At 39.2% G+C, this 110,399-nt stretch overlaps 2 protein-coding genes across 8 annotated transcripts; one reads left to right on the forward strand and one right to left on the reverse strand.

The window, feature by feature from the left end:
- Positions 1–25,746: 25,746 nt before the first annotated feature.
- On the forward strand, positions 25,747–74,105 carry kif13ba (kinesin family member 13Ba). 5 transcript variants are annotated; one of them, XM_059351725.1, is made up of 39 exons: positions 25,747–25,971; positions 26,164–26,505; positions 34,145–34,235; positions 43,816–43,828; positions 44,405–44,465; positions 44,588–44,680; positions 45,655–45,835; positions 46,653–46,740; positions 47,230–47,364; positions 52,649–52,761; positions 54,016–54,127; positions 54,262–54,474; positions 54,560–54,670; positions 55,212–55,346; positions 55,728–55,858; positions 57,312–57,398; positions 57,755–57,945; positions 58,051–58,330; positions 59,201–59,363; positions 59,460–59,615; positions 59,838–59,987; positions 61,391–61,516; positions 61,826–61,999; positions 62,145–62,302; positions 62,417–62,549; positions 62,657–62,812; positions 62,902–63,001; positions 63,182–63,308; positions 63,752–63,807; positions 63,899–64,023; positions 64,826–65,101; positions 65,199–65,351; positions 65,553–65,630; positions 65,752–65,799; positions 66,787–66,943; positions 67,796–67,926; positions 68,102–68,161; positions 70,435–71,017; positions 72,117–74,105. In XM_059351725.1, exons 2-39 carry the CDS (start codon positions 26,436–26,438, stop codon positions 72,317–72,319), a joined length of 5,418 nt encoding a protein of 1,805 aa, XP_059207708.1. In that variant the 5' UTR covers positions 25,747–25,971; positions 26,164–26,435; the 3' UTR covers positions 72,320–74,105. The 5 variants fall into 5 exon arrangements, with proteins under 5 accessions (XP_059207708.1, XP_059207716.1, XP_059207724.1 ...); XM_059351733.1 differs by having other exon boundaries at positions 25,747–25,940; positions 68,105–68,161; XM_059351741.1 differs by having other exon boundaries at positions 25,748–25,940; positions 67,829–67,926.
- Positions 74,106–86,735: 12,630 nt separating this feature from the next.
- LOC131993515 (homeobox-containing protein 1-like) lies at positions 86,736–107,745 on the reverse strand. Of its 3 annotated transcripts, none has more exons than XM_059359482.1 (10): positions 107,587–107,745; positions 98,366–98,869; positions 94,797–94,882; positions 94,591–94,701; positions 93,474–93,630; positions 92,446–92,528; positions 91,514–91,609; positions 90,933–91,021; positions 89,986–90,069; positions 86,736–87,365 (listed from the first exon to the last, which is right to left on the reverse strand). In XM_059359482.1, the coding sequence occupies exons 2-10, from the start codon at positions 98,866–98,868 to the stop codon at positions 87,036–87,038; spliced, it is 1,539 nt and encodes a 512-aa protein (XP_059215465.1). In that variant the 5' UTR covers position 98,869; positions 107,587–107,745; the 3' UTR covers positions 86,736–87,035. The 3 variants fall into 3 exon arrangements, with proteins under 3 accessions (XP_059215465.1, XP_059215455.1, XP_059215447.1); XM_059359472.1 differs by having other exon boundaries at positions 90,933–91,024; XM_059359464.1 differs by having other exon boundaries at positions 90,933–91,027.
- Positions 107,746–110,399: the final 2,654 nt, after the last annotated feature.

Consider the following 110,399-nt stretch of genomic DNA (forward strand, 5'->3'; position numbering starts at 1 on the left):
GCCAAAGAAGATGTATTTATGTGCAGCCTTCTTTTGAGGGGAGGTTGGAGGACATCTGGCTGTCACTCCTCCACCATGTTGTGGGAGTGACAGTCAGATGTCCTCCAACCTCTCTTCAGGCAGTGGCAGGACTGTATTACTGTCATTCTGCTCACAAACAAAAATCAGCGCTGGAAACAAAAGAACCACGACAAGCGTGGTTTCTTATTATGCATCTGTCCGGTCTTCATTATCAGGAGGATGCGCTCTGTATGTCTCTGATTAGGGTTACTTTACTTTGTCCATGTATTTGCTACGAGGCAGGATAAAACCCCAAATTAATCACAAAAGGCTCTGTGACAATAAAAAAAACCCTTTGAGGACATAGTAGACAATAAGTGTACTGAAAGCAGGGATGTGTGGCTGTAATATAATGAATCAATAAACATCTCATTATGCTTACGGTAAAGTGCGGCATCTATTTGCATATAAGAGGAGAGGAGGAAATATTTTTCCCTCAAATAAAGTTGCAGCCTTCGTCAAGGTTGATCACAGGACAAAATCTTAATGACAAAACATATTGTTTGTCATTTTTCTGAATATGTTCATCAATTAGATTTTCTGACAGATAATCACTTTTATATTTTAAAGAACATTTTTTTAATATTTAAAGACCAAAGATCACTCTTGTGTAACATTTGTTTTCATTGGTGTTATTTGAGATCTGGTGAATTTGAAGGCTATAATAAAATCATAATTTTCATGCTCATGCAACCATTCAGTGAAATAGAATCATCAAAAAGTCCTCTAACCCAAACAACCACATACGTTGTGTGTTTCTACCATGTAATAGGATCCACGAGAGCATTTCCTATCTTAGCACCCCTACTGCTGGCAGGAAATCAACATGTCCTCAAACCAAACGTAACAGTCAGTTTAAAAAATGTGGTCAACATTTTAAAACTACAAAAAAAAAAAAAACTGTTTGATATGGGTTAAAATTTGTTATATAATGAAACTTTTGTACGTCAGTTACATATGTGACATTGATTGAGTATGTTTCATAAGGCTAACTTCTGGTTTATTTCTCCACTAAGTACAAGGGGTGGGGGAAAAAATAAAATTCTGATAGTGAAACAAGTATTATGCAGGCATTGCAATGTGATGCATGTTGCGATTTGGGCTCCATAGCATCACGTGATGTACCCAGAAGTTATAATCCCACTAATTGGCCACTATATCTAGCTATCATAGCCATACCAGTACTCTTTCTGGGGGCTTGGTTTGTTTGACACATCCACCCTGACCTACAATCTACAATCTACAACTTCATTTAGCAGATGTTTTTATCCAAAGCGACGCACAAATTAGAGTTAATACATCACAGGCAAGGCTGAAGTCAAGAAACACAACTAGAGTAAGTGTCGTGGGTTAAGTTTGAGTCCATTAGGATGCAAGTGCTTTTAGGTCGCTCGAGGGGTCAGTGTGATACTTATCGTTGTCATCTGTGTAGATCAAGTGCGAAGGTGTTCAGTAAAGAGTTGGTTCTTCAGTCTCTTCTTAAAGATTGATAAGGACTCAGCAAGGACTCCCTCTAGGGACTTTGTCAGTCTTTATACTTAGTCATCTGATTTCTTTCTTTGCTCCCATCCTAATCAGTGTGGCCACAAGAGGCCGCACTAATAAAAGACATAAATATGTCTTAATCAAGCGTCCACCACAGGGCCTGAAAAGTGAAACCACTGCAGAAGTGTCTTAAACAAGCATTCTTTGTAAAGGCCAGCAGGAGGCAACTCCACTGGTTGCAAAAAGAAGTCTGATTGTCCATCTTAGTATGAAAGTCAATAGGAAAATGAACCTTCTTCTTGATTAATTACATTAGACCCATTGACATAATCAATTCCAAGTTCCAAGTCTTCTTCAATACAGCATGATTTTAAAGAAATTAAGTTCAGTCCTTTTTATATATCCTCAGATTCAACAGTGTATGTTGTATGCACTTTTATATGGGGAGTCAGTCAAAAAAATGGTGAATTATTCAGGGGGGATTATTCCGTTTTAGAGGAGCTGAAGCAACATAAAATAGGTTTTGTCAAGTGGTCATTCCTCATGAGGATTGATGTCAACCTGGTGGGTTAGTTTACTATTTGTGGAGTATTTCCTGTCTCAGGTTGTGTGCATCATGTTTGGTTTCCTTAAGTCAACAGAGGTTTTGTGAGATGGGATCTAAAAACTGCAGGGAGCTCTGCCCTTTCAGTCTGCGCGCACACACACACACACACACTCACTAACAAACAAGCTCTGCTTTTCTGACAAAAAGTCCAGCGGATATTTCTTAAAGGCAAAGCTTGACATATTCTGCAATATGCTTATTCAGAAAATTAATATCACACTTGTTCTCATCATGTCTGTTCTAAATATGAATCTTGAGCCAGGGGATGGTTTGCAAAAAGAGTCTTGAGTCTTGTTTTTGCCGTGAGGTTGTCAGGTAACCAGTGGAGACTGGAAATCACTAACCTGACACACCAGATGGTTTGTTTCATAGAATCATCTCAGCAGCAATCATTGGAAACAGTTTGGAAAAGGACAGGCACTTTTAAAAAACTTCTTGGCAGGTGATTGGATGAAACATCTGTCCTTTACGGTCCATCACAGGAGTTAGACAAGAGCGGAGCGAAAACGTTTTTTCCATTGAGAAAAGCCTTCAGTGCCGTTCTTTGCTCTTCTTTCATTGAAGAAATACTCAACTCTCAACTCAACTGAACTTTATTTGTAAAGCACTTTGAAACAACCACAGCCGCAACAAAGTGCTGTACATAAACAAACAGAACAAGAGACAATAAAATAAGTAAAACAGGAATAAACACTAAAATAAATAGATTCATTGCTTTTTAAAAAACAATTTAAAAAAAACAATAAATAAAAGCAAACCATAAAACACCAAAAACAAGAGCAGAGTCTCAAAACCTCCTTAAAGAAACAAGGGGAGACAGTGTCACAGGGAGAACCTGATGGCTTAATATGGCCAACCAGGTCCTCTAAAAAAGACAGAGACACTGGCTCAAAACCATCAAAAGCTGCAGAACAAGGAGCAGTGACTGAGGGGTCAGATGTAGGAGCAGAGATGAGGGCCCTAGCAGTAGCAACCTTGTCAATAAAAAAGTGCAGGAAGTTATCACACATTTCAGGAGATGCCTCCAAGCTGACAGGCTGTGGGGCATTAAGAACAGAGTCAATGGTTTTAAATAACACACGTGGGTTGTGATGGTTGGTCTCAATGTTGTTTGACAGGTATCCTCTTTTAGTCTCTTTAACGGTGCTCTGGTAGCGGCGCCAACAGTCCTTAAGGATTTGGAAGGAAACCTGCAGCTTGTCCTTCTTCCACTTTCGTTCAGCTCTGCGGCACTCCCGTCTAGCTTCATGGGGTTTGCCCTTAAACCAGGGCTCAGATTTAGCTTTGGGCTGCACAGTTTTTAATGGAGCCACAGAGTCCAGTATGGTCCGGCAGGATGCTATCACAGCTTCTACGCTAACCTCTTTAGGTGCTGCCATTGTTGTTTAGAGCAAACACTCTCTTTGTGTACACACACACACACACACATACCATAGCTGCCAGTAGCTCAGCTGATTGGCTCTGATTGGTCCCGATTGGAAACCACTGGTGGTTTTCGACAAAGTTTGCATTACATAAAGCAAGTCAAGCTGCCTATAAGGAAGTCATTGCTCCCAGCCAATAATTAGTCACGCACATATAACCCCCCATAAAATCATAATTGTTGCTTTGGTTTTTGGACATATTTTTGTGAATACTGCTGGACTCTTAGCTCTTTGAACAGAGCTAGGCTGGCTGTTCCCCCCTGCAACCAGTCTTTGTATTTGTGTAACGACCTTAGACACAAAACTGGTGGACTCAAATGCACGACTCTCTGGCAGTAGAAGGTTTAACAAAAAGGCTTTACTTGGCAAAAGTCCAAATACAGCACAAAAATGCACTCATGCACCATGAGGAATCAAAGTTCAAACAAAGAAAAATGATGAGATGAGACTAGACATGAGTGACTTTAACTAAACATAAAGTGCTCATGACAACAAAGGACTAAACATGAAACTAAACTAAGGCATGACAAAAAATGAAACACTGAACATTAACAAACTTGACACAACACATTGACTGTATGAAAGATGGATGACATGACAGCTTCCACTTTTTTGAGCCACTGAGCAACATTTACAGGAGTAAATGAGGTCGCACCTCCAACACTTTTTACACATTCATAGACAGCTCCCTAACTATCTCTTGGCTCCAGCTTCATCTAATAAACAGATGTAAGAATATAAATATTTCATCAAGAAAGTGTTAATTTGCTGTTATTGAGAGCATCTTAAAAATGATGAGTCACTGCTGAAGTCTACCTTATTGCTAACAAACAGCAGACTGTTGTTGGAATAGACTGGGTGTTGCAGCACTAAAGAAAGCCTTCTGGAGTTCAATAGGCTATTATATTGTTTGTCTCCTCTAGTCAGTGGTTCATTAGTAGATAGGCATCGCAGCAGCTTGGTTAAGACGTAATCAAGACGTCACAGGTTCATTGCCCACCCGTCTGACAGTCATATCATGATCCATCACAAAGCACTTCACAAACATTAGTAAAATGTCAGAAGCAACAAAACTTGAAATGTTCTTAGCATTCATTTCTGAAAGAAAATAAATTTCATGATGCAGTGCAGCCATATGAAGTTTGCTGTATTTTAAAGACTTGACTTCACTGTGAAGACCACAGTGGTGGTTCTAAACCATTTCAAATGGGGGACTAAATTTATGTCTCCTAAGTTGTTGGGAATTGATAAAAAATGGTCCTAAATGTTTCCAAGATACCACATTACGACACCAAGACCAAGTAACACCAAAGAGAAATACTTGCTGTGATTGAGTTGAAAAAAAACGTTTTCATATTTTGAAGATTTCTGCAAGCACTTCTGCTCTGTAAATGGTAAATGGACCTGCACTTATATAGCGCTTTTCTAGTCACTTTGCGATCACTCAAATCGCTTTACACTACAGACTGCGCTCATTCACCCTTTCACACACACATTCATACTGGTGGCAGAGGCTACCCTAAACTGTCCCACCTGCCACCATTGGGAATTCATTCACACACCGATGAACACAGCATTGGGAGCAATTTGGGGTTCAGTATCTTGCTCAAGGTAGGCTGCGACGGTCAGGGATCGAACCACCAACCCTTCGGACCACCAACCAACTCTACCAACTGAGCCACAGCCGCCCCAGCATGGCACTACTGAGAAACCCACTTCTTAAGAATATGCCTTCAAAAGCCATACATCCATCCTGATTCATTCTTCCAATCTCTTTTCATCTAAGATTATCCTAGAGGTCACAACAAGTCATTCCATACAGTGAGCTCAAGTTTTGAATATATGCTCTCACTACAATGAAATGCTACAGTGGGGACTAAGATCATCACGGATTAATACAGTTTGGCTCATTAAATCCAAAGTCTCAGCTTTCCAGTCATACCCAATTTATGCAATTCCAAGATTGTTTGGGAACCCCAGTATGAAAATATGTAAATATTCAAATACAATAGGAGAAAATAAATAACTGCATAGGGATTAGCATAAAGGCCCAACTCTTGGGTAGAACGGATCCCAGAATGGATCCCATTAGATTCATGTTGAGGTCAAAGGGCAAGTTTGTTTTGTCAGTTTTTCCCTCACCAATATATAGGTCCTAACTTTGGAGCGTTATTTGACTACCTCCCAGACAAAGAAGCACGACACGGTTGGCCAGAAGGCGGTCAGTTCTTAAAATTACAGCCCACTCTTTGAACGGCCATTGGACGAACATGCTTTTTATAGCCTCGTCAGTACTTCCAAAAGTACTTTTTGAACAATAAAGTGAATGATAAATCTCCCCATGCTGGTTATAATTAACACTGATGGGAAATGGTATTAGCTTTGTTGTCAGAAATGGGCTAAATAACTTTAATATCTAATTCAGTCAGTAAAACTTAGTTCAGATCAAATAATATGGACTGATGTCACACACAAATCAAATTAACAGGGAACAGAGTCAGAGTCATCAGATGTGTATCTTCTTCAGTTCAAAGTTACACTCCATCTTCAGGGACCAGACAGGAGGAAATAAACCTCAGTGGCATCAGACAATCACCCACACAGTAATGATGGTCTGCAATGCTGACTTATTTGCCTCGCCTCATCGAGTGCCCACCCCTGATTACACATTCTGGTGTTTTGGCAATCTGAAAAGAAACACAAAATGCTAAATGAGCAATTAGGTTGTAATACAGAGCCGACTGCAGCTAGCTGATGAGACACAGAGAAATGTTGGGTTTCTACACAGAACTATCTGACAGTAGTATGAAGACATTTACAGAAATAAAGTGTGTGTAAAAAACAAAGTTTTACTGAGACACAGCAAGAGGCATCGCTTTGTCTGATCTCAATGTCTGATCCACGAAGCAGATTTTCCTCCACCAAATGAATCAATGTCATTAATTAAATACTCGTTAAGACTTTTCCTGTGGGAAATGGCTGATAGCGAAACGGTAAATTAGACAGAACCACAACAGATGCTAATTTTAGCCTGCTTCAAAACAACCAGAAGGAAAAAAATGGTATATTTAAACCAACCAGTGATTTACATCTAAATCTATAAAAATGTCCACTTGCAATAATTCAGTTAATGCCAGGTCGTGTCTTAAAAGCAAGTATTTTAGTCTTGTTTACCATATCAGTTTTATCTTTTTGTCTGAAGTTACATTACTGCTGTAGTCAGGCACAATAGCATTAGCAAGAAATGATCAGATAATTGATTTCCTTTATATTGCTGTTTCTACCATTCTCCAGTGAATCCAGTCCACAGCACAAAGCAAGCTTCTATGTACTGGAATCACTGGACAACTTCATGTTGCTCTCTTCACATGAGATGTATTCATTTATCTTGGTTTCAAGTGGGACAAGGACACCGGTCTCCCATGTCAAAGCCGGGTTTTGTTTGTCCCACCTACCCTGAATGGACCTTTGCACTCTTTGGATTACGTTCATTACTCTAAGCCTCTAATATTGCCGCAGATGGGTTTACATTAGAGTTAATGGAGAGCCAAATGCATCTCATACACATGCTAAAGGCTGCCTCAATATGAGATGCTGAGGGCCGTGACAAATCGTTCATATGTGATGAGTTTGGAGTGAGATTGGGCTTTCTCCAGTGAATCTGGCAAGAAAACACACTGATATTATTATAAAAAATATAAAGGATATTTTTTGTTTATGACATAAATATTCTGATAAATGACAAAATAGGCATTCCATGCTTTCCAGCTCTGACTTTCCTGCCCCTCTCCCTACTGTTCTCCTGGAGTTTCTCCCGTTTTCAACCCTCCATATGACGACATTTCCAAATCTGCCCATCTACTATATTTATTAGTTATTGTGATTTTCAAATTATGTAGGTCTACATATTCCACATATATGTAAGTTGTGTCTAAACAACGGAAAGCAAGAGAGACAAGCAGACACAGATACAGAAATGCACTTCTTTCTCCCAATTAACCACTCCATCCCTCAAGCTAAAGTGATTATATGAGTTATGAGTTGAAGTGATCAATTATTAGTGCATCCAGCCCTTTTTCCTCATTATATTTATATACTCTGGGCAAGGATGATGTCAGTAGCAGCTTGCCTGTGTAAAAGGACAACACAAAGCATGTGCTAAAGAAACAAGTTTGCATTATGTTATTTCTTGTTTAATTACTTAATTCACATAACTTTTTGGTTTTTCTGGTATTTTTAATTTGTAAATGTAAAGTTTAATTCATACACTTTGTAACAACACTAACACCATTGTTAATTACATATATGCCGATATATTGTCTTTCCTCTATTTCATTCTCGTTTCCCTTCCTCTGGTCCAGTCACGGGGAGGACGGAGGGAGGTTGCAGATTTGTCGGAAAGAGATAACAGGTCTTATCTCCTCCCTGCCAGACGCTGAGAGGCCTGATCCAATCGAGACCTGGTTAAAGGAATTCATCGACTTTTACACCCAAGCCTCAATATGAAGTAGGTCTAGGGGAAAACAAAGATGTTGATGGAGGGGTGGGGGTTCATTTTGTTAAATTCCATGTCATCATTGATTTGGGTGGGAGATGTTTCTGGAAGAGTTAGGACATTAACATAGAGTAAGAAAAGTTGTGTGCAAACCATTCAAACTGAGACAACAAGTCTAAGTGCTTTTGAAAGCATGTATTAGGATACAGACAAGTCCATTAAGCTGTTCCCTCATATGGTTGCAGTACTCATCCAAACTAGACATGACAAAAACTCTAAAACAAATAAAACATAGAATATGCAATTTACGGTATGCAGCCATTGTTTCTAAGGACTCCAGGATTGGTGCAACTTTTTCATACTCTTATACATACAGTCTTGAACTTTTCTTCTCCAGCCATGTGGTTGCTGTTTATTTGCCGTTGTGGGAGTGTTGCTAGCCACCAGACCATGTGTGAAAACCTCTCAATGGACCAAATGTCACAGATGTGATTCATTCAGAAGGCGTCAGACCATGTCATTTTCTTACCTACCAAGATGCCAAAAAGGTTACAGTGACTGCCCCCTTCCTCTCCACTGCAGACTGCTGCTGTTCTTTCCCATTTAATTGAGCTGCTGTAAGGTTAATGGTCATCTTCCTGCAACTACCTTTGTCATTATCTGATGATAATGTGTTTGTTCACTGCAGAGACACTACAGCCTCTCTCTACATTATTTATAGCATACTGTCATTATTAGAAAACAACATTCACATAAAGAAATAATTTGTTAAGTTGCTAAATTACTGTTGCTTTTGTCCTTCTCTTGTAGTTACTTCGAAGCTGGCATTGGAAGTAATGGAGAGTTTAAACAAATTACATATTTTTGTAGGTCAACAAAGAATCGCCACGGGGTCTATTGATAATTCGCCTATGGGACTTTTGCATTGGCTTTTGGATCATTGCAGAAATATGCTCTGTGGCAAACACACGTTTCTGACACTAATGAGTTTTATTCAGCATGATAATCTTCATAAATGAACACCACTGTTATGATGTTTGTATTGTTACTGCAGCCAACAGAAGCAAAAAGCTTACGCTAACAACCAGCGGTTTTGACAAGCTAGCAAAACTGTAGATAAATTGTTTATTAACATAATCTACACGAGTTTGCAGGAGCACTGAAAAACACATCTAGAGGCTGTAAGACGGACTAGTGAGAGAGTTCCCGTCCATGTCCGACCTGTTTAATGTCCCCGACAACCACTGTAGTCTCATTTAGCCACTTGTTAGTAACTGCCTTTTGTAGGACACATAAAAACTTGGGGGGTATTTTTTGTGCATGTGTTAACCACAGACCTTATTTCAGACATCTAACCAACAACCCATTAAAAATCTTCGTTGAGTTTGAGAGGGTAGACCCAATGGTGCTAAAATGCTAACTTATCTCCTGGTTTAAGAACTTATTCCTGTGGCGCCCTATAAAAGTAGCAAGCTAGCTAGCCTGACTTGCTATCAACAACAGCTTACATTTGAACCGATATTCAATTCCCTACACATTAACTGTTGGTGTTAGAAAAGGCTAAAACAATGACACCAACCTCCAAACACTTTAAATAACATTATGCCAATCAATGCTCTGACTTCAACTTCTTGCTCACTGATTCTCAGTAAATCCAAAGCTTGACAGGTCCGTTGTGCATACAGTTATTTAGCTCTAATGTATGTATGATTGATGGATGTTGTTAGAGGAGGGGTTTCACAAATTATCAACTGATGTGATTTCCTTTTAAATGATTTAAATTTAATTAAAACAGCCAAAAGGAACTTTCATTTTGTATTGAGTTTTAACAATAAAATGCCTGATTTCCATGTCAACATTTCCACTATCATTGATGTGTTTCTACGGTCATATAGTTTTCAAAAACACATTTAAATGTGTAGTACCACTTTAATAACCATTTAAAAGTTCCTTTTTTGTTGCTTTAAATTATATTTCATTACATTATTTTTATTTGAATGTTTTTAATTGAATCCTTCAAAAGAGGAGTTGATTTTGTATTTTTTCTTAAGATTTCCTCCTCTCCTATTTCCATATACTTTTCAAAAAGTACAATTCTTTCATGGCAACAATCAAGTCAGAGCAGGTATCATTCGATGGGGGGTTAGCGTCTCACCAACATGGACTTGACTGATGCCATGGTGATGACAGTGGAGATCACAGTCAGCTTTTGTTGCTCTCTTGGCCATGGCCTGCTTCATTTAACAGTAGATATTGAGGCTGGAGCCAATTAGGCTTTAATCCCACCTCCACCACAGTGACTGATTTATCAGCCTCTAAAAGCCACACCGTGATGGCCACATCAGCTTGAACTCATGAGCAAATGATGAATAAACATATTTCTCCATCACTGTCTTGTGATTGCCTGTTGCATCCAAGGAGTTTAATGATGACAGAGAGCTGGTATGACGCTGTAAAATTCAATGCAATACCCATTATTCATAGTGGGAGTCATCAGCTGGTCAATGGCAAAGCGTCAATAATCCATTGGTTGTTCAATAGAATGGTGTTTGGGAGAGGAGGAAAACAACATGAATAAAAGAAGGAGGAGGATCAGACAGAGAAAGGAAAGGAATTTAAGACGTTCCTCATTTCTAAGATAAATGGGGCGCAGTGACACATCTGGGATTTCTACATCTAACAGACTGATATGTTCCCTCTCCAGCCCACAGAGCTTCCTATCTGGATGGTGACTGATCAGTGGTGGAGCTGAAGGTCTCTTGACAGGTTCGGAGTGACAGGTTGTTTAAAGGTTGTGGTTATTTCATATGTTTCTGTGAGATCAGTCTTCATGCTAAGCTAACTATCTCCTGGACCTTCATATTTACGCTACAGACATGAGAGTCGTATTGATTAACTTATCTCGCTCTCTCTTGGCAAGAAACAGCACAATCATATTTCCCAAAATCTCTATTATAAACATATTCCTTTAAAAACAAATCAACGTGTACCCCTCGTCATCAGGCTGTGACTATTTCAGTTCAGTTAATCTCTATTGCCACTAGTTCAACCAAAAAGTGATATTTCTGCTTTTTCTGATACTATTAGGTCGTAAATTTTTTTTTTTTTTTACATTTTAGTTACCTCAAATATAAAATGGATCATGAGGTAACTAAAGTATATATATATATATATATATATATATATATGCTTGCTCATAATGTTGGAATAAAATATTTTTTACCCATTTCTATTAAAAGACTGTGACGATGTGATTTATTCTTGACAGATAAAGTGTGTATCTTCTCAAAACTTAATTAATCAATCTCTTCCAATCTCTTTTGTCTGAAAACGAAATTATTCCAACTTTATGGGCAACAATATATATATATATATATATATACATATATATATATATATATTACAGTCCAAAGACTCATCAATACTTTAGATATGTGCATCTATAGATATATTTTGGACGTATATCATGGATATTAGATATATCATGGACGAAAAAACTGATAGGGCTGAAAAACATAAAATGTTCTTATGTTTATGTTTTGGGATGCTTCAGTGGTACACTCTAAAACCTTAAAAGCCTCCTTTCAGGTCACATCCTCTTGATAAAAGCTTTTCTGGCATTGTGGTAAATTTCGGCAATTAATTCTTTTCTTTTTTTTAAATGTATTTTTTTGGGCTTTTTCATGCCTTTTAATGGATAGGATAGTTGAAGAGAGAAAGGAAACAGGGGGCAGAGAGAGGGGAATGACATGCAGTAAAGGGCCGTCCGATGCAGGACTCGAACCGGGGCCAGCTGCAGCGAGGACTGTAGCCTCTGCACAACCCACTACGCTACCGACCACCCGGCAATTAATTCTTAAGCTATCTTCACCAAACCTCATGTTCTTGGTGTCACATTAATGGTTTAACCCCACTTGGGCAACATAATGTCTTGATTCAGTCCTGCTGTTGCTAATGTGAGGGTCAGCGGCACCCCTTTTGTGTTTGGCTGAAAAGTGGATTGTTAAAAAGAAGGAGTACATTTAAGAAACAGGAGGAGTCGGTAGAAGAGCAGGCCAATATGTGGAGGAGGATGCAAGAAGCCTGTGATAGAAAGGGGGCACTAATAGAGGTCAGAACCATTAGCTAAGAAATCTGGATGTGGACAGCAGGGCAAAACATCAGGGACCGATAGATGCCCGACCCAATGTTTTGTGGAGTTTTCTGCCTGAGGGGCAGTCCAAACCAAGATGAGAAAAGTGACTCAAGGACAGCTGGATCAGCAAAACTGGGGAAATATTTAATACAGGACTTCTTGAACAGTAAATGGTTCATTGTCACATATTCCTGTATGGACTTAAAAACACACTCACACACACATACACACATTCACCAGCCCATTTTCATTCCTCTGGGCTTTATCTGAAAGAGGTAGTGATTGGTGTTCAGCAGAGCAGAGAACAGAAACACTCTGTTATCTACCAGTGTTCCCTGGATGCTTCACTTCTGCCGTCATGTCTCTGTCTCAGTCTCTCTCACACATACACACACACACACACACACACACACACTCACAATCATGCAGAGCTCTGCACGGACATAGACACAAGCACACATACGTACCCACACAGCAGCAGCAAGGCTTTACATTTCATGGAACTACACAGCACTGTTTGCTCCGAGAGCTGTAGCTGCGCATGGATCCATACTGCTGCTACAGTTGAAAATGGAGAACAGAGAAAAAATGGAAAGTGTCAAATGAAGAACAAAAAAGAAACTAACTATAAAAGTTTTGGGGACATTTTAATTTGAAAGTGGCTGTAAAGGGCACCATTTAGCAATAAACAGCCCTGCTAGTTTCGCTCCTTTTAGTCTAAGTAAAAAATACCACCTACCACCTAGCCGGGTGGCATAAAAGCCTTTTCAGCAGTCTCAGTTAATTCCAATGGACTGACCATCATCAGGGGACATGCTTATTTCAGTTTTCCTGCTCTTTCCTGCCATTTTAATTCTCAATTTCATTCTATGCTAATGTGGAGTTCAATTTGCACGGTTGACCAATATCAAGCTGTTATCAGAATACAAACGTCTTCCTCTAACTGATGGTTAGCAAGACTGTTAGCTTGGAGAGTTTCTTGAAGTTCTTGAAACTTGTGGCCATCATATGGTCCACCTGGTACGCGCATATAACATAATCCAGGGTCTCAACAACAGTTGTTGGAAAACATAATTACTGAAAGTCAGCACCTCAGGCAGGCACAAGAGAAGCACAAATTAACTGCGCTGAACATGTCATAAAACAAACGTGGAATTTCATGAAATTTAATTTTTCCCCGCCCATCTTGACCACTGTGTACCATCAAACTGAGTTTAAAATAACCCTGTCAGTGTGATATGAACCAAACAAACTCCTGCAGCTCCGTATTGAACACTGCAGATGCAGGAAGCTTCAGTCTGATGAGTCGATGCAGGAACAGTCAATGATGCAGCTGTTGTTCATCACTGTCTGCCTCTCTGTTAAAGATTCTGTATCAATACAAAATACTCACTTACAAGCATGCATACTGTTTACGTACGCACAGTGTATGCACGTCATAGCCTTGATCTTTTAAATGTGACCTAGTTGGAAATATAGTCTACCACTGAAATCATTCAAGCTAATGGAAAACCTCTTTTTTCAAGTCTATGCGGTAGTTTCTCTGCACAGGGAAAACCCTTGTGTCCCTTTTCACCTACCAACCAGTTTGCTTAGTTGGTGGTCACCAATGGGACTGCTGATTAGATTGGCCTGTCTAAGTAATGAGCTCATGGCCATAAAGCCACTAAAGTCATTACCTTATAGAGCTCATCGTAATGGACGACCAAATTCTGCCATGGACCTCCACCACCAAGGCCATAAAGAGCAATCTGCACTGTCTCCTGAACAGGGCTCTGCTTTTAGCTGCATACCTCCCGTCTGCACACACCCAACACTAACTGCACCCCGAACCCCCACCATGCCCTGCACTGAGGCAATAGGCAATAAAGACAATTATATTAAGCAACCATTTGAGATCCCATTAGTGTTTGGTTGGCTGGCGCTTCAGGTTTGGTAGATGAGGGACATTTGATGCATTGCTTTGCTTCTTGTAATAGACAGGGTGACATCACAATGCTCTGGTCGTGACTGTGTCCTCAGGTGGACTGCTCTCAGATCATGTTTCGATGTTTGAAGTCATGAATGAAGTTCTCCAGTTTGAGTCAGACAGAAAAGGCTGGTCTGCGTCAAAAAAAAGTTCTGTTCAACATTTAACTTGCTGGTAAAAGACATTTTTAGGTTTGGGGAGTCTGTCTGATTGACAATATTAGTTTCCTAAAAGTACTGTAAGTCTCACACAGCCTTGTTTTTAACCTTGATTGAGTGAGGATAGACAGGGACAGGGTACAACCCGGAGGCTAGAAAATAGTAGCAGACATCATTATCAACAAAGCACTGAAACTGTGTGTTTGTGTGTGCACAGCATGCTGCTGGAGGGTAGCATCACTCAATTATGTTTTCATCCCGTCTGGATTTCCCCCAGGCCTTTTGGGACTTCAACCGAGCATCCGTCCAATCACAAGCTGGCTCCTGTAACCTGTTGGACTGCTGTCTGCTGCAGACACACTGAGAAAACAAGAAAAGCTGGTTCATGTCCCCACTATGGGGAACATTTAATATATCACATTATCACTCCCTGCACAGGGAGGAAGAACGTGTAGCACCCTCCTAATCTTCAGTATCAACTGTCAACATGCCCTTGAGCAAGGCACATACACCACTAATGCAAGAGAAAAAAGGAAAAAACTCAAAGTAAAAATATACAATGTGCCTTTAAGGTGAAGCAGTACATCATATCTACTGTTTGCATCTGTAAAAGGTATTAACGACAACTCCATGAGGGCGATATAACACACAAACACACAAACACACAAACACACAAACGGGAGATCATTGACTACAGTTGTAACCAATCAGGTTGCTTAAATGAAACTACCTGTTGTATATGCCAAGCCGAAGAGCAGTTTAGATTATGTTTTGAATCCCCAACACCCATCTTTTAGCCAATCATCACACACACACACACACACACACACACACACACACACACAAAATCTCCTGCTTTGGTCTGATTAGTGGCCGGAACAATTACTGTAATCGAGTCATCTCAGCAAAGGAGTAGATAAGGAGTCAGACCTTCCCCTCCACCCCTCCGCCCTTATCAATCTCATCACCACACACACACACACACGAAGGCAAGAGAAGTATGAGAGAAACCTCCATTTCCTATAAATGTCCACCACAACTTTTACACAAAAATTGAATGGAATAAACACACATTTTCTTTTATATTTGTCATATTTCACAGGTTGTTTATTCTATCATACCAATTTTTCATGATATTGTCAATTTGTTCCCAATGACTGCCTATCTCTGGCAGGTATAAGCCAGTACTAGTAAAGTGGTATGAACCCAAAGCTGAAACTGATTTTTCTACGATGTAACGGATGTAGATGTGTAAAAGGTCTGAAATCATGCTTTGTCAAGGTTGAAAAACAACAAACAAACTGCTTTTAAAATGCTTGTTTTCTGAGTGTAATATGGATTGATCAGACCTGTGCTGAGCAGGAGAGTCAACATCTGGCAGAGATCTGAACTCTACTGAGGGCCTTCTTCTATTTGAGGTTATGTTAAATTATTAAAAACTAAATGATATAAGGATCAAAGGATAGTTAATAAGCTTAAACATACAGTCATGGAAAACATTGGACCATTGTTTTCTTCAATTCCTTGTTCATTTTAATGCCTGGTACATTTGTTTGGAAAAAAGTTTAATTTAGGAGCTGATATTTAGCCATTTTCCATGGTTTTCTTGATAATAACCAAAATCATTATCAAGAAACCCATGGAAAATGTACCTTTAGTTGTAACAGACATTAAAATTAACAATAAACTGACAAGGGTGGTCTAATAATCTTTTTTTAAACAATGTAAGTTCCCTATACTCATTTATTAACTACATAGTCAATTTAATTTTAAGAAGAAATAAGATAGAAATAAGATTTATCTTGAGGTTTATTCTCTGTTGTACAACCCTAATTCCCCAAAAGTTGGTCCCATAATCATTTTAATAATCATAATAATCTTTTCGGGGGTTTTTCTGCTGTACCTAGCATGGCTGTTGATTGTTTCTCTTGTTTTTACAACTTGTATCTTATTTTTTTAGGTTTATAATTATTTTTTATCACTAATAATATAATTGTACTCAGTAGGTCAATACATACATACAATGTATTGGAACTTGAGGATGTAGTCACCCTTAACTATTCCATGCATTCCCTTCCCATTGACCTCTGACCTCTCTTTTGACATGTATATTTACTGTACGTATCTGTGTGAGAGAGATAACAAGAGGCTAATTCCTCTTTGCCCTGAGTAAAATATGCTGATTGAAATTGAATAATAAACAGCAGGAGTGTTCTTAATATTCTTCAAAGCCCCTGCCCTTTGCATAGGAAAACCCCTCAGGAGTCTTAATCACTCAGAGCCCTCCAGGTTTCTTTCAATTGTAGATTGCAAACATTTACTTTGAATTAACCAGCTTGAAAGAAAGTAAACAGGCCTGTGGGGCACAACCTATTTTTTTTTTTTATCCAGTCACTTACAATGTCTCGTGGTGACAGCTGCGACATCCTCCTCTCATCTGTACTTTGCCCCCCTACTTCTCCTGTTTCAAAATGCTATTTCCAGTTCTTCTACGTATAAGGGGAGTGGTTTAATTTGGTCATCGTTTGACATCCTTTGATTCACTTCTGCTCAGCATCTACGCAGCGTGATACGTCATGCCAGTGGCCATGTGCAGAGCCAGGGGGAAGAGAGGAAGGGAAAAGGAAAGGCACTTGCCCTTAACATCGTCTATGATCTGTTCAGTCACTCCCTCTGCTTTGATGAGTCTCACTGAAGTCCATTTAACTTTTCAGACACTGAGACATCATGGCAGTGAAGTTTGGCATCACCTGTCCACCAGTCGCCCTCAGCAAGTTTCCCACTCTGCCAGCCACCTGATCCCACCTCCTGCAAGTGTACCTGCCCCACATCAGCCATTCTGTGCCTCATTTCAGGGGCTGGATGATGTGACATTTGTATGTCTAGAAGAGATGCATCATTATGGACACGGCATGTCCCGTTACAAAGGCTCCAACAAATTTGGCAGCCTTCGTTTGCTAGATTTGGTGTGTCTGGCTACAGTGCTCCCATGTCCTGTACTTTATTAATGGCATTCTGTGTATTGTGTGCTATATTTTACTTAACACTGATTTTTACCACAAAAACATAAAAATAAGTGATAGTCATGTGACTGTTGCATTATCTTTTGAAGGGTTTTGAAAAACCAAAGGGGAAGATTAAAAAAAAGAAAATTAAATGCCAATATAATAAAGGTACTCTTATTCACTGTCTGTGGGAATGTTCAAAGATACAAAGATTCTGGAATGAGGTTATCAATTGTATGTCTGAGGTGTTTAGAGTCAGGATTCCCTTCTGTGCAAAACATTGTATACTGGGAATTTATCCCAAGGATTTTAAACATACAAAGAAACAGACAAAAGTGTTAGACTTTGGACTTTTGCATGCCAGGAGAGCTATTGCCTTGAACTGGAAGAGCATGGAGGCTCCTTCTATAAAACAATGGAAAAAAGAACTATTAGAGTGCATCGGATTGGAAAGACTGACTTACATTACCAAAGGAAAGCTGAAGGAATTTGTACAATTGTGGGAACCATATGTGAACATTATAGCATCTGGAAAATAGGGTCATAAAATTTAACTTATCTTTATTATTATTATGTGTATATGTTTACATGTATGTATATGGTTGTGTTTATAAGAATATATGTATGTACATGTTGTTTAGATATGCATACGTGTGCAATGCATACATGTGTATGTATGTGTGCGTGTATGTATACATAGGCCTATGTCATTTCGTGCAAATCTACCTGGTGTGAATGGGTGTGTGTATGAAGGTTTGGGTTCTTTATGTATGTTATCATTTACTTTTGTTTGTTTAAATTTTATTGTAAAACTTGAAAACTAATAAAAATATTGTTAAAAAAAAGAAAAAAAAGAAAATGTCTCTACTAGAAGGGAACCGTTTTTTAATGCTATGCTCTGATTCCTCCTATGGGCCAAGCGTAACAGCAACCACTGTACCCTTTGTAGACTTCAGTACCGATGCCAGAATACATTGTGTGCTAATCAGGACTTTGTAGTCATGTGATCCTCATCATCATGTTAAATTAGGAAGTATCTAGAGACCATGCCATATAACCAGTTTCTCTACTTGAAATAAACATGTTAATTACAGAGTATTACAGAAGTTACCTATATGCAATGTGAGCTGTCTAAATCCTTCAGAGCTTCAAAGGTGTTGGTAGGTATATTTTATTGCTTTTAAATTGTAAATTCTAAGTAAATATTTAACACAGAGATGAGAGAGTAAATTTTCTTATCTAACTCATTGGCGAAAAGCAACTATTCATAAAATCTTGAACAATTTTTGTATTTTGTAAAAACTCAACTTCACCATCTCCAGTTTGACTATGTTGCTTCTTTAGCCATTTTAATATATCCCTTCCGCTGACTGCTTCCGCTTTGATTTCACTTACTTACCTGTCTTCCTGCTTCTTGCCCTTCCCCTTTGTGAATTAGGTTGCACTGTTTATGATCATAATAATAGTTACTTGGTCAGAATAGTTTTCAGACAGTTCAGTGCAGTGAATTGGATCCCAGTGTCTGTCTATCAAGTACTGAGAGCTCTTGATGAACACTTCAGTACATAATGCTATCTCACTACAGCTTAAGCACCCTTTCAATAAGATCATATGAACATCCTAAAGTGCTTTATCTCTCCATACTGGCTAATGCAAACCCTTTCAATACAGCATACAATGACCTTGAACAAAACTCGTTGTTTAGTTAGTTGTTTTCAAATGTACAGTACAGGCCAAAAGTTTGGACACACACCTTCTCATTCAATGCGTTTTCTTTTTTTTCATGACTATTTACATTGTAGATTCTCACTGAAGGCATCAAAACTATGAATGAACACATATGGAATTATGGACTTATCAAAAAAGTGTGAAATAACTGAAAACATGTCTTGTATTTCAGATTCCTCAAATGAACCACCCTTTGCTTACTAGAATATAAGACATGTTTTCAGTTATTTCACACTTTTTTGTTAAGTACATAATTCCACATGTGTTCATTAATAGTTTTGATGAATCTACAATGTCAATAGTCATGAAAATAAAGGAAAAACATTGAATGAGAAGGTGTGTCCAAACCTTTGGCCTGTACTGTATATGTTTACTTCTTGACTAATATCATTTCACTAATCTTTTAAGTGAATGCTATAGCTGATCGATGCACTTTTCTCTCTCTTGTACGAAACCAGTACTCTGATTGATATAGCACTACAGTACATGTACATTGCACTGGAAGCCACCCAGTAGAAAAAAATGACATTCTTCAGACATAAGCAATGACAGCAGATGTTGGTGTGTACGTGGCTCCTGGGAAAAGAGGCGGAGTGCCATCTCTGTCTGCGTTTTTCTCCCCTCTGCCTACGCTGTCGACATTGTGACGACAAGACTTGAACGCACTCTGTCCTTCCGATCACCATTTCCGATAATTACCGTTTACGTGGGGGGAAAGGGATTGGTTTAAGTAAACTTGAGTGATGTTGGGTTGAATTTAAAAAAGAGTGTGAGTTATGACCTCCACTCCCTTGTCATGAGACACAACATCACTATTATGAATATATTTTAAATTAACCTTTAAAATTAACAACTTTAACATTATTTCCAATTGGATATAACTTTAAATTCATGCCATAAAAAGTATAGTATATCAAGGTTAAACAAGTGCAGTGATTTTTTTTTTTTTTTTTTTGAGCACACATTTGTTCTCAATGGTATCCACCAGATAACACTTCAGTGCTGATACATCTTGCTGCAGAGTGCCCTCTAGTGGTTTCAACTGCTCCTCTGATCCCAGAAACAGCCAGCGCTGCTTGTTCAAAAACCCATAAGAAGTCACACCCCCTACCTCCTCTGACCTCTGACCCCTCTGCTCAGATATGATTGTGAAGCTTTCTTTACAACAGAGAAAGATTCAGATTTTTCCTCAAAGAGCAGACTGATTTAAACAAGGACTTATACCTGGATTTACACAGTGTTCCTAAAAGACTCTTTCACTACAATCAACAGTAACTTCAGTATCTCTTGTGGCAATATTTGTCTTCAAATACAAGAAACTGCATGTAAAAAATGGGAAATGAATGCTCCGAAATGTACACAATTACCTGCTTTGTTATTAAAAAATATATATAAAGTTAGTCTTAATAATGATGCAGGAAAATTATGATACATTTTGGCTAAAAGAAGAACATTTGAAAGAGACTAATTCCTCTATACGGTCAATGGAAGTTGATTTAAAGTTTCCTCATATAGACTTGAGTGAAGTCCTGTTTGGTGAACTAATTGCCCATTCTACATGACAAAAAGGTGATAATTTGTTTTTGTTTGTATTGTATTCATGCATATTTTATTTTGTGCGGGCAGTACATTTTACATTTTATTTTATTTATTTTTATCCCATTTTTAATTTATTTTATCTTATTGCATCTTACTGTTCTATTGTTAACTACATCTCTTTGTATTGTGTTATGTACTTATTGTTTGTGCAGCACTTTGGAAACCTTGTATTTGCTAAAATTGTGCTATATAAATAAAGTGGATTGGATTGGATTGGATAATTCTTGACTTATTACTCTCAAACATGTGAAGAAAAGGTGATACATGATATGTATGTTTCATTCTGTACATGCAGGGGGTATGGCTCTCAGAATCAAATAGGATCAAGGTAGAGAATATGAATATGTTTCAATACCGAGATAAAGCAGGTCATTTATTCTACTCTGGCTTTCATAAGAAATGCTTCAGAAAGTGTTTCAGTAACCTCTGATTCTGTGTGTGAATTTGTAATTAATCTTTTTTAACATTGCTTTCTTGCTACACTCAGTGTTTCCAAGGTGGGCTCAAATCCAGAAGTGTATTCAACAATCCATTAAAAATCCTTACTATAGCTGATGGAGGACCTCATCGCACACTTTATATAATCATGTCTTTTAAATATATTTATTTATCTATTTATTTTAAGTATGTACTCCAGCTGCCCTTACAACCTTACAAACTATGTACTGTTGTATATAATTGGGTCATACTACTTGATCACAACACAGCGCTTCCACCCTCTGGTTCACATATCTGCTATGCAGAGGATTGTGGATAAGAATAGCCACTGGCTTACATACTGTACAAACTGTTCAAATTATGACTGGATGCAGTACGACATCCTGGTACTTTTGGGAGGCTGCATTTGAAAAACTATATATTGGAAATTACTAAATATTTTTCTGATATACTAAATATAAGTGTATTATTGGCATTGGAATGAACAACACATCACCTGGGGCAGTGACCTTCGACCTCCAGAAACATTTTTAAATGCTCAATCACGCATTTCCGAAAATAGAACCACTCTCTTACGAGATGATGCTTAATATTTGGCAAGATACCAGATCATACCGTTTTGTTGTATAATAACATTGTGTCGCAGTACCCCCAGTGTTCAGCAGGTGTCACAAACAGTCCTCTTGGCTTACCGCACGACCAGAATTGACAAGAATCCTTTGTTTCGACAGATGATGTGTTTTTACTTCCGGTAAGTGTTTTTCAAAATAATAGCTGATTCTTTACTAACAAAACAATTGAATGTAGTTCAAAGTAAATGTTTAATTGATGGATTTAATGGATTTTCTGCTATTTTAGATTAAAGATACAATTGCTTCAAATGGCTGCAATTGTGAGATCTTAATATTGAACTTCTTTTTTTAGGTCAATGTTGTGGCATATTTTATTCCAGTGCTGAGGTATTTGTATTGATTTTGTTATACTGTAGTGTTAAAGGTACTGTGCTATATGCACTTTTTTCTTTCTTTTTTTTTCTTTTTTCTTTACTGTGCACTTGTATGAGGTGGAATGCAATGAAACTAAACTGGACTGTCTGGTTGCAACTTAATTTAACTGTAATGTGATAGAATCTAGGTCAGGGATGGGCAACTTTAATGCTGGAGGGGGCCACAGTTTTTCATCGACACCACCACGGGGCCACATATAGGACGGTGCACTTCTCCAGATATGATGAAACTGCAATTTTAAATATGTTTACAGTGCAGTAACATAACATATTCCATGCTCAAATGCATGTATAACAGTATAACTAGGAATACAAAAGGTTTGAAGCAAATAAAACCACTTACTTTGATTTCTTTTTGTTTTTCAGTGCAAGAACAGCAGGTCCAATATTAATTGCAAGAAGTAATTTTGTGCATTTTTACACAGCACTTTTAAGATTTCATGCTCAAATGCATGTAAGTACTGAGGGCCACTTCAAGTGAGGCCCCCGGGCCTCCAGTTGCCCATCCCTGATCTAACTGAATTTAAATGAGGATTATCAGGATTTATTTTGAAAAACATAGTGGGAAGTGTAACATTTATTATGTGAAGTTTGACGGCGGACAGCGGAAGTGTCGCGTGACTGACTGGGGTCTTGAACACATCTGGTAATAACCACCCTTTTTCCTTGTATTTTATCTAAAAGAAGGCTAGAATATGTTGTTAACTTGTCAGTTTATCCTGGGTGGCGTGTAACATTGTCAGCATTGTCTAACCGAGCCTGACCGGCACTTTTAGCTAACGTTACTTGTTAACTTGACGTTAACGGTCCCCGGCTGGGCTCGTGCAATAATGTCTCCCAGCAACCGCAGAACCGCAGTGAGGACTAACGTCAAAGTTTAAACCATAAACGCAGGCATACTGTGACGTAAACACGTTCACGGACTGTTTTGATAACATTTAACGGTTATGTTAATGTAAACGGGTGCTTAATGTGTGACGTTAGCTTCTTAGTATTTGGTCTAACTGCTTTATAACGTTTGGTGGGAACTTAACCCTATAAAGCCAAGTGTATCATATTTGATACACAAGTTGTTGAGACCTACATCATCAGTCTGATATATTTTTTTCCTGAAAAACCTGATGTATACATGTGTTGGAGATTTAAAAAAACAACAACTGAGCAACAAATTGCACAAAAAATACCAGATGTAGCAAAAATGATACAGGTTCATTGCTGGGTGAAAACTTAATATCAGCAGATAAATATTTTTTTTCTTGCATATTTGAATTAAATGTTAAAAGGAAAGTCTTAATAGGATAAAAATGTTCGGTTTTATGTTTTTGTTAGTTCAAGAAAAACAAACTGTGAGCAACAAATTGTACAAAAAGACCTGATGTATCAAATATGATACAAATTAGAATTCATATATGCAAATTGATTTATTTATTTTTTGTCAGCAGGTTCAATAAATACTCAAGTTTTTAAAAAATATAAAAATATATATTTATGGGGTTAACTTTAGGTGAGGCAGTGTGCGGAAAGGATTTCAGTCAACCAGCGCTAGATATTAATACGATTTAAAATAAAAAAGGTTTTCTGTTGCTAAACTACATTCTTAAGTTAAGGAAACTTAACTGTGAAAGGTGTGGGACCAGAATTTGACGTTTACAAGTAGGGCCAGATTAACACTTTGCTGTAACCTTGGCAACAATATTCAAGGGCCCCATCATCATGACATGACAGAATCACCATAATCTGGCAAAAATACAGAATAAATTACAGTAATATACAGTTAATATACTCAATACATCAATAACTAACTGTCATTAAGTGCATTTTCATGTACAGATGTGCAAACGCTTATAGAACTACAAATGCACCACTATGTCATCTTGTCAAGGCCACTCACTCACATATGATGTTATGAAAACCAGTGGTGGAAAGTAACTAAGTACATTTACTCAAGTACTGTACTTAAGTACAATTTTGTGGTACTTGTACTTTACTTGAGTATTTCCATTTTATGTAACTTTATACTTCTACTTTACTACATTTTGAGCCAAATATTGTACTTTTTACTCCACTACATTTAGCTGACAGCTTTAGTTACTTTTCAGGTCGAGATTTAACATAACAATGCATTTAAAGTGATTAAACTTGTTTTTTTAAATTAAACCTCATAACACTATATTAAGTAGTTAAAATGAGCCCTATATTATACAATTAAATGCTGCTTACATAAATGCATCATTATATTAATCTAATATTAAACAGTATTTGGAATATATTTGGACAATCTGATTGGGTCCATTCTGCATGAAGAGTACTTTTACTTTTGATACTTTAAGTACATTTTGATGCTGATACTTTTGTACTTTTACTGAAGTAAGTTTTAAATGCAGGACTTTTACTTGTAGTGGAGTAATTTCACCCTGTGGTATTACCAGTGGCGGTTCTACACAGGGGCCTACAGGGGCCACTGCCCCTGTGTAGAAGCCCTTGGCCCCTGCTGTGGCCCCTGTGTCAAATTAATAATAAAACGATCAATTTATAATGATGAACAATGGAACCATTCTTACCTCATTTTTGTTCAAACAACATCTCAATGTACACATAAGGAACCCGGAATGTGTCCATTGTATAATAGTTTAATTGTGCAATAAAAGCTTGTGTAAATAAAAAAATAAAAAGATAATTCTCACTGTATTGCACTTTCAAAATGAAATAAAAAGTACTTAGTCACAAAAATGAGAAATGTAAAAAGTAACCGTTATTGTTGGTGAGTCTCATTGTTTCAATCAGTGTATTTGTATCTTCCAAATATACTTAAATGAGATTTTTAAATAAGCTAAAATAAAGGTTTTTGAATGCTTGAATATCATCTTTGCGTTTTTTTTTAATGTGCCCCTCTGATTAAACACTGGCCCCTGCTTGGCCCCCACAGTAGAACTGGTCTAGAACCGCCACTGGGTATTACTACTTTTACTTTTTTTTTTTTTTTTTTATTTAACCTTTATTTAACCAGGGAATATCCCATTGAGATTAAGAACCTCTTTTTCAAGGGAGCCCTGGCCAAGAGGCAGCAAACACAGAATACAGTTACATATTTACATAACATACAGACCTTAAACACATCATGAGAAACAAGTGCATGTTGTGGAATTGGCCTCAATAACTCTTAGTTTGGATTTAAAAGTGCTCAAAAAAACAAATTCAGTTAATTTCCATTCTTTCTGGTGCATATTCCATGCATAAGGTGCAGAGTAAACAAATGCCCTTTTACCCAACTCTGTACGAGCAGAAGGGACAGAAAGCAACAATTGATCTTGTGAACGAAGAGAATAAGATCCTGCATTTCTCACAGTAATTAAGCTGCAAATGTACGAAGGCAGCAGTCCCAATATTGCCTTATAAATGAAAGTATACCAGTGACTAGCCCTTCGAGTGGCCAGAGCAGGCCATCCTACCCGAGAGTATAATTCACAATGGTGAGTGGACATCTTACAGTTAGTAATAAAGTAAAGGACTTAAGTAAAGGATCTAAATACTTCTTCCACCATCTAAATACTTCTTCCACCACTGATGAAAACAAACAGCTGGGCAATTGCCCAGTTGTCCATATGGTTAATCCGACTTCTGAGTTTGACAAATTGAGCCTATGCGCTTTTAATTTGAAGGGGAAATACTTTGGCGGAAGGGCGGATGCGGCTGCCTGCTTGTAGCTCGACACTGAGAGGACATAGTGGAGTCGGTGGGGAAGAAGTGGATCATCGTCAAACGGTTCTCTGGAGATCTCTCTCGGTTGTACATGTAGGATAGCGGTGCCACCTCTGGGATGAAACCACCAAAGTATGTATCTCGATGACTCGGCTGTTTCTGGGTATGTTATGTAGTATAATGGTAGGAAATGGCTAAAACTTTCTTCTTTCCTGCCGCTACTGCCCTTCAGTTTGCCTGGCAAATTAGCTGGCTAGCCCTTTTTTTTGCCTTGCAGATAGCATTTGTTCGCTCAGTCACATCCACAAGCTGCTGTAACATCTTACTTGATTTACATTTCTCCTTTCCCTTTCAGCCTCCACGCCTTTGTGGATTTACATTAGCCTGGAATATGAGCAGGAGAAGACGATAAGCAGCAGCAGCAGCGGCGGCTGGCTTCCTGCAGGATTTTGCCCAGGCTTTTTGTTTTTCCATGGACATGTCTAGTCTATGGAGCAAAGCTGAGCGAAGCTAGCTGGCTGACCGTCCAGCTAGCGCAACATTTCCAGGCTTTTGGATGATTGTTTAGCTGAAGAGCTGATTTATTGTGGATCAGCGCTACCTACCCTGCCTGGGTGAGGAGTCAGCATGGGGGAGCCCAGTCTGGACGATGCCAATGTCAAGGTGGCTGTTCGTGTACGGCCCATGAACAGGAGAGGTAAGAGGAATTCATGCTGTTCAGATATGGATTGTTATTGGTACTCTGACTCTTAAATAAGGATGTACAACGAGACTGCAAATCTCTGCATTGTCTGTCTTTCATGTTGAATTGATGGACACATTGATGCATTATTATGCATAGACTATATGTCAGATTATTATCATTGATACACCAAAATTGGATTAACATTATTTGACAGACAATCTCTAGTTTATGTGATGTATAAACTACCACAGGTTAACTAGAAGCATACTGCATTTCACAATAACCTTATCCCCTGGAGACTGGCTTGACTTAAGTACCCCCCCATTTAATTTCCTTGGAATTGGATGCCAGTCAGAATTCACCACCCATTAGTGAAATGAGCTTCTGCAGATTAAAAAAAAGCTGTGGTGTGGCTGGCCTGGATGGCACATGTTTGTACAGTGCTGCCATAGGGCTTCCCTCATGGCTGCCTGCCATCCGGCAGGATTTGAAGTTGAGCTTCTGTGTGAGATCTACTGTTAAAGTCTAGACGCTTTGGCTCCTTCACTGGCTGATACAGATGCCAATAGTTTCTTGACATCTGTCACTTGCTGAAGCAGTGGGGGGAATCGGTAGTTTCACAGGATAGCTGTGGGTTGGTATAATTTAATGAGGGTAACAGCAATCTGTCAGAGAAACTCTTCACAGGGCATCAGTGTAGCCAGTGTCAAAGTATAATTAACTACATATTAAGTTGTTCAGTGATAATGTATTTTCTGAATAGAAACTTTTCTCTTCCTCCTGTCATCGATGCTGCACTAATGTTAAGTCTACATGCATCAGTCTTCAGCTCACCAGCCTTCCCTGGACTGCAACTTGTCCACCTATTATCACATCCTCATCCTTAATTTTAGACAAGTCCGGGTAACAAAGACACAGTGTTATACAAATCTGCGTGCAAACGCTCCGGTCAATTACAGTGCAAACTTTCAGTGCAGCATGCATTAAAGGACGGATGACCTTTCCTGGTTGATTGCCAAGCAGTGTTTTTGCCGTGGGAGACCATGTGTCCCATGAAAGGAGGAGGAGGAGGAGGAGGAGGAGGAGGAGGAGGAGAGCTGCTGAGGCAGAGTGGTTGGCCGACAACTGCCAGAATGAATCACGTGTATCCCCTCTCTCTCTCTCCTGTGAGCTGGAGAAGTCGGTCACAAGACCAAGGCAGTGGATCGCCACACTGTTCCTATAGGCAGGGATTCACCATGAACTTTAATGGAGAGAAACTCAGCAGTCAGGGTGATTTGTTTTTTCTTTTTTTCAGTGATGACTCTCTGCAAGATTAGACATTTATTTTGGACACACACAAATTACATGTATGTTGGTTTCTGAAACAAACATGAGTAAGTTGAAGTTGGGTAATTTAATGAGTAAGGTTGTTGTTATGGTGATGGTAACACAAAGATAGAGAGGCTACGGATTAGCTCTGGATGAATTCAGCTTCAGATCCGGTACATTTAGGTTCATAGAGGTAGGAACTTACTGCAATGGATTTATCTGGCCACTTGTCATTCATTTCTAATGGGAGAGTTCTCTTCCTGACCACTCCTAGTATGCACGTTAGGCTTGTGCCAGTTGTTGATCAGTTCTATATAGATGATTAAAGGAATGACCAAGAATTTGCTATACCTACACTGCTTTGTAGCTTTGTGAAATGTGGTCGTCTCCTTTGCATAATATCTTGCAACAGCCATTGCACACCTCGCGCTGCCTTGCTTGTATTTGAAGCCTTTAGCGAAAGCTGCCAATACAAGGACAGATGAGGTGCTTTTTGGCTAACAGCACCTGTGAAGCTAGCAATGCTTGGACAGTTTTGCAGCCTTGGAGGGATGGTGAAGCCACATGTGCAAATAAATTAGTGGTTCACATGTCCATTACTGGCTCACAGATTTTCAAGAGCATGCAGATAAGCTGTCTAATTTCCTTAGGTTTACCTTTGGCATCCCATATAACCCATAATATAGGTGGGGGTTTTTGACACTAGACTAAGTCGCCTATGCTGGTATTTCAATGGCATGTTATGACGCAACGCCTCTCACACCCTCTACTAGCTTTGCTGTCCCCTGGCGATCTTGAGTAACCATGATTGGACAATATGAAAAATGATGCAAATGATCCATTCCTCATGCCCATGTCCACTTCCTGCTGTCAGTGTGAACTAAGTTCAGTTATTTAGATTTCTCTCCAAATAATCTGATAGGTGCAGGTGATGGCAAAATGTGTGCTAGATGTACTTGACTGAAACAGCCACTCCTTTTTTCTTTTCTCCTTTAATCATACTGTAATATAATTCAGAATGCTGGATATAGAACACAAAATCTTCACTGAGTTATTTTTTATTTTGAAATAACCATAATTCAAGCACAAAAACTGTATGATATTTTCTCCTGTCTGCAACCAAATTAAAAAAATAAGTAGTCTGTATTACTAGTAGCTGCGTGTGCAGCTTTACTGGTGCAAGATTTCAAACGGGCAAGACTTATCCTGTTAACTTTGTCAACAAATGCCAGCATGTGTCTTCCATCGCTCAGCAAAAAAAAGCAATTATGATTTTGGTGAAGGGGAATGAGCAGTCAAATTGATGGCTTACTAAAGTCAGTGGGAAAGGGTTTGGAAACAGCAGTGCCACGTTTTCAGCGCTGCCTTTCTGATCCTTGTCTGAATGGAGCTTCTGTCCATATTTACCAGTGTTAATGTAAGACATGTGCGTTCCAAAAAACTGAATTGGCCCAAAAAGGTATCTCTCCATGTTTTTTTCCAGCTCCACATCATTTGCCATTTATATTTTCACACATTTTTAAGCTGCTCAGTTCAGGTACAGCTCTTTCCCTGTCTTCTGCTACAGTGTCTTCAGGACATTGTAGCAGTTTTTAAGTGAGTGCAAAGAAATACTCATTTACCTTCCTCACTCCCAATTCTCCAGCTGGTGCAGTGATTCAGACTTGTGACGCTCAAATAATAAGCAGGCTTCTTTAACCTCGAGGGCACTGTCCCTGTGTACCCCAGGTTGAGGAGGAGAGGTGGTATAGCAGCCTAGCTGGACAAAGGCAGGAAGGGAGTGAGTCTGAATGAATATTTGCTAACGTTGCGTAATGCTCCATGTTCCCATGGCTGTGGCCTTCGAAGAACAGAGCAACCCCAGGCGTAGCAACGGCAACACCGCAGCCAATCAGCTTTCTGGCTGATGTCAGGGCTGTTGTGCCAAACCTCAGCACCGGTAGCCCAGGCAGGGAAGGATCACAGAGAAGGGCCAGTGGAAAGTGGGAGCTGGTTATGGAGCAAGGAGAGGCAGATAACAATGGGTACATTTATCCTCATATCCTCATATCCACACCGCATCACACTTTCCCCTCCAAGTGACGCTTGGAGGGGACGCTGCAGCAGTAGGGACACATGGGTAATGTAGGCAGTAGTAGGAGAAGAGAGAAAGTTCAACCTCTGTGTCAGTTTTCCCTGTTTAACTTTATTTTGTTCTTTCACTCTCACTGTCTTTTTGTCACTCAGTCTCTGTTAGCTCACCCTGCTTTTTTATGCTTTGTAGTGCCCCTGACAGCGGAAGAATTGGAGTGTGATTCAGGTCCTCTGACCTTTGACATCAAGTTTCCATGGCTCTACCCTGTGTTCCTGCCAGAAACAGGCAGTGTTGAGGCCCTTTAAGCAGACAGTTTAGCCTCAAATCCCTAATGTTGCTGGTTTGCACAGCTAGCAAGATTACACACAGGCACAGCTAGCTTCTCCTCAAATGTAGGGCTCCTCAGGTTCATATTCCCCTTTGTTTCTCAGCGAGGGAATGATGATGGATTTTGACTGCGGATAGGAAGGTAGAGCAGTTTACTTGAGCAGCCACTTTTAGAAAAAATGACTTGCGTATTCTTTTTTTTCGACCTGCCATTACAGTCAGAGGAAAAGGTTATTTCCATGTGTTTATTTGGAAAACAATACCATGCTAATAATTAGGTATGTAAAATCACAAACGGCATGCTGACCTCCATTGCAGCAGATGAAAACACTTTTGTCTGGAGAGAGTGGGCAGCTAGGCCAGGTACTGTGTGATTCAAAACACACTCAACAGAAACAAAATAACTCACTTAACCAATCAGTTAGTTTGTCCACTGTTCCAACAACCACCTACTCTGGTTTGGTCGAAATAAATCGAGTATTTTTGACAGCATTGAAAATCACACCATCAGGATAACGTCCAAACCTACTGGATAGTGCACTGATTGAGAATCTTTTTTATTTTCTTTATTAAGAAAGCAGTGTCACATGCTCCACTGCTGACTGACAAGTTGTACTGTATGTGCTCATCCCTGCTTTGGAGTCATCATGCCTTAAACAGAAAAAGCATCTGAAGGCATTGATACCATGAATTGACACAATGTAATCCTGCTTTGGAAAGCTGTTGTACAGGAGGAGGAATTGAAACCACAGAATGCTTTTCCTGTCTTAACACATTTGCTGAAGTTCACAATACTTGCATGCTCTTGCATGCTTGCTGCATAATAGAGAAATTATTGTTAACAGTCATTTGGGTCATCATCAAAATCTGGCAGTCTATGTGTAAATACTGGGCCAGATGGTGTGGGTCAATATAGTGATAAGACGCCCAGTAAACTACTGCTTCCTTGTGAGAGGCAATTGGAGGCTTGTTTACATGGCAGGCTTGCACCAGGTCTTACAGTTGAAGGACGTTATTTATTATCACCAAGTCCCCTCTCTGCTGTAGTGTCCTCGAGCAAACACTCATTTGCAAATAAAGGAGTGCTGTTTTAGCCTTGACCACCTTTTGACCTCCCTGTCGTAGGGAGCAAACTAGAAGAGCATATCCCCACTAGGAGCAACATAGGAGGGCAAAGAATCCTAAGTCCCATCCTAATCTTATCTGTTTAAATAACATGGAATTGTCATTGGGTTTTGTTGTCTCCTTTGACAAACAAGCCTACTGATGGCAAAAAAAATGTTGTGGTTGACGTGGCCTGATCATGCATTATTGATTAGCCTACAGGCCAAGATAAGATTTTTTTTTTTCCCACAATATTTTTATTTTATTTTCAGTTTATAACACTTTGACATACAGCTTTTACATTCATGTATCGTCATTCAACTTCCATATTTTCAAATAGCTGCATTTACATAGACAGAAAAATAAAAACAAACAAAACATAACACTTCGAACTAATATGCTCCTCCTGTTAAAGAGAATGGTAATCTATATACAATTGAGTATCGTTTGTAATTGGTGTGAATTAAAACACATGTATAGAAAAGCAATATGAATCTGACAAGACCGGAATCTGCATTGTCCACAAAGACTAGTTATCCACTTCTTCATCCGTTAAATCTAAGTCTTTAATGTAGTTAATGAAAGGCTCCATATGTCCTCAAATACATGCCGTTTAGCCTTTAATATGTAAGTTATTCTCTCTAAAGGAAGGCTTGCTAACATCTGTCTTATCCATTGAGTTGTACTTGGTCTATAAATCTTTATCCACAATAATGCAACACATTTCTTAGCATAAAGCAGGCTGAGGTCTATAAATGTCCGCTCATTCCTACTATACTTATGTTTCTCTGGGTATAAGCCAAACAAAAAAAGTTTAGGGTCCAGTAAAATTTGTTTTGAAATAATCTTCTCGACTATAGCTCTTACCTCAGATAAAGACTTTTTTTCATTAAAAACAAACATTATTACTCATGTAATCTTGATTAAGATAAAACAATATTTTGTCACCCTTAACAAGACATTTTTATTTTAGTAATAACCTGTAATGATGTAGTGTAATAATTAGCAGCAATTGGCCATTAAAACGATGTATTATATATGATGCATTAGTGGCTGTGCCAAAACAATTACCGGCAATAAAAGACGACAAGGTATTCCTCTTCTGTGAAATTAGTCTGGTCTGCAAGTAACCAATTGTCAAAGGTCTTTTAAAAAAATGTACGACCAGTTCTGCCAAAAACTGGATGCCCAGGACATGCTGGCAGCACCTAACCCATGTGTAGACGACCATCATTAGGTCTCATTGGCAAGACGGATGAATGGAGAGACTTACCAGCCTAGTGAATTTCCAGTGCGGTTCATGTTGCTATTTTCCAACACTTCTGCTGGTTACTTTCACAGCAAGGCTTCTATTTGGTTATATGACTGACTCAGTTATAAAAACAAATATATGGAGTGCTTTTTACAAGGAACGTGTGAGATCTGTGTTTGAAATCACCTGAAAGAGATCAGATATTTACCCTGTACTTCTGCATTCCTTGCATTAAAAAGAGAACTTTATTTGATTTATGGGATAGTTAAATCATAGCTGGAAAAATTATAACCTCAATCAAATGGCCTCAATTTGCAACAGTATGTGTGCTGACTTGTACAGCCTATATACATAAATTCCCAAATGGACAAAGCATTAGGACCACTCCGTATGCTGAGTTGGAAATGGCCCGCTAGTGTGCTGAAGGCCAAGTGTTGCGTCATGACACAAACAGGCCAGGGTCACCGTGGGAGGTCCTTGGTCGTGTGCACGTGTGTGTGAGAGGGAGGGAGAGAAACTGATTCCCTGGACAGTCCTGTTTTATTGATTAGCTTAATGCTAACTTCAAGGTAAAAGCTTATTTTCAGAGTTGGTGTTTCCCAGCCTCCCGAATTGTTTTAATGTTCCACAGGAAATTATTGTGCTATTATGATATTTAACTAATGCACGGTTGCTAATGCAGAGCAGGCTAAGATTTAACCATCAGACTAGAGGTGGGCGATATGGCCCTAAAAGAATATCACAATATTGCAGGCTATTTTTGTGATAACAATATTCTTGACGATATTAGGAAATATTTTAAAAGACATAGAAAATATAATTTTTTTTTTTAGTCTGTATAAATAATTAAACATCTAAAATGTAGTTTGAAGTGCAAATCTCAACAGTTGCCAAATACAATTTTTTTTACTCTTGACTCTTGAGTATGAGCAAATAATAAAAAAAACATTTAGGGGTTCTGGGGGCATATTTGAATTACATTTTGTAAAGAAGAATAAAGGTTCTTGTATGTTTTATTTAAGGCATCTTTTTTTGACAGTCTTCTTGTAAATTCTGTGGTGGATTCTCTTAACACACTGCTCTTATTTTGAAAGCTGCATGTGTTTAGCGACAGGGAGTAAGTAGCTTTTTGTGATTAAAACAACTTTAACCACTACATCAAGAAGTAGGAACGTTGCCAATATCATGATATGCAGTTTTTTTAACCATAAAAAAAATATACCGATATTATCGTGAACGATACGATATGGCACACCCCTACATCAGACCAATGCTTGTAAATGTTTCTGTATCAGTAAATGAACCTGTTCTGGATCACAGTTTAAAAAGGTGACCTATATGTTTTTGCAGTTGTATTTCCATCATGGTAAAGATATACAGAAAATTTGTGTACTTCATAGACGGTGACACTATGTTATTTTTTTTTTAATCCTGTTTTGTCATTAAATAGAGTTGGAGATTACAGAAAGACTTAGAACCTGACAATGTGTAATAATGTTGAAACAATTAAGGAAAACAGTAGAACCAAGTTGTTGTGATGTTAAGTGCTTTGGTTGTAACAGTATGTATTTTCTGATCCACAGAAAAGGATCTAAACACTAAATGTATCGTGGAGATGGCGAAGAACCAAACGATCCTCCACCCTGGAGGAACCAACCTAGGCAAAGACTCCAGGTACGTTCGGCAGAAGACTGAAAAAATCTGTATCCACACCTGTGATTTATCCTCTGTTGAAAACCGTAGACAATAACGTTCATAACAGATAGTGGCGGACAGCAACCAAGGTTTTTTTGTGGGTGGCACTGCTTTTTGTTTTATTTTCTTGATTTGTATGTGCTCTGTCACAAGATACACAACAATTGTCCTGCTGTTCGCATTTTATAACAGCTGACATACTCCTACCGACGTGGGGAAAACAAAGACAAACAAAAATAACTGAAGGTTTCATATGCTTGTTGTCAGCCCGTGGAGCTGGTAGAACTGAGAGGGACGAGTCATCAGAATAAACAAGTGATGATAATAAGGCGTAAAAGTAGTAAAAAATACTAATAAAAACCTAAGAAAGAACATCACATTCAAGTTTCTAAGTAATCCAGTAATGGTTGTCCGTACATCCATGGGCACATTGAAAACAGGAACTGATAATTGTCAGCTGTGACAATTGTAGCTGTGGCATACTTTTAATGGGTCCGGTACAGTTGGTACTTTCAGCCGTGGAACTCCGTAGCTTCTTACGTGCTGCTATGAGCCCCATTCTATTGCCCTCACACAGACACACCCTTTTTAGATTTACAGCTGTGCTGAATTTCATCATGCTTACTCTATCTAAGTGACATCCAATGCCTTGGAAATTTTCTTCTATCTTTACCCCGATAGCTAAAAAAAGCTGGTTTCACATTTGTTTGGAATGTACTTTGTCGTCACAATGTAGTTTTTGGCAGGAACATGACATCCAGCTGTTCGGCCTTCTAGAGACAGGTGTATATCAACTCAAACCTTGTTTCCCTCTCTTGGCTCTTACTCTGTTTCCATCCAACCAGCTGCTGTTTGTGGGTAACACTGAATCGTGCTGGGAGTCTCGAGTGTCTCTGAGATAATTGGACGTGTTAGATTTGGTTGCATTGTGCAGAACAGAAATATGTGACTGCATGTACTGTGTGTGTGTGCACTGTCAGGGTGGTGTCTGACTGAGGGAATGTTGCAGTAGTGGTCAGTCCCAGGCAACTGTTGCAACCAGAGGACTAACTGTGATGTTATTCACCTCATCTGTAATGAAAAAGTGGTAATACAGCTTTTTAATTTAATTATGTAATGGTCCAAAAACAGCCAGTGGGCCATACTTGTCTACTGACCTGCCATCTTGGAGGAAGCCAGCTGTGTCGGAAGAAAGCTCTCCTTGTGACTGGTGGAGTTGTCTGCAGACTGCCTGATCAGAAATGGTGAATCAGGCTGGCCTCAGGCTGAAGTGCAGGGGCAGACAGCAGCAGCATGTGTTTGTGTGTGTCAGAGGTGCCTCTGGCTGGAAGAAAGACAGCAGCAATGAGACAAGGCAGACAGAGACAATTATACATGAAAAGGCAGACTCCATTCCGCTCCTCTTTTCCCTCACTTCGTCGGGTCGTAACTCCCACCGCCTGGCTTCCTCCCTTTTTCTCAGCTCTTCCGTTTCCGTGGCAACACAGAGGGAGGTTAACTCCGGGTCGCCGTCGGTGACCGTGAAGCCCCTTCCTTGAGTGAGGAGACGATGGAAGAGGGGGAAAGGCCCTCATTTACTCGAGCATCTGTCGACCATAAACTTCCTCTAGTGACTTTTATGGAGGACCGAACAAGAGCGGAGCTGTAGTTCTCCCTCTGTCTTTGGTGACAAAGGAGCGAGGAAGCAGCAGGAGGATGGACTGACTGATCACTGCCCGCAGCGTGCAAATGCTATTTTCATTTTGCTTGTTTGTTTTCAGTTTGCATACGGTCTACACTGGAGGATTATCTTTTACTCTGGATTTTACTTGGGTGTTAATAGTTGACAAAGACGAGAGTGGGTGCAAAGGAAGTATGCAGTAAAGTTAGGATGTTGCAGGTGCATGGTGTTTGCTTAGCCAACTGCATTACCAGGATGGCCTTTGTTTCAAACTGGGAAGACATCTGCAGAACATAACTCATAAAAAGAGAGAGTACAGCATCCTGACTGAATCCTAACTCTTTATTACTATGCCTTATCTGCAACAACTAACTACAGACGATGCAACAGAAGATCCCTATATTAAACTCATTGGCACAATATTTTTCGCAGATTTTCAGGTTATTAAGCCAGAAAAATGACTGAATGTGAAAGAAGGTGTTCTTGTATTAGCATCACGACTTCAATCTATCCTTCAATACAACAGAATAATAAATAATCAATATATGACACATTAGAGGAGATTCTAAACTATGCAAAAAAGCATAATGTCTCTGTCCAACGGAGAACTGCTAAGGCTGACGGTTAAAAATATTATCTTCTTGGATATAATAATAACAAATGATGGTTAGTGACATTAACGGAACATTTAAGGGTAAAATGCAAGATCTCACATGTCTTAAAATAATATTTAAAGTCGCTGCACGGACCAATCAAATGCATACACATTCCTGGTTGATAACTTTGTAATGTGAATGTTGTCTTCCTACTGTTTACCTCTTCATAGTCATAATTAAAGATAAAGTAATTGCAGCAGAGCTATACAACAGCTTTTCCAGAGCTATGCAATAATGTGAGTTTATCAAACCCATGTGCAGTGTTTTGGCATCCCAATCTGGACTTCCTGGATTGTATTTCATGTCTCACGCCCTCACCAGTGCAGCCCCTTGCCTTGCTTTGATGCAAAGCTGTTCAGTCAGGACGCCCACTGAGCCTGTTGTGATTCAATTAACCTTTCTGTTCATCACCTCATATGGAATGTTTACCTGTGTCATGTACTGTATATTCACCATCTTCAGCAGTAGACTCCAGATCTCTCCAGCCTGTCATGTAGTGAAAGTGTTTTTGTGGGCGTTGTTGCAGAAGCTAAGGATGAGTTCTGTTTAAATATAGATGAAAGATTTTCTCTTTCTCTAGGGCTTTCTGAAACAGTTTTCCTTTTCACATAATTGGTAAAACCAACTGGGGTTGATCTGATATCTATCCACTAAATGGTTCACGGCAGCTGTGAAGTAGAAATTTCATTTGTAAGTATTTTCTGTAGGGTTTACTACTGGTTAGTAAGTTAACTCTGAATGTATGCACAACAGCAAATACATGATCATCAACCTGTTTATTTTTCTTTTGGACAGATAGAGCCCATTTCTCTTGAATTGAAGTTGTTTTCCCTCGTTGTTTGTCTTCCTGCTTACAATCAGGCCTGGAAATTATCTTCACAGGGCAAAATGGTATGACCATCAGGTCAAACCTTTTGAAGACTAATTTAACAGACATGGCTTCATATTCTTGACCAGTGTTTGCCTGGATTATGTTCATTTTCTAATTTCCTCCACCAAGGAACTTGTGATTTTGGTTTGTTTGTCGGAAGAATTATGGAAAAACTACTGGCCTAATTTTTGTTGAACTTGGTGACCGGTTGTATCATGGGCCGAGGAAGAACTCATTACATTTTGGATTCAAATCACAGGAGATACCAGAATTATTTTTCAAATTTCTGAACAATGTGTGTAGGGTGTGACCTTAGTGGAGGGGGCATTCAAGGGCATGAATTATAAAGGAATGTTCTATGTATTGAGTATACATAATTTTTAGAGCTCAAGTGGCTCTCTTACTAAGCAGTCTGGACTATTCAGGCATGGGAAAGAAAAGGCCACTCATCACTGAAAGTAGACAAGGCCATGTACTGGCATGGTTAAACACTGAGCCTTGAACAACCCTGACACACAATAGACCCTCTCCGCCCACAATGTAGACCTCCTCATTGCCTCTCTACAGCATGCTGTTATATGTAAGCCTCCAAGATGAAAATTAATCCATAGAATCTAATTATTAATTTCTTATAATGAAATTAAGATTGTGGGTTAATGAGTATGAGTAATGTATTAAATACACACATTTCCTTCCAAAAGGCCCCAAAAGATAAGTTTTTCTAACAGAGAGTTTAATAAAAATCTATTTGAATGAATGATGTTTCCAAACTTTCAACTTGGAATAAAGTTACATTCTGTGGTTTACCTGATGAAAACATCCACAGATTGATTTAATTCTCCCCACAAATACTTTGAAAGGACCGCACTTGATAGTCATTTCCTTTTTGACATTTTTTTCTCACTCCTCATTTGTCAATTGTGTGTTTTGCTTGCGTGTCTGATTCAGTTTTTCCACCGGCAGCACACACTGGGCAGCGAGACTTAAGTTCCTCACGGTGCCACTCTCAGTGACTCACTGTGGTAGTGACATTAATCTTTTTTTTTTTTTAAAGAAATTTTAGTATTTTGCTTTCTATGCTCTCTGAAAGCCAACGTTTACATTGTGTTTTTTGCTGTCTGGTGCAGGGAATCTTACATTAGAGCAAACTTTTTATTTTGTGTTCTATTTGCTTTTGAACCCGTCCTCCCTGAATCACTTTGCAACCAAAGATGTCCTAACCTCCAGAGTTTGAACCGCCTGGCCAGGGCACTTTGTACTAGTCTGTCTGATAAGCCGACAGCTAACGTCCCTGCAGCCGTGTCGTCCCACACTACAGTTTGCATGATGACCTGAGGCTGTTTGCATTGGATTGGTGAAGCTGGATGTTGACACACTCTGACAACGATCTGTCTCCTGTCAGACATCAGTGAGGCAAACACAAGGGGCTTGGTCTCCAAGGCGATACACAAAAGGGACCCATGTGGCCCCCTATCTTGGAATGATGTTGGACATTTTTGTGTGTCTGGTGTTATTGTGTTTGCCAACGTGTTTTTCCAAACGAAGACTCTCTACAGTATATTTGTTAATGTCGAAAGGTGGTACTTTGATGCAGGGTAAGTCGGAGTGCTTAAACAGACTAGCCCTGAACCAACCATGTGATGTGGGAGCCCACTGACATAATAACAGGGTTAGAAATTAAGGAAAGAGAGTGTCATTCATCCACAGACCACATGGGCTTATTCTCTTTATGATTAACCCGTTTCTGACCTCTTGGCCTTTTACAGGTACAGCAGTTAATGCTACAGAGTTTAACTGGTGCATTCATCTGCTGGTTTTAGTTAAAAAATCTTAGACTTGTTTTGCATACATGAGCAAAAAAAATCCGAGTCAGATGAGAAAGCTAGGAGTATTAAAACAATTGCTGTTCAGCAACTCATTGAATATTGGACTTTCCCATAAATACATCACCGTGAGCACAGACTGAGTCTGGGCTGGGCTGTAGTGAGAGATACTGAGTTACAATGTAAACACATCAATATGGTTCCTGGCCCTAAACCAGAATAAATGTGAAGTGAGTTAAGAGTCAGCATTAAGCCTGAAGAGTTAAAGGCTGAGAAGAGTGAAGAAACAATAAATTTGCCATTCTTAAGCTGCAGAGTAGCTCCAGAGAGAAGGAGGAGCGCAGACACAGTGCACTGGACCATCTCTGAAATATGTGAGGAGGCTACCATAGTCCACCACCGTGTAATGTACAATTCCAACTATGCATATTTTGACAGTAGCATTAAATCAAAATATGCAGATTTTCCTACTAGCAAGCCTAAAACCTTGACTGTGTGAGATGGTTTGAATGGAAGAAATTAGCATCAAGCACAGGTTTTGCAAGGGACAGGGAAGGAGGTGTGTATGGCTCAGGCTTTCACATCTAGAGTCAGAGCCTGGCCAAAGAATTGTAACAGCAAGAAAATGTCTTCCTTGCATATGAACTGGTTAACTGTTGTTAATGGCAAGATGCTAAACATTTACCATGCATTTACTTTTTCTAGGTCAACCTCTCAGTTAAATGTCTCTGAAGAACATGAAAGCCTGCATGAGGAAGCATAACTATCCTGAGGGCCAGTTAATTTGCATCACATGCACATAAAGTGAAATGTTTATTTTAGGGTTTCTTTTAATGCAAGAGCTGCATGTCAACACACATGCATTAATTTAAATAGCTCGGCATGGTCAAATCAATACGTGAAGGAATTATAAATAAATCTGCTTATTTACTGGGCTTTGCAGGAGGAATATTTTGTACATGGTAATCTTCCTGTTACTGTTCAGAGCACATTTGCTCTGACCACATGCATCTTCGAACTCTGCCTTCGTTTTGATCTTAACTATGCACCTGCAAGTAAAGTACTCGGAACCACTTCATTGATAGTTCCCACTACAGTAGGTGTCTCGAGGTCCACATATTGCCATGATAACACACACACACACACACACACACACACACAGACTCATAAGGTGAAAACAATACCAGCCACAATGTTGAGGCTGGTAATAACCATCTGCCAGAATAAATCTCCTCAGGCTGTGTGAATAAATTCAGCCTCAGAATGGGTGCTTTAAAATGGCCTCCCTGACATGGCTGTGAATTATATACCAACATTTCAACATCTTTGCGATGCTATAATACTGGATTTTCAATGTGCAGTATATTTGTAAAGTACATGTGCAATGGTTGGTAAAAACCACTTCCGCTTGAACATACAGATTGTATATGCAGGAGGATATGATAATCATTCTGACAGTATGTGGGGAATGTTCGCTCAATGCTATTCAGTATGTGCTGAACTGAAGTATTAGCCTGTTACATGTCCTGCCGTCCTGTGCCGTCAGTATGTACCATGTTACGCTGATGCTGTTTCTGCTTCAGCTTAACATTCCAGTCTCAGGCCCAGCCTCTTTCCTCCCTAACCCCCTGGCTACCTTCAGCCTCCTTTCCATCCTCCATTCCTCATCTAATTCCTCCCTACACAGCCGTAGATGGTACAGTCCCAGAGAGAAAAAAAAAAGAATGCAAGAACAGTAGAGAAAGAGAGGTGGGGGGGTGGGCAACCATGCATTAAGTTATTTTTTAAATGACGGTGATCAGAGCGGAGGAGCAGGCCGAAGGGAGGAGGGACGAATAGAAGTGTTGGAGGACCGAGAGAGGCGGGTTCATGGCTCTCCTGACTGCCTCATTCTCCTGTCTCATTGGTCCGGGGGGCCCCTAGCTTCGTTAATGGGCATTTGAGCGCAAGACATGGGTGACCCTTCTCGCCTGCAGCCTTTGAAGCAACCATGACAGCTGTCATCACTACGTACGTCAAAACCTGCCACGCCGATTTCACCCCTAACGTGGTTGGAGATATGACTGTAGGAGATGGTGGGCATGTAGGATGCTCTAAAAGCCCCCAAGAAGAGCATTCACAGAAACAAAAATATTGGCGAATCAGGAATTCACAAACAATATAATAGCTGTAAGCCCTTTCTCAGTGACAGAATGGTTTTAACAGTTTTAGAGTAGCATCCTGTTATATCCTTTTCCCCCCTTACATTTAGACAATGAAAACCTCCTCAAACGCCCTTATAATCCCCTCTTTTACTACCAAAAACAGCATGTGGATAAACGTCGACGCTGTGTAGAAGATGTCCCAATTGTATCCTGGATTGAAGAGAGCTGCTGGAATTAGTTAGGCTTCAGATAGGAATTTCTCTGCATGCATTTTGCTCTCTGAATGCAGGACGTCAGCAGAGGAACGTCAGTGAAATATGAAGTGTTACTGATTGGACTAGATGCTGGCTGGTTTGTGCAAGAACTGCAGCTTTGGCGTTTTGTAAAGAATGTGCATGGGTAAAAGGAAACAGGTGTCTGTGTTTCTGTGTGTTCCTGCTCTTCTATCCTCACAAGTGCTAGTTTCAGACATGTAGATTGAGGACAGTTTTGTGATGTAGCTTAGGGGTCAGGGTTAGTAATGGTGTCAGGTCAGACATTTACTACTGATTGTGACAAATGATGAGGAATAGAATTAATATACTTGAAGGTCCATATAAGGATAGATGTGTGTGGGTGTGTAAATCACTAGTATTCTCTTACCTCTGGCTCCATCATCTGACTTGATGCAGCTCTCTGACTGACAGCTGCCCTTGCCCTTTGGGCGGAGCCAGCTCTCCACAGATGGAAGAGGAAGATGACTCCAAGATGCCTGTAGGGAGGAAGATTACAGAGCAGAAGAAAGACAACACAGAACTGGATAGCTGTTCAGACTTTGGGGAAAAATATTTCATAGAAATGCCTGACTGGAGATTTTATCAATCAGAGAAATTCTTTAGAGTACAGCAAGTTTTATGAGTTAATGCGATAAACGAGATTACAGATTCTGTTTCCTCAGGGACCGCCTGTCCTAATGTTGTCATATTGCAAAAAGCCTATTTAATTAAAGTGCCCACCAAATGGCTGACGTTAATGCCATGATAACAATTGTCACTGTGTAATCACAAAAAAGCTGTCAGAGTTATTCAAATTTTACTAGGAATTGTTTAGTGGAAATAAATTGTTCCTGCTTATATGACACAGTGATTTCAAAATAACAAAATCCACCTTCAGCTAGCATCACTACATCACATGGTGACAGTTTCTCTTCTAGATTTTCTTTGCAGAGCTCAAAAAACAGTCAATCAGTGTTGCACATTTAAGAATGGGCAGAACAAATATGGAGTGAAAACTTGCTGTATCCCTCGTTAATGCATTAATAGTGATAGTGAGTGTAATTTCAGGCCAGTCATAATTTCATCTGAACATATACAGTGTGCATATCAGAAGATCTGTGTAAGAAAACATTGTTTAGCTGTTGTGAAAAACAAATGAATTCTAAAGAGGATCTTAAAAAAGGGTTTATCTTTTTAATTGTTTTAATAGCTTATTTATAATATAGTATACTTCTTAGAATCAATTAGCTTGGTCTGGATGCTCTGACATTCCTCATATGCAGAGATAACCAGATGGACTGGAGATCGGTTTTAAAGGACATGGCTGCCGGCTAAATGCTCAAGTGTATGGCATGTTTGTCTGTGGGTTCATGCGTGCAGTGTTAATGTCCGATTCTGTAAAAGGTCATGCAGATATTGGGGCTAATCCTCTCCTCTTTTTAAATATCAGATTTTTTTTTTACTCTCTGAGGCATTTTCCCCACATGTCTCTGTTCATTTCTGAGCATGACCCCGACCCAGTAACCCCTCTACGCCACCATCTGATTCCACCACACACTACCTCAACCCTGTGCCAACTTCAGTACCAACCCCCTCTGCCACTCAGTCCCACACACACACACACATATGCCCACACACAGACATTCCCACAACAATTCACCCAGATAGTTTTTATGCCTCCACAAGCCCTCAGAGATGAATCCATTCCCTACCCTGACATCCACAGACCAAATCCCCTTAGAGGTTGGTTTGACATGTGACCAACAAACAAGATCCAAACAAGCAACTCACACACAAGGCTGATTTAGAATCAAATGTGTGCTAAAGTGACTGAGCCTGAGGCCAATGTGGCTCTAGCTCTGCCTTTGTCTTTCTATTTGTCTCTTTTCACCCGTGTCTATATTTCTCTTTGTGACTCTCCCCCTCTCTCTTCTAATTAGAGGGAACTTTTTTTTTAGTTCAAAACATCGACAGACACTAGCTATAAATAATGTCCAGTCTGGAACAGATGAGATCTGATGTGCTGTAGCTGTCACTGCAGCTGCCTCTGAATGGCTCAGCATGCTGCATCTCTCTAACATGTGTAATTAATGTCATCTTCCTATCTCTCTCACATGCTGCTGTGGACCTTGACCCTCCCGACATCATCAGGTGTCAGCCCAAGGTAACTGCACACTCACACAAGCATTTTTAACAGCAAGCTAATTCCCTGGTTGTGAATCATCTCTTGTGTTAAACAAAGAAGCTGCTGTGTTTCACAGACTAAGTTTGTGAACAGGGAGCAACTATACAGTACAAGCAGTGATACTTGATGATTTGTTAAACAATTTTTGCCAGAAGTGTCTTGTTTAATTTATCAACTTTAAACCAACAAGGAATACTTGTTGGCAGGAAACCAAAAAAATGTTTTTGGCTGTGCTGCTCACTTTATAGAATGTCTGTATGTTTTTTTTTTATCACCTGAAAGATTCTCATAGTGCTACATAAAGTACACTCAAGTATTATTAACTGGTAAACTGGATAATATCTACATGATATATTCCAGTTAAAATTTTAGAAGTAACTTTGTAAAGAGACCCTACATACATATTTAAGATAACTTTCAATTCAGCTTGAAAATATGTATGGCAAGTAAAAGGCGAAAGTTGTTTTTAATGTTAACGTTCCTGCATTACAGATAGTCATACTGTAGATTTCTTTTATTTGTGTTTCTCATACGGCTACTGTTTTCACTTCCTAGGTCTTTGCCTATGATTACTGTTTCTGGTCCATGGATGAGACAGATAAGGAGAGATTTGCCGGTTAGTTCATTCAGTCTAGTTCACATTGAAGTTTTTCACATCCCAGCACTAAAATGCCATTCAGTTAAGACTGAATATTCATGATCTAGAATAAAATTCTGTGTCTATCTGTCTGTCTCCAGGTCAGGAGGTGGTCTTCCAGTGCCTTGGAGAAAGTCTTCTCCGCAATGCCTTCCAGGGCTACAATGCCTGTATCTTTGCCTACGGACAAACTGGTAATTCACTATGAGACAACTCCCTGTTCTATGATCAATATAATGTGACTATATTTTAAAACCAAGCCTTTTTGATAACCACACAAACACACTGTACGAGCCATTTCTCTTTGCCCTTGTTAGCATAGTGCCCTAAAGCTCTTTGTATAACAATTAAGAGAGGAGTGTCCGTGTGGATGTGTTGCTACAGGAAGGTTGGACAGCCTCTATTTTCTCCAGTATGAACAAAATACCAAAGCTCTAATGCTGTTCTTTACCAAAAGCATGATGCATGATCCTACACAACGCTGCTAGAACCCAAACACACCTCAACAATGTGCTGACGGCGTTAATATCTACACTGGTAAAAGTGCTTCTGTTTCACTAGACAGGCCTCAGACTGATGACTGAAAAAAACAGGGCTGGAACATATCCAGTGTAGACACGGTGTGAAAAGAAAATCTCGCTCTTCTTTCTGTCTAAACATGCTCTCAACACTCTCAACACTACAAGTCTTTCAACAAACTTGTTAGATCTGATAAATCAATCCAGCGTCTACACAAAAGCCAGAATGAGTTGTACGCTCGGGCCACTTTATTACTGATGCAATCCCTACAAACTGTTCTGCCATGTCTACTTTTATGATGCCGATAATGTTCCAGTTTTTTTAACACCATCATAGATGTGTTAATTGAAATACATATTTTAACACTGAGCTCCTGGCATGGTTGAACGATACAGGAATATAATATAATTTAAAATTTTCAGACCAAAACTGCGATTGCAATTACATTTTTTACATTTTTTTTATAATTTATGCTACACTTGTATTGAATTGCATTTTGCGTAGTTGTATCTAATGAAATGTACTTACTATATGAGGTTGTTTAAGTAATTATGACTCCGACATAATGGCATGACTAGCCCCATTTATATCATAAATGCCATTTTCACCTTTTTATTCACTTGTTCCAATATCTGTGTGTTATTACCAGGTTCGGGAAAGTCGTACACCATGATGGGTTCAGTGGACCAACCAGGTCTGATTCCCCGGCTGTGCAGTGCTTTGTTTGAACGAACCCAGAAGGAGCAGCGGGAGGAGGAGAGCTTCACTGTGGAGGTGTCCTACATGGAGATCTACAACGAGAAGGTCCGAGATCTGCTCGACCCCAAAGGGTATGACCTCAACGTCATCTTCTAACCCTGTTATGAAAAGAAGGGACATTTATTATCTCTCTAAAATCCTTCCACGGAAGAGATAACATTGTTAGTTTTTAGTGTGAAGCCGCGACAGGGAATGTTTAGTTAGTCACTGGTAGTAAATTAGCCAAAGTTTGGCTCCTTTCCAAATACAGCTCATTGGCACTCCTTGGAGTTGGGCTGACACACAAATATATAACAGTCACGAGCTATGACATCAACCTTAAATATAAGTTAATGTTGTCTATCTTTGGTAAGTTAATCTACTTTTTAGATGAACAACCAGTATCAAAGTCATTCTCTGCTTTAACCTCAAATTGGTTGGTAGAAGTAGAGAAAGTGGCTAATTGATGGTGTTGCCACCAGCTGCTGTGGTCAGTGTATCAAAACCTTGCAGTCACTGATGGAGTCCAGTTCATGTCCAACAGGTCAGCAGTAAATCAGGAGCACAGGCCTGCGTCTGCTGCCCCAGACAACATGACCTTTGACCTTCACTCACTATTTGACCTTTCACCTCAGTAAAACGGGCAGAAGAGAAGCAGGCCATCTGACTGCCATATGGGCTTTGCTGTGGAGCAAAGAATGATTAAGTTGTCGGGCCTGGAACAAGTTTGAATCAGGGTCAGAGAGCCAAGTGCTAACAAAGCTCTATGAACTGAGGAAAGTTGTAGTGCTGGCCAGGATCAACTGAGTCCTTTTTTCAACTCCCGCTAATGTAGCAGATGAACAGTAGTTTACCTAGAGTGACCATGTTGTTTGTCTGTGTTCTAACCTGCTTTTGTTTTCTGTCCAGCGGTAGACAAACACTTCGAGTGAGGGAACATAAAGTTTTGGGTCCCTATGTGGATGGACTGTCTCGGCTAGCTGTGGCCAGCTACAAGGTAAACATCTTTATGTTAAATAGTTCTTGGCAGGGTTTTATGCTTCACTGACACACAGATTTACATCTACTGCTGTGTTGCATCATGGCTGCCACTCTGATCAGTGTGTCTATGTCTATACTTGCATTTCTTCTCACTTTGGTCTTTAAACTTTGAGGATTTATAACAGTGTTGGTCACATGATAGCAGCAGTCTGCTTTGTGGTCCTACCAATCACACTGGGAAGAGGCAACTTGTAAAAATGTCAGAATTAAATGGCATTTTGTAGTCTTATTGGGCTTTCAAAGTCTTTGCCAATTGAGGCAATCATTAAATGCATAAACATGCAATCTCATCAAGTGTACTGTATAATATGCTTCACTATCTTAAAAGGTTTTCCTGCAGGAGAATAAAAATTATATAAATAGAAATATATATATAATTATGTTATTTATAAAATAAATATTTATTATTATTCATATATTTATTGTTTGATTTCTATTCTAACAGGACATTGAGTCTCTGATGTCAGAGGGGAACAAGTCACGTACTGTTGCTGCCACCAACATGAATGAGGAGAGCAGTCGATCACATGCCGTCTTCAACATCATCCTCACACACACACTGAAAGACCTGCAGTCTGGGGTAAGATGTCTCACACACATGCTGGGGGTAGGCACAGTTTTAACACACACAAGTAGTTTCTTACCATTTTAACCGTTAAGGTACAGTACAGGCCAAAAGTTTGGACACACCTTCTCATTCAATGTGTTTCCTTTATTTTCATGACTATTTACATTGTAGATTCATCAAAACTATTAATGAACACATGTGGAATTATGTACTTAACAAAAAAGTGTGAAATAACTGAAAACATGTCTTATATTCTAGTAAGCAAAGGGTGGTTACTTTGAGGAATCTAAAATACAAGACATGTTTTCAGTTATTTCACACTTTTTTGTTAAGTACATAATTCCATATGTGTTCATTCATAGTTTTGATGCCTTCAGTGAGAATCTACAATGTATATAGTCATGAAAATAAAGAAAACGCATTGAATGAGAAGGTGTGTGTCCAAACTTTTGACCTGTACTGTATATAAGATCAGAAATTAATTTCTGAGATGATGTGGGCTAAGTGTACATCCCAATAGAAATATTAACAATTGGTGTTGATCACAGGTATAAAAACAATGCTGTTTAAACTCCATCTTGATGGTTCTGGACGTGTGGTGCCTTAAATTGAACCCATTTATCACCTATCATTGATTATGTCCACTAGATAATTAGTGTTCTTACTTCACTGGGCTAGGGCAGTCAGTAGGGTGGAGCCAGAGCTCAGCTGCCATTGGCATACATTTTTAATGCAGAAGTTGTTTGGTATTACTGTATTCTGAAGAAGTCAATCCTTTTAGTTACCTGAACAGAAGTGTATTTGACTGGGCAAACTGTGTCTGGTGACAATCAATCAGCTTCTGCAGCCGAGTGAAAAGGTAGTTAGGAAATGGGATGATGTCAGCTCAGCCTTCTGACCAGGCACTCCAAGAAAAGACCTCGATGACTCATTCTCCATCCTCACTGACCCACTTAGTCTTTCCTGCTCCTTGCTCTTATTCCAAGATGAACCTGCCACCAGCGAATCCTGTTAATAATTCACAGGCTTGACTTTGAGTTTGTTAGCTGATACAGCCTGCTCTGTTTTCAAGGCACACCCAGAGTCAGTCACTATGTTGGTCAGTCAGTCAGTAGGTTCATCAAGCAAACGGCTAATGTGTAGACTGTGTAGTCAGTGAGTGAATCACTTCACGTCCTGTGTCTGGATGAGGTGGTTCTTTATTGCCTCTGTTGCTTTAGTTTACTGCCTCCTCATTCTGAATTTTTCAAATTGTTTTTTATTGTCACAGGGAACACCTCTTTTACCACGACAAGCCACGCTAGATCAGATGTCAGCTGTTTGACCTAGGTCCCGATAATTAATTCTATTTCTTATTTATACAGTGTGGGTTGTTTAGTATTTAGAATGATGCCTGTTTTTGTTTCACTTTTTGTTGCTTTGTGTTACTCAGCAGTTATGAGGGATCTGCGTTCAAAGTGCAAAAGAAGCCAAGGGAAACAAACAAGCAGTGCTGTGCAGTATGCAAAAATACCTCTAGTGATTTAAAACAACAGCTCTACTCAGTTCTTCAGACGTTATAAGGCACTATAACTCCACTACACCGTCTGTTATCTGAGTTTTTGTTAAATACGAGCACAAAGTGCTTATTAAAACCAAATGTACATCTTACTTTGAGGTTTAACCACTTCTTAATCTACAAAAGATTGGGAGCAAGGATAAACATTTATAATTTACGTGTAGAGTACCGATTAGTCAATTAATCACTATTTTGTGACCTATTATGGGTTGAAAGATTTTAAGATAATTAAGATAATTAATTGATAAAATAATATCTAGATTATTATTATAATCATTGGTTTCATCTTTAAATAACTACTTTAAATAAATGGATGTAGTGTTCAGTTATTCTTAATTATATGCAGACGTTCTCCTGTTTTAATGTTTAAGGCTGAGTTCATCTGTGCCACTTGATAGCTCAGCCGCTACGAGCAACAGGGAAAAAAGGGACCGGTTTCAAAAAGCCACCCATGCCTGGAAGCAGAATCACCTGGTGCTGGATGAGTCATTCTGACGCTCATCACAGGGTTTCCTTTCAGTACTGAGCCCTGCTCAGACTTGTTAACTAAACACTCCACTCAAAGTTCAGTCAGTTTGCACTTTGGCCCCATTTGCTGACACCCCTCAATTGTTTGCTATTTTGTTCTGTGTTTTGCTGAATCCAGTCAAGCTTTGGTGACAGTGTGGACAGTTAGTGTGGTGCAGAGTTCAAAAGGGAAATGTTTGTATTCTACTAGATTGTTGATCATATGAAGTGGTGTGTTGACACTCGTTCTGTGCTGCCAAGTCCTGTCCTGCTTGCTGATCTAGTTACTGACCCAGGTATCATTTTGCCTGGTTACAGAATGCCCTGTTAAAATCTGAAAATGCTGTGGTGGTTCAATATTTCATCAGCCAGCTAGATGTTATGAATTCAGTAGAACCAAAGAGTACTTACTGTTCATTCTGTACACAATAAATAAAACTGCAGAAACAAACACAAGCACTTTGATAAAGAAAGAAGACTTGGTTTACTGGTTTTTATTTACAAGTCTGACACCACCAGGAATCAGCAGCAGGCACTGTATATTAGGATCCAGTCATGGGTCGTTGCAATAAGAAGCTGTAATTATTGAGTCACCAGCTCTGCCTCCCCTCCATCTGGCTCTCCAGTCGATATTTACACTCACAGGCGCCTTTCTTAAAAAAGGAAGAAGAAAAAAGGTTTTAGTCTATTTTTGGATTGTATGTGCGCAGTGTCCCAGATAGAAATCTCTGTTTATTTAATAATTTGTTTTTCTCTGGGGGATTTGACTCTGCACAATTCTGCGGTTGATCTGTATCAGTGCAGTTAAAAGGTGTTCTTTATCAGTGAGTCTTATAAATGGGTCTGTTCAGGTTTTTGGTTTGCCTGAGATTTCAGTATAGTTTTTTAAATGTTTTTTATTTTTTAGCTTTTTCTACAATCAAACAATTTGTTTTCACAAAGCACACATACTCCTTCTACAAGTCAGACCCTTCTCTCCTTCCCATCAGACAGCACTCCATCTGTAAAATTTGAGAGAAATTTGAAACCACCTCAAATAAGTATTCAGGAGTAGTGAAGATAGCTTTTTACCTTCACCTTTAATTTTTTCAGCTCCACAAGCAGCTAACTTTAAGAAGGTCAAGTTTCAGAGGTCACATGGTCTTTATAGTGATTAAAGTGTCAGAAAGGAGTAGAAACTTGACAAAATGCAGAATAACAGCATGGGAAAGTAAAAAGAGTTTTAAGGGGAAACTCTTTTTGAAGAGGGCAATGAGAGGCATTTGTTAAAAAGATGTGTTTGCAGTCAGTTTTATTTTTACAGATTTACAAAGGACATACCACTGAAAAGATAGCAGAAGCAGTGTAGAATCCAGATTGATTAATTGCGGTATGAATGTGTGGGAGTAAAACTGTTTCCTCAACAAGAAGGGACATATAACAGGATCTGGGCAGTGTCAGGCACCTCATTGTTTGTCTGACATTAATGGTAAAACTATTTCCATTTGGAGTCTGTATATAAAGACGCCTAGTAGATGGAGCTTTAACACCAGACACATTTTATGGTTGTCAGTCAATGGTCTGATGGAATTTAAATATATGTATAAAATGTACTAACAAGTGCAGCTGTCTACACTGGTAATACAAAGGCTTGCAATTCACTTGTGTGGGTTTTAGGTTTTAGGTTTTATTTTATTTGCACAGTTAGAATTACATAAAATGACAAAGATAACATATAATGTAAAGTGCAGGGAGAGGCAGAAAACCCAGATGGGCTTATTGAAAGCCTCCACCTAAAATTTAATTAGAAAATAATAAACTGATAATAGAAAAAACAAATGTATAACAGTACATAATATTGTGTCAGGCTTTGTTGAAACACCACTAAGCACACAGTAGTGCTGCATCTGAACAGGCCCACTGTAGACAGAGGCAGAGGTGCTACTCTCACTGTGTGCAGTTGAAGTGATACCAACACCTTCAACAGCCAGTGAGAAGAAACTGAAGGAATATGTCAGCAAGAGACTGAAAGATGAGGAAAGTCTAACGGAGCATTTTGGCATCTCCTGCTTGGTAGAATGACAACAATCAGAGGAAGCATAGAGGGGGTCCTCTGAACCAGAGGGACAAAAAGTATCCAGCCAAGTAAGAGTTAATTGATGAGGGGACCTTGTTGTTTATTTCTTGTTTGTCTGTTGTTGTCCTGCTGGCAAATCAGAGTAATGATCAGTTGGAGGCTGCTGAAAACCTCAGCAGGATCCGCCTTGATGTGGTGCCTCTTTGGTGATTAATAAGCCATCAAAGTCTTGTCAGACCTCATGTGGATAGATGCTGCTGCTTTCAGGAATGGCAGCAGATCCAGATATGCATGCATATCTATGTGAATATTTTGCTACAATATAAACAGAAAACTCTCTGGCAGTGGCGTTTATGACTGCTGTTATTGCTGGAAAAGCACACATGCCATATGTCATTGAAAGTCATTCTGGAGTTTGTTGGTGCATTTCATTGTGGACAATATATTACCTGATGTTAAATACTGCTAGTTATGGTCGTATTAAAAAGGAGCATAGTCTGGGCAAAGTTCACCTCTGGTGCAGAATTCTCCACCAAGGCAAATTAAAAAGCAGTCTGGTTTGGACAAAAATGTTGACAGAAAAATCTAACAATCATACACAAAATTTAGGAGGATAAGTAGGGGGGGGCATTTATGTTTAAATGAAGAATATGCATGTTGCCAGGTGAATGTACTGTAGAGCAGTAGTTCTCAACCTTTTTGAGTCGCGACCCCCAATTTAATATGCATGTTGTCCGTGAACCCCACTCACTGAACACAATCTCACACGCACAGTTCAGATCACCCAAAAAAGAAACAAAATGACCAAAAAAGGAAACAAAATTACCTAAAAAGACACAAAATGACCAAAAAAAGACACAAAATGACCAAAAAACCCCCACAAAAAGACACCAAATGTCCAAAAAAAGAAACAAAATGACCAAAAAAGACACAAATTGATCACAAAATGACCAAAAAAAGACACAAAATGACCAAAAAAAGACATTAAGTGACCAAAAACACTAAACACATGAACACTTTAACACATTGGAGACAGAGCTGTCTTCAAAAATGATTTGGCGACCCCCAGAAATCATCTTGCGACCCCAATTGGGGTCCCGACCCCAAGGTTGAGAATAGTTGCTGTAGAGAATTAGACAATAATCCAACCTCCTTTCTGTGTCTTCTTTCTCTAGACGAGTGGAGAGAAGGTGAGTCGGTTGAGTCTGGTGGACTTGGCTGGAAGTGAGCGAGCAGCAAAGACTGGAGCAGCAGGGGAGCGGCTTAAGGAGGGAAGCAACATCAACAAGTAAGCAAAAGCAGTTCAGCACATACAGAGACACACACAAACCCATGATTGAGTGTTTTCCCAATCGGGCTGTTTATACGAGTCTGAACCCTAAATTGTCTCACATATGTTTTTGCGCTGGCACTGTTGCTTTATTTTGCAAGAATTTTTTTCTAACCACAGAGTGTTGTCACATCACTCCTCAGACTCATTTTAGACTCACTTTTTGCCATTTCCACATACAGCTTTAAATGTGAAAGAAAGCATATAATGTGTTTTTGTTAGGCAATTTGGCGCCTTGTCACAAAATCTTTACTTTAACCTAAATCATAGTATAATACTACCGTATTTTCCGCACTATAAGGCGCACCGGAGTATAAGCCGCAGCAGCTAAATTGAATGATGTGTACATATATAAGCCGCACTGGACTATAAGCCGCAGGTGTTTTAATGTTTAATTACCATATGTAAGGGTTCGTGCACAGAGGGGATTGTCGGGAAAGAGATGGCTGCTTGAGGAAGCTTCTTTTACAGCCAGATTGACTGTCTTTAACTCAAAAGCTGCATCATATGCATTTCTACGTTTGTTTTCCATAATGAGGGTTTGTGCATGAAAACTTCCTTTGCACAAACTATCTCGCTCTCGTAATGTCGGTCTTGCTCTCGTTCTGTCTCTCGTACCACTCTCGGTTTCACTTTTACTTTTGCGCACTACCTGTTTCACTCTTTTCCGGCGCCCTGCCAGATTGGCTCGGGGTCCTTCGTCTGCCGCTGATTACACACAAAACGCTACGGCATGGCGACTCCGACAAACTAAGTAGCTTTCGACACAAATACACACAGACAAGTGAAAAATATCTTAAAAGTATATGAAGGACCCCGAGCCGATCTGGTACGTACACCTGCCTCCAGCTTTTCCTGCTGGAGCCCGCCACTCCTCGCGGACCGGTCATAGAGCCCACAGAGTTAAAGTTGGTGGACTGTAACCTGTAAAATCCATAGATTTAGGAGGTAACCTAGTGGCCGTTAGCTGTAAAAATCCATAGATTAGCCGCACCGTTATATAAGCCGCAGAATCGAAAAATGGGGGAAAAGGCGCGGCTTATAGTCCGAAAATTACAGTAAGTCTTTGTGTCTGGCAAACCCTTGAAAGTACACAAGTAGTAAGAGATGCACACGCTGTAGAGACAGGAGCACAGTGATACCAACCCTTGAACAGATTCATGTAATGAAATGGAACATACTTGACCCTGTTGTTTCTGTGTTTGTGTTCAGGTCTCTCACTACACTGGGCCTGGTCATCTCAGCACTTGCTGAACAGGGAACAGCCAAGAACAAGAACAAGTTTGTTCCTTACAGAGACTCTGTTCTGACATGGCTGCTGAAGGTGCACATACCATAAACAAGTTAACCAGAGATTTGACAAACCAGTGCATGCTCTTTATGTTCTTAAAATGTCTCATAATCATGTCTGTCCCTCTTCTCCTTCTCGCTTCTGCTTGCATTTTTGCCTTTCTCCAGGACTGTCTGGGTGGCAACAGTCGCACAGCGATGGTTGCAACTGTGAGTCCAGCAGCAGACAACTACGAGGAGACGCTATCAACGCTGCGCTACGCAGACCGAGCAAAGAGCATCGTTAATCACGCCGTTGTTAATGAAGATCCCAACGCACGCATCATCAGGGAGCTCAGAGAGGAAGTGGAAAAACTACGAGAGCAACTGACTCAAGCAGAGGTAAGATATATATCTGATATTCTTGAAATCAGCATGCAGGAATCTCTGCTGTCCTATACTCTCATCTGCCTTTTTTCCCCTCCAGTCTTTGAAGGCTCCAGAGCTGAAAGACCGCCTGGAAGAGTCAGAAAAGTTGATTCAAGAAATGACCATCACTTGGGAGGAGAAGCTTCGAAAAACAGAGGAGGTTGCACAGGTAAGAAGCACAAGAGCAGTTGGGAAATTGTACATCTCAACATATTGAGCTATTATACAGTACAGGCCAAAAGTTTGGACACACCTTCTCATTCAATGCGTTTCCTTTATTTTCATGACTATTGACATTGTAAATTCATCAAAACTATTAATGAACACATGTGGAATTATGTTCTTAACAAAAAAGTGTGAAATAACTGAAAACATGTCTTATATTCTAGTAAGCTAAGGGTGGTTACTTTGAGGAATCTAAAATACAAGACATGTTTTCAGTTGTTTCACACTTTTTTTGTTAAGTACAATTATTCCATATGTGGTCATTCATAGTTTTGATGCCTTCAGTGAGAATCTACAATGTAAATAGTCAAGAAAATAAAGAAAAACGCATTGAATGAGAAGGTGTGTGTCCAAACTTTTGGCCTGTACTGTATATAGGAACTCTTGGTTTGATTTTCTACATTTTGGTAATTCATCAAAAACAAAAACGTTGGATATTAGATCATACACTGTTAAATTTGATCTTTCTCTCTGTGTGTTTACAGGAGCGTCAGAAGCAGTTGGAGAGTCTAGGTATTTCTCTTCAGTCTTCAGGGATTAAAGTTGGAGACGATAAGAGTTTTCTTGTCAACCTTAATGCCGATCCTGCCCTCAATGAACTGCTGGTGTATTACCTGAAGGTATGTACGCACACACAATCACTATGCTTTACTTTATTCTCCCTGTTTTAATAGAATACCAAACATTATTATGACTATAATTCAGCTCTATCTGTGTTTGACACAGTTTCCAATCCATCTGCCCTTCAAACATTACAATTTAACAACATTTACACAAGCACACTGTTTGAATTATAGAAGCCTATGTGACATTTTTTTTAACTAATTGGCTGAGTCAGTTGTCATCTGACTGTGGAAAACAGCACAAAACAGCTTTCAGGAAAAAAATAATCCTGTTTGTTTGTCGGTTTGACTCAAGTAGACATGACTCACTTCACATTTATTTAATTGTCCGACTGCCAGTTGATAACGTCTAACCATATCATGACCGTTATGTCTTAGGACCACACAAAAGTGGGCTCGGCAGACTCTCAGGACATCCAGCTGTGTGGGATGGGTATCCAGGCGGAGCACTGTGTCATCGACATTTCGCCAGAAACTGCAGTCGTCCTCACCCCATACCGCAATGCTCGGTAAGAAACACCATGTCACAGACATTTACATTTACATTTAGTCATTTAGCAGACGCTTTTATCCAAAGCGACTTACAGGAAGAATAAAAACAAACAATCAAGGTATAGTGCAAAAAGAACTATTAGTGCATCAATAAGTGCTAGTGACAATTCTTTAAGGAGAAGAATTATCGTGTGGTGCTAGGAGATAAGATGCTCTCTGAAGGTCTTCAGGAGGTTTTTAAAGGTAGAGAGGGACGCCCCTGCTCTGGTAGGAACTGGTAGTGTGTTCCACCAGCGGGGAACAAGAAATGCAAAGAGTCTGGATTGCCTTGGACCAATGGGGGGCAGAGCCAGGCGCCGTTCATTGGAAGAGCGCAACGGTCATGAGGTAGCATATGTCTGAATCAGGGCGTTCAGGTAGGTAGAAGAGAGACCAAAGTAGAGACTAATGCTGGGCTTACACTTAACGATTTTCACAGTCCCAGACTAAAAACTGAAAGTCTTTAGTAAATCTAGGAGTTCTACTGGAGTCACAGCGGGCTCCCGTCATCTCCATCGTTAAGTGTAAGGTAGTAATCGGCGCTGTTTCTTATCAGTCTTTTCCTAGTCTTGGGTTTGCGATCATATCAAACATGTTTGATATGATCACAAGTCTCAGTGACGTAACACAATCACCAACCAATAGATGAGCGGGGGAAAGGTCCCCGGTTCCAGACCGGCCAGTAAAACCACTTCCACAGGAAAAAAGTAACAACACAATAATGCTAGTAAGCTCAGTCCTAAATAAAAATATAGTGATGTAATATATTTACGGCCACAAGCGGGACTTTGGGGGCGCTGTTTCTTAGTAAAGAGAACAGTAAGGAGACCCAGTTAAAATGTATAAATAAATGTAGGCCTATACATGAATAAGTAATAAATAATCAAAAATTAATGTATGATTAACTAAATGAGAGTTGAAAGAGCTGATAAATATAACTATTCAATCAAACACATAATTAAATAGGACATAAATGTGTATCATGAATTCATTTATAAATTTTCCTTTATTCTTCCTTATATCTATTTTTACTGTAAAATAGTCAACTTTTCATGTCAGAAAAACAGAAACCCCTTTTCAGCTTTGTGAGGGGCATTTTGTGGCGTCTTCTCTTCTTTTTATTGTTTTTTTCAACACAAACCACTGCACACACTAGAGCAGCTGGAGCCAAAGAGCATGATGAGGAAAAAAATTGCATGGTAGGTAAAAAATGCTAAAAGAATCTAGTTGTAGTCTTGTAAGTAGCGACCCTTAAAGATTCAGTCTTTGTAGAATCTCAGTGTGAGACTAGGCTTCTGGTGTATAGGGAGCATAAGTGAGGAGAACATGCAGCTGGGAGAAGTGTGGGAGAAACAAGAGTCCTTTTAGCACTAGAGACATACATTCTTGGCAGTAAATCATAATGTTATTGCGGTCTTTACTGTGTTCCAGGACATGTGTTAATGGTTCTCCAGTGACCAGTGCCCTGCAGCTTCACCATGGCGACCGCATCTTCTGGGGAAACAACCACTTCTTCAGGTAATTTTTCACACTTAAAACACTTCACAATATATGTTTGCAATTTTAAATATTCTTGTTTTTCATACTTTTTCATATGCTCATATATTACTCAATATTTGTATATTTCGTTTCACAAGCTTTAAATACACTAATATCTATTTTATTATTTAATATACATTTCTACTCAATTCATTGAATATTTAAAAAAAAAAATGGATTACACCCAGTTTCCTCTAATGTATTTTGAATTTGTATTGAATCTTATCAGTGTGTTCTGTCTGTACCAGCTCCCTAATCACTGACAATTGGATTACAGCAAATCAATCAACTGATGCCAAAGATTACAGTGAATTAACCTGACATCCTATCTGCAGGATCAACCTGCCTAAGCGGCGCTCTCGGACAGCTGAGGACGAGGAGGGTGAAGGTGGCGTGATGAAGAACAGTGGCAGCAGTGAGCAACTGGATGCAGATGGTGACACAGCCAGTGAAGTATCCAGTGAAGTCAGCTTCTCTTACGAGTTCGCCCAGACAGAGGTCATGATGAAGGCCCTGGGCAATAATGGTAAGGAGGCGTTAAAGAAATTGAACATCAATAATCTGCATAAACGGAACATTTGGTGGTGTAGTGGTCTGTGTTTTCTGACCGATCTGTGTTTTTCCCCATCAGACCCCATGCAAGCAGTGCTGCAATCCCTGGAGAGGCAGCATGAAGAGGAGAAGCAGTCTGCTCTGGAGCGACAGAGACAAATGTACGAGCAGGAACTGCAGCAGCTCCGCAAGAAGCTGAACCCGGACCGTCTGTCCACCGGTCCCTCTGGAGGACCTGCGTCTGGCCAGCAAGGTCCAGGACAGCAGTCTCACTACCGCAGCCTCGAGAGACTCAGCATCGGAGGAATGAGCCATTCAACCAGCGCTCAGAGCAGACTGAGGCAGTGGAATGAGGACAGGTGAGAGTTTGTGGGTGTTGATAGTTTGTTTCTTTTTGGCCCCGTTTACACGAGGACCCTCGCGGGTAAAAACGACAAAATATTTGATTGGAAGTGCCTTTCGTTTAGACGGTGACGGCGTTTTTGGGGCTTAAAGACACAAAAATCTGAAACCACCTTCCAAAGTGGAAAAGTTAAATACGCTCCGCCGTAGCGTGTCCGTCTACACTGACAAGATGCAAAACTCTGATCTGATCTGCCCACGTCACGTATGTGTTTACGTCACATACATGCTCCAGTACAGGAAAATAAACAAACGTGGGATTATTTCCATGCGTCGGACCTTCAAGCTGCTCTGGCAGCTCTAATAAACTTACAGGAGTCTTTCCACCAAATGTACAGGATATGTACAGATAGTATTAGTGAACAGAGAAGGATCTGTAATTACCTCTATCACATTTTGGATGCAGCAATTGGTCGGAGGCGAGCCAGACGGCTGTGAACGAGACCTGGGAGATCTAATGATGGTGGATAACTTTGTGGAAGGAGTAGCTGATGAAAATGTGTGGCGTGAAAACTTCTGCATGCCCAAAGATGCTCTAATGGCTTTAAGTGATGCCGCCTGGCTGCATACAATCGAATTTCACACACTTTTGCGTCACCGTATGCACGCAGATTTCCTCCCGAAAATGCTCGTCTAAACGAGGAATAAAAAGTGAAGATGCGACGCCACTTTTGCGTCTTCTGTTCAGACCGCCCTCGTGTAAACGTAGCCTGAATTTAAAAATCTATATTCTGTCCACCGGAAATGAATGAATGAATGCCAACTCAATGCCTCCTTATATTCCCTCTGTCTCCTTTTCTCCTCTGCCACCTCTTCTCATTCTTCAGAGAGGCTGTGTTAGTAAGGAGTCTGCGGCGGCTGAGGGAGCAGATAGTGAGGGCGAACCTCCTGGTGCAAGAAGCCTGTTTCATCTCTGAGGAGCTGGAGCGACACACAGAGTACAGAGTCACTCTGCAGATCCCATCAGACAATCTCAATGCAAACCGCAAGGTCTGACAAGCTTTTCGACACCTACGCACTGATTTACTGTCATCTTTTTTTAGCACAGTCAGTTCTCAAAATACATCTGTGTGTTTGTGTGTTTAGAGAGATGCAGTACTCAGTGAACCAGCAATTCAGGTTCGACGTCGGTGTCGAGGGAAGCAAATCTGGAGTCTAGAGAAGACTGAGAACCGTCTGGTTGACATGAGAGAGCTGTACCAAGAGTGGCAGGACTATAACCTTCATCATCATGACAACCCTGTGAGTCAGATAAGATAACCCTGTGTCAGTAGGCAGGAGTACACTTATACAACCATGAATACAGTAAAAAAACATATTAATGTTGTAATGAGAAATGAGGACTAAGCCTGTGGCCGCCTTATAGAATCATAAACAATGAGCACTGTCGAGACCTATTGTGGTTATTTTTGTAAAGCAAAGTTCTCCTGTGTTTTATTCAATGTTCTTCCTTTTATTGTTCAGGTGATGCGCTCATATTTCCGTCGAGCAGACCCGTTCTTTGACGAGCAGGAGAACCACAGTCTGATCGGTGTCGCAAATGTCTTTCTTTCCTGCCTCTTCTACGATGTCAAGCTGCAGTATGCTGTTCCCATCATCAACCAGAAGGGGGAGGTAGGCAGTCACAGACTTCAGTTAAATTCCTACTCCTCTTTGCCTTCATTTCCATCTCTTTGTCATGATGAATTGCCTATAACAGGTGAATCGATAAGGAATCAGAGCTTTCCTAAGTCTCTTGACTTGAGGGTGTATGAATGTTTCTTCAAACATTCAGCAGCTTCTTTCATGGATATTTTTAATTTTTCTCGTAATCTCTGAGTGACTTTGAGTCAGAAATTCCTGGATCATCACGGATATCAGATTCAAAACTCACATGATGGCCAGATGATAATCATGTTCCCAGAATAAAAAGATGAAAAAATAGTAGAACATTTGATTAAAAAAAAAAAAAAAAACCCAGATGTTTGTTACTGCTTTTCAACCAATGAGAATGCAAATCTAGCTTGAGAGCCACATCATTACACCACTGTATACGTTTGCATATATCTCCGTTCTCTGCCAGCATAATAACAACAATGGCAGACTACATCGTCTCTTTACAAATGTTTCTTCTGTCTTTGCAAATCTACATTGGCATCCAAACACGACTCACTTTTGTGATGCTCATCTTGATCGCTATGGACGCCGATTACGTTTCTTATTAACACTGAATGTAAGATGTTAATTTGAGACTTTGTTGTAAGCTAATGCTAGCCCGCTAAAGCTAGCCTGTATCAATGGCATTGCAGTTAAACATAGGAGAAAAAAAAGGTTGTGATATAGGTTTTAGTTGATCTTGTTGGTCATGATAATCCCGCCCCCAGCCCCTGGCGCAAGTGGTTCATGTTTCGAGACCAGCAAAGAGTTGGTGCCGCTCTGGGAAAGCCGGTTCTCTAGCTGTCGAAAAAGAGATTAGGCACTGGCTCCAAACTGGCCCTGGAACTGCCTTGTCAAATAGGGGCATATGAAATTTTGATCAGAATATTTACAATAGAGCTGTGATAGATGGAGCAATGATGGATTAGCAGCATAGGATTAGTCAAACTAACATTCAAAGAGACATTTTCAAGGTATGGTCAGTGTATTATTATTATTATTATTATTATATATCTTTTTATCTTTATTTTATTTTATCTTACTTTATCCTTTATCTAATTTATTTCTAACCTGCCTCCAGTGTTTCCTCACTGCTCCATGTTGAGATGGCGCTTCCTCAGTTCCTCAGTTTGTGCTTTGTTTTTAATAGGATGGGTGGGATTAAGGTGGGTGGGGTGGAGGGTTGGGGATCGGCGGAGGTTGTTTGTTTCTATGTTTTGTTATCTTTTTATTATCATTATTTTATTTTCTCCTTTCTTTTTTATGTAAAGCGCTTTGTGTTGCATCTCGCTTGTATGAAAAGTGCTATACAAATAAAGTCTGAAGTGTAAAGGTGTTTGTGTAAAGGTTTTATATTTTCCTCTGTTCTCTTTTGTGGTCAGGTGGCAGGACGACTTCATGTGGAGGTGGTGAGAGTTGGAGGGGGATTAGAGGACAACATGGCTGGAGGAGACGAATCTGATAACAACCAAGACTCTGAAGTCCAGGATCGCAAACTGGTCTGCATGGTAAGACAGACAGATCATCAGGGAGGAGAACATAATCGCTGCTACTCAGACCTGGGTCAGTCAGTTGTTTAAAGTAATTCCAGGAGTGTGTTCAGTTTTCTTTAGTTCTAAGTATACATTCAGTGTGCCAGTTTATTAGGTACACCTAGTTTAAACAGTTTTAATACAACAGTCCTCTAATAAATTCTACATTTGTGGAGGTTATGAAGTTTGTTTTTTGTTTAAACTGTTAGGAGAGATGTTGATTCAACTCAGTGATCATTTTGGAGTTTGTGTTTAAATGAATGTGACCTTTTGTTCCTTATACAGATTAAGATCTTGCAGGCCACTGGTCTTCCCCAGTACCTGTCCAACTTCGTCTTCTGTCAGTATTCATTCTGGGACAGCGCTGAGCCCATCATCGTGGCTCCTGAAGTAGATCCATCATCCTCGTCGCCCAGCACCAAGGACCCACACTGCATGGTCGTGTTTGATAGCTGCAAGGTGAAGACTCAGAGGGGGGACGTGGACGACAATCATTTTTATAGTGTTAAACTGAAGTTGGAAAACAAATATTTATGTAAAAGGTGGTGGGTAACTGTTTAGTCATAAGTTTACTTATACATCTAGTCTTACTTTGTTCCTGTAGGAGGTGGCAGTGTCTGTAACGGAGGATTTCATCGAATACCTGACTGAAGGGGCAGTTGCCATTGAGGTATATGGACACAGACAGGCTGATGCAGGCAGAAACCCCGCCCTGTGGGACCTCAGCATCATCCAGGCTAAGACGCGCACACTGCGAGACAGGTACACACATATACTCAGCTTTCACTCTGAGCATTTCTTGTTGCTCTCCAGTAACTGATGAAAAAGCAATGCACTGGTGTTGCCCAGATATGCTGATGGTGTTCATTATTGTAGGTGGAGTGAGGTAACGCGTCGCCTGGAGCTGTGGATTCAAATCCTGGAGATAAATGAGAACGGAGACTTTGTTCCAGTAGAAGTTATTCCTGCTAGAGATGTGCGGACAGGGGGAATCTTCCAGCTTCGGCAGGTAGGAATGAGCCCGGTCACAGCAGGTGGAGAGAGCATACCTCAGCTGTAAAGCCAACTTTTACATATTTTATAAACTTCTGTGTCACGATCCACTTCCTCCTCCAGGGTCAGTCAAGGCGCATCCAGGTGGACGTGCGTTCAGTCCAGGACTCGGGCACCATGCCTCTGATAGCAGAAATACTGCTTGCAGTGTCAGTGGGTTGTGTGGAGATCAGAAACACCACAGCCAATCAGGAAGCAGATGAGATGGACAGTTATCAGGTAGATCAGTTTGACACAGCTCTGTCTCCAGTCTGTTTTTCTCTTAAATTGATTTAGCGGAATATGCAACTGACTTGTTTGTTGTTTAGGAAAGAGACCTGGAGCGATTGCGGCGGCAGTGGTTAGCTGCTCTCACCAAGAGACAGGAATACCTGGACCAGCACCTGCAGAGCCTGGTCAGCAAAGCAGGTAATGCCACTACATGAGTATACAATAATTCATAAAAACATGCTACACATTCAAAAACCTGTAACACTGCCCTCAATAAGAGATGTTTTGGTCTACAGCTTTTAGGCTTTTTAAGTCCTAGACTAGTTACATGTTTGTTGATTGCAAGAAGTGTTAAATGTCTGAGCCTTGTGTGAACAGAGAAGACAGAGGATGACGTGGAGAGGGAGGCCCAGCTGCTGGAGTGGCGCTTGACTCTTACAGAGGAGAGAAATGCTGTCATGGTGCCCTCTGCTGGCAGCGGTATTCCTGGAGCACCTGCTGAATGGTATGACACATTGCAGGAAGTGTGTGTGAATGTGTGTGTGCATGTGTGTGTCTGACTCTGATCTCTGATTTGATTCATTTAACACTTGTGCCTCACTGGGGATATTTCTGGCATTTTAATTTGATCATTTTGGGTGTGTTCATGCATATGCATACATGTTGACAGTTCCTATAATAAATCTATAATAAATATTGTTGCCAAATACAGATACTCAAGGACAAAAACTCAAGGTTAAGGACAAATGTTCCCACTGAAACCCATTAAATCCAAAATTTTGATCCCACAGCCATTACAGCTTAAAATCATGCATTCTGTTATATCACGCTTTAAATTTAGAGCCCTGGATTCAAAATTGTAGTTTTCAGTATTTTGCATCTATATTTTTTTGTTATTTAAAAAAGTACATGTGATGATCACAGTGTGTATTACATGTTTGTTCACAGGGTTCCTCTGCCAGGCATGGAGACTCATATTCCCGTCCTATTCCTGAACCTCAAACGTATGTTATTTCCTGCTAAATAATGTATGCCTGCTCACTTGTTTTTCTACTCGCAGATTGATTTAAAAATGTTTCCATTTTGTTTTCCTAGCTGATGACCTCAGTTCTCCAGACCAGTTTGAGGTCCCTGAGGCTGGAGGTTGGGATGCCACCCTGAGTGGAGAGGATGAGGACGACTTCTTTGACCTACAGATCGTCAAACACTACGATGGAGAGGTGAGGATCGGTCTGCAGGAGATATTTTTCTGAGGACTTCCTGGAGTCCAATTGAGAAACCGTGTTACGTCCACCAGCTCTTAAAGGGGTTAAAGGAGGTAACATAAACCAGATGTAATGGTTTTAACAGAGGTGTTTTTAATAAGAAGTAAAATAACAGTAAGATAAGTACAAACAAAAGGACCCTTCAGGCTAAAGGTTTAACCCATTGAAGCCTGGAAAGCGGATACGTCGTTTTGTAGTATTTGTATAAGCTCTCAAATACTTTTTGAATTTCATTTCTATCTGCTACAGAGGCTGAAAAATCTATTATTTAGTAGAAGCGTTGACACTTCTGTTGAATTTCCAGAAAAACTTCAGGTTTTAGGGGCTTATTTTAAAATCGCCCAGAGGTTTTACAGGCGTTTTAGGCCTCAATGGGTTAACAAAATAAAATAACAAAAACCAGGGTCAGTTTAACTGTATCACAGTACAAAAGAACAACTACAACTAAACACAGTATTCAATACAACGAAATGCCGAGCACAGACAAAGGTTTGGGCGGCGGTTTACATCAGATCCAGCCGCTCCTTGATTGAAGCTCCATCCAGCCTTTTGAAAGATGTGGACAGCTAATTGCCAAATCTGATTGGCTCCCGTGGTCGGCGGATGCTCCAATTATCCTTCTCCAGCAGCCTGAGGGGAGGGAGCAAACACACACACACACGCACGCATGCGCACAGACACACGCACAACCACAGACTATACGGCTGGGGCCGTAACAAACCGTTATATGAACCAAATGTGTTTGTTGAAACTGCAGGTAAAAGCAGAGGCATCATGGGACTCTACCGTCCACGAGTGTCCCCAGCTCAGTCGTGGGGGAGCATGGCCGGAGCAGCGGGTCTACCTGACGATTCGAGTGGTGGTTCAGCTCAGCCACCCTGCCGACATGCAGCTGGTCCTGAGAAAGAGGATCTGCGTCAACGTCAACCCGGGCCGCCAGGGTTTCGCGCACAACTTTCTCAGAAGGATGTCGACCCGCAGCACCATACCTGGCTGTGGGGTCACATTCGATGTGGTCTCCAACATCCCCGGGGTAAAGCCAGAGGAAAATGTCTTTCAGTGTTTTGCCCAATAAACTTTTGGCATGCTGGATAACTGAACACAAATCCTCATGATATTTATCCAATCAGGACGCGCCCGGTTCAGAGGACAGAGAGATGCTTGCCAACCTTGCTGCCAGTGCACACAACAGCCAGTCAGCCGATGATGAGGCTGCAATTGAAAAATACCTCCGCAGTGTCCTCAGTCTGGAGAACATCCTGACTCTGGATAGACTCAGACAGGTAGGTGGAGACACTGTAAGAGATATAGACAGTCTCATATAGAGAGAAATTGGATCCATTGATCGATATCCAGGAAGTCACACAGAACAGCAGGCTAGAAGATGCATGGCTAGTGAAAATATGAAATTTAAAGTTATCTGTTTTTATCTTTTTAAATGTAGTACTTTCTAATATGTTAAAATGATCTGTGTGTGTTTTTAGGAGGTGGCAGTGAAGGAACAACTAACTAACAGAGGGAGGAGCAACAGACGGAGCATAAGTTCTCCTTCTGTCCACAGGGTAAAACACAAATACATGCCATGATATTGCACTCTAAGACGATGCAATATATTGCAACCTAATATGACATAATATAATATAATATAATATATATAATCTCTCTCTGCCCATCTGTCCTCAGCTTTCTGGAAGTAGACAAGACCTGTCCACTACCTGCCTGGACGATAAGGTAACACACTTTTTCTCAGCAGTATCAACATGTTCAACTGTTCAAATATTCTGTGATAAATTGTGGATCCTGTGGAAATTATTTCTGGGACCATAAAACACAAAATGAATATCATGTTATGATATGATAAAAGAAAGATGGGATAGTTTTGTTAGACAGATGTGTTAATTTGCTTGCCTTGCCTACTCACTTGCCTGTCTTGTTTTTAGTTCATTTATTTTCAGATTTTGTACTTTATTTTATTTATTTACTATTATTATTGTATTTTTTTATGACCTCCATCCTGTCTGGTTTGTTTGATGTTCGTTTGTATGTTGTAAAAAGGAAAAGATGATAAAAACTTTGAATTACAAAAAAAAAAAATGAATATCATGTTGTATTGAAGGGAGAACTAGAGTAATTGGTAACACTTTACAATAACATCTAAGTGATGTTTATAGATGGTTTATAGACCAATTATTAATCATTTACAAAATTCTATACATATTTAATCTTTAAATGTTTTCAAACAATTTCTTAAAGGTATAAGAATCATTTTGAAATAATTTACATACTTAATATGGTGTTAAAAATGTTATAATGAGTGCAAAACTATTAATAAACTAAGAATTATAATGTAATTGTTTGTTTATGGTAAAGAAACTACCAACTTACATTAATATGCCTTCTATTTGGCATTTATAAATTATAGTTCAACATTAATGCATTTTCTATTTACCATTCTAAATGGCCTATATACGGTTTATAAATGATGATTAAACTATCTGTTAACCATTTATAAATGATGGTTATTGTAAAGTGTTACCGAGTAATTTTCTTTACTTTCACACTTGTTTTTGCAATCAGTGGAGTAGCCCCTTGCTGGACACTAGATATAACTATGATTAGAATTATTTGTAGCACTAACATCTGGTAGCTCACACGCCATGTTTCATTAGGTTCAAACCATTCAAACTATGTCTTGTCATTTTTCTGTCTGTTTCTCAGGGTCGATGGGAGAGTCAGCAGGATATCTTCATGCCTTCTCAGTTTCACCGCACCCTCCCCCGGCCCGCCTCTTCCCCTTCCACCTACTCCACCTCCCCTTCTTCAACTCCTACTCCTTTTGGCATGACCCCCCCACAGAACCAGGAACCAGAGCAAGGTAAACATCCTCCCTTTACCCCCTCTCCCTCTCCTTTCCTCTCTTCTCTACCATACATTCCTTGTCACTTTTCTGCCCCACTCCCAACTCTTACTTTCCTTCCATCTCTGTCGTCCTCCTCTCTGCTTCTTTCCAAACGGGTTCATCCATTTTCTTCTCTATGCTGATCTCAGTAATACTGTAAGCTTAATCATGAGACTTCACTCCTTCTGTTTAATACAAATAATGCATTACACAATCCCATGTTGTGAACTGCTGTGCCTCCGCTCTGTTCCCTGTCTTCCCATTAAAAGTGATGTGTAATAACTTTCTTCTACTTGCTCCTTTTGCTTCTTCACATCTATTTTTGTAACCTTATTTTTGTAACCTTATTTTTTTTTTTAAAGCAGTGTGAATTCTGTCCTCTCTCCTCATATTCATTACCAAAGCTTTTCAGTGTAATCAGTCTGTTCTGATCCATCTGAATATTTCCCTGTGTCATAGTGATTTCTTGCTCATGTCAGAATTCATGTTACTGTGTTGTGCTTTAGATTAATTCTGTTTACAAAATGGACAGAATTAATAATTTTGTTTAGTCATTTCTGTTTCACAGTCCAGTGATTAGGATGTGTTTTTAATCACATTGTAAAAGCGAAATCAACCGTCTGTGTGTCACTTTGTCTTATGGCCGGCTTCTTCTGTCAGTCTGTCACTGTGTTTGGGTTTTTGCCATTTCCTGGACTCGCTTTCAACTTTCTGTCTTAATCTTTCACACCTCCTCTACCTCCCACACCTGCTCCTCATTCCTTGCTTCTTTCCTCTCCTCTGCCTCCTTCTCCTCCTCCTCTCTTACCTCCTCACCCCCTCCCCCAGGTCGTTCAGGACTTGCTGCCTCTTATCTTTCAGTTAAGGCGCTGGTTCCTCAGATGCCCAAACTGCTCAAGTCTCTGTTTCCAGCACGAGACGACAAGAAGGAGCTGAGACCTTCGCCACAAAGCCAGCAGGTCAGAAGAGATGTTGTAGTAGAGCTGCGTTTACTGTGTGAAGATTAAAAATGTGTATAATTTGTTGTCAGTTATGCTCGACTGGTTCAAGTATTACCTTTCAAGCTCTTGCAGCAAGGTGAGGATACAGGAATGCAAACACGTGCAAGTCATGACCTTGTTTGTTGTCACTCAGCAGCATGTCCCTCGCATCATGACGTCAGGAGGGGACGACAGTCGAGTCAAGGCTGAGACGGTGAGTGGTGCCCCTGTCCACCTTCCCCTCAGAGAACCTGGTCTCACAGAAATCCGTGAAATAGCCACGGATTTCGTTTAACTCAAAATCCGTGGAATAGCCACGGAATTGCACAAATTTCCGTGAAACTGACACGGATTTCGCTACAATGCAAGTTAATGACAGTCATATCCCGTGGCTATTCCATGGATATTTGTTCCTATCGTTTGTTCCAAGTCACGTGACTTTCAAGGTTCCGGCGGTCAGAACAAAAAACATGGCGGACAGTTCTCTCTTTTTTAGAAAAAATCTATATTCTGACTTTGTTTCTGCATAAAAATGGATTTTGATCACATTTCTAGCGAGAAATATATGTTTTATTTTCTAAGTATTCACTCAGTGAATGTACATAATCACTTTGTATGTTAGAATAGCCACGGGATATGACTGTCATTAACTTGCATTGTAGCGAAATCCGTGTCAGTTTCACGGAAATTTTAGTGATTCTGTGGCTATTTCACGGATTTCTGTGAGACCATGTTGCCTCAGAAGTCTGTTCTTTGATCTCTGGTCACAGTTAACTTTTAACTTAGATTCTGTTTTATGTAAAAATTGGATTTAGTCAGTACGGATTTTGGTTTTTGCCAGTGGTTTAGAAAAATCTTTTGATATTTATATATTTATATATTTTCGTGTGTTTGTATGTTATCGATTGGTCTGTGGGTTACCAGTGCAGTTTGATCAATCGCTGCTCGGTCATATTCAAGCTGCACAACACTCTGGTTCAGGAGTGCCGTGCCAGTCATGCACTGTGATCAAGCCAGCCATCAGTCACATCTCCATGGTCAAATCAGATGACAGTAAATGGCCAAGATCCAGCTGATGGTGGCACCGAAGTCACCATAAGGAAACATATGATGACATATGTCTTAATTAGGGTATGTAAAATGCATGGAAATAAGATTAATTCGATAATATTGACAAGAAGTATAAAACGCGTTACCTGTGTCCTTGTAAATGAAAACTACAATACATTTAAAACTATGAAGACAATGTCTTTCCTGACAATGACTGATATATGTCAGTTGAGACACAAAAATAAAACATTTTACTGCATTAGTTCAGAGATAAAGTAAAAGTCCTATATAACCAGATAGAATAGAATATCTTTATTATCATTGTCACAAAAAAATCTTCCTATATAGCTACATGTAAGATTGGGAAAAATCTCTTAATTGATATAGTCAAAATTTTTGATTTCATTATGCATGTAGTAAGAGATGCCCTAATTTGAAAAAAAGTCTGAATTATATGCCTTTTCATAGAACCTCAAGTATTCAGAAATAAAACAGATTTAGTCACTTGAATCCTTCCAAGAACCTCACCGTCCGCTCAATCAAGGCCATTTGAAGGGATTCTCCATAGGCTGATTTGCCAACAGAGATGTGAGTGACTGCTGAAGGCTAATACATACTCCGCAAAAACAGAGAATTTTGTTTGTTTTCTCAAGGTGGCAAGAACAAGAACAAAGTTAGTTCTGGCCAGGACATTTCATACTTTACGAGAATCTCAAGCGCAGAACTCCTGGCAAGTCCTCATAGGGCCCTCCCACAAATTCAAATATCGGACCAATCACACAATAGTTGTTGGACACAAAGTTGTACCCCGATGATGTGTCAAGAACAGAGAAACTTGTTTTCTCTCTCAGGGCTGCAAGAAAAGAATGATGTCATTCCGTTCTTGCAGCCCTGGGAGAGAGAACAAATGTCTCGGTTCTTGCGGAGTATGTATTAGCCTTGATTTGACCCCAGTGCATGACAGCATGGCTAATGAGAATTATCTTGTTATCTTGGGATAACAAAGGTCAATAATTGCAAGCACTGCTTTTCTCGGTTCCCGCAGTCTTTCAAATGCTGTGTAGTACTAAACGTGGCGGGTAAACTTATCTTCATGTGTAAAATTGTTAAAGTACCTCTTTGATTTGCAGCGGCTGCAGGTTTTCGTTCCAACCAAGCAGGAGCACACCTGACTCACTCATTTATCACCTGAGCTGTCTTCACTCAGTCGATTTGTTGTATCAGGTGTGTTCTTGCTTGGTGGGAACAAAAACCTGCAGCCGTTTCATGGATCAGTTTGACACCCCTGGCTGGACTAAAGAGCACCTGATTAATCCACAGGATGACTGTAACATTTAGGGGGAGGTTGATTATTATTGCTGACTCTTGTTTTGTTGTTTTGCCTTGCATGCTCTCGTCTGTCCCTCTGTTCCTGTGGCAACCATTGGTTTCCTGTAGACTGCTATTCTGCGGCCCCCAACCAAAGACAGACGGGCAGAGTTCCCAGAAGTCCCTCCTCTTCCTGTGCATGACCCGCATGACATCACCCCCCTCAGCCCCCTCAGCCAGTCATCAAGCGGCTACTTCTCCACTAGTGTTTCTACAGTTACCTTGTCTGACGTTCTCCAACCTTCCTCCTCGTCTTCCTCCCTCCTGGCTGCCGAGACTACGTTACCCACAAACCCCCAGCAGCAGGGTGCTGACAGGAACGATGTTGTAACCTCTCCTCCTCAGTGTGGAGCCAAGATGGCGGTCGTCGCTCCACCACCTTCCCACAGCTCAGCCAATCACAACAATGTCACTGCTGAAAACTCCTCTGAACATAAGCTGGTAAACTCTGGAGGAGGAAGTGACGGCTATGAGAGGCTGGAGATCTTTGTGGACGATGAAGAGCGTAGCCAGGACGACGTACTGCCTGATTGGCTGACAGAAGGGGCGTATGTCACAGTAGGAAGCAATAAGGCCGGGACAGTGCGCTATGTGGGAGTGACGCAATTTGCTGAGGGAGTGTGGGTGGGGGTGGAGCTGGACACCCCAGTAGGTAAGTACACAATTAAAGGGTCACTTCACCTACATTACACAGATATATGGGAAACTACTTCCTCAAGAATTTGGTTGAAGTTAAAGAGCAATGGTCATTTAAACAGATTATTTTACTAGACTATTGTTTTGTTTTGCATTGGTCATAAATTCTTTGTGAATGAGAGTGATAGGCTCCATTTTTAAATGCGAAACTTCAGTAAGGTATGGTAAAACTTTAATGTCCATGAGGGGCAATTTGATTTACAGACAGTAGTATAAGAGAAAAATACAAGTACAACATACACACAAGTGCAATAGTGCAGACAACACAGTTCCCAATTGTCGCTCACTATTAAATGTAGTAGGATTAGGAGAAGCATAACGTCCTGACATAATTGCATGTTAAGAGCGGCATTAGCAGATGGGATAAAAGAGAACCTGTACCTATTGGTGCTGCATTTAGGGAAACTAAACCTTCTGTATATTTCAACCTGCAACCTATTTTCCTATGTTGTTGTGTCTAAGTGAGAAATGTGGATACCATTTTTTGAATTTGGTCTAGTATTGATGGAGTGCAGCGGTGAAACAAGCTTTAATGTAATTCAGAGGTTCCCAAACTTTGCCATGCTTAGCACCCCAAGATAGCATTAGCCTCTGGCAGGGACCCCCTCCCCCCCTGCAAATTTTACAATTACATGGACATTATAATGGCAAATATTTATTAATAATGAATAATCAGTCTTTATTCTGTTATAAACATTTCTTGTCATTTATGTCTTAATATTCAACAGTAAACACATTTTCTTTTGGAATTGTTCTCTTTTGTCAGACCTATTTATTCATTATGTGAGTCACTGTTATAAAAGACATATTAAAAGATAAATATTAAACATATCAAGGTTTCGGCGACCCTCATGTCGGTTGTTTTTGCCACTAACGGGCTCTGATTTTTTTATTATTATTTTTTTTTTATTATAAGTTTCAGACATTCACTTTACAGAACAGCGTTCCCATTATTTAAAAAAAACATGGTAAAATAGGGTCCAGGTTGATATTGTTTGATGGAGCTGACCACAGTATAGCACTGACTAATATTCCTCTTTATTTTCTCCCTTAAGGTAAAAATGACGGTTCAGTTGGGGGTCATCGGTATTTCCACTGTAAACCGGGTTACGGGGTGCTGGTTCGCCCAGACCGGCTGTCCTGCCGCGACCGGACCAGTCGGCGCACGGGAGACTTCACCGCCCCCCATGTCCCCGTCTTGCGAGGAGAAGCCATTGTTTCCCGCCGGGGGGAGAATCGCAAGTCCTGGAGCAGTTGAGACAGGGAAAGTTGGAGCTGGATGGGAGAGATGAACTCCCCATAGCCCCCCTCCTCCTCTTCCTCTCCTCCCAGCTATGCAACAGGCCCCTACATCAGGACTGACATACTGCCTACCTTCCCCTAGTTTAAAACTACAGTCACTGCATCCATTCACAAGTAATGGATGCAAGTTGAATAAAGACAACAATGAGACCATTCAGAACCAGTGCAAGTAAGTTGATGAAAGACTATGCAGAGTATATAGAAGTCCGTGGAAGGACTATTTATCACGTGGGAAGATAATGCTAAATAAATGGCAGTCAGTGGGAAGACTGCTGCGAGTGAATGGAAGTCATTGCAGACTTTGTTATAAAGAGTGTCGGAGCTCTGCAGGGGTGTGGATTGGGCGCTGCAGACTGGGTGATTTGCCTCCGAGATGTTTTCTGAGCTGATATACAGGGGTGCAAACCTTTCACATTTTAGGCAGGAGTCATTTTTTTTTGTATCCCAGTTCACATCTGAGAATATATTTTGAAGTGCAGCAAAAAACCCTTCTAGAATGAAAAGTCTTTGTCTCTCCAGTTGGATGCAGGATAATATTATTGTTTGTCTTGTTTGTCTATCCAAAAAGATCAAAAGATACTGTACAACCATTCTGATTTATAACTACATTATTTAAGTGGAAAACACTTTCGAAAAGAAGAAAATGTAAAAACTTATTGTAAAAACTGGGGTCAGAGTGACATAAAGCTCAAACCATGCCGGTCAAACTGTGTGATAATAAGTTTGCATCCCTGGATATGATGTCTCTACCTGGTAGTCCTGAGACTCCATGTCCCAGAATCCCCTGCTCGAGCTGCCACGCCCCTGAACTCTCAAGAGCTACAGACTGACACTTTGACTCGTCATTTGAGTCCTTCATGTCCTTCTCCTGGACTCCTTTTTTCTTTTCTTTTGAAAATAGATCCTCCCAAAATGTGCCTTCACCATGGCTTGGTTTGCATCTGTTTTTCTGTATAATTTCTGTTGGCTGTGTTTGTGTTTTAAGAGAATGCCTTGTGCTGAGTGTGAGGTGATCTCAGGGACTGCAGAGGGGAAAGGACAAGGAGGTGTGTGTGTCTGTGCGTGTGCGTGTAAAAATGTTGTACAGTGTTGCCCTGTGCACAAATAATTGTTGTAATTGTGTCGATGTTGAAGATTATATGCGTAAAGCAGCAAAAGTTGTGTCCTCTTTGGACAAAGCCACTATGGGAGCAAGTTGTTTGTACTGGGAGACTTTAAAAGTTGATTTTGCACTGGAGATGTTGGATAAGAAGCATCCGTATGTGAGCAGAATGTGTCTGTGGTTACGGTGCAGTGAGACAGTGAGAGTGGAAACAGATTCCTCGAACCAACTAGTAATGTGAAAATAGTAATCGATTACTTTAAACGAGTATATTCTCCATCTGGTGTCTGTTCTTGATGCTAAATTAGGGATTGTCCTCTGTGACTGACATTTGGACACCAGGGGACGCTGTAGTAGTCTGGTTTTTATTGGTGGGAATAGGCATGTGGACGTGTTGAGGAAAAGAAAGTGAGATGGGTACGCAGAAGCTCTGCTGGGTATTTCATGCTCAAGAAGAGAATTGATTTGCTTCTATGCATTTGATCTGTTTTAAAATAATCTAGATTTTTTTATCTTTTATTTCTAAATGACAGATACAACTGGGAGAAAGAGCTGTACATTTTGGGACCATATTAAACAAGAAAGCAGTTCTGTCTGTTGAAGAAAATGTAAGATGATATGGCAGACTTTTGGATTTTTTTGTTTTCTTTGTTTTTTTAATCACATTCCGAAGGGACTTTTACACTGACCTTGTTCTTTGTGTATTCATTTTTGGAAAAGCATCTGCAGTTCACCTTGGTTCTGCTTCAAGCTTTATGTATACCATCAAATCATGGAGATTATAGGCAGAATACACATGTGCTGCAAATACTTTTCCATCAGTTAAAGGGGCACTCTAATATTTTTACTCAACTAAGGAGTACTTCTTACCCTGTGATGTCATCATAAAATATGATGATCGCATAATTCAAAAACTACGGAAGCCCTGAACCGCAAGTGAAGAAATTTTTTTTTGAGATGTTATCTTGTTAATTCGAGATCATATCTCGTTATTTCAAGATAATATATCATTATTTCGAGATAATACACATGTAAAAAAAAAAAATCTTCCAAATTTTTTTTTTCTTCAGATATTATCTCATTATTTCGAGATAATATCTCGTTATTTCGAGATAACACACCTATGTAAAAAAAAAAAATATTATTTTTTTTTTTACATATGTGTATTATCTCGAAATAATGAGATATTATCTTGAAATAACGAGATATGATCTCGAATTAACAAGATAACATCTCAAAAAAAAATTTCTTCACTTGCGGTTCAGGGCTTCGGTAAAAAACCTAACTTGAAGTGTTGAAGTGAAAAAAAAAAAAAACATAATTTCTTTCAGCCTTTTGAGGCAGTACTACCCCTTGAATAAACTAGATGAAGGTCAGTGTAAAGTGTTTGAGTCGTCCTGAGTTGGAGCGATGCCATCTCACCAAGTGAGCAATAGGCATGTGCTGGTGGTTGATTTGATGATGGAAAGGTAATATTTCATCATCAACACTTGTACTTTAGTACCACGTCTCGTTTACAGCTGTTCTAAGTTCATATCCTGATGACGACAAACCTGAAATCCTGTATTTGCTATTATATGCTGTTTCTATGGTGACATTCAGTTTTAGCAAAGTGGAGGAGTCTGAGCAGATTTCTGATGGGATCATGCATACATATGAATACATTATCTGGAATGCTGTGTATATGTAAACACACTCAGTATGTCCAAACACTATCTTCTTTATGGATACAATATTCTTTTCCATTCCTTTTATCATGTGTCTTCTTAATTCGAGAGGCCTGAATTTACTATTTATATTTAAATGCTTGTACACATGCATTTATCGCATGAAAATTGATAAAGCCTTTTTATTTTAATAAATATTGCACAAATGATTCCATGAAAATTGCTGCTATGAGCATTGTAAATCTACCTGTAAATGGATCAATCGATTTATCTAACACTCTGTATCTCTTACTGTATACTAGATCGGAATTCAATAGTTCTTTTGTTTTTGTTTTTTAAATCCCACATGGAGAAACTAAAGTCAGCGCTTTGGTTCAGTGGCCAATATATTTTTTAATATGAAGCAGTAAAATTCTTAAAATTGAGGCACTTTGTCATGTGAGCCTTGAAGATGATGTGGGAGAAAAAGGTTGGAATATTTTCGGGGTGAAAAAAATCACTCCTGCATTGAGTTTTAAAGAGGAAATATAATGTTGGAGGTGAAGTTTGAGACGAGGAGACGATATATCACCATAGTGTAGTTAATATTTGTGTATTTATTATCTGGCCTTAAAGCCCGGGACCCTGGAGTCTTCTGATCGGTTGGTTGGTGACTGTAGGTGGCTGTCTTGGTATGTTATTGGTTGGCAAGTTGTGAAGTGGTTCGTAGGTTGGACTCCTGTTTGGTTTTTATAATATTGTGGTTCATAAGAGTTATGTGGTAATGAAGGAAGGGAGTACAGTTTTCTTGTGTATTCTGTGTGTGTTTGTGTGTGAATGTTGGGTGGACCTGGCTTTGATTCAGTCGTGTCTGCGAGTTCTCGCCAAGATGGGAAATGACCACCAGCTGCCACGTTACTTATTCTATGTAGGAGGACTTTAGTGGAGAGCAACAAACCTTCACCCTCCCTGCTCTCATGATACATTTAAATTCCAGTCTCTGTGGCCGCTGTACTTTCCCGTCCTGGTCTTTGCTCGGGGGCACTGTTTTAGGGGTTTGAGATCACTTCAGGCTTCTGGATGTCCCTTTATGTTATTGTGCCTCACAAACCATGTGACCATGTATCTTCCACACACTGTTTTCATATCAATGCTTCAATTCATTTGCACAAAAGTCTCCAGAGGGAACGGAAGAGTTCATCTCTGGAACGCTTGTATAATGTAGGAAGAGAATACAACCTGATCTTATTTCATGATGTTCTCAAGTTACCTGTTGATCTTTAAATTGTATAGAAATTGTTTTAATTTTTCTGCCTTTCGATTCAATATTCTTCTGCCATATTCCATCTCTCACTGTAAAACTACAGCGGTTAAATTGGGAGCAATACATGACCGACAGCGAAGCTCAATCATGGAGGCGTTTCTGACCAAACAGTTCTAGGAATCCCTGAGAGGAGATGTGACGAGGCCATTTTTTTTAAAAATGGTGGTTGTCTGTGTTGCATTGGCTCACATTTTCAGCCAGTCAACATACGCTTACAACTTCCCTCTTGTGTTGGGAGAGTACCTACTCTGAAATAGGAACTTCTTAAAATGACTGTAAGAACTAAGATTGTCATGTTATTTTTATGATTGCCGACATAATAAAAAAAAGGGGGTTCCTAGAACTATATGTAAAAGTCCTTCTGGTCCGAAAACATATTTGGTTTCAACAGAAATGTCTTTTCTCCCTTTATAACTCTCCACAGTGCAGCTCATGTGCTGCCTGATGCACAACACCCATTTCAATAAGGAACTGTAAAAAGAGACAACTAGCATTCATAAAAACTGTTTTGCTCAGAATGGATTTAATGTTGTTACTTAATTTCAGTGGTCTCCATCTCTGAGAGCAAAGCCAGCAGTGTTACTTCTGTGACTGTATCAACCATAAGAACCACATTCAGTTCAACACTATTGATGTGATTTGTGTCCAATGTTCATATTGATCTGTATGAATCTTCAGCCCCTCAGAAGGTTTCTTTTATGACTGTTTTTTTTGGTTGGTTTGTTTTCTTAAGTGCATCTGTTTTGGTCCCATATCTTTGTTGTATTTCCTGTAGCTCTGTGGGCTCTGTGGGATAAACCGGTCTGGAGCATCATGTCCCCTGCCTTAATGTGGCCTTCAACCTGGAGCCACAATGGTTATTAAGCAGGAACAATCCCAGCTCACTATCTAAAAAAATGACTGCTGTACTATATAAGTTTAGTAAACTGTGCTGTTATTTAACAGGATCATTCCAAAACAACAGTAAACCTGGTTTACTGTTGTTAAAAAATATTGAAAAATATCCCCCTTTTTAACAGATCAGACATATTCTGAGGTAGGTCATGTGGTCACAGCTGCTGTCAGGTTTTAGGGATTTTGGAATAAGATTTTCTATGGAAGCCTATTTCTACTAGTAAAAGGAAAAAAATGAAAACTTAGCTTTGTGATGAAAAATAAATATTCTGTAAGTCACTGTCATGAGAATTTCTTGGAATAAATGACAAAAAAAGCAAAATGAGAAATTGAATTCATATGACAACAGTGAATTCATACAGTATCAAGCCTATTTCTACTAGTCAAAGGAAAAAAATGAAAAATTAGCCTTGTGATGAAAAATATATATTCTGTAAGTCACTGTCATGAGAATTCTTTTGAATAAATGACAAAGAAGCAAAATGAGAAATTGAATTCGTATGACAACAGTGAATTCATACAGTATCAAAAATAGTGAAACTTCAAAAATAATGGCAAGTATCTTGAAAATGACATTTACTATTTTTTTTGGTTTCTTATAGATGTAGAGTACCTTTTTTTTTTTTTCCATCTCATTGGTGGAAATGGGCTTCCATCATCCCCACTGATTTAACCTCCTGTATCTCTATCTTAGCAGCAGGAAGGTCATTGTGTTGCTGTCCAACACAGGCAGTTTTATACAGAACCATTAAATAATCAAAATGACTTAGTTTACAACCCTCCACTGCCCTGCAGCAGCAGTCCTGACTGACCTGGGATCATCATAGTCTAAGATCTGAGGTGGTGGCAGAAAAGCAGTTAGCTTGATAAAGTATCCGCCAGGCGCTATGACATGTTTTCCTGCCTAGGTAGTGAGCGTTCACCTTTTTTACTACCTCTTCTCGCCTGTCCAGAGTGTTCTGCCAACTTCTTCCCTGAGGCCTTCTAGCTGACAAAGAGTTGTAACCTGCTTCACTCCTGAGCTGGCTGCACCCAGTGTGTTCTCAAATAACACAATAAACCACACAAACAAACAAGCAATACGTGGCTGCCAGGTGATGCTCTGCAGCCTTGTTGCAGGTGTTTATTTATTTATTTGCAATTTTTTTGGCAATGACTTATTTCAACAGGAAAATTTCAGATACAGCTTCTCCTCTTGGTGCATTTTAATGGCAGTTGGTGTCAACGCAATGCAAGATTTCCTAGGTACCAGCCGCCATATTTAACTGAGCTGTGTAATAATGGAAGGCTAATAGGAGCTGAAGGAGAGGGCTTGGTGCTTGCTCAGTCAGGGAGTTACAGCAGAACATGTTACTCCTGCAGAAAAGCCCCTCCAGTCCCTGTGACCTTTCACACATTCAGCCCAAGAGAAGTTTCAATAATAGGACATGAGTTTAATGTGGCCTCGGCCTGGACAACAGTATTACTATATCATCCTCACTAATCATTATCAGTTGTTTGTTGCTACTGTTGATTCTGTGGCACGGGTTTGCCTTGATGTGTCATTTGTATGTGTGAGTGCACCATTGGAGTGGTTGTTCTTTGTATGTATGTGTATATATGCGCATATTAAGACTTATAAAAAGAAAAATCTGAGCACAAGTTTGGGTTTTGATTAATTTAATTGTTTTATGTAATTCTATGCTGCAATCCAAAGAATAAACATGTATTATAATACATTTATAATTTTCATTTTTTATCATCTGAACATTAATCTGGTAAGACAAATAAAAAAGGAAGATTAAAAGAGTTTTGTTCTTTATTTGTACCAAACTCATTTAAAGGTACTAGATGAAGTAGGGATTTTCTTAAAAATTCTACATACTGTTGCTGCATGTGGTGGTAGGAGTTGTTTTTTTTTAACCAAAAACTGACATTGAGAACTCTAAAAGGTAAGTGCTAACTTATGTTTGGTTGTTTTTAATTGCACATTGGCAGATATACAAAAGACCAAAGTCAGCTGAGAAATTAACTTTGATTGTTGCTCCTTTTATCTGTTTTTAATTTTTAATGTTTGAGAAAAACTTTAGATCTAAAATGACTTCACACAAATGTATTGTACATGGTTGTGTTAGCTGCACATTCATACAGACAAAAGACACAGAGACTCACTGCGTGGACTCGGATCACTTTTTATTCCCTTGTAAATAGAATATCAATAAAAACACCTTAAAATTAACAAATAAGGTTTATCCAACTGATGAAAAAGTAACAAAAGGCATATGTAGATTTTCTACACAGCGTTTACAGAACAGTCTACCGTCCAAAAAAGGCACTAAATCTTGAAATAGAAAAGAACGAGGGGATAAAAATCAATTCAACAACAAACGTCCTGCTGAGGTTTGATATTTTTCTTTCTATTGAGAAATTATTGGATAGTTTATTGCCAAAATGAAATGGAAACCACTCAGAAGTTTAAAAATTGTTCTGTTTTTTTTTACATGACTGATAAAATGAACCATTTCTTAAGTAGTATTTACAGTCATTGGCTGATTAAATGAGGACATTAAGACTGGAACATCTACATTTTATGTTGAATGCATGAATGGTGAACTTTTTCATCTAAATAAAAACAGCATTTTGGAATACAACTCGTTAAATGTTATACTGCATCTTGTGTATTCACAATATTGACGAAGGTAAGAGACAGACAACGGCAACATTCAGTCCTGAGGCGTGAACTGACTGAAACCACTTTTCTTTGTTCACGCAGCAGACCCCAGATCAGATCCTTTACAACCCCATTAACACTTCCATTAACATGCATCCTGATACTAACAGCCCAGTGCAGAATGGTTAAGACAAATATTTACTGTACTGTCTGTGTAAAGGGACGGGGGACACTGGCAGAGGAAGTTTGACTTGACAGAACAAAGAAAAATGTGATCAAGATGTAATGAAAAAACACCAGGGATCGGATCTGACACATCGGCTGAAAGGAAGTTCATCCTTTTAAACAAAACAGTACAGCAAGGCAACAGAGGGCTGAAGGCATTTTAACCAAAGAAGAGGCAACATGCTGCCGTCAGTACTGTCACAAACACAGTGCACGTGTGTAGCCGGACACAGTGCAGAATCCAACTGGAAGAACAAAAGCTTTCTATGTCTTTAACCCATTGAAGCCTGGAAAGTGGACACGACGTTTTGTAGTATTTGTATAAGCTCTCAGATACTTTTTGAATTTCATTTCTATCTGCTACAGAGGATGAAAAATCTGTTATTTAGTAGAAGCGTTGACACTTCTGTTGAATTTCCAGAAAAACTTCAGATTTTAGGGCTTATTTTAAAATCGCCCAGAGGTTTTACAGGCGTTTTAGGCCTCAATGGGTTAATGAAAAAAAATGGTACTCACTGGGTTTCTATTTCATGGTAACTTTGACTTATTATGCATTCAAGTTGATTATAATAAACACTTTCAAACACTTTTGTAAAAAAAAAAATATGTATGGAGCCAATTTAGGGTCAAAAACTGAAAGGAACATGAAATATAGTCAAAGTCCAATCAATAGGAATGACTTCTGTCAATGAGAAACAAAAGATCATGATCTCTGTTTTTGGTTTCTCATTATGGATGTGGTTTTTGTTTTTGGTCTCAATTTAATTCTCTTGTGTTTTTTTAATTTCTTTTTCCTCTCAGTTTTTTGGCTCTAAAATTACAAACAATGGTTGTGTTTCCATTCAATTATAGCAAAGCGAATTTTAAGTGAACTTTTGATATGTTTTAAATGTTTGAATTAAAGTCAGTTTCCATCAACTGGCTTGGTGCGAATACTCTCCACATGGCTGTAATCTGCCAGTAGACAGACAGGAAGGTTGCAAAGCACAAATTAAACAAGGCGCCTTTGCCATTAAATTCATGTGCTGTTTCCTTTGTTTCAATTGGGTACATCTTAATTGTTCCTTAATGAATTGGTCACGTTTCATCCTGTCCAGACACAAAGACTAATTCATATATTGTGCAGGAAACAGCTGATCAGTCAAGTGAGTTACATGTTAATGTCAGAATTTATTCTGCGTATCAACTCTTTTTCAACAAAGGCATCTCCTCGAGCAAGTGTAAAAGCTTTGCCCAACTGAGTTTTATCCAATCTTGTCATTTCCATTTAGTTTTTTCTAATGCAACACTTTAAAATGCGCATTAAAAACAGATGAACGGAAACACAGCTAATGGCACCTTTTCATTTCACATCAGTGTGCTGTTTTTAAACTTCATTAGAAGACAATGAGGGCAGCAATTGAAAGGATTTTGAATCCTGAAATAATCCCAAAACAGCACGTTGTCTTAAATGAATCCACAGATTCACTTCAGAAAGGCTTCTGCTTGGCAGATTTTAAAGAAAATAAAAACATTTTCTATCTCAGTGGGATAGAATATTTTGATATTTTGGTGTAAAATCATTAAACAAAAATTACAAAAAGCTACGTCACTGACTAACGACGCCTCAGAATTTAACAAACACTTAAAGCAAAAGACACCTGGGACAGCTGCGCTGCCGTACAATTAAAGAGACATTCCACCGCAAAACTTAAAGAAACAGTGTGTCAGATTGAGTGGCATCTAGTGGTGAGGTTACAGATTGAAACATTACAGATCCTCCTTTTCCAAGCCTGAAGGAGAACCTACAGTGGCTTTCAAAGACCCTCTCTGGAACCAGAGTTTCTTTCATCCGCTCTGAGCTACCGTACTACCCAATTCCATATTCTCTTTAATGTAAATACAGAATACAATAATTTGCTTATCCTTGGTGGATATACACTACTGGTCAAAAGTTTTAGAACACCCCAATTTTTCCAGTTTTTTATTGACATTCAAGCAGTTCAAGTCAAATGAACAGCTTGAAAGGGTACAAAGGTAAGTGGTGAACTGCCAGAGGTAAATAAAAAAAGGTAAGATTAACCAAAACTGAAAAATAATGTACATTTCAGAATTATACAAGTAGGCCTTTTTCAGGGAACAAGAAATGGGTTAACAACTTAACTCTATGTCTTGGGCTATTTTGTCCATTTTTAAATTATTTTCATGTCTTTGTAAGTCATTTTGTGTCTTTTTTGGTCATTTTGTGTCTTTTTTTAGTCCTTTAGTCCAACATAAAATGTGATTTTGAATCTTTTTTTTTTACTTTCAAAACACTATCATGCTCAATAAAGACTTTTAAATGTTGCAAATGTGCATTAATTTCAGAGTACACTGAGACATTAAACTGCATAATTTTCAATTAAATTCTGGAAAAGTTGATGTGTTCTAAAACTTTTGACCAGTAGTGTATATTCAACTGGAAACTTTACAAAGACAGTATATTTTCTGTTTTTTGTAAACATATACATAAAATTTGATGCATTCTGTTCTATTATTTACGCTAAACACAGCGTCCTAACTTTTTTGGAATCAGGTTTGTAGAAACATGGTGAGCTCCATGGAAGAATAACCACTCCCCATGTAGGATTATACACCAATAAAAACACGATTATGAAAACAAGATTCCATTTCTGCCGATAGATCCACCGTAATCCTACACACTGCACCTTTAAATTCTCTCCATCTGAAACCAACACTGACGAGGTGTGTTAGTATTTTACCAGGTTGAGGGGGAAAATATTTTAGAAATATTTCTTGGACTTGGTGGAAGCAGTAGCTTATGAATGATAAATTCTTTTTCTTGGGTGGAATTTCCCTTTATCTTCAAACTTAACATTTATTGGCTCAAGTTCGAGAAGGAATTTCCCTTTTAGAGGACACTGACATTTCTGTTGTCCCAGACCAGCCGTCTTTACAGCCTCATCACAGTTCGCCGTCAGTCTCCTCTGAATAATCAGCTCTACAGTTACTTTAACTCTCGACCGTCTAAACTTTGATTCACATTGAAACAGCTGTGGAGGAACCTGCGGGGGTGTAGCTTATAGCTGAGGGGGGTAACGTGAGGTATCTGTGTCGAGTTTCTAACTCTGAACTAGTAGCTTAGCCTGTAAAGCACCTGGTGATGAACGATGATGAACCGGTTTGAATGAAGCCGTTACAGAACATCGTGTGCTTTTCTTGCATTGGTTCTGATACAGTAATGAATGTACAGCCAGTGTAGAAGCCCTTCTTCATGCACTCAAATAAATAAGGCACTTAAACTAAAAACTATACAGTACATGTGGTGTTGAACAAGAAAGTTTAACATTATTGAAATTATTCTGAGCATCTGGATCAGCTATGACCTGACACACCAATCTCCACTATTATTTACTTTTGAACTAGTTCTTTTCTTTAACTAGTATTTTCTTTCATCACCGTCTCCCCGTCCTGTCCATAAAGTATATGTTTGGTTTCGCTGTCCTAGTACTTCTTACTTACAATAAAGGCGATTCTGATTCTGAGAAAGTGTTTCGTGTCGGTTATCAACGTGTCGAAAGAGGTCACAGCCCACTCAAATATAGGCTAATATGTCTATAGGCTATATATGTAATATGTCTGGTTGAATTTCTGCTGAACTTTGAACATTAACTTTCAGTATTGTTAAAATGTAGTTTTAAATAAAATCTAATCCATCAAAGCTGAATTCATGGTTTGTCAAGTCAGCTTTTAAAATGCTTGTTTTCTGAATGGAGTTTGGATCAATCAGGCCTTTCCCAGTACAGAAAGGCTTCACAGTAGTCCCTTTCAGACTGCGTTTCCACAAATGTGCTGCTAAAATTTCATTACGAGCTCTGCTGACATTTCATACTCCTTAGGATTTTCATACAGATTCTGCAACAGTGTAATATTGGCGTCCATTCACAGTGCAATCCGGCATCTTGGAATGAAGTGGGTGGAGTCGGTAGTGGAGTGTAACAGAGCAGCAAGAGCACAATAAGTGACGGCAGTAGCGAGTGAATTAAAACAACAATGGCAGAAGAACTGAAGCCTGTTGTTCCTGTTTCTCACTGTAAAGATTCTACAGACTCAAGCAAAGCTGTTCTGCATTAAGCCAAACATTATCTGATTACTGTGGGACTCGAGTGAGGAGCGTCTCTGATGATACCGTCCACTTCCTGTCTTATTACCTGAGTGTTGGTCGCACAAATAACGTATGTCGTGTATTTTCTGTCTTGCTGGCTCCGCCCGTTCATATTGATCCCGTCGCCAAACAGTCTCGCCAATTTAACGCCTCTGTTGCTCCCCCTGAAGGGAGTTCAGATCCAGGGTCACTTGGTCCCCCCGTTATGCCTCTGGCATGTTCAGATTGCAGGCGAAACGCCACAGAGATGTAAGTATTGCAGCTTGAAACGGCAAGTCTGAAAGGGGCTACTGTCATTGAATTACTTGCTCCAGCTGAAAAATTTCAATGAGCGATAAACTAGTCCATGAAGACATGGGAAGATGTTTGTGGACTTTCAAATTTAAAGAAAAAGTGACTAAATTCCCATTAGATATCAGACTACGGTTAAGTATCTCCTGTCTAAAAGGCTAAGAAAGGCCAAAACCAGACTAATTACTCCTTGTGAGGATGGAGATCGATAAAGATGCAGAAAAAGACTTCTACAATGGCTGTAGTGGGATAAATATATCTTGCTTTGAATAGTTTATTCATTTTTCTAAAGAACAAGTCTAAATGCTGTGTTTCTGTTTCCACAGAATCCAACTCACTCACTCAATGTGAACTATTAGCTTTTCTCAGGAAAACATGAGTTTCCTCAATCTTTTTTTTCTTCCTGCTGCCTCTCTGCTCTGTCAGTCGTTCAAACTGATCAATTGAATGTTTAAACAACAGCAGGAACTCTAAGCACCATGATATCGATCCAATAAAGTGTCATTTAGAATGAAAATACAATTTAAACTTGACAGTATGTGTTTAGAACACATGGCATATCGAGCACAAAACACGGATATACCTAAAAAAGGAAATGCATTTTTGACACATCTGATGCATCTTTGATTAGCATATCTCTAATACACAGCTCCATCCATGACTATCACACACTCAGAAAATACACAAAACTCAAACGTAATACTTTGGCTAATGCTTCACTCACCTTTCAGCAACATGAAAGACTCATACTGATAGTTTCTCTCATTTGAAGCTAATATGTCTATATACTGTAAATAGAAATGGATCAGGGTACATACATATACCCCAGTTTATATAATATACGGTTTATATGCGAGTCTGCATACATACATGTGTAGTATATGCATGTACTGACGTTTAATCTGTAGTATTTAAACAGTGTTATTACACTGTTGAATATCTCCCATCTGACTGATCTGTATTGATTATAGATCATCTCACAGTGATCAGCCGTCAGGTAACTGGGCACAGATTAATAACACCCGGTCACCTGGACATCCGGGTTTATAGATTTCATACAAATCTGTCAACAGTTTCAGCTACCTTCAACATTTGTGAATTAAGAAACTTTTCTTTTTTTATTACTTGTATTTAATATGGAAGCAAAGAAACACCAAAAAACGCCTTTTAAGCAATTAAATCACCTATTGAGAAATTTTATCTCTACGGAATAGTTGGTATTTAAATACAGCTGAATTTATAGCTGATTTTTTGGTTAAAAAAAAAAAAAATTGATAGTATTTTATCTAGAAAACCATCTTTTTATGTGATTTCAATATTCATGGTTTCAAGTTGTGCAATTCATTTTTTTTTTTTTTAACAACCGTGAATTTGCAAACCCAAGAAAAATCTCAAGAGCAAGGGTTGAAAAAATGTATTCAATTTATTAACTTGACTAACAGTTGGTGGAATTCAAGCACTCAAATTCAGATAAATGGTTTTCAAAATAAAACATTTCAATTCCATCTATTCCGTGTTATTACATTTTTTTGAGGTTTTCCTTTCTTTGCTTCCATATATTGAGCTTATTATACCAGAGTAGGGGATGGAGGAGTGGGTCATTCTGTTTGTTTGTTTTTTTGTAACATTTTCAAATCATCTTCGGCCCACAGAAATATTCTCTACAAGCCGAGACCTCGATGAAACTGAGCTTATTCTGCTGATCTTCTCACTGGAAGGAACCAACAGGGAGGATTCGAAATAACTGTGATGAAATGCGCAACAGAATTTGAAAACAATCCGTTAAAATAAACGTAACTTTCAGATTCATGCGCTTATCTTTTGAGGCTGTTCAGTTGTGTTGTGATCACAGTGCAAGACCCTGAAATTATTTGAACCCTGTGTCAAATACAGTGTTGTCCTGCGGTGAGATGCAGTTTTCAAGAGAAATCTGCATAATGCATCGTGTCCTGCTGGACAGTCTATAAAATGGAAGATTTAAAATGCCTAAAACAAATCAACAAAGAAGTAAGGTGAAAAAGAATACACACTGCTATTGGATTGATACTGAAATATGAATTTATAATCTATTTCAACCTATTTCTTTCTTTGTTTGATTTGTGTTTATTTCGGCATGTTTAATCTTCCATAGCCTGCTGGGGAGCACTTTAACAAATAAAAGTTTATTATTATTATTATTATAATTATTATTATATACTAGTAATGCCTATAAGAGCGTAGCAGAGCAGGTTGGTGGTTGGAGGTAGGGTTGGGAGGTATCTCAGGGTTGGAGTTTACACGACTTTTGGTCTTTTTTTTTCCACTTATTACATTCCTATAAAATCTGCTTGCATATTAACACACCTCTGATCCTGTTCCATTCATCAAACTCACAACTCCGGTTTACACCGGCTGTTTCAGTCGTCCTCCAATGTTTCCGTCTTGATGTCATTTCCAATGCTGCACCCCGCCCCGTCCACCTGATTGGCCAGGGCTTGATCGCTGTGACTGACGGCCGTCTTCTCCAAAACGATCGGGTCCTGGGTCTCGGACAGCTCGCTGTGAATGGTGGGTTCGTCCTGGAGGGAGGGGGAAGGAGGAGACCAGGACACGCCTGTCAATCTGGAACCTTCCGCCTGAGCGCCTGCCCCGGACACTAGGGAGCGCCCAATCAGAGAACCTCCCCTCTGTCCAGACAAGCCTCCTCTACCGAGGGCTGAAAACCAGCTTGGGAGCAGCGTGGGTACCTAAGAGAGGAGAGGAGAAATTAAGGAAAGATTAGTACAAAAATGTCTACTGTTTCTACTGTAAATGTGCCCTTGTCTCAGCCTGGCTAACACCAGACTAATCACAAATGAGATTAGTCTGGAAACCAGTCGTTCATTTCTCCGTAGAGGAGGTGTGGTTTACGATCCTCCTGAGCCGTTTATTGGGCGCTTAGAATGTCTATCAAAAGCGTCTGTAGGTAGCTCTTAGCCAATCAGATCAGTTATACCAGATGACGTAGTAGAGCGACAGAAATGGATGTTTGTTGTGTGTGTGTCTGTGAGAGAGTGTTGTTTGCTGCTTTGCTTCTCCAGTTATCGCTTTCTGCAAAATTATTTATTTTTACGCCTTATACCCCCTCATGTCATTCGGCCACACACATCCACTGATTTTATGGGCAATAAACAAGCTGCTGCGGGTCTCTGGGGGCTCCGCTGTCCCCCGGCTCGTAGCGAGATCACCGGCGTTACGGTAGCGGGGCTAGTATCGGGGCTAGTGGCGGGTATCGCTAGTAGCGGGTAGCGCTAGTAGCGGGTAGCGCTAGTAGTGGCGCTAGTAGCGGCGCTAGTTGGTAGATTAGTAGATTAGACTTTTCCCAAATCCTGTCTGAAGCAAGGCTAAAACATCCTTTTTCGTGGTGAAACATGAGTGTAAAGTCAAATGTTCTTCTTTTAAAATCAACTTTGGCTCTAAACTATTTAAAACACCATCTACAGCTAAAGAGAGTTTCGCGTCTGCTGCAGCCATGTTGGATCCGTAAGAAAACTACAAAACTACAAGCTTCCGTGTGCCGAGTAGTACGCGTCATAGTCTTGCCGTCCCTCCCCGTTCTGTGATTGGATCCCTAAAACAGGGCTAGGAAACCTCTCTGGTTTCCAGACTGCCTGGAGGTTCGAAATGAAATTCGAGCGCGCACGGCAGTCTGGGTATACCCAGGCTACCCTTGTCTCTAAATCTGAGGCCAGAGCTTTTTTTATAAATGCAGTTGAATTTGGCTTAGGCAGTATCAGGGTATTACAGTATACAAGGGTATGAAGAAAAGCAGATGGTATGGTTTTCAATACTGGCAAAAATATGGACACTGCTCTTTTCTGTTAAACTTATAGCTGCACTGTAATGCACATCATGCACAAACACAGGCCTGTCTCTAGTGGTGGAACAGGAATCTGTGCTGAGAGAGAAGGGTGGGGATAACGTTTAACGATTAGTAAAAAAAATCCATGCATATATGACAACGATCGCAGGGGGGGGATTATGAGCTTTCGCCTGTTGTATACATACATACATACTCGGAAACCCTAAACACACAAACCATATTTTAAAGCCTCTCGTAACTTGGTTACAGATTATGGTTGGTAATACAGATAATAATGAGAAAATGGAAAGCTGTCATCATTCCAGGAATGGACCTCAGAGGTGGGTAAGGTGGCAGCTTTTGAGAGAATATCCTACAGCCTGATGAACGAGACCGATCAGTAGAATAATAAGTAGTTCCTGCAGTTTCAATCAGTACAAGGGAACCAGTGAGCACACTCCTGTAGTTCAGGGGGAGTGAGTTCACAAATAATGGGGCTCATAAAATAAAAAGGGCATGTTTCCACTTATTTGTTGTGTAACAGAGAAAGCTTGTCATAAGAAGCCCTTGAAGTGACTCTTGATTGCAGGAAGGTGGATGTGGCAAGGGTGCAGCTGAAGTATCCATGCGGACTCTGTTTAGGCTTCTAATAGACACACAAGTGGTACAGCTGACATCCTATTTAGCATGTCATGTCAATGCTATTATTGATTAGACTTGTTTTTTTTCACCTGGTTTATTTGGTCTTTTTTTGTTGTCATTTTTAATCTATTAATCTAATTGTAATCTGTCTATTTTACTTTTTTTCAGTTTGCTCCATTATACTGGACTTTGCTCTGGACTTGCACTGTTGTAGTTTTATGTTTCTGAAAATTGGAAATAAATAAAAACTTAAGTCATTTCTGAGTATTTTTGGATTTAGTCCTGATCAAAAAGGTAAACAAATGTACCTTTATTTACATTAAATATAATCTTTATGTGTATGTAATTCTAAATCATGAATGAATCCAACACAATAGAATTAGTCCTTTTTTAAATGACAGGCGCTTCCTGTTAAGTTATTAACTCAACTTGTAACGTAGTTAGGTTTAATTAATAATATTGTGGGCAATCCTGCCTGAGGAACCTGTGGCATGAACACTGAACACCCTCCTTTGAATGTTTCCAATAATATAATATAATATAATATAATATCTGTTGTATGGGCATTCTTCCTAGCTATGTCGTTATTGATACGTCCCTTTATACTAATGTTTCTGTTCACACTTGTATCACTATGCTACTGATATTACAGGTAATGTGTACAAAAATGTCTCACAATGTCAAATGTAAAAGAAATAAAGACTTGAATTACAAAAAAATATATCTATATATTGTGTGCAATCTGTTGCATCAATTTTATTGAGTAGCTATTGTTTATCTTTTTTTTACAGTGTACCATGGTGAAATGTCAGGAATGTATGACTTTGAATAAGTAGATACCGCCCACGCCTAGGTGCAGTGAGGCGGCAGTGTGAGTGTGTTACCTGGGTTGGAGAGGACAGGTCAGCTCGACTGAAACCAAACTGCCTGGCTGAAGTTCTCTTGTCAAATAAGGACACCTCACAGCCCTGAGAGAGAGCAGAATACAGGTTATACGATAACCAAGACCTTGTATGACGAGATATTTATAATGTTTGACCCAAATATGTGACTCACTGTACAAAGTGTCCTATACTGTTTAACTGTTAACCTCTACATCCACTGTTCCACACATCCACACCTCAGAGCTGCTTGGTTCAAAAACATCTTACAACTCATTCACGTCGAGTTTACCTCCCATTGGTCCAAGGCAATCCAGACTCTTTGCATTCCCTTTTTTTTTTTAATACAAATTAGAGATAATTGGTGGAGCTACACAGAACAATATATGTTTTTGGTTTTCTTTGATAGAGTTTTTGACATTAGACAAACAAAACAAGGGTATAACATAAATGGCACATCAACAGAATAGCACTAATTCAGTTTTTAGACATTAAATCAAGAAAAGGTTGCCATATTTTAAAAAAGATATCCTCTTTAGTAGATATGATGCACCTGATTTTCTCCAAGTGTAATACATTTCCCAGCTCTCTCAACCACATTTCAAATGTAGGAGCCCTTTCAGATTTCCAAGACTGTAGAATTAACTTTCTGGCTAACAATGTTGAAAGGGAGATAGACTCCGCATTTCTTGTTCCCCGTTGGTGGAACAAGAACCAGTTCCTACCAGAGCAGGGGCGTCCCTTTAAAAACCTCCTGAAGACCTTCAGCTCTTCAGAGAGCATCTTCTCTCCTAGCACCACACGATAATTCTACTCCTTAAAGAATTGTCACTAGCACTTATTGATGCACTAATAGCTCTTATTGCACTATACCTTGATTGTTTGTTTTTATTCTTCCTGTAAGTCGCTTTGGATAAAAGCGTCTGCTAAATGACTAAATGTAAATGTACCTGATCAGGGAAGTCGTTACCATCCACCTCGTCGCTGTTGGACTGACCACCTGGACTCTGAACCTCGATGCCGTGGCTCTCCAAGATGGCTGCTTCTTCAAAAACACAAACTTTATCATAGCATATCGACCTCAAACAACAACACACTCAGATTCAAGCAAAGAGTGAGCCAAAGTACGAATGAAGAAGTTCAGAAGATGCTCTCTTAGAGCAGAAAAACATCCTGTGTGCAGTAAGAACAAAATATTTTTCAGAATATTTTTCTTTGCTGATGTTCAGGTGTGTGTGTGTGTGTGTGAAATTCTACAGCAGTGTTGTGACGAGCAGAATAGTGTTGGCTGTGAGAGCTACAGAGAGCAAGACACATCCACTTGGTCAACAAGGATGTGTGCTGAAAAGTAAAAGCTCTTTTATGTGTTTATTGATTTATTTGGAGCCAGCGGATACATGGTTCTTCAAAGAAACTCTACATTAAGTTTGAAAGTACCTGCTTTATGTTAAACTCATGATAGAACATATTTGATGGATAACTCCAACAATAACATCAACTGTCAACAGGAATACACAGAGGTAGACATTACCAATATTAGCGCGCCTCTTGATGTCTTTGCGGCGGTTGGCAAACCAGTTGTAGACCTTCAGAGAAGTTACCCTCTCCAGATCAGACAGCTTCTTTCCTGTTACACACACACAAACACAGAAACAAACATTGTTTCTGAAGGCTCATTCCAGCTGATTTAATTCCACTGGTCAGAAAGTGTTTAGAGGCTATGCAAATATCATCTGTGGAAGATAATATTTGCATAAACACTGCTATCATTGCTATCAGCTAACTCTAATAAACACCAATTCAAAACGAGTAACCGACTCCTTGGAGCTTCTTTTAGGACAAGCGAACACTGGATAAGACATTTTTGATGTCCAAAACTTTACAACTACCTTTGAGGAAGTGAAAACACACTGTGAAAGTGTTCTTAGACAAAAACACAGTGAGTCCTGGTAGCGAGCTGTCAATCATAAGACACTGATACAAGCTCATAAACTTGTTACGTTCGTCAAAAGAAGAGAAGGGATGAAAACCTTGAAACTCCATGGTGGATAATTTCTTTTTTCTATTTGCTCTTTTACATATGTCTACCTTTCCCAGTTTGTTCAAAGTTCTCAAATGTAATACGTTTAACTTTCTGTATCTTGCTTCTTGTTTTGTAAATAAAAAACCCTTGATTGTGAGTGGCAGAAATACTATTGTATATTGTCTGAAAGTAAGCACTGTATGATAATGCTCGTCACAAAATTTAAAAAAAAATGTAAAAAAAGAAAAATAAGAAAACCTGCAGTGTTGACAAGAGGACATTGTAAAAGCATGATAGTACTTCCTGTTTTGTCTCAGTATACAAAGTGAAGAACATGATCGGATGTGTTTTTCCTATATCATCATGAAATATTATTACAATTTAGTAATATACTCTTTATTATCAGTTTAATCAAAGTCATTAATTCCTGTTTTACCTACCTGGTTTCTGAATAACAGCATTGCAGGCAGTGGCAATCTCCTCTCTCTTTGCTTCATCAGGGTACTGGTTATCCATGAAGTAGCTGTGTAGACATAGACATACACACACACGTTGTAATTGTTAGGTCGAATATACATTAAACTTTGTTGCAAAGTCATGTACTTATGTGATCTGGACAGACTTGAATATGCTAAGCGGGACAAATACCTTCTGAGAGTGTTGTTAGTGGGGTGTAAAAAGGCTCTGACCAGGAAATGGCTCAAGAAAGACAAACCAACAATAAATGATTGGATTGATGTAATTTACAATATATATGTTATGGAGAGAATTACATTTAAACTAAGAAACCAAACTGATATTTTTGAAGAGAACTGGTCAAAATGGCTCAGCTATGTGTTAACTGTAAGACCTGATTTCACATAGATCGCAAAGATAAGATCAAACCCTCTATGAAGATTTTATTTTTAATTACTTCTCTATTTTCAAGCAGCATCCTTATATTTTTATGCATGATGTGCTTATGTCGACTCTGCTGTTTTACTTAATGCACAATCCTCCCCTTAATATGTTATGTTTATGTTTTGTTTTTTTATTAATTTAGACACAACACAAATCACCAATGGACAAACACAGAGAGAAAAACAAAAACAAAACAAAAAACACAACAACAACAAAATCACAAAACCAACCCAAATAAATAAATAAAACCACAATAATAAACAAGAACCTTAACACATCAAAACTAAACAAGACACAAACAAACATCAAACATAATTTTTAAATCATAATTAAAATCAGTAAACTTGATAACCTAAGAGAAAATAAAAAAGGGTTAAGTTAAATGCCAGCCTTCCACTTCAATAAATGTTTATGTTTATGTTATGTTGTATGTTCTTGTGCCCACTGGCACTTATGTGTATGTTACTAAGAAAAAACGAATAAAAAGTAAACTAAAAAAAAAATTTTTTTTAAACTTTGTTGCATTTTAGACCATTCACACCTCCTCCTCAACCCCCCGTCAGCTCACCTCTCCATAACAGCCAGACACTCCTTCCTCCAGGTGAACCTGCTCCCTCGCCGCAGACGGAAGCCTCCGGGGGCGGAGCCAAACGGAGGCGGGGCTTGGTGCCAGTCCATCACGTCCTCCAGAGCCAGCGGGGCGGCTCGCATCGCAAGAGTGGCACCTGAAGTCATAAACGCAGGGCAGCATTAACAATAACGTTTATTTTCATTTTAGTATGTCACTGTTCTGGTCTGACACAATCATTTTTTTCTATTCAGCATATCTCCACCCAAAAAATATGTTTCAAATATAATAATGAAACACAGTCATTGTATAGTGGACATTTAGTACGTTTAGTCTTCACTATGATGTTTTAAAGACAAAGAGTAATTCATTAAACCCTGACTTTCATTTAGTTGAGAGCATCGAGCCAAATTAAAGTCAAGAGATTCTAATAAAGGCATCATGCCATGTGTTTTTTTAAGAGGGAAAACACAGGATAATACACTGTACTGACTTGTTCATACTGTACATTCCACTGTGTTGGTCTTGACACAATGCAGACATTGTTCAAACACAGGAAATCATTTCATAGTCTTTATTTTAGTAGCAGGGACATCTCAAGATGCCCATAAAAACGCAAACACTTGGCTTTCTTTTCTGCCAAACGACTCTGATTACGACTTATATCACATCTGCAATTCTCCAAACAGCAGAAACCTGTACTCTGCTGCATAATGAAGGAATTCACCTCTCCCAGTTCCTGTTGAAATCACAGCTATGAATACTAATGAGTTGAGGAACAATTTTCTTTTCTGCACGATGTATTAGAGCTGTCAATCTGAGGTGTCCAGGGTCCTACTCAAGGAGACTTTGACAATATGCAATGACAACATGCTTTTAACAGATAACAAGCTCTTCCCATTATGTTGAAGTCTGAATGGTTTCATTTTTGCTCAGTCAGCATTAAGAATAAGAAACTCTGGGTGTTACTGAAGTCTGCACTGCCCGTCATGCATTCAGTGCAGCTGGTTACTGAAAAACATGCCTTTTGCTTTACAGTAATGTTTTGGAAGAGGTGGTGGTGGTGGTGCAGGGGTTATGCAGGAGCTATAGGCCTGATGGTGCAGGGTGGCGTTACCAGGGTTGGTCTTCTCCAGCTGGTACCAGCGGAAGAAGGCTCGCTTCTTCTGCTCGCTGAGGTCCGACCCCTGCTGGAGGAGCCAGTGTGAGATCCGACTCTGACTGATCCCTGTGAGGAAGAGGAATGGAGCCAAAACTGTATCGTCAGTAAACTGGATGTCAACCATTTCTGGTGGTGATTTAGTGGTTGAGGTCCGTACTCACCTGTTACCTGAGCGACCACAGCCTGGGAGATGCGCCTGTTTGCCAGGAAGGACTTAATTTCTTCTTTGATCATAGCGCTGTCCCTCCTACAAGCAGAGAGGAGAATCTAACGTTTGCAACAAAGTATTAAATGTGTGTGTACTGCACGCAATGGATTAAAGAGGCTATGTCCTTTTTAAAAATAGAGAAAATTAGATATTCAAGAAGGGGAAACTTGAGCAAATTCTACGATAAATGGCAACCGTTTATGGACTTTTTTGTGACGATGTAACCCCCCCCCCCACACACACACACACTCCTTTTTCTTTTCTTAGTCCCTTTTTATTTATTTATTTTTATTATTATTTATTTATTTATTTATAATTTTTTTTTTTTTTACTTCCTCCTCTTTCCCTTCTCTTTTTTATTATTATTTATGTATTTTATCTGTTATGTTTATGTGGTCAGTTTATTCATTTTATACAGACTGTCTAAATATCTAAACACTGTATAGTCTATTTGGTTTCGTTTTGTGTAACTGTTGTTTGTTCTTAAAATCATACAATTTAAATCTAAGGATGTGTACAACATGTTTAATGTCGACACCAATGTACCCTGATGTGGGTATGTCCCTGTTTATTTTTTGTATACACATCAATAAAAATATGAAACACAAATGTGTGTGTACTGGTTATTAAACCCGGAGGAACACTGGTGCACAAACTTCCAGGGTCTTGTGCTGTTGATCTCTCCCCCTTTTTCTGCCACCATGCGTTACAAGGTGGAGCATTAACGATGGTTGGTAATCTGCTCTGTGCAACATGCCGAGCCTCAAAAAACCCTTAAAAAAGAGACGTGAAGAGAAACTTCTGGGATTCTTCTGAAAAATGCTGCAGTGTGTCTGGTGGAATCACAAGCATTACCTAAGTTTAGGGTTGGATGATATGACATTATATAACATGTAATGGTAGAAAATGTCCACCAGTAGAGTATGGCAGTGCTGTTTCTACCACAGTAGCTATTTTTGCGAGTTTCATAACCTTCTCCTGATCTCGCAAGTTCACATGGATGCCAACATGACGTGACATGGACAGACATGGAGGAGGGGAGGGAGGTTGTAAAAAGCAGGAGCAGGCATCAAGTTCACTTGAAAAACCATTAAATTATTGTTCTCAGGAAGTCTGTCTGGTTAGTGTGAATTAGAGCAAAATTGATACTTTGGTTCATTCTGTATTTAGTTTGGTTTGCTTTCCCAGTGCAGAAATGAAAAAAAAAAAATGGAGGGGCTTTTACGAAGGCGGAAGGCCGGAAATACTCAGAGTATTATTTCTTATTGGTTGGAAAGTTGGCGTTAGAAAATGTAAACAAGGAAATAAGCAAAGCAACATGGAGACGAATGCACCATGAAGTGCTATCAAAGTTTTTTGCCTTTACCCCTGCACTGATCTATCTTGTGCACAACTCCTTTCTCCTCCAGTTTTGCTCAAATTAATTTATAAGCATCATTGTTTTTGTGGACTCTATTCAGCATCTCCTGTATGTGTTCTTTGGCCCAGATGTCAATCAAACATCAGAATCCAAGTCAGTCCTCTCCCAGTCCTGTTGCATCTATCGCTCTGTTTACATCTCACAAAATACCTGCGCAGGTATCCCACAATCTGCTGCATTGTGGTTAATTTCCTGTGATTGGGTCAGATTACGTTCGCAGTGCAATCAAACAACACTCGGGTTCTTTTGGAGACGGACCAAGACCCCCTCCCACAAGTGATCACAAAAGAATGGTAACAATGATTTAACTGCACCAGAGTCCGATTGAGACGGACAAACACTTGGGTTGTGAAAGCGTCCCTGAGTCTTTTGTTTTTAACTCGTCTTATGTGAGGCAGTTTTTTTTTTTGTTTGTATGGAAGATCCATATAAAAGCCTGAACTGCGGCTCAAAAATCGAGGTCTGAAACCGTTCCACTCCCTTACAATAAATGTTTACATCTCCAACAGGCTGACATTACACATATGGCACAAGATAACAGTCCCTATATTTAAACCAGCTGTAACACTGCAATCCACATATATACAGTATACATTAATGGCAGCAGCTGTTGAAGCTGAATATGTGCAGGAATCTGAGGCCTGATCCTGCTGGAATATTCGCTGCCTTCTGGTTTGATTTCATCTTCACACACCCTCAAATCAATACTGCTCTGATTGCCGTTGTCTGACTGCAGACGAGAGGGAATGTCTGTGTGTGTGTGCGTGTGTGTGTGTGTGTGTGTGTGTGTTTCTTGTAAAAATGTGATCCTTGTATCATATTTAGATTCAGTGTGAGCTGCAGGCAGGCTGGCCCTCTGTATTCACACCTGCTCCCTGGTGCAGCAATACTGTATATTAGTTAGGTTCTGAAACCACATCTACACTTTGACAGCAGAAAAAACAATCATAACAATCATAATTCCAGTTATGTTAAAGAGAATCATCAGTACTAATTATTTTCATGATTGTAGCAAAACATACAGAATTTATTTTTAATATGAAAGTTCTAAATATGGTTGGTCGTTCCCCTGTTATGAGATCTCTCTATCTTTAATCCTGACAGCAACGAGGTTAGGTTTATTGGCAGTCTCAGGGAATATTACAAATGCATGAGGAATCAAGTTTGCCAACTAGTACAAACAAGTTTATGCCCCAAAGAAATGTATCGAGCATGACGTTTTACACTTGAGAATAAAGTTGTCATCAATCTCTGGTGGATGAACTATACAATTGAGAGCAGAAGTGACGCCAATGTGGGTGCATGGGGGCGGACAACCCAGGGCCCCAACCTGAGCAGGGGCCCCCAGTTGCATATTTACTACAAACACGAGCCTCCGACAGCTTTTGAGTGAATCACCAGGAGGCGGCCCCAGCATTGCCGCTTCAGCAACAACCGCTACATCCCTGTGGGCCCATGTGGATGTTAATGCATTCAACTGTGGTAATGAAACATAACCGGCACCTCAGTCATGGTTACAATTGTAGCAACACAAGAAGAACAATTACAAAATGTAAAAGCTCTACGTTCTGAGCAGACACAATAAAAAAACCCCACCATAAATCATAGTAAAAAATGGCAAATTTAACAGCAAAATTTAAGTCTACTTCACTCTCTTCGCTAACGTGTATCATGGGAAGATCTGTGACAACGTAACATTGTAAATAATAACCGTAAGCCCCGTTCTGTTCTGCTTGTATTATTTTCAATCCAACTTTAAGAGCAGCAAAATGGAGAGAAAGTATAATTTAATTTTTATTTAATTGTGTTGTCATTGTCTCTGTGTGTAATGCTGCTGTTACACTGTAATTTCCCAGCTTGGGATAAATAAAGTATATCTATCTATCTATCTATAAATCGGGGGCTTTAAAACATAAGGAACGACACTGGACCATCCTTTACGAAAGGAAAGGAGACTTTGACGCCCCATAATCCCTTGCAGCATTTAACGTGGTGCACCTTCAGCTTGTTGTCATATATTGCCCTGCATATACGCTGATACTGATATGTCTGCAATAAGCGGCCCATACAGGCCTGGTCATTCAAGTCTCGTCTGGTCTTACCTCATTAAGTCCTCCACCTTGTCATCAACATCCATGTCCTCCTCACTGGTCTCAAACCCGTAGCCTGGTGCCGTCACGCTGCCACTAACCACGCCGAGAGGAAACCGAGGCGGTGACAGCTTCCCATTGGTGACGGCAACTAGGCCGTTCTGGACTACCGCTGCCATGGCGACCGGCGACGCTACTGGAATAGGTAGAGGCGGGGAGGTGGTATCGAAGTTGTTACTGGGTGACGGTGAGTGTCGGTTGCTCGGGAAGCTTGTCTGAGTGGCGGTGGAAGTCATGGAGGAAGAGGCGACAACGGTGCTGGAAGAAGATAAGGAAGACGAGGGAGGCATGTAGGGAGGTTTGTGGGTCAACTTGTGTCCATGTTGCCGGTCCAGGTGGTCCAGGGTGTCCAGGGCGTGGAGGACCTCCCCCTGTGTGATGCCGGTCCTCCTTAGCCTCTGGAGGAGGTCGATCTGCTCGATGGTGAAACGAGGCTCCTCACTCTGCTGGAACATCCTGGAGGAGATCACAACAATGACATTAATGGCAAAGAAAAATAAAAAGAAGAAGAAAAATAAACTCAGCACATTTACTTTGTACATTGTAGCAATAGCTGTAGGGACCAGTGCTCGGGGCAATTTTGCATTGAAATGAATGGGACGGCCAGAAAAAAATGAGCGAAAAAGAACAATAATTGGAGATTTTTAAAGGTCTACTTCTCCGGCATAATTTCACCTAGAGACTCCATTTAAACTTTAAACAGTAGACACAAGTCTTGTGTATCGGTGTATTAATCCACGTTTCGATAGGTCATATAGTTTTTTATCAATCCCTGTTCAATGACCATGATAATTTTTGGAGAAATTCTGAGATTATAATGGGTGTGTATTGCACGGAATGTTCGTGTCAGAGTGTGTGACATCATCGCCAGAGTGTAGAGGGAGAGAAAAAATTGTCAAAAAATAAATTTGAAAACTGCGCTCCAGGCCGCGAATTCCACTCTACAGAGATAATTTATACATAGAAACGTAGGAAAATTTGTCTTCTCCCTCACAATCCTCTGGTAAAGCTGTCAGAGTTATAGTTTGGGCGTAGGACGCACAGATGATCCACCAACACCACCAACAGCCTCATTGGCTCCCATATTAAAAACGCAGGAAGATTTCTGAAGAGATGTAAAAGTTTTTTTAGATCGCTCTAACAAAGCTATTTTTGCATAGTTTGAAATCTCTGAAGAATCTCATCATAGTGTACACACACAGGCAGTAGCCCCCGTGGCCCTTTCAGAATTTCCCCAGAGGAAATTTTCTAGTTTTATTTAACTACACATTACATACCACGTAACAGTATTTTTCTGCAAACAGAACAGTTCTATACATGTAGAATACTTGACTGTCTCTAACTTTTACTTTTATCAAAGTAAAAAAGTATGCAAAAACTAATAATTATTTACATAAATAAAGTTTAACAGAGTATTGTTTTAATGTACTGAAAGGAAACGCAAACGTACAATAGCTGCAACCTGCACAGGCATATTCATGCATTCACAGACACACAACCTCACAAACACTTGACCTCTGTAGCAAATTTCAGTAGTGATGGCCAGATGAAGCTTCATGAAGTTTTATGGACCTTTTTTCCCCTCATTAATTTCTGAGCCCTCTCTTCAACAAAGGGTTGAAAGCACTTAAATATTTGAAAAACATCTGCTTTGGATAAAATTGGTAGGAAATAAACTCAACATGTTTCTGAGACATCAAGGACACCACAATGTACGCTGATGAGAAATACTGAATGTAAACATAATTCAGCCCTGGTTGAATAAGCGACTCCAGTGAGAGTTTCGACAATACAGGAGTGATTTTGTATCATTTTTTAAAACAAAAAAACGCTGATTTTTACACATGGATGCACAACTAGGGAAAGAAAACTACTGGGAGTATTAATCGTGTCAAGTATTTCACAAAAAGAACTAAAGATGACAGTCAACAATGGCAATAGCAAACTAGTGACAAAGAAATGTAGTTTCAAAAGGTTGAAAATACATGATTGGGTTTTGCACAATGAGGCTGGCTATAAATAATGTGAAAATGGAGCCCGATGTAAGGCAAATCTACATATTCTACTTCCAATTAACTGATACATTTTTAGCTCATTAGTGAACTTTTTCTCCCCATTGAGCTTCACATTCAATGAGACAATCACAGAACAAAATGGAAGAACAGTCACATCTGCTAGCTTCCTGCCTGCAGATTTACAGCACATACACATACACATACACACACACAGTAAGACATCAGAGCTGAGCAGCTGCTGCCCAGATATGAAATGCATTCCTCCACATTAAATAAAGCTTTTATCATAGTGGATACATTTCAACCCCAATATTCACAATGTTGCCCATGTACTGTATGGTATTGGTACGTTTTCACACCAAAAACATGCTCAATTCATTGTGGTTTTGAATTTTTCTTACCATCTATATCTGCGTTTGATACATTTACTTATAAATGCTCTGGTTTTGTGTCGTAATTATGTCATTGAAGTGAACTGAGAGAGAGCAAGAGATGAAGATTAACAAAGAACTGAAATAACACATCTGTCTTGATGCTTTTCTTTCAGATGCAGAGAAGAAAAACAGGCCGCAGCAGAGAATCAAAGTCAGCAGACATGTCAACACTTATACAGTGAAGGAGGGTGAGGGCGAATGTGTATCTGTGTGTGCATCTGTGTGTGTGTGCGTCTTGGGAAAAATGCCAAAAAAAATTTACATCTCAGGCAGCCAAGCTCCATACTTTTGCTCAGTGCTGCAGAGGATGAGTCATGCTGTATAAAGTTAGACTGATACATAGGATCCATACAGGACTGCAAATACACAGCTCAACTATTATCTTTTTTAATTTCATAATTACTGATCAAAGTTTTATTGTTTTGAATGCACAATATTTTGTTGCAGTTTAACAATGAAATAACTTCACTTATATCAGTGTTGTATTTATCGGTCTTCCTGCAATTATTATTGCAGCTCCTTACAAAACTGATACAAATAACACATTGCATAGCATCTGGACTTGTTCCTTATACGCTTACAAACCAAAGTGTCTGTTGTTAACACAACATTCCTCTTAGCAAAGTGGAGCGTTCAAGGACACGACATGTAAACACTCTAATGTTACTTACTGAAAAGTGACAAACACTGTGATTTATCTACTGTGTGCAGACCTTGATCAATATCAGCTTCCATGCCTTTATTTAAATAGCCAGCAGCAGAGAGATGACAGGAAATGAAGAAAGAAAGAGATGGGGAATGACATGCAACAAAGGTCACCAGCTGGGTGCAAAATCAAGGCGTTGCAATTCATGGACGACCCCTAGGCCGCCAGTAGCCTTTATCCACCGAGGCAGCTCTGGTTTGCAAACCGGTTCCGTTCCGTTCTTGGTACTGTGTTGCAAAGCAGCCTGCGTTTCCACCAGTTAGACCAAGTGAACCCATTGTAATCAAAGACGCGTCACCAACAGACGGCTCTGCACAAAGCACAACACTAGCAGCAAGACGCAGAATCTCATCCATCACCTGCAAGCTTTTGTTCTGTTATTACAGATATTTGGTTTTATCAAATCAAAACAAGTATGAACTAGGGCTGGACGATATATCGATGTAAGAGCAGATTTAATGTTAATTGTTGTGTGTGTCATGGTCCAATTGTGATTGGCAGGTCAGCCTATATAGGTGGGAACCTTTTGGGGGCTCGTCAGGTGTTTTCCAACAGAGATAGTGTGATTAAATCGGCTTAGCTTCTACAATCGATATTAAAGATATGTTGATATATTTTTAAATGTGATATGGAATTAGTCCATATTGCATATAAAGATATAGTTCTTTTTTTTTTCTTTTATATATAAATGTGATTTTTTTTTTTTTTTTTTAAATGTGCACTTTATGGAGATTTCTTTTTTTAAAAAACATACTCCTGTTGTTAGACAGTATTTATGGTCACTTAAATAAACGGCATCAATAAAACTACTTGTGACAGGTCATAATTTTTTTTCTTTGACTTTGACTGAACATTTGCTCTCACTTTGGGATAAAAATATCGGGTTATATATCATGTATCAATATTCAGTTTAAATATATCGGGAAATGACTTTTGGTCCATATCGCCCAGCTCTAGTATGAACCAATTAAAATATGCAAAAAAAAACCCTTTCTCCCTTTCCAACCTGTAGAATATGCCATTTTTTGGTTCCTGCTGTGATTGACCTTTTCATGTTCCAAACCAATTTATTTTTGGCCAAAAGAGTAAAAACTTAGATGCACGAACTGGAGCAGAGCCATTTCATGTAGGTGGAAGAGGGTTCAGAGGTGTGTAGTTTTGCTCTACATGCACTGTGAATTGTGGGAACTGCAACAAGTTCGCCAGATGCAATCTAGGACAAATTTAGAATGATCAAAGAAAACATGATGTATTTAGGTGTTAATTAACTGGTGCATATGAGACCTGCAGCAGCCTTTTGAAAAATACACTGAAGCTGTACTATTTAAAGTTCAGTGAAGAGGAAGAAGTGCTGACAAGAATGGCTTTGACTCTTCAGATACCCACCCTTTACTCTAACATCTCTAAATGCATTCAGAAACATTAAAAAAGGGAAGCAAACTTTTAATGAAAAAAAGTGAGGTTTTAAAAAAGAAAGCTAGAGTCATGTGAATTCTCATAGACTTGAAAGTTCACATGAAGCCAGAAGTCAGCAAAACTTTTTGTACATTACTTGCCCAGCTGACATCATATTACATAGAGAGGTGGTAAAGTAAATGTTGGGTTGATAGTAATAGGGATGAAAACTGGTGTGTAAAATGACAGTAGTATATAGGTGGTTATTGTTGACGTTTCATTTTTTAAATGTGTTACTATTTTTTCTTTTTTGTTTGTTCATTGTTGTCTCATTATGGCTACATGGGTGTATGTGTACTTATGTGTTTGTAAGTTAATAACAAGTTATGTGTGTTAATAATGGTAATAATGAGTTTATAAACTACATTACTATGTGTTAGACATACAAATATATAAATATTATTGTTATATAACTGAATATAGTAAATTAACATAGGGAGAAGGGATTTAATAAGCTTTGGCTTCTTCCCACTCCTTTTAAACACAATTAAGTGTTGAGTCTTGTTGTTGTTTCATTTGTGTTGTTGTCTTGTATTTATTGTTGTTCGTTTGTTTTTAAATGTTCATCTTTTATTTTGTGTTCAAATAAATTCTCAATCAATCAAAAAATCAAAAAGAAACGCATTATTCACCTATGCATATTGATTGTTTATCGATATGTAATTTGTAATACAGTCGTAGGTTGTAACAATTAGCTGCTGTCAATGTAGAGTGACCTAGATTTATTAGAAAAGTAATATATTAGCATAAACCCCAATCATGAGTTATATATATATATAAATATAATTCATATTTCTGTGGTTTTAGGGAAAATGCTGCAGCGACAGGTCCGATACTTGATATTAATGACTGTTTTAGCACACAGATAGAAATGTTTATCATCTCTGGGACACTCGCCAAGCCATCACTCAGACGCAATGTATCTTCCTTGTAGCGTCCTTGTTTTTTCCACATTACGACTTGAAGCTCATGAATACATCAAAGTAGCAAGATTGTATTCCAAAACCAGGAAGTGGGACCATCTGAGAAGCACATGAATGCACCATTAAAATAAATCCCAGATTAAGACAAGAGCAGTGGAGTATAAAGTTATAATAAACAATAACAAATATTGAGTGCATGAGCAAGTGACATCCCGACCAAATATTTGGACAGAATTCTATAAATTATTAAATCAGCCACCACGGGAAAGAATAAGAGTGTATTTTTGGCCTAACATATCTACAAAATCTGCTTTCTAGCAGCCAGTTCAGCAGAAAACCAACTTTCTGTGAAGAGTGTGCTTCTGTAAGAAGACACAGTGGCTTTTAGATGCACAATGACACCAGCAGGTAAACAGAACTTTCCTTCCTGCCCCGAGAAAGACTGAGAAATTATTTATCATAGCCAAACAGAGCAGGGTGTATCCCACCACAATGATTCTTTCCTCAACAGCAACTCAGATCAACACAGGAAACCAGATAACTTTGAATTTAAGCTTTTACTTTTATACATACACCATCTGGAATGGAGCACCCAGCCATCTTGATGGTCAAGTTTCTAATCATCAGAGTTCTCCCAGCAGCCACACGTTGGTAATAACATCGGTACACAAAGCTATTTTTTCTTGTTGTTTTCATCGTTATGTGTTGTTTTTGTTTTTTTTGCCATGAACTGTCCCTTCGAAAAAGTCATAAAAATTATTTCTGACTGGCACATAACATAAGCTTAAGAGTTTTGTATTTGGTGGACTGACAGCAAACCAATAACACAGTGATTGTGTGTTACAGTGTGTGTGGCTGTGTGAGGAAGAGTATGCTAAGTGTGCAGGACTAGTAATCAAATAGTGCTGACTGCCACTGATCAACCCCCTCACAGATATCTGCTAAGCAGCAACAGCAGGACGTATAGGAGTGTGGGCACACGTGGACATACACACAAACCCTGCAGAGATCACCAGGGAAATATATATATATATATATATATATATATATATATATATGAGTTTGACTTATCCTGAGATGTCACTGAGCAAGACACGACCCAAACCGCTCCAGGTGCTGCTCTGTAGCTGAACTTAACTTGACCTCTGACCTCCACACGGAGCAGAAAACTTCTTAATAAAATCCCCAGAGGATTAAACTGTAATACACCATTATGATTACACCATTATATAGAGATATCTGGATTCTCCAGATATCTCTATATAGTCTTTGAATCACCATCCAGTTCACTCATCACACCTCCTGGGGTACTCCACACAATGCAACACCAGGCTCTCACTTTATCTGTGTGTGTGTGTGTGTGTGTGTGTGTGTGTGTGTGTGTGTGTGTGTGTGTGTGTGTGTGTGTGTGTGTGTGTGTGTGTGTCCAGAATAATTTCATGTTTAGATAGATAGATAGATAGATAGATAGATAGATAGATAGATAGATAGATAGATAGATAGATAGATAGATAGATAGATAGATAGATAGATAGATAGATAGAATAAAATACAATAGAATAAAATATTGAGGTAGCATAAATAAAAACAACAATAAAAAGTTAAAAAAAGAAGATCAGTTGGTAGTTTGGCAAGATGATGGTAATTATACTGATGATATGATGGCAACAATGCTATAGTGACTAGACAGTATATAATAATAATAATAATAATAGTACAGTATATAATATATAATATAATATGTAATAATAAATAGTAACAATATAAAATAAATAAAATAATATAAATAAAATAATATGATATATAGTATATAAATGTATAATAATAATAATAATAGTAATAATAATAATAATAATAATAAATAAGGCTGGTAAAATAATAATAGTAGTATATTGTTATGTTTGCTGTACTTGAAGAAATGTATGACATGTCAAAGATAAACTCTATTTCTATTACCGGCCTCAGTGACCTGACCCAAGATCCTAACCAGACCCAATGTTCAACTGTATCCTGGTTGCAGACATGTGGATCAATGACATGATCTAACCCGTTGTCAGTTGGTGTAACCAGTCATTTTCTTTCATAAAAATCTGATATCTTCATCTATGTACAGGAGAATAAATGTGAACTAAAATGAGAATAAAATACAATCCACGTTTATATTGCAATATTATGCTATATAACACATTTTACATAATTTGTCAAAACTTGAGAAAAAAATGGTTGTTTTAAGAGTATATTCTGCTTATATCTTATTTTATCTTATTTGTATTTTTATTTCTATTTCCCCGTTTTAATTGACTGTTTTCAATTGTGTCTTGCTGTTTTAATGTGTATGTAAAGCACTTTGAATTACCTTGTGTTGAACTGTGCTATACAAATAAACTTGCCTTGCCTTGCTCAATATTGACGAAATGTGTAGATGTAGAAATACTCAGAAATATGTTTTTTTTTTAAAGAAGTAATTCTATGTAAAAGTCCACTTAAATACACTGTAGGTGGATAAAATATTTTATATTCATCATTCTTTTGTGGTTCCACCATTTGACATCTTGCCAACCCTTATTTGTCACTGACCCATCTGCAGGGTTCATACACTATTTGAGTGGTCAAATTCAAGCACTTTCAACCTTACTACGGTTGTAAGTTGCATGTTTTAGATGAGTACTTACATGCTAAAAGGGGTAATTTCACTCAACCATACCGACAGCCATGGTTTTACACTTTTAACAACCAAAAGTACAGTTTGCTAATCTCAATTGGCAATTTTTTTTCATTGAACATGTGATTATCTATAGTCAGATCGCAAGAGAAATACAGTAAGAATTCCAAGCATTTTCAAGCACTTTATCCAAAATCCAAGCACTTTTCAAATCTTGAAAATACAACATTGAAATGTAAGCATTTTCCAGGATTTCAAGCATCCGTATGGACCCTGCATCTGAGCACACAGACAAAGTCGTTTAATTACAGTAGGCAACTTTTTAACTGGCGTCGAAAACCCAACATTTAACCAAAAAAAGAGCAGCTGGCTCATGTGGCAGAAGACTACACTGTAGCGGTCCCAGATGTCGAGGTAATCCCGGTGCACAGTGTTCTCCTGAAATGATCGACTTTCACGCCAAATCGCATTGGGAAAACACAGATTTTATTTTCTGCTCCGCTTCTGGGAGATGAAGCATGTCCGATAGAGGGTGTCTCAAGACGTTTTCTGGATACTGAAGGACAACTCCTCAAATCGGCGTGTCTCATGTAAACTAAATCATTCTACTCGCGGCTTAATGCAACATTGTATCGTTTGTTCGCCTGTTGTTTACCACAATTGCCACACTTTACCAAAACACACCGTGCAACGCGGTAGCAAGCATTGTAGACCACCTGGAAAAGTTGACATTGTGTTTGATTAACTGTTTCTTGGTGAACTATGTGCATGCCGAATTAGAAGCGGAGTCCTTATTATTCAGATAGGAGCGTTGATGCCAGTTTAGCTGGTGTTCACATTAAGCGCCAAGTAAAACGCCGCAGCACAGCGGAATTTTTAAGGAGTTTTCAGTTATCAGCAAACAGAGAAAAGGAAATGTATCGGGCTTGCAGGATCGTTCAAACACAGCAGTAGTTGGAGCTGCAGGACTTAACTTACCTTAATATTCCAGTCTACGAGCCTCCACAGATGTTTATTTTACCATATATCTATTGCCTTGGGGCGCCGGGGCACACAGACACTGACAGTTTTCCCAAAATGTCTCCTCTGTTTCTAATTGGGTTTCAATCCACCGTCAGACAGATTCGCCTTTTGTCCGGCAGACAGGCGCCATGTTGACACAATGACGCAAGGAACGACGGGAGTCGCAGTTTACAGAATTTACTGTACACACACACAGGGGCCAGTTTATTAGGTACACCTGGCTGCAACTGGAAATCAACATATTATCAGCTTTTTATGGATAGTGTCACAGAGGCGTTGATTCAACTCTATGGACATAAAATGACCTGCATTCATTTCCCATGTTATTTCATGCTGGCTGTGTGTCTGAATATCTTTTTAATATATAATAACAGATCATTATATCCATTTTTCCTTTCATACTTTGTGAAGGAAAATAGTTTTTGTATTATTACATTAAGTTTACACACATGGGTCAAAAATGACCCTGTGCATTAGAAGTGTAGAGATGCAAAAAGTAAACTAAATTAACAATTTGAGTATATGGTGTAACTATTGTCTTATTTTGAAGGTTTAACTTTAAAAGAGTTGTTAAAACCACCAGATTACATTGGAAAATCACATATTTTAACATTTGAGACTTATTAGAGCCACCAAATAATAATTTCCATTGGAAAAAACACCAATTTAACAAAATAGGATAGTTAATATTTGTGTCTTCTTTGTCAGGTTTTAAATTGGTGATTGGTGAGTTGGGATGCTTAGCGTAGTGATAGATTAAAAAAAGGGGGGTTTTATTCAAAAGTAAGAAATTAAAACAAAAAAAGAGTATGTATGATGATCAAAAACAAGTTGTTTGAGGATAACCTGCAATACTGAATGATGAAATTAATTCATCGCAAAGATATAGAATATAAAAACTTGGTCGGGTCACTTCAGACCCATGTTGTGCATCAAAGGGTTAATAACAACCTTATTTCACGTGTTACACTACAGGCCAAAAGTTTGGAAGCAACTTCAATTTTCTGTTCACAATGGCTTTCTTAAAAAACCAGTATGGATTCTTTGGATTTTTGGATGAGTTTTCCTCAATTGACCTTTAGGTATACATTGATGTTAGCAGACCATTGCTGAATAAATGTTAACAAAAGAAAAGAAGGGCCGAGTTTTCGGGTTGAGAAGATTTGGAAGAGTCACAACTTCAGTGAAAAGTAAAAAAACAAATCACAGCTTGCATTATTCGCTTTAGGTCTTTGGCTTTTGAGAGTTTGGATACAAAACCCCAATAAATCTCAACTGTGTTCATATCTCTGACAAACTACCACAGAAATGGCTCAAATTGAAGCAGCTGAGTAAAGAAACAAAGAGTACAGATTTACACATTAAGGAAAGAAGGAAACACAAAGTCTAAGCAATAAAAACCCAAAGACCTGATAATTATAGTAAAATGTGTTCTAATAAATGACTCTTTATATAATAATCACATTTATTTTGTTGCAAAGTATACCAATGAAACTAAGATCTTTTTTTGCACAACTTTGATCTTGCTTCCAAACTTTTGGCCTGTAGTGTATGTGTAGGGTTTTTTAAATAATTTAAACATTAAGATGACTCTTGAGACACAAATATCTACTAAATTTTTTTTTTAAAGATTAAAAACAGGTCATCCCTCCAAATTGAATGACTTGAATCACATTCCAAAACCCTCCGTGCCTTGACTCATTGAAATACTTGCAAATTCCAAATTTCAACCCTAGAGAATGTTGGAGGATATTGCATACGGCCAGAATGCGTATTAAAAAAAAAAAACATACGAAAATAATATTTTGAGAAAAAAGTTTACGAGATTAAAGTGGCAAATCTACGAGAAAAAAATGTGCAGATTAATGAGATTTAAAGTGGTGAATCTCGGAGAAAAAAACTTGCTTTTTTCCCACTTTTTTATCGTAAATCTGCAACTTTTTTCATGTAGATTTGCCACTTTAATTTAGTAAATCAACTTTTTTTCTCTAAATATTCCCTGAAGTTACCAAATATAGTTCTTTGCCCGATAAAGGGTTAAGGTCACAATTTTTCAAACATTCTCACAAATCTTAGCGCTCTGAAGAAAAAGCACAGGGGCTGACAACAGGGTTTTGAAACTCCTTTCTTCTGAATGAACTTCACTCATTAAACTTTGCTCATTGACCGATACTGATTTGCTGTGGAATAAGTGACAAATTAACACCTGAGAGAGCAGAGGAATACAATTATCAACCTGCAGTGATGTGGGTCTTGACAACTACTGCTGTGTGAAAGGAAACGTTTGGTCAACTATTAACAGACTACACTTTGTGTCTTTGCATTACTGAAGCTGATTCATCACAAATTATCACAATACAATATAAAGTCTTGAAACATGATATTTGCTAATATCACAAAGTTTGCCATGATACGATTTTGATTTGATTAAATTCAGGGCCCGTAATCAATATGAGGCAATATCATTACCCCATTTAACACAATCAGTTATATTTAAATCAACTTACAAAAAGAAACTAAATATGATGATTATGTTGAGCTCTTCCAGAAATTTCTAGTAAAAAACAACCAACACTTTTTAATAGAAAGAATAGAGAAAACTTCCTGTTGTTCACTATAAAGTGGCAATTTCAAAATAAAGGCATATGTTAAAGATGATATAAATCAATGTTTTCACTTTGCATCAATGATATTGGATTGTTGATCACTGAATCGATACCTCAGTCCAGATTGATGGATCCTTACAGCCTTAATATTCAGGAACACAC

Source organism: Centropristis striata, chromosome 2 (genome assembly GCF_030273125.1).
Source record: "Centropristis striata isolate RG_2023a ecotype Rhode Island chromosome 2, C.striata_1.0, whole genome shotgun sequence".
NCBI classification, from domain to species: Eukaryota; Metazoa; Chordata; class Actinopteri; order Perciformes; family Serranidae; genus Centropristis; species Centropristis striata.

Excerpts from the sequence above, each read along its gene's own strand:
- kif13ba (XM_059351725.1), top strand. The coding sequence starts at position 26,436 with ATGGGGGAGCCCAGTCTGGACGATGCCAATGTCAAGGTGGCTGTTCGT. Across the intron at positions 44,681-45,654 it reads CTTTGCCTACGGACAAACTG|GTTCGGGAAAGTCGTACACC; the intron begins GTAATTCACTAT and ends TGTTATTACCAG. Across the intron at positions 65,800-66,786 it reads CTACCTGCCTGGACGATAAG|GGTCGATGGGAGAGTCAGCA; the intron begins GTAACACACTTT and ends TCTGTTTCTCAG.
- LOC131993515 (XM_059359464.1), bottom strand. The coding sequence starts at position 98,868 with ATGTTCCAGCAGAGTGAGGAGCCTCGTTTCACCATCGAGCAGATCGAC. Across the intron at positions 94,883-98,365 it reads AAGGTGGAGGACTTAATGAG|GAGGGACAGCGCTATGATCA; the intron begins GTAAGACCAGAC and ends CTCTGCTTGTAG. Across the intron at positions 87,366-89,985 it reads ACCTGTCCTCTCCAACCCAG|GTACCCACGCTGCTCCCAAG; the intron begins GTAACACACTCA and ends CTCCTCTCTTAG.